The sequence below is a fragment of the Electrona antarctica genome (assembly GCF_951216825.1).
Source record: "Electrona antarctica genome assembly, chromosome: 15".
In the NCBI taxonomy this organism is placed as follows: domain Eukaryota; kingdom Metazoa; phylum Chordata; class Actinopteri; order Myctophiformes; family Myctophidae; genus Electrona; species Electrona antarctica.
In genome coordinates, this window is record NC_136796.1 from 17,218,586 (window position 1) to 17,345,044 (window position 126,459).

At 42.3% G+C, this 126,459-nt stretch overlaps 1 protein-coding gene across 13 annotated transcripts; it reads right to left on the reverse strand.

Moving 5' to 3' along the window:
• Positions 1-5,618: 5,618 nt before the first annotated feature.
• Positions 5,619-69,025, reverse strand: LOC306938335 (uncharacterized protein). 13 transcript variants are annotated; one of them, XM_079522461.1, is made up of 7 exons: positions 68,649-69,025; positions 50,887-51,016; positions 37,296-37,398; positions 9,374-9,464; positions 8,059-8,160; positions 6,951-7,050; positions 5,619-6,464 (listed from the first exon to the last, which is right to left on the reverse strand). In XM_079522461.1, the coding sequence occupies exons 5-7, from the start codon at positions 8,080-8,082 to the stop codon at positions 5,929-5,931; spliced, it is 660 nt and encodes a 219-aa protein (XP_079378587.1). In that variant the 5' UTR covers positions 8,083-8,160; positions 9,374-9,464; positions 37,296-37,398; positions 50,887-51,016; positions 68,649-69,025; the 3' UTR covers positions 5,619-5,928. The 13 variants fall into 13 exon arrangements, with proteins under 13 accessions (XP_079378587.1, XP_079378586.1, XP_079378583.1 ...); XM_079522460.1 differs by having other exon boundaries at positions 9,374-9,467; XM_079522457.1 differs by having other exon boundaries at positions 6,951-6,998; positions 9,374-9,467; positions 68,649-69,024.
• Positions 69,026-126,459: the final 57,434 nt, after the last annotated feature.

Sequence of the window (126,459 nt, forward strand, 5' to 3'; positions counted from 1 at the left end):
GAGGGACATGGGAGCAGCTATTATTGGGCTCTAGCTAGGGTTTCCACTATAGTGACTCTAGCTGCAGTGCTGCACTGTTTCCACTTCCCAGGGTTCTCATTGTCTCTCCCAGTCTCTCTCTCTCACACGCACCCCACCTGAGTCTGTTTCTAATTGTAAACGTATCTCTACAAATATATATTTATCTTAAAACAAGAATTTCTCATATCCTACTATATACTTGATATTGACACTCTGTCCTCACGAGTACAGAAACGCACAGACGCACGCGTGCGTGTACACACACACACACACACACACACACACACACACACACACACACACACACACACACACACACACACACACACACACACACACACACACACACACACACACACACACACACACACACACACACACACACACACACACACACACACACACACACAGCATCATGGCTCTCACACAACAAACAGCAGCCAAACACAATATGGTGGCCGCCCTGCGCATTGGCTTACAGAACAGGTCCAGTTCAGTGGCGGGGCCCGGGCCTGGGCGCTCAGCGGTCTGGTCTAGCAGTAACAGTAGACGGACGTGTCGCTGCATGCATTAGCTCCTGGCCAGGAAGGAAGTTCTCACATGCATGGGGCCAAAGAGGAGACGACGGACCCGTTTTGGGGTTGGGAACGGCCAGTGGCGCGGAAGAAGGACCCAGCAGTGGTGGAAGAAAAGGTACTCGCATGTTTTACTTAAGTAAAATTATCAATACTGCAATGTAGAAATACTCTGTACGGGTATTCATTCACTTGAGTAAAAGTACAAGTGTTGTACCAAAGTATAAAAATGCTCATTATGCAAATGTCCCATTTTGAGTTTTCAAATGTATAAACATAATTTTAAAATATCTGATCGACAAGTTCACAATGTGTCCCATGGCGGCACATTACGTACGTACAGAGACTTGTGAAACTTGTCCTCAATTTGCACCCTGGAAGGGTTAAGCAAAGAAAAGGATGTCCGCACACTGTACTGCTCCCAGGAACACATTTTGCACAAAGTTCTTAAATAAACTTGAATCCTTGTACTGTAAAAAGGCCTCATCATTTTAGTATAAAAGTTATGTTTGTATAATTTGAATATGGCGTTTAACGATATAAACTGGGGTACCTAGTTCTAAATAAATATAGACTGCATCATCTGGATGGTCCTCTGTCATGCGTGCACTTTTAATTAATCGTGCACTTTTAATTAATCCTTGTGACACATGAACCTCTTAACATCATAGTCATACATAATCTGTCCCTTTTATTATCAAAGACAACGTAATTGAAACATCTGTTTAATTTATTTTTTAGAACCTTTCGCCATCTTTGAAACAGTTGTTGACAAGGCAGCAAGCTCTGGCCAATCAGAGGCAGGAGGGCGTTTCCAGGGCAGGTCTTGGCGTTACTTAAAGGACCACTTCACCACTTTTCAACCTATCTTCATATAATAGGTCCTCACTAATAATCACGATAAAATGGCACGATTTCTTTCTACTCAGTCTGTGTCTCATTGGAGGGCTGTGGGCAGTTTAGAAACAGTCTTCCAGTGACATCATCATTAGGCAAATTATTTTTTAAACAAGATTTTTTTACAAAAATGTTTAGATTTTCATTATCATGAGAACGATGGCTTCCATTTTCGCATTGCAACTTTTCAGGACTAGAAAGCCTGCAGTTTTTATTAGCTTGTATTCCCCATCGATGATGTCACTGGAAGGCGGTTTCTGAACTGCCCACAGCCCTCCTATGAGACACAGACAGAGTAGAAAAATTGCGCCATTTTTTCATGATTATTAGTGAGGACCTATTATATGAAGATAGGTTGAAAAGTGGTCCTATAATAGATACACACATCCAGGAGATTGGAATCACCAGAACTGCGGGAGCTGGAAGGGGGAGGAGTTCAGAGAGGTAGCTGGGGAGCCTGGTTGTTGAGGAGGGCATTGTAGGAGGTGATCAGTATCTTGCAACCTATTCTTTAGTTACTTTACTTACATATTGCATAAGAAGGCTACAACAGGTACAATGTGTATTGCGTAAGTATACTTTGACAACATGTACAGATAAGCAGTGGTGGAAGAAGTACTCACATGTTTTACTTAGGTAAAAGTATCAATATATTACAATGTAGGAATACTATACAAGTAAAAGTCGGGTATTGGAAATTTACTTGAGTAAAAGGCAAAATGTACTTAACGTACAAAAAATAATGTAATGTAAGAATGTCCCATTTAAAGTTTGTAAATAGCCGATCTACAATCACACAAATCCATAAATCATCTGATAATTACAAAGAGCCTGTCATGGGCTCTTCAGTGGGAAGTCCAAGCCTTAGTTTTGTCATGAGAGAAATTTGTCAGGTGTGTGAAGTGGTGACACTTCACACCTGGGAGACAAAGAGGCAAATGAGGCATGACAATAAGAAAAGCATGACTTTTCAGGGAAAGGTCAGGGAGGTGTCGTACTTATCTGTACAGTACATGTATTGCATAAGTGATGTCTGTGACAACAGGTTACCATGTGTATCGAATGTTGTCGCTGTCGGGCAAAAACGTCTTATTTCCACATTGTAAGACAGTGTTTTTGAGCGGTGCACACCGCTCCAATGACAGGCCACGTGTTGTGTCACCCTACTGTATGTGTCTCTGTCCCTATGTATGGTATGAACAGTACTGCTGGGTGAACTAAAGTGGCACTGTTGAGCAGCCTACGGGGCCTTTCACACTGACCACTATAACTATAACAATAAAATATAACTAACAATAAAACTGTACCGTACAGTACAGTACAGTACAGAGTACAGTAACTATCACAATAAAAGTATAGTTGCACCAGTGACCACTCAGTTCACACGGGTGTGATTTGTGTTCCCTGTAAATTATATACAAGGTAAATTAAACATGCTCAAAACATAAAAATCAGGTGTGCCGTGTCTCACAGAGCATAGCCGGCTGAGTGGCTAGGCTAGCAGTTTGCATGGAATCATATTGGCTAAATATGGCATTAAAAAAAATTCAATTTCTATTGAATATCTTAGTTACATTTAAATTGAGTTTATTACCAAGATTATTGGCAGTTCAGCGCTGCTTACGGAACTCTTCTAAAGCCTTGTTCCTGCAGCAACACTGTAGTGCCAATAATCACGGTAAAGTACAAGCTATCCTGTAATATTAACTAACTACAGCAGCATCACACAAAACCATTCAAAGTAGCAGATCCACAAGCTCAAAAAGCGGCACAAAACGACACATTTGAGCTTGTTTATCTGCTATTTTTGAATTTGAATCCTGAAAAGTAACTGTTTTAGACCGAGGCGATCAGTACTCTGACAGCATGCTACACCGTGCATTGCATAAGCTGCAGAGGGCCGGGGGCATGCGTTCCCAACAGGCTATCATGTATGTTATGACGTATGTTATCATTGTCTGTCGCCCCTCACCTTCTGTTAACAAAAGCATTATTCAACCTGTTCTGTTTCTTCAACATATTGTCCAGGTCTAACAAAAGCACACTTTACAGAATTACCCATATTCTAAGATTAGAATTCTTCCCACACCCTGTACATTTTCTGATATGAATGAGCCATATCACGCTGTAATCTGAAGAGTCACCTCTTCAGATTCCACCTTAGCCCTTAGCACTTTCCCTAGCCCTGACAACCTTGCAGGCTTACAGTATGTAGAGGCTAAAATGTAATTTAGATAATATGTTACCTAGACAAATGCCAGGTTTGTTTGTTGACCTGGCATCCTATAGTTTGTATAGTTTTGATGTACAGATTATTTATTTTAGGATATTATACTCAGGTCCAAATTAGCCATTGGGGGAAATTGGACCGAATAAAAATACAACTAAGACAAATTTAGGGTACAATAATATTACGAGAAACACATAAAGAGTTAGCCCTGAATGACCATAACAGGTCTATAACTCTGAGAGTGTACACTCTGTTACACTGTAAGGGGGTCCTTGCAAATTAAACATTTGAGAACCACTAATACTAGTGGACTCCTAATGTGCCATAGTGTCGTACAGTGTCATACAGTACGTATTCTGAAGAAAACCTGACTTGACATTCAGTAATTGGGTCTTATGATCAAACCGAGAACATAATGGTTTGTAAAAAATAAAAGAAAATCGAAAATTGTCCATGGGACAAGACCAAGTCTTTGCCACAGACACATCTGTCACAGAGTGTATTGAATAAGTGACGGGGCATGCATGCGTTTCCAACAGACACCGTTCCCACGTTCTCAGCAAAGACATGTCATCATGTATATGTTAAGATCCTTGTCTATGTTACTGTACAAAAGCATTATGCAAACAGTTCTGTTGTATTGTTCCCCATGTTTCTTCAGCATTATTGTCCTAGCTTGTCTAACAAAGAAAATCCTTTTCAGTATTACCCATGCCATGTTCTCTAACATTACCGTCCTTCCCACGTCAGCAAACAGGCCTGAAAATATCAGGTCTATGGGAGAGGAAATTATCACTTCATTACAACCCCCTTCCCTTTTCTTTCACTCTGTACATAGTGTTTTATAAATTGCTTTGTGATGATAGACATTTTTTGTTATTATTCATGTCATGTTTATGAATTGATTGCATAGGATAATTTGTTTTTTGGTGCTACCCCTTTTAGACCAAGTGTATTGACGGTTAGCACTCACAATAGCAACTTACACTGATCAGCTCCTCAATCGTCACTTTACACTCATGTCATCTGAACAAAGATATAGAACTTTGAAATGGTAAGAAGTTTGTTTTAGAAGGAGTTTTGTCCCTTCACACAAACCTGCCTCGCCAATATGTTGGTTTGTGTATCCTGAGGACTAATTTAACCCGGTCGGTGCCAAATTTTGCGCACACTCCCTGGATGCCAACATGAACCTCTGCCCCAAATTTTCCAGAACGGCCTGTAATAGCGCCACCAGGAGGCTGACTTTTGTAAAACACATTTTTTGATATTACTCCTCCAGATTCTGTCCAAAAATCCCGCAAATCGTTACACAGTATTGAGTGTGTTCAAGACGGATCTGTCCGATATTTCATATTCTTTTTTTTTTAAAGATATTCTTTTTTGCGGCTTACGCCTTTTATTGGTTTTTGAAGGGACAGACAGTAGGCTGACAGGAAACAGGAGAGAGATGGGAGAAGACATGCAGTAAAGGCCGTGTCGGGCTCGGGAGTCGAACCCGCGGCACACTGCGACTGGATTACCAGTCGGGTGCCCAGACGGTTACGCCACCGCCTGGGCCGATATTTCATATTCTATCCTAATTGGCTAACGTTGGCTTTCAAAGTTTGCAGGATTGGCCGGTTTTGAACAAAAAGCCTCAAATCATGAACGCAGTGTGCAATTTACTTGAAATCTGTCACAGACTTTCCTACTAGGCTGAGGAATATATCTCACCCTTTTCACATTGGCCTGTTATAGTGCCATCAACAGGTGGATTTTTGCAAAACACAAGAACAAAATGCCTCAAATCATCAAAATGCCATCCAAGGCGTAAGAAGAAATGGCACCCTTTTCACATTGGCCTATTATAGCGCCACCAGGATACATATAATGATACAAACCAATAACAGAGGTAGGTTATATAGGGTTATGTTATGGGTATGTTTTAATACATCATTGTTACAGTAATTATATTTAATACATCATTGTTTCAGAGCACTCATCTCTAAGTATCACTCATTGTTATCACTCAATGTTTCCTGAATTTGACATTTATCTGGAATTATTTCAATATTGATGAAGAACAAAAACCAAAGAAGAAAAGCTAATTATAGGCCAATTTATTAGCACAAGCTATCCTGAATAGCAGGTATGAGTAGAAGTAATACAAGAGTAAAACAAGGGGAGAAGAGAAAACTGATAGTTTCCTCATCCAACTCCTCTCTACTCAGCCAACTCCTCCTTGTACTCAGAATCATCGTCGGAATCAGAATCCTCTCTGAAGCCGATCTTGAGGAACATCTCAGAGTTCTCACTCCACCTGTGCTTGGCCTTCAGATTGAGATCATTGCTGAGCCACTTATACTTTCCCTTCTTCCCCACATAATCCACATGACACCACAGCTCTGACATTTCATTTTTATCAGACACAATGTGTTTGATCTTGGTCGAGTCCTGTCTCGTCGCTACCTGTGAAACCTCGATACCAGCAGAAACACCAACACTACCAACAGAAGCTCCAACCCCCCCTGACACTGTGACACCGCGCTCCGTCTCCATGGTGTCGCTGCTCTCGCACGACTTCACGTTCTTCTTGAAGGTAATGGTTCCTCCACAACCCGACGCGGTCCCTGAACTCCTCTGCAGGCGGATCATGCCGGGTTCCTCCGCTGCCACTTCCCCATCTTCCAGCATCGGCTGCCCGTGGTCCAGGCTGGTGGGGTGGTTGATGATCACTGCGGCGTTGCCCATTCTAAACTCTAAACCAAAAAGACAACAGTTAAATCTGACGAGGACCAGTGGATTTATTTTGCTTTCGTTTATTTGAAAAGTCACAACACAATTCGAGGATATGACACGAAGTCCAGGACTTATTTCCATTTGGTCCGCATAGGCACAGCAAATACATCTCATAACAAGACAGACAATGAACAATGCACTAAACACATAAACACATTAGTTAACTATTCTAAAACCCTGCTCCTACTCTGGAATCTTGTCCAATAACCAAGCCCTTGTTAAATGTTTGAGTGTCTGTACTGTACATTGGAAGTCAGCTTGACCCGACACCTCCAGGCTGTTTGGCCCATAAACTTGAGAAGGCACACATATACGACACTGGCTCCGGTGAACATGTTGTGAGGGTCCCTAACCAGTCTAAAAATGTTTTAAGAAGCCTCTACAAGTTGACACTGTAGCTAGATAAAGTTAGAAACTAAATCTAAAAAGGTTGAGTTTTGCCTTACCAGTGATGTCTGGTTGGTGTTCTGTGATGTAGTCTTGGTTGAGTTCAGCTGCTGATGAGAAAAGTAGATATGCTCCTGTGTTTTTATAGCATCCTGTATCCTGTACAGGCCAATACAAGTACAGTTCCATCGTATTTATCATCTGTCACAGTTTGATGAGTTTCACCTTGTGTTATATCAACACTGGATGTTTGGCAAACAAACTTTTATTGACATAAGCACATTTACTGATGCATTACATTCACACACACATTCATACACCAATGGCAGAAACCATGCAAAGGAACCAACCAGCACATCAGGAGCAATTAGGGGTTCAGTGTCTTGCTCAAGGACACTTCGACACTAACTCTGGGGGAGCCCGGGTTTGAACTGGCGACCTTGCGGTTACCATTCAGCCACTCTACCCCTGAGCCACTGCCGCCCCCAAAACATCTTTCAAGAGGTTATGAATGGTCGCCAACGGCCATTTGTTTTCTAATCTCTGTCATGTTACTCCACTACATCTCAGAGGCAAATATTGTTACTTTTACACCACTCCATTTATTTGAAAACTTAGTTACTACTTTGATTATTATTACAAAACATACATTAAACATTTCTGTGCTATATGTTGTTTTGTTGGGGGTGTTTTGTACCCACCTGTGAAGACGAATATTCTTCAGGACAAGTTTATTATTATAATGTATTCATTACATGTATTCCTCACTTGCATCCTTCCCAGCATGTAAGCGAGGAATACATGAGTAGGACACAGAGCCATCTGGCGCCCAAAAGGCGCTGGCCTTGTTCATATAAACAATGTTGTTTATTATATAGCAGACCTCATTAACCATGCATGCCCACACATTATAATCGATTTCAAGGTCAGTACCATTGGAGTTGGCACTTATTCCGTTATTTGTTTTATAATATAACACAGATCTCCATTTGGTTCCAGTTGTACACTCTCAGGGTTACAGACCTGTAAGGGTCCCTTTGGTTCCATTTGCACACTCTCAGAGTTACAGACCTGTAAGGGTCCCTTTGGTTCCAGTTGTACACTCTCAGGGTTACAGACCTGTAAGGGTCCCTTTGGTTCCATTTGCACACTCTCAGAGTTACAGACCTGTAAGGGTCCCTTTGGTTCCATTTGCACACTCTCAGGAGTTATAGAGCGCCGACGTTCTGACGTCACTCACTCATCTCCTGGGTCACGGAATTCATTTCTCTATGGAGAATAACATTGGATCATCTTAGAATCGTCTCATATAAGAATTGTGGTCCAAAATAAACAGATTGTCCTGGCGATATGTGTGTTTGATTGTAATGATGACACATGGTGTGAATTTGAGTGGAACCACTACTATGGCCCAGGGCTTTTCTCCATTATCAATATGAAATATCGACGTAGTGTGTGTGTATTAAACACACGTGTGTGTGTGTGTGTGTGTGTGTGTGTGTGTGTGTGTGTGTGTGTGTGTGTGTGTGTGTGTGTGTGTGTGTGTGTGTGTGTGTGTGTGTGTGTGTGTGTGCGCGCGTGTCTTGTGATAACGGATCCCCGTGAACCTGGCAGATCACAGTGTGTACAGTGTGTCTGTTGCTGATTAAGTTTGTATTATAACTCGATGGGAATAACACAACAGTAACTACAAGCACAGTGTATTTGTGGCTGAAACTTGAGCCAAAGACATGTCTGGACCAGGTGATCCAAACCAACCAATGTGTGTCCATCAGAACAACCACCAGGTACCAGAAAACTGTCTGACTGTGTTCATAATTTTATCACCAATGATGTATTTTGAAATTAATTTTGAATTAACAGAGATAAAAAGTGCAGGGAACAGGGGTCTGATGATTTGGAGGGTTTAGTGCATGCACTTGAGTACTGTACTCAACTACTTGAACCCCAGGGTGACAGCGTCCAGGGAACATTAGCCAAACATAGTAGTTCTACAAGCCCACAATACGTGGCGTTGCAGCCCATTGTGAACTTGTATTTGGCTATTTTTGGGCGAAAACATTTGATGTAGACGGAAAAAGTGGTCAAAGCAGTTTTAACTCAAGTACAGTTCTCTAAGACTACAAGGTTTAAGAAGTGGTTACATTTGTCTTTCTTTTTTTTAGGTTTTGTTTTGTTCTCTGCAAGCACATCAATTTCACTATGCTACATTTCAAATAGAATTGTACTTTTGACTCCACTACATTTCTAAGAAGGGACAGGGATATTAAAGCTCTATTTCAAGTATAGTGAAAATAGCAGAACTACAAGCTCACAACGCGTCACACTGTTGTGTGAGCTTGTATATATGCTATAATTGGACATTTATGACAGTTGTATGGAATGTATTAAAAGCAATGAATACTATGAAAAAGAAAATGTGGGGAGGGGTGCGTAGGGGTGGGGTGCCTATAACCAAAACGTGTGATTTCTTTCGACGTACGCTTTAAGACATAGACCCGCCCTTGGTGACGCCCCGCGCAGCCCGCCTGCCTCTGATTGGCCGCGAACCCTCTTATTGGCTAGCTATGCTGCTGCTGTCAGAAGAAGAGTAGAGGAAGTAGGGAGAGAAGTAGGGAGAAGCTTAGCGATAATAATATTCCCTTCAGCTTCATCCTTATGAGTCTTTATGACAAAGTCAATAACAGTATCCATAAGAAAGCACGCTAGAGATGTCAACATAAACATGAAACATTATTGTACTGTAAAAAGGGACTTTGTTATACTATTCCCTTCAGCTTTATCCTTTGTAGTATTAGACCGAATACGGACACACTGTATTTATTAGAACACCCAACATTGTGATCAAATCACAATTCAATCAAAGCAAACCGTGTAAACAATATTAGTAAATACGGACACACCCTAATCACCACAAACACTATATTTATTAGAACACCCAGATCGAATCACAATTCATTCAATCAAAGCAAACCGCATAAACAATATTCGTTATCAAAGCAAACCGCGTAAACAATATTAGTAAATACGGACACACGCTAATCACCACAAACACTTTATTTATTAGAACACCCAGATCGAATCACAATTCATTCAATCAAAGCATAAACAAACCGCATAAACAATATTCGTTTGCCTTTAATTCTGGAGCGTCATCTGTGCCTTTAGAATACTACGCCTATCGCCTGTCATCATCTGTCACAGGGCGCCACCATCTCTGACTGTTTCTGACATTGACAACAACGAGCTCTGGCCAATCAGACGCGCGGGGCGTCACCAAGGGCGGGTCTATGTCTTAAAGCGTACGTAGAAAGAAATCACGCAACCAAAACAAATCAGATCTGGGGCTGTCGCGATTACAAAGTTGATGCTTAATTGACACACAAAATAATTGCGACTAACAATTTCATTGCGTTTTTGACATTGAACATTGAAATGTATGAAGAGATGAATGAATGATGAATACATTTAGGCTTCGTAATAAACAATATATGATATGACAAATAACGATTAAACTACTGACGTAATTATTATCTCATACAAAAAAGCAGAATATGAAATATAATAAAGTGAACCTTGAACTTGACACAGGACCAATGTATTTCAGCCTTTCCTCTACACCAAATCGTCACAAAAAATGTACAGAAAAACAAAAAAACAAACATCAAAAAGACATACAATGTTGGACGGATGTGATTAGAGTAGCCACAGGCGTGGTCAGCCAGTCAACCAATCACATCCAGGCGAAAGAGCTTAATGGAAGGAACAGGTCTTGCTATGGTAACACGTTGAAAAGATACCCACACAGATGACACAATGGCTGCTTTGTCTGCCCTACTGTTTGGATCTGATCTGTAAACCACATGGAACAACATTTGATACATAAACCACATCAATGCTATTGCATCATGGCTCGTACTGAAGGAATGATCTAAAAAACAGAGCAGAACAGAGGATTCCCTGCAGGGGATTTTCATCTCAACTGTATTTTGGTGTCATTCTGTACAGTTCAGTCTTATGGTGTGAGTTATGTACACAATATGCACCAACTGTGACGTGTGTGTGTGTGTGTGTGTGTGTGTGTGTGTGTGTGTGTGTGTGTGTGTGTGTGTGTGTGTGTGTGTGTGTGTGTGTGTGTGTGTGTGTGTGTGTGTGTGTGTGTGTGCGCGCGTGCATGCATCGTAAGTAAAGTATAGTGGAAATAGCATACTGTATCTACAAGCTCACAATGTGTCACATTGCAACATGTATTCTACAGTATTCTACTACTCACAATTCAAAAAAAAAATTTTTTTAAAGCCTGTACCTGACAGTGACGATATAAATATAAACCCCTCTGGGGACATTACAACTGTATCACTTTAGCTGAATTATGAGGTTGAACGGTAGTTTGTGCTCGTGTTGAAATGGGATGATGGAATTATTCCCAGAGACTGTTTGGGTTCAACGTTTACTGTAATCAGTGGTTGGAAAGTAACTAAGTACATTCACTCAGGTACTGTAATTGAAGTACTTTTACTTTACTTGAGTACAGTGTGTCAGTTTTTTTGTACTTCTACTGTACTTATTTTCTATAGATTTAGATTATTATTACAACATATACATTAACCAATTAAGCCGTATAATAGGCTACTTTGGTTATTCAAAAACATCCAATCTACAACCTCAGTTTTTGAAATAGTTTGACATATTTTGACAAATTACTTACTTTGGCACTTGACCTACATTTTATTATTGATGCAAAACTTGTGTGCTTTTACTCAAGTAAAGCGTGTTATGTAACATATTTCTACATTGTACTTCTTCAACCGTTGGCAGGTAGCGTGTTTAGGAAAGGTTTTGTGCAATCAAGTGAAGACTCTTGTCTGTCTGTCTGTACTTAGTATGGGATTAGATGACAAGTACATATTGGCTCTAGTCATGGAAATGTCAATAGAATAGAGCGCGCGCACGCACGCACGCACACGCACACGCACACGCACACACACACACGCACACACACACACACAATACTTGAGGAACATAGGATGGCAATTGAAATTGGCTGAAATTAGCCGAATTGACACCTGAAGACAGCAGATCTACTGTCAATACTAATACTCATAACTAATACTCAAAACTAATCATAAAAACAAACACACGCACGACCAGCTCGTCCGTTCTAAAAACAAAAAATTGAAAGGTTTCAGTTCAGTTGGTTATGTTTTTTGGTTGGCTGTTTTTGTTTTTGGTAGTATAGGCCTAGGTGGGTCGGTGTGTGCTGCTGCTGATGGTAAGTGTGTTGCTCGTATTAGTTTGAGTATAATACTTTGTGGGAGGCCATTGGTTAGACATAAGGTTGGTGAGGGGTTCGTTAAGACGACCGGATTAAGGTTGGTGAGGGGTTCGTTAAGACGACCGGATTAAGGTTGGTGAGGGGTGCGTTAGGACGACCGGATTAAGGTTGGTGAGGGATGCGTTAAGGGTTGGGAGAGGGTTAAGGTATGCTGCCCCGTGGGAGGTTAGGGTTAGGGTGAGGGTTTGAGATAGGTTGTAGGACTAATGACTGGTCTAACCAATGACTAGTCTAAACTAAGTACTGCACCCGATTTCATTGCAATGTTTTGGCCTCTGATTCTGACGGATATCCTGACGCTTAAAGAATTAGAACAGTCCCAATTATTGGGAGTTATACTCCGTTGCTAAAAGATATCACGTTCCTTTTCCGCAAGGTGCCAAAAAGAAAGATAAGATCTTTGCAGTTGTGCTGAAAGAGTTGACTGACCGTGGTGTCATTAAGATGACGTCAGACAGTGACACAGAAAACCTTGCGTGTGGCCGACGCCTTTAACGGGTCGGGAGATGGTGAGTCCGTGGGGGCTCAAGCTCAAGAGCAAGAGCAATACACCGAGCAAGAGGTTGCTGGGTGTAGTCCTCAGGACGGAGGGGGGGTTCTGCGCCTCCGGGAGCTGGAGATTCAACACGAGATTGAAATAATTTGCTTAAAGAGCGAGGAGTGCAAGTTAGAACAGCAGAGAGAACAGCTCCATCTTGCACGCCTGCGAGGCCAGGCCTACCCTGAAGGGGTGTCCGCCGCGTCACCCCAGCAGCAGCAAGGTGATGTGTCAACTGGGCAAAAAAATCACGGCACTCCATCTTCAAGTAACAAACGTGAATAATGTCTCCACCACTGCTTGTGAGGACATAATGGTCCTCACAAGTAGTAATACGCACGCACGCACGCACGCACGCACGCACGCACGCAGTCCAGGATTTCCAATTTATAACAGCCATGTGGGACACTTTTATGTGGAACACCTCTGTGCCTTCTAGGCCTACAGGTTGTTAACCTGTTCTTTTTTTTTTACTTAAGTAAAAGTAGCAATATAACAATGTAGACAATCTCGTAGAAGTCCTGTATTAAAATGTGGGGAGAGAACCTAGAAGGGGAGTCCTGGCATGGAAAATGAAGGACCCAGGGGGGGACCGGGAGTGGGGGTCTCTCTTTTATCTCATCAAAGTGCCTGGTGTTTTTTTAAATGAAGGGCCCCCCATGGGGTACTTCTAGGAGCACCGCCCGCTAGGCCCCCAGGGGCCCAGGGGAAAGTGGTAATTACCAGGTACCATAGTGGGAAATACCGACCGCTTAATACTATACTAAATCTGAAGCATTTTGTTGTTGCCGGGTGGAAAACGTGTATCTCCATATTTCAACTTTTACGTTTTAAATTAAAGTGGCACTATGTAACTTTTTTTAATTAATAAAATGTATTTCTTTCAAACTACAGTATGATCCATTTGGAACTCTTAAAAAAAATTGTATCTGCATATATATATATATATATATATATATATATATATATATATATATATATATATTATGCAGATACAATTCTTTTACAATTTTTGAAAGAAAGAGTTTGAAAGAAATACATTGTATTAATTAAAAAAAAGTTACATAGTGCCACTTTAATTTAAAATGTAAAAGTTGAAATATGAAGATATATATATATATATATTGTATCTGCATATATATATATCATTTATTATTATTTTATTTACTGAAAAGTAACAGTTTTGGACATACAAGGTTTCCACACCACAGCGGCGATTTGAAAAAGTGTTGAGTGAGCGTGCTCCTCATGCTGTGCGACACACATGCTGGTAAGAGTGAACATATACGACACACACACATGTTGTTTTGGTTGGTATAGCACCGGCCGGGTGCCACACGTATACAGCACGCATATCATCATATGAAAACAATGGTCGCTCTGTTTGAGTTCAGTGGTTATGAGTACATGATCAAGTTAATACTCACACATTCAAAAGTACAAATTGTGGAGTACAGTTTGTTTATAATAACCAATGCATTGCTGTATTGAAATGTAGCAACACCATGAGTCAAGAGGATCCAAAAAACACAGATACTCAACTAATGTGCAGATACTCAAAACATGTACTTAAAGGTGATATAGACAAGTTTCCAGTGTTTGTACACAAAGTGTGTGAGTGTTTCCAAACAAATGCAAATCTAGCTCCACCCCCCTCCCCCCCTCATTCTATTGGCTGAGCCAGGTCACTTCAGGCTATGGGATTGTTGTTGGTGCTGGGAGGGACGCAATGGATATTGCGCTCGTATGGCTAAATATGACATTAAAAAAGTATGAATTTCTATCGATATCTTAGTTACAACAATGACATTGAGTTGACATGTTTTTTTAAGGGTAACTGTAGCATAATCGCAATATCACACGACGAGTCCCTCAAATGAGGAAGTAGCGGAGGAGGAGACTCACTGGCTCTCAATTCAATTCTCTTTTATTTGTAATCGTGCATATAAAACATATTGCCCCACAAATGCCCCAGCCACTACAGCATCGTTCATGTGAACTACTCTGTCCACGGTTATTCATTGCAATGAAGAAAAATCGCTATGATGATCTGCGACGGCTAGCCTGTCACCGCTGGCGAACACGGGTTGAATGCACGCTTCAAGCCGGCCGGCAGGCAGTCGCCGTGGTGGGCGTGGCTGGTGAAATGATACTATTACTCACTTCCACTTCCACCATTTCAACAAATAAGCACATACAACCCACTCCACATGAACGATATTGATGTAGGCCTAACCAGGAGATTTTATTGGGGTCCCAGTCGTTCTGTGACTAAGGATCCTCCGAGTTCTAAGGGGTGCTTGCTGCTGGTGTTGTTCACTAGTTTCACACCACCCAACCATGCACTATACATAGCGATTCTCATAATTTCAATAGGCTTACATATTAAATCCTAAACATACTATTTCACATGAACAATGTTAGTGAAACTAAGATATGGGGATAATATTATACATTGCAATTGAAATCGCATCGCGTTTTCATTATAATACTGCTGGGTTGAACACACCGTCACAGCCTCACGCTGCAATTGGCTAAAAGTTTAAATCCCCTCCGACGTCCCGTCTAGTAAACTGTAGTGGATATAAACAGTGCATTCAGCCACAGGGGGACAAAGGGGGAGTGTGCTGTTGCACCTCAGCATCATAATATAGGGAAAGATAGAGGGGGAAAAGGCCAACAAAATACATTTATATATATTTTAAATTTTGGCTGAAAACTTGTCTATATCACCTTTAATTACAGTACTCTAGTCTATGCCACTTGATGTTTGTGATTTTAATGTATTTTTCATTATTGAGCGTGCTGACGGATTTACAGCCCTCTGTCAGGCTGTAAGCTGTGTGATGTCATGCCAGGAAGAACTAAGTGCTTTAGGAGAGTTTCGCATATATCGTTGCTGTCGGGCAGAAACCACCTCTCTCCATATTCAATCTTTTTGTGTTTTATTTTTTATTTGAACACTGAAAAGTAACCTATGAAGTTTCCACCTGACAGAGACGATACTGTCATTTGTTGGACAGAAACCTTGCATCTCCATATTTCTACAAACTCAACGTGTTGTGACTTTGTAGATCGGCTATTTTTGACTATTTTGAACAAGTCTGAAAGTGAAAGCGGTTTGCAGAGTTTAATATTATTAAACTTTATCACAAAGGAATCCCTATTGTTTCAAACTGTTACCGATAATCTCATGCCCAAAATACCAAATGATTATTAACTTTATTGTCTCCACCAGGCCGAAGGCATGGGGAGAGAGTATGTTTTGCACTCCGTCCGTGTGTGTGTCCGTCCGTCCGTGTGTCCGTCCTTCCTTCCGTCCGTCTGTGTACAGCTAATCTCCGGCACCGTTAACCCGGCCGATGCCAAACTTTGCACACACACTCCCTGGATGCCAACGATGAACCTCTGCCCCACATTTTCCAGAACGGCCTGTTATAGCGCCACCATGAGGCAGCTTTTCACATGTTTTACCTAAAACTGCACCGATCTGCGTGAAACGTTGCATGCACACTCCCTAGAGGCCAAGGACAAACCTTTGACCTGCATTTTCCGCATCTGCCTTTTATAGCGCCACCAGGAGGCCGACTTTTGTAAAACACCATTTTGGATATTACTCCTCCAGATTCTGTCCAAAAATCTCACAAATCGTTACACAGTATCTCTATGGTCATGTGCTCAAGTCGGATCTGTCTGATATTTCATATTCCATCCTAATTGGCTATAATTGCCTTTCACAGTTTGCAAGATTGCCCCGTTTTGAACAATAGCCTCAAATCATGAACGCAGCATGCAATTTACGTGAAATCTTTCACACATTTTCTTACTAGGCTGAGGAATATATCCCACCCTTTTCACATTGGCCTGTTATAGCGCCACCAACAGGTTGATTTTTGCAAAACACATTTTTGGAACAAAATGCCTCAAATCATCCAATTGCCATCAAAGGCGTATGAAGAAATGGCAATCGGTACACATGATCTCTGTAGTCATGTGATCAAGACGAGTCTGTTGGATTTCTCAGATTGTACACTGATTGGCTAAGATTGCCTTCCAAGGTTTTCAGGAGTGGCCCGTTTTGTACAAAATGCTGCACATGTCCTGCTCATCCAGAATTCTATCCTCAGAGATGCTATGAGTGATCTGGCTCTGCATTTCCTCAACAAAATGAAGAAAATTGTTGCAAAAACAAATAAAAAAAAACATCTCCTAAACATTTTGCCAAACATCACACACACTCCTATCCTCATGGTGGAGACCTGTGCCCGGAAGGGCACTTTTTCTAGTTATTATTAATTTTCTTGAATGATTTATTATCAATATATCTTTCACGATTTATTTGTTTGATCAAATCACACATAGCATATGGGTGTCATCTCACTGCCAACACAACAAATCACAATACGTACTGCGCACGCGCGCACGCACGCACGCGCGCGCGCGCAGATATGTCCGCGCGACATTACTTATCGATTACTTATCGATTTTCATGTCGGTCGGGTCCTCGCGTATTCACCATTGCTTAGGCCGTTGGTTCCAAGTGGGACCAGAGACAAAGATTTACTGTGCTTAGGCCCATATTTTACAGTGTAGATTTGTGTTGTGTATATTTTACAGTGGATATATTTATCATAATAGTGTAGTGTTGCATTGTGTTGTTATTGTGGTTACATTAATTTTACAGTGTACAGTAGATGTGTTGTGTATTTTACTGTGGTTAATGTAAAATACACTGTATTTTGACAGTGTATATTGGCATTGTGTGGCGTTTCTTTACATAACACTAGTCATAATGCATTTTAAAGTGCAGATTTGTGCTGTTTTCGGCACTGCATTGAAGCAGAAACCAGAGGCAGCAGAAAAAGCACGAAAGCAGAGGTTGTGGTTTCACACGTTTCACACCTCGTCAGACGGGACGCTGGCCTTTCTCTCTCTCTCACACACACACACACACACACACACACACACACACACACACACACACACACACACACACACACACACACACACACACACACACACACACACACACACACACACACACACACACACACACACACACACACACAATTAATGTGAACTCCGGCTGTCCTGTCCTGGCCGGGATAGGCCGGATATATACTTGTAGTTGCTCACAATGCATCGCATCCGCAATGCATTGTGATCTTGTAGATCGGATATTTTCAGTACACCATACACAGGGCGTGCAACCAAGTGCAAAAACACCCCTTTAACTGACCAGCATACAACATTGCCACACAACTCGCTGCAACGCAATCTATTATGGAGAACATTGCCTCTGGTATTAGCCCTGCTTTCGCTAAAATACGGTAGTGTGTTGGGAAGAGAGACGGTCAGACAGACAGACAGAGGTAGACATATTTGATGTACCTTGACAGACAGTGGGTGGGTGGGTGGGATACGGGGAGGTGAGGCCTACATCACCAGCGTGTTACATTCCACTTGCAGCAGCACTGATACGCATGGGAAACAACCTGAGCCCAAACACCTTACCTGCTACAGCAGTGCTTTGTTTGTTTACACCTTATCTTTTCATGTGGATGTGTATTTTTAACCCTCACTACTTAGTAGGCTACACTTGACATTTGGTTCTATAGTGGGTATGTGCAGCATGCAAACAATCTGTGGCAATGTGAGGTTAACGTCGTTTAACGTCGTTTAATGCAATCAGGTCTTTTCTGTTTGGATGTATGGGCTGTCATGGCCAGAAAGTAGGTTTTGTTTGCCACTAAGGCGTTTCTGCATAACTTCCACGTATGATGATGATGATGTAACGTGCATACCCTCATACTTTGTCTTCTCTTTTTTTCCCCCTTCTACACAAAACCTTTTTGCTGCTAAAATAGCTGATCTACAAGCACACAACGCATTGCACTGCGTGTGTGCGTGTGAGCTTGTAGATCGGATGTTTTCGGCAAATATTTCCCCCAGAACATGGATGCTAAGGGTTCTGTTTATTCCTATCACATCAATATTTGGTGTGCCCCGGTGCCCCCTGTAGTAATGACCTGGTACTGACACTTTGCGTAAAGTAAAATATTTGTCAGCGCAAAGCTGTTGTGCGGATCGTTCTCATTTTAACCCCCATAACCCTCTCCCAACTTCCATCCAATATCAAGATTCACCAATATCAAGATTCAAATGGAGCTGCCAGGTAAGAGAAGAAGAAGGCCGGAGAGGTGGTTTATGGATGCGGTGAGAGATGACATGCAGGTGGTGACTGGAGCGACCGAAGAAGCAAGCAGAAGCAGATGAAAACAGAATGATCTGCTGTGGCGACCCCGATGAGAGATAGCCGAAGAAATAAGAAGCGGAATATATTGCCAAAAAATTGTCTGTTTCAAAATATTTTAAAAATAGCAGATCTACAAGGTCACGCTTCGGGCCCCCAACCCCCCAATTTTGATTTGTCTACATTAAATCACTGCTTCGTGCCTCCACTGTGGGCTGATTATAATCATCTGGCTCTCTGTGTCTGAGCTCATGTTCTGAATCTCCCAAATATTAAACTGAAACATTGTCCAGAACAGCTCACTCACCAATAAAATGTGAAGTTTATACAGCTGTGATATGGATCGTTGACTTAAAGAAAACGTCACATCTCTTTTCTTTTCCCCTACAGAGTAGCGAACATTGCGGTGGAAAGTAACTGTACAGTAAGTGCTTTTTTTTAATCAAGTATACTGTACTTCAGTAAGTGAGGTACTTTTACTCCACTACAATAATTTGACTGCTTTAGATAATTTGGAGATGTATATTAATACTATAAAATATACATTAATCACTTAAAGCTGCACAATGTACTGTAACTTTCCTCTTCTACCCTGTATTTGAACCCGGTTTTCTGCACACCTGCTGACATTTTTACAATTGAGCCTGCTTGCTTGCTCAGGGGATGAATTGACACGATCTAAACGTCTCAATAGAAGAGCAGGGATACAAAATACAGCCACCCCAATTGTTTTAAATGAATTACACTTGGATGTTCGAGCATCAACCTAAGAGACAGTGGGCTGTATTTTGCGTGTCTTAAGTACCAGGTCTTATTACTTAACTCAATGGTCGCCAAGGACTTATTTAACTTCTTTTTCATGATGTCCTTTTTTAGTTTTTTTTTTAGACTTTAAAAAAAAAAATATATATATATATATATAAAATAAAATAAAATATATATGGTGGCGGTCTGGGCCTTTTGGCGCCCCCTGGTGGCGATGAATGAGTTAACTTAAGACCTGGAGGCATGATCAATGCCATTTGGCTATTCTGAGTGGCCAAAGAGCATTGACCACGCCTCCAGGTCTTAAGTTAAGTAATAAGACCTGGTACTTAAGACACGCAAAATACAGCCCAGTGTTTCATTGTATGCCGTTACACCACTGCTTCTCTCAAAGTGGAGTCCGGGGACCCCTGAGGGGTCCTCGAGTCGACGCGTTGATGAGGAAGATCCTCTATTTCAAATACATACATTATAAAACACCTTTATTGCTAAATATGTTTTTTCATACTACAGTGTCACACAAAAGCATCCAGAAGCTGCATGGAAACGCGGCGCTCGAGCTGTTTTTGAATTGAATCCTGAAAAGTAACAGTTTTGGACATAATGAGGTTTCCACCCGTCCAAGGAGATTTGCAAAGTAACTTGTAACTAAAGCTGTGATTGTATTGGAGTAAAAACTAGCACAGTATTAGCCTAGATGTAGACAGTGCTGGATTAAGACTTATACAAGACTCTGGATGATGTTGACATCCAGGCTTTGTTATTGTGGCAGATTGTTATGTTGTCATCCCCACCCAACTCTATATTCATGAGGATTGTCACAGTCATGGAAAACAACAATATAGAGTTGCAAGCGTGGGTCTGCGGACACATACGTATCAATTTGGTAGAACGTTATTATAACCCTGGCGCCCTGCTTGGGTGGAGGGTTTGTCCTCAAGTGGGCCGATTGTAATTATCTGGCTGTCTGTGTCACATCTGAGCTCATGCTCCGAATCTCCCCCTCATATTAAACCCACCAGTGTCCAGAACCTCACAGTAGAAATCCAGTCACAACACACTCACTCACCAATAAATCGTTGGAGTTTATACAGCCGTGATACGGATCGTTGACTTAAAGAAAACGTCTGATCTCTCTTCTTTCCTATTTCCCCCTGCGGTGCATGCGAGCTAGCGCTGCATGCTGCTGGGCTTATTCGGCTCGTTTTCCCAAAGAAAGTTTTTCTCCCCCCATCGCGGCCCTAATTAGCCAGGAACTTTCCATGGCGCGGTGAACGCCAGTGTAGACCATCAAACGGCACAAATGCTCGGAAACTGAGGGAGGAAAGAGCTCCGGGAATCACAATATGCAAAGTCTGACGGAAGGCCTTGTGGATTTACAGGAATCGCAATCTGCCAGTGGTGAAAGTAGTACTCCAAATTGTCTTTTTTTCTTTTTCTTTTTACTTAAGTAGCAATACTACAATGTAGTCTGTTACAATTTAAAGTGTCATGTATTGACATTTTTGAAACTTTAAAGTATTGGCATCAAAATGTACTTAAAGTAAACACGGTATTGTAATCGCTTACAGTATGCAGACATTGTTTTAAGATACTTCAAAATTAAGATACTTCAAAACCCCACACACAAAATAGAGGATTTACAAGCTCACAAAACGTTGCGTTGAGACATTGTGACACATTGTGTGCTTGTGGATCTGCTACTTTTTAATTACCAAAGTATAGACAATTCTAGATGTTGCTTGCTATAATATTTGTAAATTAGAAATTTTCTGGAAATCGATTTAGAAGGTGCTTTTAAAATCGGCATTAGGTCAAAGTACAATAGCTGCCTCTGAGATGGAGTGGAGTGGAATGGACCTCAAACCTCAAAATTGTACTGTACACAAGTAACAGTACTTGAGTAAATATACTTAGTTTGCTTTCCACCACTGTGATCTGCAAGGCTGACGGAATCCTGGTGGATTTACTATTTGCAGCCGTCACAAAGGGCTGCCCGGGAACGGCAGGAATGGAAAAACGAAACGGAATCTTGAAAGCTGGTGGTGGATCATTTTCGTGGAATGTCAGTCGAGGCAGAGAGAGAGGACTTGTGGGTGGTTGACAGTAGCTGTATTAGTAGTTAACCTTAAAGATTGTGTGTGCTGTCGGGGTGGAAAAAAGGTTGTACAGTATGTCCAAAACCCTGACTTCTCAGGAAATGTAAAGGCAAAGGAAAGGACCATGACTTGTGTTCCAACGGTACAAAGCTCCTTTTAATAGTTTTCGCTTGTTAAATATTTATAAAACCCACAAACACACCACTCTCACTTTCACCTCCCCTCCCTAGTTTTGCACGATGTACGATGACGTAGGCCAGGACATTAATTTACAAACATAGAACGTCTCAGTCGGGTGGAATCTCCATATTCTAATCGTTTGTGTTTTTTTGGTTTTTCTTTAAATAAATTGAGCGCCCTACTTATATACATGGTCATACTGCAGCGTCACACAAAAGCATCAAAAGTAGCGGATCCACAACGAGCTTGTCAATCTGCCAGCTTTGCTACTTTTGAATTTGAATCCAGAAAAGTAACAGTTTTGGACATATTAGGTTTTCCACCGGACAGACACGATAAAGAGCATGTCATAATCATTTATGGAGATTAGATACAAGGTTTCAGCCCCGACAGCAGTGAGATAATCCATTCTAATTTGTGATGACATCACGGCGACCACCAAATGGCTATAAATCGCGTTGGAGCCGAGTATAATACTGTGCTGACAGGAGTGTGATGGAGAAGGACACAGCTTCACAGCATGATGGTGGAGGAAGACTCCGATTCCTCCAACCTAAACAACCAGGACTTCCCCTCCCCATGTCTGCACATTTTGTTTATGGAGGACGTGTGCGTGCGTGCATGCTCATGTGCGCGACTGGGTTGTGCGTTTGTATTACTATGAAGGCTACGTACACAATTAGCCTAAACCAGTGGGGTCCGACCCGTGGATCCCCAGTGGTCCTTGGGGGAGAACAGGGGTTCCCCATAATAATATGTACATATATAGCGTGACACGTCACAATCATTTTCACAGCTTTATCCATTTATGCGTTGGCTATTTGAAAATAGCAGATCTACAAGCTTATACATCTGCAAGTATCGAAACATTTTCAATAATTTTGAAATGTTTTGACACAAATCTACTCTTCTGAAGGTCCCTGCCACAAAACATTTTCAGTTGGGGGTCCGTGGGGGTCCGCAGCCTCTGCCTGATGGCCTCAAAAGTCTAATATCTCTCCTGGTCCATAGGGATATCCCTTTGGTGTTGGACTTTCACGTGGGAGACCAGACTTTGAATCCCGGGCGTTACGTTGGTGCCATGACCTGGATGGGGTTTCCCCGTGGGAGGAGGTCAAAGGGGGGGTGAGTGTAGCAGAGTGGCTCATGACCTGGATGGGGTTTCCCCGTGGGAGGAGGTCAAAGGGGGGGTGAGTGTAGCAGAGTGGCTCATGACCTGGATGGGGTTTCCCCGTGGGAGGAGGTCAAAGGGGGGGTGAGTGTAGCAGAGTGGCTCATGACCTGGATGGGGTTTCCCCGTGGGAGGAGGTCAAAGGGGGGGTGAGTGTAGCAGAGTGGCTCATGACCTGGATGGGGTTTCCCCGTGGGAGGAGGTCAAAAGGGGGGTGAGTGTAGCAGAGTGGCTCAGAGCCTGGATCTGCCTGATGGCCTCAGAAGTCTAATATCTCCCCCAGTCCATAGGGATATCGACCCGACTTTGAATCCCAGGCGTTACATATACATAGCCTACATTGTGACGATATGATATTGAGATGCCACTATATATATATATGCCTTGACACGAAAAACTTTGCAAACAAATGGCCCTGTGTGTGTGTGTGTGCGTGTGTCATGCGCATGTCGGTGTTATATTGGCAGATTGTTGTGTATTCCCACCCAGCAGCACTCTATTCATGCTGATGATCGTCACACGGAAACAACAATAGAGTTCAGATAACAACTTTGCCACTGCAGGTATCTGAGGGCCGCACGTGCACACGCACGCACACGCACGCGCACGCACACGCACAAACGATGTCTGTCTCACATGTTTCATGAGTCACATGCAGAGGTGTAAAGTCATTTAGTACAAGTACTGTACTTATACATACAAATAGTTACTTGAACTTAACTTTGTAGAATATGCTTCTACTCCACTACATCTCATATATTGTACTATTTACTTCACTACAACTATTTGATAGCTTTGTCGATTTAGATCATTATACTACGGAACACAATTAAGCCATATTTTGTATGCCGGCTGATCGGAAATAACAGATCTACAAACTCACAATTGCCTGGTTTGTACTTTTACTCAAGTCAAATGTTGAATGCAGGCCCTTTTACTTGTAACAGAGTATACTTTTATAGTGTGGTGTTGCTACTTTTACTTAACCCATTTAGACCTGAGGCCGGTTCTAAAAAGAAATGGCTTCTAAATCCTAAAAGTTTTCTGAAAAACCTGTGTTGCTATGTCAGTGGTTTTCATGATTTCATGTCAAGGACCCAAAACATTACATGTAATTGGCCGCTAACCGCCATCTGAAAATATGTTGTTCCAGGGACCCCCCCAGAAGCAAAGATTTGAGTTAAAAATGTTAGCTGTGAAAGAATATATATTCAAAGAGTTGCGCCACATTTTCACAATTTTTCAAAAATAGCCAAAGTATAACACAAAGCTTAAAACACCAAAAGGGGTCCCGTCCTGAAGTACAAATACTTTTCCCACCACTGTTCATGAGTCACGTTGTCAACTTTCCTTCTCACACAGACACGTATTTCCCTTGACAATAGGCTACTCACTGTCAATGCTATCAAGTATTCATTTGTTAAGCACTTAAATCCTATACCCCATTGACTGGAGTGCCCCTGGGGTATATACTAGGCCCCCTCTTTTTGTTACAAGTCCCCTCTGTTGGAATGCTCTTACTAGCCTGCATCCTACTGTAACAGACTGTTTACAGACTGTTGGTTTGGAAGATGTGCGAGACTACATCCTCTAACTTGTTTGCATTTTGTTTTTGAATGATTGAATACTTTATCAGCATGTTTGTTAATATTTCCATATTGGTCCATTGTACTCAATTCATCAGTAATTCAATACAATACATTAGATATTGGGAGAAAACTCAGTAGTATCAGCAGATATATTAACAGAGAAATGAGGAGTGGAGGCGAGGACGTTACTACCAAGGTGTTCCAAGGAATTTGTCTATAGGTTAATTTTGAGTTTTCCATTTGCTTTTGGTTGTTGTACTCTTGTACACTCTCAGAGTTACACACCTGTGTCGTGAGGGACAATTTGGAACGCCCTCAAGCCAGGAACCATGAGGGACCGGTTCATGGACCCCACTTTGAGCTCCACTGGTGTATCAGAGTGTTTCCAGTGAGCCAACATGCACAATATCAGCACCGTGACTTTGACCAGAATGGAACAGATCGAGCCGTACGTCATTAGTATATCACTGGTAACACCTGGACAGTGTGAATGCTCAAAACGCTAATTTTGTGAGACAGTCGGTCAACAACCTTCTTTACTGTACTGTAACAGACAACTGTAGTGTCCTTTATCCTTATCAGATTAACCGTTTAGTGTGTCCACTACATAAACACTAGTCAGCTACTGTACAGTTGGGTGCCACCGATATTGTCCCTTATCATTTGACCCATTTAGGCCTGACCTCAAAATTTAAAAAAAATCCTTCTAAATCCTCCAGTTTTCTGAAATAAATATTTTCACGATTTTTCAAAAATAGCAGACCTACAAGCTCGTAGCGCGCCACTCGGTGGCGCGCTATGAGCTTGTAGATCTGCTATTTTTCAATAGCTAAATTATAACAATGTTTAAAACACCAAAAGGGGTTCCCGCCCAAAATGGGTTAACTGTCCTTTTGCGCAGATCACGCAAACCTCAGCAAAAAGAAAAGGACAATATCGATGGCCTCCAACTGTACATGCCTAAGCCTTATCAACCTCATTAGCTAACAGGGACACACAGTGCGATGTCAAATGTGTGTGTGTGTGTGTGTGTGTGTGTGTGTGTGTGTGTGTGTGTGTGTGTGTGTGTGTGTGTGTGTGTGTGTGTGTGTGCATGCGACACAATTTCACATTAGAAATATCACATACAGAAATATCTATGCAGGCAAAAACATGCCTATTGCAGGCACACAATACACGCACGCGCACACACACACGCACGCGCACACGCACGCACACACGCACGCACAATCACACATGCATCTCTAAAGCTGTCAGAATCAAGCCTGGGGCGATTTTAAGCTCTCATCAACTCCAACTCAACTTAAAGCTTATCGTCAAATCACATGTTCATGACAACAGGTGTCAAACGGAGGGTGAAGAGAAGTTTAAACACTAGAGCATTTTATATTCTGTAGGCTACATATACTTTTGATCAAACTTTGCCTGTTGTCTCTCCTATGGTAGGCTACCACATCAATACAGCATGGAATTGTGGACAGGATCGTACCCAACGATAACAAATTATCCAGTTTTGGGTCTGAGAGTCTTAGGCCCTTTCCCAATTCCTTTTTTAACCCTACCCCTCATCCCTTGGCCCTACCCCTTATCCCTTGCCCCTTCCCCTTGCCCCTACATAATGAGTGTCAAGGGGTAGGGGGATAAATCATCACCCTAGGAATTGGAACGTCCCTAAATATTGAACGTCCCTTGTAGATATTGACAACCTGTTCTCAGAAAATAGCTGATCTGCAAGCTCACTACAGGCCAGTGGTCCCCAAACCCTTTCATGTCAAGGACCCCCCAATTTGACAATAATTAGCCCGCAGACCCCCATTTGAAGAGATATGCCAGGGACCCCATAGATTTTTACGAATCTAGCAGTGTCACGGACCGCCAGTGTGACATGCATTAGTCCATGGACCCCCATTTGATGGCATTTCTGTCTCTGGGACCCCCAATTTATATTGTGCATGAAATCAATGTCAATTAACTCTGGGAGTGTACAAATGGACCCTTATGGGTCCATTTGGTTCCAAACTATCATTTAGCTGGGGACCCCCTGGAACTCTCTCAAGGACCCCTGGGGGTCCCTATAACCCACTTTGGAAACCACTTTCCATAAGCTGTAGATCGGCTATTTTGGGAGAAGAGATGGAACGTAAACATTGCTGTGGTTATGATGAAATAAATATATTGTAATTGTGTCTCATCTTGGTAGCCCACCAGAATGTAATTCAGCTAGATATAGCTCATTCTGACACCTGCTCAACAGGTGTACCTGATTCATTGATTATTGTATTAACAGTTTGTATAGAATGGATATACAGGGTTAGAAAAAAGAAAAACAATTTACAGTATAGAAAGAAGGGGCTGTGGTCACTGTGTTCATTGTTTTTAATATCATTAAGAACAGTCATTTTCTATCATGTCCTATGACAAGTCGTAGTATGCTACATATGATATGAATGACAATGTTTCAAATTCAACAACATTTAGGACAATGAAAATGCCATCGTGATTCATCTCCATCCAATGTACAGGCTTGTACAGCAGCTTGCAGTCTGTTCCATAGCTGGTTTGCCTGGGGAAAAAACAACACCATTGCAAATTAGTTATGTAACTTTTGCAACTTGTGGGGATTAGCATAACATTGGTCATGATAAAACCATACCAGCTATCACTGCACCGAGTAGCCGTTATGCAGCGACAGCGTTATGTAGGTACAGTAGGCTATTTCACGGCTTTTATAAGAGCTCCAAAACTGCAGAATGTTGACATATCGTGGTCTGGGGGGTCGGACTTATGCCTGCTAGTTAAGCTAGTTTGCATCCGAGTTGTTCCACCGGGGCACCGACCGGCGGTAAATAAAAAATAATAAAGCGCCGCTGCCAAATTAATGGGTAACGTTACCGTAACGTTGTATGAATGCAACGCCGTAGCATATCGTTAGTTCAAGTGAGGTAATGTTAACCTTTGCTAGAGATTACGATATTTTTGGCGATGCAGATTGTTAACACATTCAAATAATATTGGTTATTATCATATTCTTCCATAATAAAGGACGAAAAAGGCGTCTTACCTCGTCCGCCTTCCGCCCTCTGTGATGTCCCTCCGTTTTAAGTCTGGTCGCGAATCCCCTTCGTTTGAAGGGGATCCAATCCCTTGCACTCGGCCCTACCCCTCGCTCCAAAGAGAATTGAGATAACCCTTCCTCCTCACGTGAACGCGCATCAGCAAGGGGAAGGGCTAAGGGCCATGCAGAAGGGGGGAATTGGGAAAGGGCCTTAAATCTCACCAAATGGTGGTCAGTGATCAAATGCCAAATAAATAATGGATCTTGATATGAAAAATGTTGAAAAAGCAAGGATATAATATGACCATTTTAAACTGGTTAGACCATAATAGCCAAAGCTGGGGCATCTATCAGGCTCAGATATGCATGCTCCCTTAGATTTATTCTGCACCTTACTTAGTACGAGTACAATGATGATGACATGCATTTGCTGGTAATTATGAATGTCACTGAGAGTTCTGGACCTACCGGTATGTAGCCTTGTTATGTTATTGTTCAAAATCTACTTTCATTTGCTGTATCAATCATTCATGATCAAACAATATCAAGTGAACATTTCTTTCAACCGTGATTGTCGGTTCTTTAGTTGAATAATGGCAGAAGGCAGGTGAAAATTTCACTTTCGGTTAATTTCCTGTTGTATCTATTGCTTGACGTAAATTTACATCATTGGCACTTAACTGTTGCATTAGACTTGATGTAAAACAACGGTGGTGAATATTTTACAAACTAGAACTCACGATAGAAATAAAGTCATTCATTGAGTGGACTATAATCGGTTTGAGGACCATGGTCTATGGGACACTTTTTTCATGAATCCATTGTGGATAAGGAGTCAAGCTGCCAATATGTCCAGTTTCCCCCATGACTTCTCCCTTAGTGGAAATTCACCTGGTATTTGACTTCAATCAACCTCTGGCTACAGACTGTGACTCATGCGCCATCTGTCCTCTTACATAAACCCAACTCTGTTGTCTGTAACAGGCAGTCACAATCATAATACAACTCTGTACCTCTGTACAGTATGTGTCTGACTTTCCCTTACGCTATCGATAGTTTACGTGCGTGCGTGCGTGCGTGCCTTTCCTTTTACCAGTGGGGAAAGAAGTACTCTCAGTACTCTCAAGTTCTGTATAAAAAAAGTGTATTTGAGTGTGAGAAATTGGAGAAACATTTTTAAATATTGTTTTTTTTTCTTTTTATATACATAAATCGGGCACAAATCTTTTCAGATGGGGGGGATCTACGGCAAAATATACATAGAGTTGGGGGTCCTTGACTTGAAAAAGTTTGAGAACCAATGATTTAGTGTCACAGTCACAGACTTTTGTCATTATTTGTACAGTCTGGTCTTGTATTTCTATGTATTACTTTTGTTCCCTGGTCTAGTTTTCTTGGTTCTATGGTTGTTTGCTCCAGCTGTGTCTCATTTTGTAATCAACCCTCATGTGTTTATCAGTCGTGTTCCCCAGTCAGTCCTTGTTGAGTCATTGTATCCTGTCACCGGTTTCAGTCTGTTTTAAGTTGTTCACCCGTCTTCTGAATTAAAACACCATTTATTGGTTTTGAACACTACCATGCCTGGCTCTCCTGCGTTTGGGTCCTTACCTCACCTACACGTGACATTTAGAGGTTAGGGGATAGCTAAACCTTTATAGAAAGATGTGTTTTACACCTTTGTACATTGTTCTTGAACAGTATGTATGTTTTTACGCTTTGTTTCCTAATGTAATGTAATGTCTGCCTGTTTTGTTTTTTATGTTTTGTGTGGGGATGTAAATTAGCATCTTTGCTAAATCCGGAATATTTACATTGCATACAAATATGATGTCCATTACGATCTACCCGTCTAAATAAACTAATAAAGCAAAGTCAAGTTACACGAGTTTTGTGCTGCTGTTATATTGAGCTTCGTCTATTTAAGGGTCCTTGCCACAAAAGAAGTTTGAGAACCACTGCTCTAAGATGTCGCAGCATCACTCTTTCTTCTTATTGTTTTGCTCTCTTTTATAAATGTATGTCCTCCCAACTGCAGTTGCACGGAGCAATTCCACCCTCTGTTTGACACCTGTCGTCGTGCACTTGTGATTTGACAATAAGCTTCAAGTTGAGTTGAAGTTGATGAGAGCTGAAAGTCACCCTGGGCTTGATTCTGACAGCTTCATTAGAGATACATATAAGCTGAACGTATAAGCCCAGGTTTTTAGGGTTGGGGTTAAAAAGATTTGTCCTCACAAGCTTAGTAATAAAAATGTGAGTGAGTGAGTGTGTGTAGATTACTTTACTGCTATTGACGTTGAAGGAAAAGACAGAGAAGATTGAAGATCTTGCACGTTACCTTGAGAGAGACTGCCAGTGGTGGAAGGTGGAAGATGTTTTGTTTTTCTCTTTTCTAAAGGATTCAAAATGTGTATTTCGTGCTACGTTGTGAGCTTGTAGATCTACTATTTTCAAATAGACAAAGTAGCCTATAACTTAGGGCTTAATTGATTCACATATGTTTTTTGTAATAATAATCTATTAATCTATAAAGCAACTTCTAACTAAAGTTTCCAAATACTCCAAATACTGAAAAGTATATAATTTGCCTCCGAGATGTAGTGGAGTGTAAGTGTAGTATTGAAAAATGGTCATGATCAAGTAATGTACTAGTAGGCACTTGCAGTACAATACAGTACAGTACTTGAGTAAATGTACTTAATTACTTCCCAGTTCCCACCACTGGAGGCTGTGTGCGATGTCTCGCCATGTGTTTGTATCTTACTGGAGGCTGTGTGCGATGTCTCGCCATGTGTTTTTTTATCTTACAATTCTAGCGTGCGTGCTAGAATTTATATCCCTATGTTTTGTGCTTTATAATGTAGGCTGCGGAGAAAAGTAAGATGCATTCCTGGAATATTTGACTAATGTCTTGGCTGGAAACCATTTCCTAAATGGGGTCACAGACAGAAAGGCCAATGACTGCCATAAGGCACATTATAAAATAATTTGATTTCACAGGCTTCAGCATGATAGTTTAGAGATTAAAAAAAGAAGAAGAAAACGAATCGGGTCCGCGTATTGTTGCTGTAAGGCAAAAACCATATCTCACCTAACACAAAGCGTGCTAACGATTCGGATTAACCTTTTCCTAGGCCGACAGTAAATGTTCTCTTATAGCGAGAATCACACAGCATACCTCAAAAGAAAGCGTAACTTGTCCACTATAATTTTTATTTTTATTTTTTATTTGACCATTTTCCATTCTGGAGATATGTACCTTTATGTAACACCTGCTTCTGTAGTAACGTACTCTTCTTGAACAGAAAGCCTAATTAGGAACGGTTTTATGTCAGACGCTGTGTATCGTTCCAACTCGGCTAGCCGAGTTCGCCTGCTGTTTTTTCCTCCGAGGTGGAAAGACTGCCGAGCCTGCCCAACTCTCGTTACACAACACAGCGCCTTTGTAATGTTCCATCTGACCGGCGTTGATCATCATGATAAAGAAGGACGATACAATCCGTGAGTTTTTTTGTTTGAGTATGAAGAAAAAAGGAGATAGAAATCTGACCGACAGACACTCAGTCACACTCGGGTCATATTACACACAAGACCCCTCCGCTGAAACACACAGGAGGGAGCCCTCCCCTCCCTGAAACAAAGAGAGAGAAACAAGATGAGGTGCACCGAGCCGATCGGCTTGGTATGCAGCGATTCTGTTGACCTGAGTTGCATGGGAGTCTCTGAGCCGCCATTACGTGACAATACGCAACCCCCTCCCGTCCTGTTTTCAGGAAGGGAGGGGCGGGAGAGGCATTTTTTTCTTTTTTTTTGGGATCACGTGATCGGAGTGTTGTGCTATCATCCAGGGCGAGTTGGTAAAGTGCCCAGGTGTGTAGAAAGGCGATTAAAATCAATAAAAACATGCGGTAAACGGACATCTACGTGTCCCGCACCGGACCGTTGGGATTCCAACCACGTAGAAATCTCTTTCCCGCACGGGGTGTGTTAAACTTGTTTTATGTTGTGTTGTAAATTAACTAGCTACTTCATAAACAAGAGTGCCGCACAAAAGTTTTGAGCTTGTAGATTTTCTTAAATATTATATTAAAAAGGTAAATAAAACAGTTTGATGTTTTCACCCGACAGCGACACTATATTGTTTACACTCATTTTATACACATAAGTCAACATGGTTTTACCACTACTACCAATTATACAAATCCTGCCTGCCTGCCTGCCTGCGCGCGTGCGTGCGCGTGTGTGGATGGGATTCACATGGAAAGACTGGTGTGACCTCACTTGGGGGGTTGGGGGGGTTACGTACCAGCCGTGGAAACGGCTGGTACTTATCTTTATGAGATACAGTATACAAAACAAAAATAAAACTCGGCTCCACAGATCCACATGGACGCTGTGAAAGGGTTTTAAATCTCTCAGCTTCTCTGTTTTATATCCATGCCTCTGAAACTCTGTCTGTCTATCTATCTAACCTCAGAGCTGCACAGATATACGACGACATGATTTATGTGCGTCTGTCTCCAGCAGACATAAATTCGGTGATTGTGTGAAGACGAGGGCCAAAGTGTTGACATCAATCACGGCATCTCCACTAGCTCCTTCTCTGATCTCCCACCACGAAGGTGACAGACGGTGAGGTCCGCTGCCAGCGTTGACGAGCCAACAGGACTCTCCGCTGTGCTACTAAATCAACATCATGGACGGAGTCTACTGCTGCTCGCACCACAAAAACAACTGGTTGCACGCGCCTTCCTGTGTGAAGTATATCCTACTACTGTCTCCACTGTGGGCTCAGACTTTGTGTACACATGCTACATGCTATTTATACACTTGGATGGATGGAGTTTTTATCTGGTGCAGTGGAGGAAGAAGTATAGGCTACTTTTGATTCTGGACTTAAGGGTAGGGTATAAGTGATCTTTTTAAAGCACTATATATTCTGGTAGTAATCATTGCTATTGACCATTTGCAAATCGCGGCCATCTTGCCATCAGAGTTTGGAAGTGCTTGTTTACAGCAACGTCCTGCTGCCTCCTGCATTTTGTGCAAATTTAATTCAAGGTGGTACGCAGGGCAGTTGAGTGAAATCTAACGAGCACTTCCAAACTGCAACCCTTAGAAAAATAATCACCTGCAATTAAGGAAAGAAAGTAGCTCATAACATGTCTACAGTGGGTTTTTATGAAACAAACACTTTGCAGATAGAAAGAGGATTCAAGCTTTTCGTACAGCTGCAATGTTGGTGAGTTTGACGTTGTATAATACAATCTGATAGGACTTTTCTGTTGTATGTATGGGCTGTCAATGGGAAATTGCACCTAGTTACCACCCTGCCATTAACATAATGGCAAGATGGCCTCGCTGTGCATATGGACAATAGAGCAGAGGTTCTCAACCTTTTCAGGCCATGACGGACGCCGGGTGGGGAGGGTGATATCACTGTATGTAATCCTACGGGCTGGGGCGGCATCTGTCAGCAGGGAGTGTTGGGCGGGAGTAGGATGAAGGCTCTACGTCCTCTCGGTTGGGGTTCCTCAGTGGCAGGTGAGTCAGGAGTAGGATATAACAGCAGTGACAACACAAAAATGTGTGTGGGGAGGAATCAATTGGCATATTGACTAAACTGAGGAGAAAAGGGGGTAAATGCCCAAAGTCCAAGTACTTAAAGTTAGTAAGTTCAGATTGTTTGGACTTGCTCGTTAGGAAGGAAATGCTTGCCATTAATATAGTGGTTGCAAAGGCATTAATTAATAATCCCGTGGTGGGGGTTCTGGTCTGGTTTTGGTGAATATTAAGTAGTTCCGGCCATTTGGTGGGGGTCGACGGCCACTCTGAGGGGCCACTCATAAATTAATCTTCAAAACTAGCTTAATTTGAATTGTTGCCTTATTTCTACAATAATAATAATAATATTGCAACTTTCGATCAACTTTGACCCCTCTGTCTGTCTGTATACTGTATAACTCTTTTTTGGTATCCAGTATCACTACGCCCAGCAGCAGCACAAAAACATAGTTCCATGTGTTCCTACTTGTCTTCACTGTTCGGTTAGACCTGTATAATGTAGGCCATACATGATGATGCTATTTGTATTTCAGCCTGACGGATGGTGTTTATTCGGCGTCTAATTTTAGGGTGCGATAGATCTTATGGTGAGTTTGGTGACCATGTCATTTTGGGTGCCACAAGTCCTCCTGGTTACAACCAAACGTGAAAACAAACTTCCAACTTCACTTCAAACTGTCGTCTGCTCAGTGTCACCACGACATTCATTCACCCTTAAACTGATGGAAGTCTCTTATCTGTCACAGTGAGACAGATACAGCAGGAGAGATGAAATATCAACAGTTCAGTGCACTATGGACTTACACTAGCTGACATGCAATACTGAATGTGCGTAAGTGCATTCTCTTGTATTTATTTTGTCCTGCACTGTGCAAGCACTGCTGTGGGGAGTATAGTGTTGTATATTGTCGCTGTCGGACAGAAACCTCTTATCTCCATATTCTAACTTTTTGTGGGTTCACATTGGAACGATCCGTATCTGAATACACTTCAACGGTCCAGAGACCCGCCCCCTATGCGGTCCCGGGGACGGTTGGGCGATCCGCTCCCGGGAATGGTACGCATCATTCACACTACCACAACATCTGCCAAGTGGTCCCGAGTGCGCACCCAGGACCATAGTGTGAATCGCCCCTTATAGGCAATTCACACAGAGGGACTGAATCCGTTTCATTGGAACCGTTTCCGAATACGGTTGCCTGGTCCCCGATGGCCATGATTCACATTGCCCGAGATTCAACAGCGCACCCGGGTACACTTGCATAACACACTTTGATCCTCCAGATGGTGGTGTGCTTGATGGCTGGTGCGCACGGACACTGACCATCAACTCTGCGACATTGTCTCCAATAAATCCAGACACACTGAATTGCATTGCCTCTTTTGGCTCTTTGCCGTTATACTACTTCACTGTCAGCCTGCCTGCTATTCACTGTGCCAGTCAGTTCTGTGCTCCAGTGTCGTGATATTAGTTTAATGGATTCTACTTTAGCATTATTATTATTTTGTTTTACTTTGGAAACTATGCCAAGCAAAGCCCAAGAGCCACGTGTAGTCCAAGATCAGCGCGTACTGCGGTGCTGCGCGTATAGCAGATTCAACATAGCAGATCTGCAAGCTCACAACGCGTCGCGCTGCGACGTGTTGTGAGCTTGTAGATCGGCGACGGGCGGCGTTGAGAAATGAGCTGGTGTCACGTTCTAAAAAAAAAACAGTCCACTTCCTTCTTTAGGTATGCATGCATTCACATTGGAACGATCCGTATCTGAATACACTTCAACGGTCCAGAGACCCGCCCCCCATGCGGTCTCGGGGACGGTTGGGCGATCCGCTCCCGGGAACGGTACGCATCATTCACATTACCACAACATCTGACAAGTGGTCCCGAGTGCGCACCCGGGACCATAGTGTGAATCGCCCCTTAGTGTCGAAGTGTCCTTGAGCAAGACACTGAACCCCTAATTGCTCCTGATGTGCTAGTTGGTGCCTTGCATGGTTTCCGCCGCCATAGGTGTATGAATGTGTGTGTGAATGGGTGAATGTAATGCACATCTAGTAAAGCGCCTTGGATAAAGGCGCTATACTGTATAAATGCACTATTTACCATTTAACCCCACCTCGGGTATATGCTTGCATGGGCACTGATGACGCAGAAGAGAGAACACGTCCCCAGCGGGAATCGAACCCAGAACCTTGTAGCTGTGAGGCGACAGCACTACCGACTGTGCCACAGTGCTCCCGTGATGATATACCCTCCTGTATGTGCAGCATTTTCTTCTTCTTTTTGTCCTGGCTGTATCTGTAACTGTATCTTAACTGCTGTGCTGCCGTTCGTGACATGAATTGATCAAGGTCTTAGCAAAGTTCTCTACGCTTTATGTTCAAGTTCAAGTTCAGCCTATACTTAACTCAAATGTGATAGCGTTTCCCCCATTCGTCCTCATGCTGAATGGTTTAAACAGATTGACACCATACCGCTGTGCTGTGTGTACTTTGGAGAGCAATAAAAGGAAAACTCACTTGCGTTACACAGAGCTACAGGGACAGGCTGTCCCGTTTTACTTCATTGGACATGGTTCAGTGAACAAAACAAAATAAAACATGGCAGCCAACATTTAACAAAGAACTGTAAAGATGATAAGTCAGGCCTCAGCTCAGTGAGAAAATATTAGAGGGACACAGAGAGAGAGAGAGAGAGAGAGAGAGAGAGAGAGAGAGAGAGAGAGAGAGAGACAGAGAGAGAGAGAGAGAGAGATTGCAGTTATATTCAGGTAATTCCTCTTCTTCAAAGCCATGATCATTTTTACTGTCTGTCTGTCTGTCTGTCTGTCTGTCTGTCTGTCTGTCTGTCTGTCTGTCTGTCTGTCTGTCTGTCTGTCTGTCTGTGCGTGCGTGCGTCTCGTTTCTGGCACTGCATCACAACGCATGAGAATTATTATACAGGGAAACTTCCTGGCCCCGGGTTTCCTGGATTAATATAAGGCTAAACATAAAGTGTCAGCTTCCATTTCAGCACACGCATGAAAATGAAAGGGGAAATTTCAGTCAGACAGTAATTGGCATCGAGTCACATTATGGAGATATTATATGACATATGACGGATATGACATGGCCATGAAACTGCTTCTGTTTCCACAGTCGGTCTGTTGCCAGTGGTGTAACTTGTAAACCTTGGAGCTGCCAACATCATGCTTGTGTGATTAAACTCTGACAGTCATCCAAGCACAAATTAGCTAGTGGACAGATCTGGTATTGCAAACTTGGAGCACATGCTCCTATACAGATACAAATTTCACAGCCCCAAATGAGACAGCGGCCCCACTTCTGGTCCGTTAGAACGGTGTACTGCAGCTGTCAATGCAATCCCTATGAGAGGTATCATAAAATACCGTAATTTCACTGGTTGATTACTGACATTTTTTGTGTTCTAATAAAGTGTCCCATACGTATATTTGATTTTGTCTGCCATCTCAATATACAACCCACAATGTACTATAATATACTCCATCAGAGTATATTAAGTGCTAGGATCGTAAATCTCAAGATAAAGTGGCCGCATGGTATATACGTCACAGTCGCATCCCTTGAGGTTTTCAAAACCCAGATATATTTGTTTCATTTTATAGGCTATTTATTTGTGGAAACATTATCCACATGCAACAGCATATTGCAAGACTAATTATTAATGCTCATCTGGAGAATTCACTGGGTAGTTGAAAATGTCACTCCTCCATTTAGTTGGGTTATTTCCCCAACTACAACTACTACGTGTGTGTGTGTGTGTGTGTGTGTGTGTGTGTGTGTGTGTGTGTGTGTGTGTGTGTGTGTGTGTGTGCGTGCGTGAAAACACTCACCCACCACCATGGAGGAGGTCTGGACGCATTTAACTCCCACGGCAGTGCTGCATATGGCTTGAACTGGCTTCTCCGTCAAACTCCTACTGGTTGTTCAGAGGATCTGGGGAATACCATGAATCTCTGTTAGTGTTAAGAGTCGTTCACACCAAGGACTATAGCGATACATGTGATTGTCCATGCGGTACATTGTGTGTGTTTTAACTATAGCAGTACAAATAGCAGTACAAATTATTAACCCTAAAGAACTATAATTTAACCATGATATTCTTATTTTGTCATTATAGGCAAACGAAAAGGAAATTTGTTTAGTTCCATATTCTTTTTCACGCATTTTCGAAAGGTACAAACTACAAACACTACACCTTCTGCAGGCCAACGGTGAAGGTTGGCAGTGACAGCGCAGCACACACGAGGGACTGTTTAACTTCAAAGAAATGATCGATGGAGTTGTTAGATATATAAAATCAATTTCTAATGGAGGTTAAATAATGAAGTACTTGTATGCTCCATGCACTGAATATGCATGCATTGTACCGTAATGCCATCATATTTTCGTTGTGATTACAGTGATTGTGGAAACGAGTGAGAGATATTAAAATGCATTTAGTTATGCTCTAGGAATCACAAGTTCTTCCATTCCCAGAAAGCAGAATGGATTTCAAAGTGGGACAACGTCTCAGAAGCTTGTTTCAGGAGATGATGAACGATGTGGTCTGGGCGTGCTGATAGAGAGGTGTGTGTGTGTGTGTGTGTGTGTGTGTGTGCTGGAACAAAGCCCGTCATGATCCTTACTGTACAGCATATCGCCAGATACTGCACTTGGAAAATCGTCCCAAACGGTTACCTTTTCAGGAAATGGAAAACAGAGCCTACAGTGTTCCAATGGATCCAATGTACGTACGTAGTATGTATTATTAGTCACTCACAAGGGCTTGTTCGTACTTTTCTTTGGTTAAACATGTATGCATGCTCTATTAGAAGAGAATATTTTGATCCAGTCTGATCAGATGGAATGTTTCATTCTGGTTGAGAGGAGTGATGGAAACCTTTTGATATCAACAGGAAAATGTCAGCATGTAAACACTTATTCCGATCATTTCTGTCTGGTTGGTCTGGAAGAAAACAAAAAGGGAAAAAAAGGCAGAACCATTTAATATTTGTGTAAACGTAAGTTTGCACAAATATTAAATTTAATAAGTTCTTATTAAATGCTTTGAAGAATGGAAATTGAAGATTACATTCATCTAAATTCTCCTTTTGTGACTACAGATAGATCAGCTGTTGTCAACCTTTTCAGGCCCCCCAAAATAATCATAGGTAGGCCCCCCACCCTGAAAAGCACTTGGAATTGTAGGAGTTGTGCTGCACGATTCTTGCTGAAGTGAAGACTGGATTTGTGGCGCTGGAAATCAATGCAAGTAGGGATCAGCATTTAGCACAGTCAGTGACACAGCTCTCCATGCAGCCCTGGGCTCCACGCAAGCCGTGTGAAATATTTACCAGCTCTCAGTCTCACAGACAGACAGACAGACAGACTGACAGACAGACAGGGGGGGGGGGGGGGGTGATTAGCCAGGCTTGAAAGTAGCCTGGGATTAAAATCTTATCCAATTATTTAAAAGAAATTGCTAGCTAAATCAATCAACAATATCGTAATTCCTAGAGCATGGTTCCCTTTTAGATCCGTTTTAAAAGTGGATGGGGAATTGAAACTTTTAATGGCACTTTAAATTGAGACTTTTAAAGTGAAATGACTTTGGTGGCAGAGTGGTATGTTTGAGCCAAATCTCGGGGGAACTAGGCCAAGGGATCTCCTCTTGTGTTGAGCCCATGGGCGTCTTTCTCCCTCTTTCACTCGAGAAGTAGTTTGACAGTGTACTTCTAAACTCCCGTTTAAACTCCCTGGCCAGTTGTCAAAGTTTTCGGGAAAAAAAGAAGGAAAAAAAAGAATAGAAAAGAAAAGAAAAACACACAAACAGAGGCTGTGTGTGGCTCACTGTTCCAACACTTAGAGAATCTACAAAATGTGGGGCATATTTTTAGACTGGCACGACCGCTACAGCCCTGTGGTGCTGAAGGCCGTGTGAGCGAGCAAGGAGCAGGAATGGAACAAGTACCTTTTCTTTTTTTTTTTACTAATCACATCTGAGTCTGACTAATCACTAACAATACTGCGATGTAAAAAATAGCCCGTTACAAGTAAAAGTCAGGAATCTATACAAGTTTTCAAATCCTTTGAAAATAGCAGATCTACAAGCTCACAATGTGTCAGAGAACGACACATTGTGAGGTTGTACATCGGCAATTTTCAAATTTCTATAGGTCTGAAGTGGTTTTGCAATAATAATCAAAATCTACAAAGTTAGAAGTAGAAGTACAAGTATTGGAAATAATCGGAAATAAATACGGAAATAAAAGTAGCCTACCACAAAATAGTACAGTACTTAAGTAAATATACTTAGTTATTTTCCACCACAGGCGAGGTGCATAAGGAGGCCATTGCACGGCGTGGAGAGAAGACTGCCGCTCTTCACTAAATGCCTCTGACACTCAAATGGCCGAGGGCAACGCTGACATGAAGACTGAGTGATCAAGTAGCCTTTTCTTCCCTTTCCACTGGAAGGGCCTCCTTTTCCCTGTGAATGTCCTCAACGCTGCATGGGCTCCGAGTCCCAGTACTGCACGTGTCAGTCACCAGTGATGTACAGTAGCGCACCACGTTTCCCAAACAGTGGGTCGGGGAAAACATGTTGCAAGCAAATATGCCCTTATTTTTGGTTTTGGGAATGCCCATATGGAGATCCCTGATGCCATCAATATTGGCCAGAAACTCTACATCTGACCTCAAACCTCAAACCCTTAGATCTCCATAGATGGAGCTGACCTGTTCTGACATTCCATATGTTGATCCTTCCCCATCCATCCTTCCTCTTCGATGTCTACGTTTTGACTGATACCTGTCCATTTAAACTCTAGATGGGCCTGCCCCAAAGTTATTAGTGCAGCCGCACCCGGCGAAAACTACAGTTCTCAACAGGCCCGTAAATGAAGGCCCGGCCCTACCAGGGCCCTCATCAAACCCTGTACACTCAAGACATTGCCCCCGATGCCACCCTTAGATCTCCATATATGGAGCTGACCTGCATTCCATATGTTGATCTGACCACATCACACCCTGTACACTCAAGACACACTCCATATATGGCCAGTACAGAATTCATTCCATATGTTGATCGGACCCCCCCATGCCAAAGTGCCAGCGCTCCTTTTTCAAGAAAACTGTAAGGATTCAGAAGATATTTGTAGAATCGCCCTCAGGTCTTAATGGGTTAAGTAAAAACCAACAAACAAACAGAGGAAGTCTTACTTCTTGCAGCAGTGTCGGGGAGCAGTGCGAAGGGAAGTGAAGGCAGGAGGTCAAATAGGCACCTTGCAAAGAACCACAGAGTCTGTTTCACAGACAGAACAGAGTCCACATCAGTGACCATATGTAATTAAGTGTTTGGGCTAGGTAGCAATAACACTGCATTCTGTCCCGTCTCTTGAATTCCTGCTGGAGCCCACGCAGGCCCATGAGCATCGCACAGGTTTTGAACCACCGACTTGCCAAGTTGCTGTTTATCTGTAGTATAGTATGGTTAGTATAGTTTTAAATTTTTCCATTTGTTTTTATTTGTAACTTCATTTTGACTACATGTTTTTAAATTTAATTTGGATTTAGCTAGTTTTAAAAATGTAAATTATTTTTGACAAAGACTAAAACTAATGACATTTTAGCTATTTATACACAATACAGTTTCAGTTAGTTGTGATTCTTTTGTAATGCCTCCTTTGTATTTATATTTCAGTTAACCAGTTTATTTTGTATTTTTTGTATTTATATCAACCATGCTGACCCACTGCCACATTACTCACATATTGTACTTAAGTACAATTTTGAGGTATTTACTTGAGGTAAATTTCTATAGAAATTATAGAAGTATGTATATTATATTTACTATTTACTTCTAGTCCACTACATCGTTGACCACTACAATTGTTTGCACATTTCTGTAACTAGTTACTTTTTAGATTTAGAATATTATTACTAAACATACATCAACAACTTAAGCTTTATATACATTTTGGCTAGGTTGTATCTGCTATTTTTATATATTTTGAAAACTTGTAATGAGACATTCTGCATAATGAGTACTTTGGCTTTTGTTAGGCTACTAGTATATTTTTATGCCAATACTTTTGTACTATTACCAAAGTAAATTTTGAATGCCAGACTTGTACTTGTAACAGTATTTCTGCATTGTGGTATACAATCTTTACAAGTAAAAATTGTATACAACAATTTTACTTCTCCCACCACTGCCTTGCCAAGTGGTGTGTTTGTGTCTTTGTGTGTAGCTGTAGTAGTGGCCTGTGGTTGTGGCTGCTCTGTGGATACAGCAGAGGAGGAGAGAGTTGTGTGGGAGTAATATTGTGTATATTGTAGGCTATACCTTTTTACTTCTACTCCATTACATCTCAAGGGCAAATATTGTACTTTTACTCTGCTACAATTATTTGAAAATGTTTGTCGCAAGTTACTTTGTAGATTTAGAATAGTATAGTTACTTTATGTTTTGTAATAATAATCAAGATCTACAAAGTAACTAAGTTTTCAAATCGTAGTGGAGTAAAATACAATATTTGCCTCTGTGATGCCTCTGTAATGGCGTAGAAGTAAAATTATTGCAAATTTGAAATACTTCAATAAACAAACAAACAAATAAACAAAAAAATCACACCCGTGTGAACTGAGTGGTGTAAGGTATTATATAGCCTGATCAGCTGTGGTCTGACGTAATGTCTGACGTAATGAAATCATCATCAACCAATCAGCATCAACCATGCTCATTTTTTGAGCACAGACAGACAGACAGACAGACACGTAAACTAACAAAGCCAGTTGTAGGAGTGGTTTACACCACTCAAAAATAAACAAACAAACCACCAAAGAAACAATCAAACACATAAATAAGAAAAACTACCTCAAAATTGTATTTAATACAGAACGCCACTGGGAGGCATGTGGGACAGGGATGGGGAGACAGAGAGATGGAGGGGTGGTGAAGGGATGGGGGAGACAGAGATGGCGGGATGGGGAGACAAAGATGGAGGGATGGGGAGACAGAGATGGAGGGATGAGGAAGGGATGGGGAGACAGAGATGGAGGGATGGGGAGACAGAGATGGAGGGATGAGGAAGGGATGGGGAGACAGAGATGGAGGGATGGGGAAGGGATGGGGAGACACAGATGGAGGGATGGGGAGACAGAGATGGAAGGGTGGGGAAGGGATGGGGAAGACAGAGATGGCGGGATGGGGAGACAGATGGAGGGATGGGGAAGGGATGGGGAGACAGAGATGGCGGGATGGGGAGACAGAGATGGAGGGATGGGGAGACAGAGATGGAGGGATGAGGAAGGGATGGGGAGACAGAGATGGAGGGATGGGGAAGGGATGGGGAGACACAGATGGAGGGATGGGGAAGGGATGGGGAGACAGAGATGGAGGGATGGGGAAGGGATGGGGAGACAGAGATGGAGGAGTGGGGAAGGGATGGGGAGACAGAGATGTAGGGATGGGGAAGGGATGGGGAGACAGAGAGATGGAGGGAGGGGGAGACAGAGATGGAGGGAAGGGGAAGGGATGGGGAGACAGAGATGGAGGAGTGGGGAAGGGATGGGGAGACAGAGATGTAGGGATGGGGAAGGGATGGGGAGACAGAGAGATGGAGGGGTGGGGAAGGGATGGGGAGACAGAGATGGAGGGATGGGGAAGGGATGGGGAGACAGAGATGGCGGGATGGGGAGACATAGATGGAGGGATGGGGAAGGGATGGGGAGACAGAGATGGAGGGATGGGGAAGGGATGGGGAGACAGAGATGGAGGGATGGGGAGACAGAGATGGATGGATGGGGAAGGGATGGGGAGACAGAGATGGAGGGATGGGGAGACAGATAGATGGAGGGATGGGGAAGGGATGGGGAGACAGAGAGATGGAGGGGTGGGGAAGGGATGGGGAGACAGATAGATGGAGGTGTGGGGAGACAGATGGAGGGATGGGGAGACAGATGGGGAGACAGATGGGGGATGGGGAGACAGATGGGGAGACAGATGGAGGGATGGGGAAGGGATGGGGAGACAGAGATGGAGGAATGGGGAAGGGATGGGGAGACAGAGATGGAGGGATGGGGAGACAGAGATGGAGGGGTGGGGAAGGGATGGGGAGACAGAGATTGAGGGATGGGGAGACAGAGATGGAGGATGGGGAAGGGATGGGGAGACAGAGATGGAGGGATGGGGAAGGGATGGGGACAGAGGGAGAGGACAAAGAGGAGAAGTCGAACGTGCGGTGAAGGAGGAGACAATGATGCATTTGAGCTTAACGACCCGTAAACCAAACGACCAGAGGTGAAGAGTTCATGCCAAGCGGAAAGTGTGGATGTATAATTGACACTTTTTCTTTTTTAAGTATAGAAAACCTTAGCGTATATGGGAATAGAAACGGTGGGGATCTCATGGCCACAAAAGCCAGCCAGATAAACAAAACAATGCTGGATGCAACAGCTGGACTGTGTGAGTCACGACAAAAGAGCACGGCATAAGAACCCACAGTTAGTTTAACCACTTAAACGCAGTGGTGGAAAAAAGTACTCATGTGTTTGACTTAAGTAAAAGTATCAATAAAAGTATCAATACTGCCACGCAGAAATACTCTGTAATAATACATAATACATGAGTAAAAGTATTGGCATCAAAATATACTTAAAGTATCAAAAGTAAAAATACTGATTTTTTCCCATTTCAAGTTTTCAAATAAATTATATAAAAATCTTTTGAAAATAGCAGATCTACAAGCTTTCAATGTGTTGTAGATTTTCAAATGGCTAATAGCTAAGAATAATCAAAATCTACAAGTAACTAAAGTTTTCAAATAATTGTAGTGCATGGTAAAAGTACAACATTTGGATCTGAGTTATAGTGGAGTAGAAATAAAAGTATAGAAAATACGCAAGTACGGTACAAATGTGTGAAAGAAAATGCACTTACCGGTAAGTACAGTACTTGAGTAAATGTAATTAGTTACTTTACACATCTGCTTGAACCCTCTACTATACAGCAGGGTTTGACGGGTGTGCAGAAGTATGTGAGAAAAATAATAAAATTGTCACATATCTCCAAATTTGAACTTTTTTTATTTTCGTAATGAATGCCCTTTGATCAATGATCATACTACAGCGTCACACAAAGGCATCAAAAGCAGCAGATCCACAAGCTCGAAAGGGTTCTGCTCTTGAAAGCACCGGCGCCTGCAGGCAACACTAGCTCCTGTGTCAACAGGGTCAGGGTCCTCAATTTTCAATTCATCAAAAGAAATGAAGACAATGTTTTGCATACAAATACAATTGAATTGAATCAACCTTTTGACGCTTTGTTCACTTGTGTCGCTCCTGGGGCGTGATGACCTTAACTGTCCCCCATGCACGGTCGGTTAGAAATGGCACGCTCCATCGCCCAACATTTTCACCAGAGATTTCACCAAAGAGACCATTTTTAAAGGGCGGTACCGGCCAGTGTCATTTACCCAGCCTGTCATCATTGAGCAGAACCACACAGCTGCCGCTCTGCGAGCCAAATGGAGTTAGACAATTTATGGCCAGTGATGTCATCCCCACCGTTCAAATGATTGCCCTGTAATCAGGCCCCCGTTCTGCCGTGTGACTGGACCGGGCAGTTGAATGAAGCTGGAACGTGGTGACTTTCTGGAGAGAGAGAGAGAGAGGGGGGGGGGGGGGGCACACATGGCATCCCTTATGGGCAAAATGTCTCTCTCTCTCTCTCTCTCTCTCTCTCTCACTCTCATATGGAACCAGTGACTTAAGTGTTCATTTGGACTTATTATTCTACACAAGCCCCAGCCTCCAAATCAAACTTCAAGCCAGATTGAGACTCATGAGCCGCAATAGAGTCTTGTAGGGGGCACTGGTGAGAGCTATGGAGTTTTAGGCAGTACAGGCTTTAGTTCCGACATATTGGTCCGTCATTAGACGGACACCCTACCCAAAACCCTAACCTAACTCTAACCGCAAGCACGGCTCAATGCATGTCGGACCAACGCATGTTTTTTTTCCCTGTTGACTTTTCCCTGCAATATTCCTCTTTTGTGTCCAGATTAGAGAGGCTGGCACCAGGTGAAAAACAACCCATCTCCATTCATCAAGAGAGTGGTTGAAATGGGAAATGCCTTTATATAGTATAGGCTACCTGTCGTATGCACTGCTATTCAGTATTAGCCTGGCTAATAAGCCAGAACTTTTGCCAACGGCTGATTCGATCTGGCTTATTATTAATTATAGCCTATTCTGAATTAGCCTATTCAGTATACCTGACGAAGGCCACATATAGGCCGACATGTTTTTTACCACTATTTGGTAATAAATTATTTTGGGAGCAATCAGAACGGTGTGCAGACTTCCTCCTTATATTTAGCTGATCTCTTTTGTTCGAGCCCCCGTTGGGCCAGTTGGGCCAGTTGGGCCAGTTGGGCCAGCCGCCATACTGAATGTAACATTGAATTTGGAAATTGTTGCTGTTGCTTGTCTTGCAGATATATCTACAGATACAGATACTTTGATGGCCTGCAATCTCTCTTTTAAAATCACAAATAAAAATAACCTCAAGTGGTTAACTGGCACAAACTATTTCAGTTGGCGGCCAAATACATATTGATCTGGGGGTCCTTAAAAATGTTTGAGAAGCACTGGCTTCTGGACAGCTATGGATTATATTATGGGATTTGACTGCCCCCTACTGGCTCTGGTGAGTACGCTGTCTGACTTTTACTCTATATAGTTGGACAGTAATGAAGTGCATTTACTTGAATACTCTAATGTCCACCATGGATATATAAAGTAGATGCATAGAGATGCATCTACATTTAGATGCATAGAGAACTTTATACATCTTTGATTGTGAAGGCAGAGAGAGCGAGAGAGAGAGCTCCTGACATGATGTAATTTAGTTTAACTCACACATAATGATGTATGATGTAATTTAGTTTAACTCACACATAATGATGTATGATGTAATTTAGTTTAACTCACACATCATGTATGATGTCATTTAGTTTAACTCACACATAAATTATAATGATGTACTGTATGATGTCATTTAGTTTAACTCACACATAATGATGTATGATGTCATTTAGTTTAACTCACACATAATGATGTATGATGTCATTTAGATATGTCCATACAGAACAGGAGAAGATTAAAGGAGTAGTTCATCCCAAAAAATATCAATAGATTGAGTGGCAAATCGAGTGGCAAAGTGAGTGACAAAGTGTTTTGTTTTTTGTCGCATTACTAAAAGTTGTGTTCAGACTTGGATGGTTAGAGCAGCGCGGTTAAATTACATACAAAGTCAATGCAAAGACGAGAAGTTGCGCAAACGGCTGGCGCAGCACAAATGGGACGAACCAAGGCGAATATATATTCAGGTCTGAACGCAGCTTAAGCCACTAATGTGTTGACTCAAACGCAGGTCATTGGAGTCTCCTACTGGCTCCTGGCTGGACACTCTGATGTTCATCAAATTATTGGCTTTAATGGGCCATATCGGCCATAAAAATGCCATATCGGTATCGGAATGGTCTCAAAATAATACAGATTATTTAATCGGTTTTCACCAGCAAAAACAATGAAAAAATAAAAATAAATCTATATTTAATTTCTGTACTAATCTCATACTTTAGTCATTCAGTTGTGAAAACAGAAAAGAGTATATGCTATTTATTGATTGATATACTTTAACAGGTTTTAGGCCAAGCACCTAGGGCCTAGGCTTGTTTCCATTGTGGTTCTCTGTATAATATCGGAATCGGTCAGAATCGGTACCGGCAGATATGACCCTGCAAATAATCGGAGATCGGATATCGGTCAGAATCGTACACCCCTAAAAAAATATCCATGAATTCAAGGTAGGGGTGCAGGGCGATATGAAAAAACATGTCACGATTCCTGGTCAAGCAGTATCCATGATCCACGGTATTATCACCATTCTTTTTCACGTTGTTTTTTTATGGTTATTGCCTTCATGGGGTGTGTGACACAGAAAATAAGTCATGTTTTGGATGAACTCCTCCTTTAATCCACAAGATGGCAGCAATACTGTATTATCAACTCAGAGGGAAGTTCTGAACTACTTGAGTATATGTCCATTTTTAAATACTTTAGACGCATACTCCCCTACATCTCAGTGGCAAATATTGTGTTTATAATACAATACAAATAATTTACACCCGTAAGTTAACTTTGCAGATTTATATTACTATTACAAAACATAATTTAATTTTAACCACTTGCCTGTTTTATACTTTCGGTAGAGCTCTGATCTTCAAGCTCACAATGTGCCACGGTATTTGTGAGCTTGTAAATAACAATTACAGTTGACACTCTTTGAAATATTTTACAAGAAATACCTGTGTACGTATGTTGACGAAGCCTACATTTTAAATAGCTTTTTGTCAGGTGAAACCTATATTCTCTCGGTTTTCTATTAGGACCTAACAGGTTATCCGCATAGGAACGCATATCTACAAAGTATACGGTTTAATTAATGATGAAGACTTCCTTCATTCCTCACATTTCTCTGACGTTTCTCCAGAGATTTTACGCTGGACGTTCTTGTATGATAGCATGCATGCATTAAAATGGATCCTAGATGCAAGGAAGTGGCCTTGCATTTCAATTATGGGGGTGAAGATGTGTGAAAGCGTTAGGATTATAATGGTGAGCCTGGGGCTGCTCTTCACCATTATGAATTTAGACAGGGAGCTAAGTATCTGCTTGACCTTCTGCCTCAGCCCACTCTGTAACCATGAAGAAGGTGGAGGAAAGTGGTTTATGAAACCCCAGCACACAGGTTCATTTGTATTGCAAACATGCAAACGGTACAGAGTGGAGATAGTGGCTGTGCTTTTTGTCTGTTCTTGTACAGAGTTGTGTACTTGCTGTGCAGAATGTTAAAATGTCTCTGTCTCTGTCTTTTACATTCTAGTATCTCTCTTTCTCTGCTTGAAGCCTGCTGCTGTGTCCCTCTTGCCAGTCCTTGCGGGAATAGCACCGGCCGTCCTCCGACAGGAGGCTGCCACCCTCGCCAGGAAAGCACAAAGGCGTGACTGGCACATCCTGCACAACACTAGAAAACCACCAGTGCTTTGAGCAGACTACAACAAGGCACAAGAGATGCTCAATTACACTTCTGAGGACATCTCCAATCTCCAGAGATGCATGGTTGGCAGCAGCTTGAAAGCAGGGGAGTCAGCCGGGCCTTCCCACATCCATCGCTACATCTAGGACCCAGGATATGGCGCCATAGGATATCGCATTAGGACAATTTGAATATCAGCGCCCCCACAACCTCAGGACATTGTGGTATTTCAAAGTCCAGAAAGAAATTACAAGGACTGGTTATATCAGAGTGGTGATTGAGGATCAAACCATTAGATATATATTTGAGGGACATAGACAATATGATATTAAATATTAAAAACAGTTTTAAAGTGCATGTTATTTATTTTATCTTGTTAAACTTTATGTTGCATACAGTAGTACGAGATTATTAGTTCACAGGGTTAATGGCACAGGGTCAGTAAGCTGGCCCTGACAGCCATGTGGAAAAGTGTGGTCATTGTCAAATCCATGACATACATACTATAGCATGCAGTTAATATGAGGAAAGGATAATGTAATGGCTATAGCATTGAAGCATTCAGTATCTTGCATCCTCAGCATGTGAGCCTCATTCTATCTATGGGGAGATGAGAGGAATGGCTGGCTGGTATATTGGCCTGTGGCTCATTGTGTGAGCATCCTGTATGTATGAGCCCGTAAGGTCAAGGGCTCCACTGGGACCAGTATGGCAGAATGATGGCTATGGACTCCACCCCCACACCACTTAGCACGTTCATTTACAGTAGCAGTAGAAGTACCCTGACCTTTTATTTAAATAAAAGTGGACTGGAGTTCTCAAATATTAAAGTGAAGTACTTGCGTAAATGTACTGAATTACTTTCCGCCACTGCTTATTATTACAAATGATGTGACTAAAACGACCATGACAATTACAGCAGCCTATAATTGTACTTAGGTATGGTTATTGATTAATTAAATATATATACAACTGGTCATTACCAGCTTGCAGACTGCCACCTCTCTGCTTATTATATCTGCCCTCAGCTCTCATGTCTGCAGTACAATGGTAGCAGTGCCATGACAGCGCCATAAACACTCCTCTCATCTGTGGATTTGACAGGTGCTTTAAGCTATGGAGCTTTGTTTTATTAGAAAATCATTAAACCTTTGACAGGGGTCTCTGTTTATCACGGGCAGACCTCCAGAAACCTGTGCAGGTTTAAAGAAATGCTGAGCAGATTAATTTGAGGACGGCTCCGCTCTTCTGGGTCCACTTTGGGGCAGAGTTGTATTTGTGCCAGGCCATGAATCTGGCACCTGGAATGGCAAACTCTGGGAGGGGCTGATCCATGTTCCACACTTTATCCGACTGCACTTCAGCAATATTGCATCTGGACGCCACATAACAGCACTGATTCCCCCACAATGTGTCCTAAACCGTTAAAGTCAGCCAAAGTAATCGGGCTGTCCGCTGAAGCGTACTGAACTGATCACTGTCCTGTTCAACGACCCTCTGGTGCAGAAAACACAGCAGCAGACAGGTAGAAGGTCAAACAGACGGAGACCAAACCCTGCAGGTTTAAAACTATGTCCAACATCCAGTTTCAAAAGTCCAGATCCAAAGTTTCATTTGGTGCAGTATCACACCACACTTCCATTCTGATAAAACACAACACTTACTCCTACAGCAATACAATACATCATATATACTTTGTCACATGCCCCCCCAAAACTTGCACTTCTACAAGCACTTCTCACAATGCGTCACAATGCTACGCGTTGTGAGCTTGTAGATTGGCTATTTTTGACGTGCAAAACAACATCGTACGACGGGAGTTTAAATTAACCATATCCGTGTGGTCTAAACAGGAGATAGGCTTCTAACCCACGGCACGGGCCATATGGTTCAGGAACCGATGGTTCTCAAGGCTACTTAATTACTGTATAACAAAAGCCAAACACTAACTTAATTGTCACAGAAATGTAGGAGCTGTTATGTCTTAGCCTGGAAACCGGACAAATCTGCCACAGGAAAACATATATCCCTGGGGAGATTGGTATTCTCCATATTCAGACCGCAGCCATCTTGCCAGCAAGGTGATACCTAGGTGACACTTCCCATAGACAGCCCATTCATCCAAACAGAAAAGTCCCCTCTAATTATATTAAACAATGTCAAAATCACCAACATTGCAGCTGCAGGGAAAGCTTGAATATTATCCTCTTTCAATCTATAAAGTGTTTGTTTCATACAAATCACCCAATGTTAAGTCATCAAATGTATAGTCCCCCCCCATGTGCGCATGCACGCACACACACGCACACACACGCACGAGGAAGTGATGTCGTTACCTCCTCCGTTCACCACGCTGTTTGAAGGTCAAGGGAACGACTATGTCCGCCAATGAGAAGTTACGACCAATTAGCTGCCGTGGAAATGCATGGCTTCGCAAAATGCTCCTCACCTCATCATGTGTGGGATCTAAAGAGACAGGAGAACACATTAAGAATGTACATGTAACATACTAGAATTTCGCGGGCCTTCGGCCCGCTCATCCCAGAGTTGCGTTGGCCCGCGTTGCGATACAGAAGTCCACAGATACAGAAGTGCACAGTGACACGCGTTGTATGCAGCTGTTTTGTGTTGCAGCGCGCGTGTAGTGTTGTTATCCATATATGCGCCTCGGTTCGTCCCGTTTGTTCCACGCCAGGTGTCGACGCAGTCGTTGGCGCAAATTTCTTATTATTTTAACTGTGTATGTAAATGCGGCTAGTAGCACACATTTTTTTTTAGGAGCACGATGAAAAGTTATGAAATAATGTGTTTGAGGGCCCTCCTATATACAGCTTTAGTCCCCACACGTCTCAATATTTGCCATTGACAAAGAACAGAGAAATTAGGTGGAAATGCCGCTAAATATGACGTAAATTTAAATGTATTATATATATATGTTTTTTTAATTGAATGTAAATACTTTACTTATAAAAAAACCTGGCAACCCGCACCCCGCGGTCATTTTCCGCTAACCGGAGCGGTGCTCCCTAGCCTGCTGGAGGGGTTCACATCATCCCATGCAGCCTCGAGAGGAAAAAGAAGGCAAATAAATGCAGCCTTGAGGCTACCTCCCAATGTGGTGTTGTGGAGCTTGATCACCTCCTCGTCCTCCTTTTCTCCCCAAATTGTCAATGCCACTTTTTTTTTTAGGAGCACGATGAAAAGTTATGAACTAATGTGTTTGAGGGCCCTCCTATATACAGCTTTAGTCCCCACACGTCTCAATATTTGCCATTGACAAAGAACAGAGAAATTAGGTCGAAATGCCGCTAAATATGACGTAAATTAAAATGTATTATATATATATGTTGTTTTAATTGAATGTAAATACTTTACTTATAAAAAAACCTGGCAACCCGCACCCCGCGGTCATTTTCCGCTAACCGGAGCGGTGCTCCCTAGCCTGCTGGAGGGGTTCACATCATCCCATGCAGCCTCGAGAGGAAAAAGAAGGCAAATAAATGCAGCCTTGAGGCTACCTACCAATGTGGTGTTGTGGAGCTTGATCACCTCCTCGTCCTCCTTTGCTCCCCAAATTGGCAATGCCAATAAATGCAAAAGTTGCCTAGTGTGAATACTTCCACAGCCTAAGTAGTAAAGGAGAAACTATCAGTCTTCTCCGAAGTCGGTCAATGTTTGTCAACTCAGCACGTGTTGACAACGCATATTAGTAAACAGAAGCCGTATGTGTGTCACACCAAAAGTGGTGACCTATAGAATCCTGTACATAGAAGCATCACGCAATCGTCTCCCTCCCTGTGTGGGTCACGTGGTGGGCTCTGAGCAAATGGGAGAGAGAATGTAGTGTTGCCAGGTCCGCGTATTGCAAGCGAGTGGTAGTGTGTGTAAGTAGCGTGTTGAATGGCATTTTTTCTGTGCTTGTTTTCATAGACGTGGCAACAAATTAGGCGGGGGTGTCGGTGCTTGTGGCGTGTTTGTGTTTATTATTGATATTGATATTGTTTGCGAGTGTGGACGGGAGCCGGCTTTAGTGGCAGTGCGATGACAATTTTTACGCGGCTGGTGTCGATTGTGGCCGTGCGGCGCGACATGAGGAGATAGGGAACCAACGACGCGGAGGGTAAGTGTGTGACGTGTTAGTGTGTTGTTGCAGTGTGTGTTGCAGCGTGTTGCAGCGTGTCAGTGACGTAGTAGCTGGTGCCTTTTGTTCCTGTGCGTGCTTTTGGGCACATGTTTTCAATTGTAATATAGGATATATGACATATAATAGGACATGTAGGGGACATGCAGAACGAGTTTAACAAGACGAATTTAACAAGACGCCACTGGAGGGTTCTTATTTACACAATGACTACTATAAAGCACATTTACAGTAAAGCAGTACAGATGTATACACTCAGTAAATGCAAAGCAGACATTACACTAACCTACTGGTAAAAGTGTACTATAATAACTTTAAACTGATCTCAATTTAGAATTCATTCCATTGTTATTATTCCTCTATCCCAGCCAGGGTTTCTCAACGTGGGTGTTGTGACGTAAGTCCAGGGGTGTCGTTTAGTACGGCAGACTTATTAAAACAGACATTAGTTGCACTGTTCTTGGTGCGTTATTTTTCAATGTACAGTACACAAAGTCTCTTCACCAAAAATAGAAGATCTATTTTGGTTCAATCTGTACACACTCACAGTTATAGGGGTCTTTGCAAATAAAACATTTGAGAACCACGTACTAGTACTAGTTGGACTCATAATGTGCCAGTGTCATAGTAAATCAGTGTCATACTGTACTCATACATATTCTGCAGAAAACCTGGAGACTTGACATTCAGCAATTCGGTCTTATGATTGTCACTGTGGATGTGTAAGGATACCCCGGTAATACAGACATCCCATATTACAAATGAGTAGATAAGCTCCCAGGGGTGTCACTCACTAAAGCTAATAGATAAACTGTACAGTACATGTGTGGCAGTTCACCGTGCCACGACCTGCTGACGTGCTAGCCTTTAACTAGCCTGTTGTACAGTAAATGCATGCACTGACTTCAACCCTTAGCCTCCTATAGTTGTTGCATCTCTAGCTCTACTTTCAATGCATGTTCACCATAATACACTGCACTCTACTGTATTGCACAATATGCTACTAACTATACTGTACCAAACCACATTGTGCTATATTGTATTCTTGTAGCACACATTGCAGTTCCAGTTAAAAAAAAAAAGAGTCACTGTGTTCTTCAATATTTCATGTTGTCCTCCTGTGAGAGAGCCTGCACACTCAACATGCAGGTGTGTTGTACTGTATGCATGAATGTATTTAAATATAATCACTGTCATTGTATCTACTGTATGTATAGCTACAGTATGGTAGCATATATATTTCTGTAAAAATGTCTTGAAATAATGACTTGGTTACTCAAAATAATGACTCAATATCTATTTTTTTCGATATAAAGACAGCTTCTAATTTTGAGAAACTAAGCTAACATTTGTAGATACCAAGTCATTACGGTCGTCTTCTATACAGTATAGATTCATCAGTAAAATACATGGAGCATATTCTATTTCCTGAGGCTGAGAGCAGAAACACTCAAGTGGCTGTACTGTAGGCTACTGTATGAAATGCTGTGGCCATGAATGTATTTACCACTTATATACATCATGAAGAGTAGTGGTAGTGCAGCCACTAATATGTGATGTGTGGTGTGAGCTTGATGACAGGTTGATGACTACAAGTATTTGGGTTCATATATATTCTTCTTCCCAAAAGGACTTTCAAACTAGGAAGGGTCAGTGTTAATTTTGTCGACTAAGACTAAAGACAAGGTTTTTGATATTTCGTCGACTAAGACTAGACTAACAACAAATAATTTCAGAAGACTAAATGGGACTAAAGACTAAATGTGCGTTTTCAAACTAAATCATAAGACTAAGACTTTTGGTTGAATTTATTGAACATAAGTACAGGAGTATTTTTCAATCTGTGTGTGCAATGGCATTACAGCCTATCTATATATATATATATATATATACACGTGTGTGTGTGTGTGTGTGTGTGTGTGTGTGTGTGTGTGTGTGTGTGTGTGTGTGTGTGTGTGTGTACTGTGTGTTTACATTTGAGAATGGCACTCCACTTATGTTCTTTTCAAAACGTATTGATTTTGTTCATGATGTTCGCAGAGTAGCAGACAGTGTCAGTCGGATGCTCACCATAGCATTGTTTTGTTTCTGATATTGAATACTATATTTATGTCTCGATGCTAAGAGCAGAGATTTTGTACTACTACACACTAGGCATTGTAGCCTAGCCCTAGCAGTTTTACTAACAGAGATATTGTACTACAGTAGCTAGGTACAATGTGCAACGGGATTACGGCCAAGATGGTGTTTTGTTTATTCTTCTGAGAATTGCATTTTTTCTTTTTGATTTTGCACAGTAGAAGACGATAACTTTTTCACTTGTTCAGACTTCAGAGTTATGTGTTCCGTGGATCTATTTTAACCACCCCGCGCCCGAAACGGTTGAGAAATGACAGAGTTACCGTGTGGGGGTCCCCAGGGGGCCCCTCTACTGTACTGTACTGTCACACCTGAAATCATCATATATACGCTACAGTGTGTGTGTGTGTGTGTGTGTGTGTGTGTGTGTGTCTGTGTCTGTGTGTGTGTGTGTGTGTGTCTGTGTGTGTCTGTGTGTGTGTGTGTGTGTGTGTGTGTGTGTGTGTGTGTGTGTGTGTGTGTGAGTGAGTGTGTGTGTGTGTGTGAGGCTGCGCAACAGTGACAGTGATACTTGGTTGTGAAAACAAACCAAACGCTATTTTCGTGCTCGGAAAGACCGAGCCAGGGACCGAGCCAGGGACCCAGCCAGGGACAGACACATAGCTCCTTAATGAAGTGGTTGCACCACTTAAAAATAAAATGAGATATGTTTCATATTAAACCTATAAATCTGTGTCTGTATTGCATATTCAAACCTAACCTGTATTTGACTAAGACTAAAATACCTAAAGACTAAGACTAAAAGACTATATAAACCACAAAGACTAAAATACTAAGACTAAAATATTTTGATATTTCGATATTACTAAGACTAGACTAACAAAAAATAATTTCAGAAGACTAAATTGGACTAAAGACTAAAGACTAAAGACTAAAGACTATATGTGTTATTCAAAAGACTAAATCAAAATATGCTGAAAAGATTAACACTGGGAAGGGTATGGCCTGGTCAGCCTGCAATGACATGCATAAGATCTGGTCATCCCAGCTTAGTAAGATGTTAAAAGTAAAAATATTTAGGACGACCGTTGAGCCGATTCTACTCTATGACTCTGATACATGGACACTTTCAAAGAAACTAGAGAAACGGTTAGATGGCACTTACACCCACCTTCTAATGAGAGCGCAAAATCTGTCTTGGAAGAGCCACCCAACGACTAATCTAATATACGGCAACCTTCCCCGTGTTTCTTCACTAGTCCGATCCAGAAGAACACAGTTTGCCGGCCACTGCTACAGAGCTGACAATGAGGTTAAATCGTCCCTTCTTCTCTGAAGTCCTGCCTCAAAGCAGACCAGAGGTAGAAAACTGTCGTTCCCTGATGTCATCGCTAGGGACACATGCATCAGTAAGCAGGAACTGGGGATGGCAATGAAGGAAAGTCTGGCGTGGCATTGTAAAATCCATGATCTCGACCGCGGTCGAAAAATGATGATGATGTGAGCTTGTAGATCTGCTAGGCTATTTCATGTACAAAGAAGTATGAAGGGCTCAAGACGCTAAGGAAACGTCCCTTCTGTTTGTTTTGATGAAGCGGCAGGGATGGATTTCGAGGCAGTGAGCAGGTTATGGAAGAGAAATTCTTCATGCTAGTGCTCAAATATGATTGAATGTCTCATAAACAGCTCTGGAGGTAAAGCCTGTGGTCTGTGCTGGAACAAATTCAATGAAACCTTTTCACTTCAGACCCCCAATCGGCAGAATAGAATTAAGTAAACATGTAATGTTGTGATGCAACACAACATGCACATTAAAAGAAAAGCAAGAAAAAGTGTAATCTAATCTCAACCAGGAGAGAACAACAGAAGGCCCAGAGTTTATTAGGGTTTCAGGGCTATGCTAGCATACATGCAATACATTACATTAATGATTAAGTGTTGATAGAAGCTGGCAGGAGTGGTAATTGCTTTCCTGCGTAGCAGTAGCTCAGATGCTTCTCAGAGCACATTTGCTTTTAGTTGGATTGAGAATGATGAGAACATATTGTTTTTCTTCATGAATGTGTGTGTGTGTGTGTGTGTGTGTGTGTGTGTGTGTGTGTGTGTGTGTGTGTGTGTGTGTGTGTGTACTGTGTAGTGCATACATGTAACAATTTGATGGTCATCATTTTCTATCTGTTTTGTTTATGCACATATCACACATCTGTTTACTACCTCATGCAAGTAAAGCAAAGCTACAGTACCCAGTTCTCCCAGTGTTCTTACTGACACGCCGAGGCGGCACCAACATCCTACCTAATCAGCCTATACAGTCCTCCTAGTTTCAACAGTACTCCTCAGGCTGCCAGTCCACCTGCGTTGAAATAGAAACACTCCACTAGTGGCACCGTCATCCTTAAACAGATCTGCCATACATACTGTAAGAAACACAATTGTATTATTATTTATTATTACAATTTTTATTTAAACAATTGAGGGGGGAATTCACTGAAGGAGGCACTAGAGGTCACAGGGTCACGCAGATTACAGGATTAACCTATAGTGATTTTTAGATATATTGTGTGTATGGTTGATATGTTGGTCTGAGGATGGCACTAGAGCCAATGTGATGCATGTCCATCAAATGTCTTGGGTTCATGAAGATACACAGCAAATTCTACACAAATCCACTCAGTAGTTCTTATTCTGAACCACATGAAAACACTACTAGCAGCATCCATATTCAGGGGATGTCATAAAAGGAGAACATTCATCAACAACAGAAAATCATGCTGTGAATAATAGAATAGTTGTGTAAATAGGCAAACAAGCTCACATGCATGAGCTTGCTACGACCACTGTTCCCTATTTGATGTACAACAGAATATGCGGTTGTCTGAAACCGTGCTGCAGGCCACGTTAGCTGTGCCTGGGTGAGGTGATAGAACTTTGGGGTTCATTGAAAACTGCATCATTTGTTTTCATAATAATGTGTACAACTGATTTCACTGAGAAATCAATGAATTTGAAAGCTTCTCCCACCAGACTGCAATTTGCCACCTAAAGAGCCAGTAATGTGAGGGATAATTAGATTCAGTGACATCTATTCTCCTCCTAAACAGCGTTTTGGTTTAGCTTATGTGTTCGTCTCAAAACTGCTGCTGTGCATTTTAATAAATAATCTAAAACACTAATGTCACAGGGCAACCCGTGCCCTATATATGTATATACATATGCATCAAACTGCTTTCTATAACATGCAAGGACTAATGTTTTAAACTAGTGTTGCACTGAACAATTGTCTGGACTTTTGGTGGAGGAGTTTGGGGAAAATAAAAGCCCTTAACTACAATTTCTGACTGTTCTTGGAGCCTTGGCCGTTCCGGCAACTTCACAACTACAGTTTGTAGTTTTCATTGAACTACAAAATTAATGAGTTTTTGTTTTTTTTATCTTATTCTTGACTTTTTTTATGTAATTCAAAGGATGTCAGCCACATATTGATTTATAAAGATAAACTTGCATAGATCATGGATCTTATTTGTGGGTTTAATAAGAGTCAAGCCAAGGTACCAAACAAATGAGACGTAGCTTGCAGAGTTAGTTCAGTCAGACATACTCGAGGGGGTTCATGCCATGCTCAAGGTGCATACTATACTCAAAGGGTTAACATGCTGCATTACTATGTGGGCGTATAAGTGTGTGCAAGTCCCACACGTAATTCGCCGATGCGGCAGTCAGCTGACCAATTGGGCGGGCTACTTAAGCTCAATATACTGCATGCTCTTCCTGCCTTCCTCTGCACATATGGTTCCTGGTTGTATGTGATGTTTTCTCCCACCTCCACCCCAGCACCACCGGTGGGCTCTGCTATTTAAGCTCCCCATGGGGGGTTTTATTTTATATCTATCTCCCTGCTCTTAGTGTTTTATGTTGGTGCTTAATCGTGCCGAGCAGGGAGAAAATCCAGCAGAGCCGAACGCCAAGTCAAATATCATATGCACACTCATTACTCATTCTGTAATAAATATTGGTAAATCTATTTGTGAGTTGTCTGACTGAAATAGTATTGTGAATGCAATATGAGCCACAAAACTAATACAATAAAAAAACAGTGAAACTAACTTCTCAGCAGAATAAGGCCTACAGAAAACAATAAATAGCTGAGTAGAATACTGTTAATTTAACACAGTGTTGCATAATTTAGGAGCATGGAGTGTGGAGGCAGAATCCTTCTTCAACTTCAGCTCTGGAAAATCCCACTTTACAAAAAGAGACGTGAAGACATGTTACTGGTGTGAAACATCCAACACACAGAGTGGGATGCAGTAGTAACCAGTGTTGTTCAAGTTACTTTTAAAAAGTAAAGAGTTATAGTTATAGGTACTGATCTAAAAAAGTAACTTTTTTTTAGATAAGTTACTTTACTTTACTTTACTTTATGAAAGTAACTTGAAAAGTTACTTTACTTTACTTTAAAAAATAATAATATAAAAAACGATTTAAAAGTTCTGCCGCACAGTAAGAGAAAAGACAACTCCCTCCTAACATTATGAAATGTAGTGGAACAATAAAACATGTTCAGAAATTTTGACAGGCATTGTAGCCTCAACTTGCCTTCAAAACAAATGGTGCTGTGCAAATTTGCAATATGAAAAAAAATAATAATAATCAAATAAAGAATTAGTCCATATAGGCCTATTTGCAGTGGTAGAGAGATATTCTAATTCATCAAATGTATTTTTGAGCTCATCTTCCATTTTAGAATATTCACTGTTCAGGTATTTGGAAAATGTATTTCTGCACATTGGCCCTGCTTTCAATAGTATTTTGCTGACCAGTGCTCTGAAAGGAACAGACTCCACCGTTGAGGGGAAGCATTTCCTCAACAACATACCTGGCAAGTGGCAATCATTTTGTCAAGTTGACTCTTGGTGACATGCCTCTGTGGCGATTTAAAATCGATCTTTGTCTGTTTTGGCGATGTGAGGCAGCCTAGCTCATGGACTAATTTAAGATGCTTTCTTAGATTTGCATTGTGGACAATGCTTTCTGTCCGCCACATAATTAGCATTTTCACCTCAATGCTTTTCTGGGGGGGAGAGGGCAGCCCTATCACTGTGCCCGGGGAGGTGGCCACGGGTCCCCGGTTGCATGCAACGGTGTGCAAGGCTAACGCCAGGCACTGTGCTGCGCAGGAGGGACGCAGCAGTAATAATAAAGGCAGTACGGTGAATCGAATCACACACAGCGGGGACACGCCATGGCATGTTAAAACATTTCCTTGACCCGCAAGTACTCAAATAATGCTTGTATTTCCAACCCACAAAGCATACGATCTCGCTGTCATCCGTTCCGTATTTGCCATTGTAGCGTGTGGTAATAATGTTCGTTCAACCGGCGTTTTCTGTTTATGCGTTACGAGGGTTTGTGTGTCTGAGTTTAGAACTGTTTACCACAGCCATACTAAAGACCCGCCCTACTCTGTCAGACTGTCTCTGATTGGCTTACCCTGAAATCTGTCCCTACGTTAGCCAATCAATGACCTCTTCTGCGACATGCTTTGTTCATGTTAGGGTGCGTAGCCATGTGGGCTCAGAGGCTTGTATGAGAGCACAAATGAAACTGTCAACACAGTACAACACAGAGCGGCGCGCTCTCTCAGCAGCAGTCAGCACAGAGCCTGTATGACAGACTCACGGCGCTGTATGGGGAAACTTTTCACTTGGATCATACGTTGACATAATAACGCTATAACGCGGGTAACGCTCGGACAATAACTATAAGGCCGTTATGGAATATGGAAATGTAAAGCCTCCGTTACAAGTTACTGCAAAATGTAGCGCCGTTAGGTAACGTAACGTGATGTAAGGGCGTTAGTTACAACACTGGTAGTAACTAAGCCAGCATAAGTACAGATTAATGGCAGTGGTGAAAGTAACTGTGTACATTTACTATGTAATGCACGTATTCACGTAAGTTACATTTGTAGACCGTATATGTACTACTTTAGTCTGTCCATAATTTATGCTTTTACTCTGTTAATAAAAAGGTCAGAAAAAGTCAGACAAATATTTTAAAGTTGTTCAGCACCACCGTCAAGTCCTGTCACCTTCCTGAGTGGGTTTGTGGTAGAGCCCTGCATGGTCCCAAAATATCCATGGGGTCCATGGAGTTAAGCCCAGGCCCGGCCCGGCCCGTTATGGTATACCGCAGTTTTACAACCCGAGCCTGGTCCGAAGCCAGACACCTGTTCTAACATGTGCTTTCACTGGCGTGTGCAGCAGCTGCAGCCTGGTGCTATCTGTCAGAAGCGCTCTGCTGTCTGCTCTCGCGCTGATAAAAACATAATCCACAATAATAAGTCTCAGCTGTGCAAAACAAACTAGATCCTTTGTTAAGGTGGTAATTATCCATGTATTTGTGGCTGTTTGTGGAGCTGCAGTCATCTCCGACGATCGGCGACAGAAACATATCCTTGTCAATAAACTGGCTTGGCAATAAACTACTCTGTGTGAGCTTCTAGATATTATTATTATTCTGGTGAAGATATGCTGTGTTGCCCTTACTTCAGACTTCAGAGTTATGTGTTCCGTGGATCTATTTTAACCACCCCGCACCCGAAACGGTTGAGAAATGACAGTTACCATGTGGGGTCCCCGGTACATCCAGACCCCCAGGGACGCGCCCAGGGGGCCGGGCCGGTTCCGGCGAGCTTCCCCGCGTCCAAAACGGTTGAGAAATGACAGAGTTACCGTGTGGGGGTCCCCAGGGGGCCCCTCTACTGTACTGTACTGTCACACCCGAAATCCTCATATATAGGCTACAGTGTGTGTGTGTGTGTGTGTGTGAGAAGAGTGCAGAGTGGTTGAGAAGTGGAAATGGCAGGTGTGTGGGGATTTTGTTGAATGAAGCTTAGGCTGGGGTTGCCATGGCAATCAATTGGCTAAGGCAGAGGCTGGAAATTGCACAGGTGTGGGGACTTTGGCTCATTAGGTCCACTGCTGGTTCTGGATCCGACTGACTAATAATGCATGCACGCACGCACACACACACAGTCAGAACTAACTGGCGATATAGGTGTTGATAACAAAATTCTCCTCTACTGATTATTTACTATGGTCTGATATTTCCTGCATAGCCTGAATGCAGCAGCATGCTTTCACTATCTACATCTTCAAGATTGAATAGTTAAAGGAGAATTCAGTGATTTGGAGAAAAAATACGGTCCACCCCGGTAACAAGATGTGTACATGGGTGTGTTTTTCTGCTCACATCCCTGTTTATTTTTTTGTTTCGTTTTGTTTTTTCTACAGGCAGGTTAATTTCACACCTGGTTAGTGATAGAGGGTAAAAAAAAAGAAATACTCCCACAATGGGCATGCACAGTTGATGCAATCACGGGACCATTCTCACATGAATGAGAATGGGTGAACCAAGGGAGAAATTCAGAGTATTTATTATATCGGGTAGAATATACCCAGCAAGTGTTCTAGTCTTAAGAAGGTTATACGAGTTTAAATACAACTAGTGAACCAAAATGGTTAAGACTCAAGAGTCAAAAAATGGCAGGGAGATGCAACCTGATACAACATGCTGGTGAAAATCGATACAACAGTATTACTGGAGTGATTCCATGATCCCTGCCTCCTGCAACTGCAGATAACTGCAGTCCACCTTGCTGATAAGCCAGGATGAGTGAGGCGGACAGTCAGGCAGCTTCATTAGAGCCAGCATGGGATCTTCTATACAGGGTTAAAAAAAACATGCACCTCGGCACCATGGCATCAATAATGCATACGTGACACCGTGTGTGGATGGAATCCTCTGGGGAGGATTCCCCAGTCCACTACACAGAACATGCAGGGGTTGTATGGGGCTGCAGCGATGCATATACTGTACACTGTCTACCGTACTGTAACTATACACTACGCCTCACATATACAGGAGTGCTGGACCAGACGCCTTGAGTGACAGCTGATGCTTGTGCTCCCCCACTGTGGCTGCTGCTTGTGTGTGTGTGTGTGTGCGTGCGTGCGTGCGTGCGTGCGTGCGTGCGTGCGTGCGTGCGTGCGTGCGTGCGTGCGTGCCACAAATCCAATCTAGAACATATTCCTGTCAGCTCATCCAGTTGGAGTTCTGATCAAACAGTGTTCTGTGTTGCTCTCTGACCAATCTCTCTTCCTGCCTCCATTGTTCTTTTCTGACATCTAATCAAACACAAACTCCTCAAAGCGCCTTTGAAGAATGTCTTTCACTTCAGACTACTCAGACTTAGCACTGCCCAGCAGGGATTGTGACCGATTCAAACTACATTATTGTCTCCACCAGGCCAAAGGCATGGGGATAGAGTATGTTTTGCACTTGTCTTGTCCGTGTGTGTGTGAGTCCGTCTGTCCGTGTGTGAACAGGGTGTGTGAACAGCTAATCTCCGGCACCATAACCCGTCGATGCAATTTACGTGAAATCTTTCACATACTTTCCTACTAGGCTGAGGAATATATCCCACCCTTTTCACATTGACCTGTTATAGCACCACCAACAGGTGGATTTTTGCAAAACACATTTTTGGAACAAAATGTCTCAAATCATCCAATTGCCATCCAAGGCGTAAGAAGAAATGGCACCCTTTTCACATTGGCCTATTATAGCGCCACCAGGAGGCCACCTCCCGACCTAGCTGTCGCACCCCCCCCCCCACATGGAAATACAAATTGCATAAGCTATAGCCTATAGAGAAATATATTTCCTATTTATCCACATTTGTTTTTGCTAATGGGCAGAGCCATGGCTGACAGAATGAAACCAGTTACAATGTTTCAGACAAGGACTGAACCATTGCAGAGGAAACCTAGAGGCTTGTTTCAGACAGGGACTGAACCATTGTAGAGCAAGCCTAGAAGCTTGTTTCATGGACATTAGTTATTTTGGGCTGTTGTGCTGCCAAATTGCTTCCAATGAAGTTAGAATGGCTTCCTTTTATGTAATCTACTAATCGGTCTTGTATCTAGTTGTAGTTCGGTGGTCACCCCACCACCGAAAATCCAGACTATGTATGAGCCTTAACGGGCCTTTCACACCCAAAGTTTGCTTGAAAGGTCTGGATCAGGGACCAATTGTTTACATTGTTACATTTCGCATTTGGAGTGTTCACACAGGACTTTGTAAAACAAACTAAAAATGTAAACAAATTACACGTGGTCATACAGGCCACGTCAATAGGCTATGGAAAATTACTTCACTGCCAACTACAACAGAAGCGTGTTGTGTTCATAATCATTTTTGTATTTTATCAGTGAAAACAGTATGAGCATATTTTTCACACACACACACACACACACACACACACACACACACACACACACACACACACACACACACACACACACACACACACACACACACACACACACACACACACACACACACACACACACACACACACACACACACACACACACACACACACACACACACACACACACACACACACAAAAATGCAGTTTCTACTGGACACAGACAGACCGCAGTGCATACCCATACAGGGAGAAGAAGAGAGTCTACACTAGTATATGGATAATGTTTATATTGCAGCTCATGAAGAAAGATCAGCTGTCATATCAATAGTGATTTTCCACATTGGCCTTCAATGAACACACAATGCGGATTAGTCCTCGTTTGGAAACGGATCGAGTTCAGCATTTTCAAACGGACCATGGTCCGTTTGTTTGATCCGCACCAGAATTTGAATGCACGTTCACACGAGCCGGACCAAAGGAATAAGCCAACCATTGTGCCTTTTAAACAAACGAAACAGTCCTGGTCTGAACGCACCCTAAACGCACCCTAAATCATCCAGTATGGATGTATTAAGAGCATGGTGATTTATTCTTCCTCTAAACACCAGTTATCCATCTCTGCTCTGGCTCAGCCTTCATGATTGACCCTTATGAATTAAAGATTGAGAAATCAATAACTTCCCCATGAGAGTACTCCACCTAATGTGTAATGTGTACATTATCAATTAACGTGTGCATCATCAATCAGTCAACCGTCACTGCCGATATATGCTTTGGGAGTCAGGTTCGGCGAGGCCCGATCGTGCGGTCACCCCCCCCGGCCCGGTACCGGGTTTTTCCGCCTCTGGTCAGATTGACTGCTCAGCAAACTAAGTGGCGCTTAGCGTTGAGGTGGAGAGGAGGACATAAGGCGCATTCATACTCCAGTTGTAGGTGATAACTTATCACCTAAAACTGGTTGTTGTTGTTGTACATAGCAAGAACTGACACCAGCTGGACAGACAGATTGACACCAGACAGAAAGGACAGACAGACAGACAGACAGACAGACAGACAGACAGACAGACAGACAGACAGACAGACAGACAGACAGACAGACAGAACCTCTTATAGACGGCTAGCCTCCGGCAGAGCCACATTGTAAAAAAACAGTGCCCCTGATACTACTCACAGATTACAATTGTGCCTATGGCAATAAATGCATTGCATCTTGGAACAGTCTGCAATGCAACAACAACGCAAGCTGATCCTATCAGCAAAATGATTAATTGAAGCCTATATATTAAAACAATGTGCTTCTAAATATAAATACGTTTTATATGAATTTTTTCAGTCTCATCAAGTACGCTGCAAAATCACTGGTTCTCAGACTGAGAACCAGTCTGGGGACCCCCTGAGATCCTTGAGACGGTTCCAGGAGGTCCCCACATAAACGATTGAGCTTTAGGAACCAAATATATAACACTGAGAGTCAGTGTACTGTACAGTCTTCAGAGTTAACAGTGTGTTGTACAGAGTACAGCATCTTGCAATGGGTCCGGTCCACAAGATTCGATACACCACCAAGATACCCATGTATCATGTCTAAATACTTTCTTAATGTTAACGAAGTCCACACCCACAACACCAGAGGGAGTGCAACAAACCATGTGCAACCCAGATTCGGCACAAACAAGGGACTATATTATTTTCGCTCCTATGCCACCAAAATTTGGAACGCCCTACCAACAGTCATTAAGACATGTGAATCCCTTGACTCCTTCAAAACCGCTCTCAAAGGGCTGCACCTACAGACGGCTGCAATTCGAAACTGGCCCCCGTAAAATCTGAACCACTGCTCTAAGTCTCCCTCCACAATATTAAGCTACAAGTTGAACTGAGAAGGAAAAATACATATTTTGCTGTAAATGCTTCAAGGCATGAAGCCTGATTTATACTCCATCGTAGGATGGAAGTATATAAATGACACATCACTGCCATACATCATTTGCAGTGACAGTAGGACGTCGGGACAGATGGCTGTTTATACCTGCAGCAGGTCTCTTCACTCCATGACAAACAGTCACATTTTCACTCTTTCCTGCATGAGGACATCTCCTCTAAAGTGGAAAACACTACGGCTAAGCTTCAGGGCTTTCTTTCCACAAGACATCCTCTCCTCCTCTCTCAAGCCAGGATCAATAAGGCTTTGAAATGGAGAGAAATTGCTCTGTAAATACACTGGACGGTCTTTTCTTCTTTCCATTGTGTGTGTGCGTTTCGACGTGTCTGTGCGTGTGTGAGTGAGTGCCCTTCATATTTTTTTCTTTCTGTATTTCTTTTCTGGAAAATGTGGAAAAAGACACAGAAACGGGTCTCATGGTCGCAGCTTACGTATTTCCTGTAGGCGGAGCTGACATAGCTGCGGTGTAAACCCGCACCTCTTCTACTACAGTAAATGGAAAAGTTACTGATGTTAGTCTGCTCAAACTTTACTCCTTTACCTGCTTTTTACTAACACTAACTTTATAAAGATGCCCAGAACATCGATGAACCTGTGTAGTTTATGGCTGCTCCAACAGTGGTGGCAACATTCAACTTTGGAGAGAAACGGAATGTCAAATACACCGCACTGCAGTGTCTGAGACAGACACTTCCCCGTTTATACTACCCCTTTTCGCACGCTTCCGTTTTTACTACGCCGTTTCGCACCAATGAGGGGAGGGAGGGGCTAGCCCACACCGGGCCAGCCGCAGTCATGTCGCCTCCACCTACAGGAAATGCTTAAGCTGCGACCATGAGACCCGTTTCTGAATTTGTCTATACTCTTGCAACCCAGTTTTTTCACCATTATCTAATGTAATCCTGGGCGCTACACTTCCTCTGCCAACCTGGGGGGGCAGCGGACTGACCTCATGCCTGCTTCTATGCATGAGGAGTCCAAGCTGCTTCTTTTCACCTGACAGGGGGGAATTTCCCTCGCCGGACGTAGCGCGTGGAAGGAACACGTTATTCCGACCAGATCCTTTCCCCTTCATGAGGCTCCTCGACTGGCCAAGGGGAGGTAGTTTAGAGACCAGGATTACTGCATGTTTTTTTGTGAGGGTACCTATCCTAGGGGACACACGGAGAACATGCAAACTCCACACAGAAAGGCCCTTTTGCCAACCCCGCCTCGGGTATGGGCACTGATGCAGCTGATAGCCAGGCTACTCCGAGGGCCCTGGCTGGAACTACACCAAATCAAAAGGCCCCATGCATGTGCGCTTTGCGTGCGAGTAACACAATCAAGGACCAAAGGACGACACTTTTTGCATTTGCGCATCCAGTTCAGCCAGCACTATAGCTGCTGCTCTCCGACGCTGTATCTGCTATTTTTAAGTCTCCTCCCACCAAATGCTTAAGAAACTGTTGGACGACCAAAATGGGGCTCCTGTGTTGGAATACATTGAAATCGGTGACTATGAATACGGTTCCGACAGAAGCAACAGCTGTACAAATTTGAAATATAGTCTCTCGCACAGGTGCGGGCCCTGGAGCTTAAGCTCCTCTAAATTCCATTGTTAATCCGGGCATGCCCACAGAACCAAGGATACCATCACTGTTGCCAATATATTTATTGTTTTTGCACTGGCAGATTTGTCTGAGAACCAATGGTCTACTATAGCCTTCCTAGTGTTTGTGCCTGGGCATACAATGTTTCCACTCAGCAGCAATGAACTGTTCAAGTGAGTCAGATTCTCAGTAGTTACATCCATCAGGAAACACTCAAACAGGCAGTGCAGACGTGCAGGTTCCTCCTCCCTTGATTCACTCTGAAGGTTAACTGTAGCCTAGTACCTTATCCCTGTTAGCCACCTAACTGGCTGCAGTGTGGAGAAGAAAGGAGTTTCCCATGTTCAAACATGACTTTAGAAACCGCATAAAACTCAAGCATGGCCTTTACTCCAATGCAATTCATCATCATAGCAACAGCTGTCATGACATGATCACATCCCATAAGCTTTGCAGAGCCTGTTGATTAATGAAATTGAGTAAAGTCCTGAGTTATGTCCCCTGTCATAGTAGACAGGCACACTATCCGTTTGGGATTGTTTTCCCATTACAGCAATATGTGTTCCTTCACAGCATTGTAATCAACTCCTATTTTTGAGGGGTGCTAGCCCCTCCTATATTTTTGTATTTAGTTCAATGTTTGTTTTAAAAACGCCATTGACAATGAAGGGAAAATCTACTCATCTTGTCCCTAACACAAACATGAAATGCCATTAACAATAAAGAGAATTTGTTGTTGAAATTGTTTTGTCACTGTTTGTTTTACATCACCATTACATCACCCAATCAACATGAGTTAGACTTTAATAATTAGCGCCCCTCACTTCACACAGATGTGATTTTTTTAGGTTAATAAACACATATTACATAAACGACAACACGTACTGCTCAAGACCAGGCAGACACTAATCCAATACAACACTACAGCGCCACGCAGTGGCGTGTTGTTTATATGTCAACTAAAGAACTAACGTTTACACTATTGCCGACAAAATGTGGGGAAATGGGTTTTTTAGCGGCAGCCAATAAGTAAAACCGCAGCATGGAAAAGTAAACAATGTCTTACCTTATAGCTGGGTACGTAGAGCTATTATTTGTTTTGTAACATCGTCCTGAGTCCTCCATATCAACATTCAGATGTTTGACGATCAGGGGTCTGAAGTCTGAAGGAATTTAAAACCAATAAACTCACTTTTATGTCAATTTAGGCTCGTTTATGGTAAACACGTCGCTCGGCCTAATCACAACAGCACGTCGCTGAGGTCGCTCGCAGCTGTTTTTTTAAGAAAACGTTGAAACGTTTTTTATTAAATCCTCCGCTCCACCTTGATATTTTATTTGTATTTTCCATCGCCGTTATCAACGTTTCCAGACGTCACTGAAGTGACTGAACCATGACTGAAGTGACCGCTCGAGACTGATTTGGAAATATCCGCCTCAAACAGCCAGCTGGACTGATTGGACAAACCGTGTAGGCTACGTCAGAGCCTTACAAATAGCACATTGGTTACCAAGACTAACTTTGCTAGTTGTCTTTTTTCTTAATTTAACAAAAATCAGACCCGTCTGTAGTGAGTGGTAGCCTACCGATAAACCGATGTCATTCTGTATTAAGAAAATATTTTAAAAAAAAAATCAATTTATTTTTATTTTTTTGCCAAAAAAGGCTTATAAACTCTGAATGTTCCAACTTGTTGACTCTTTTGAAAGCTTCCCCAGAAAACCCTGCATAATTTGCAGCATTCATCATGACAAAAGGCTTTTTCAGGCTTTTTATTTATTTTTCAACATAGTTATTATAAAATAAAATATCTGCTAAAACCTATTTATTATTTTACCAATAGCCTACTGATTACCGATATATCTGTTCATCGGCCAATACCGATGTGTTGCCAATCAATCTCCCATCACTAATAATGAGATCTATTGCCTTCAATGAATCTCCTGAGTGACACTGTCATGGTTGGACTCATTTCATATTCACCTACGCTGACAATATGTTGTAAGTTGATAGGAGTTGCATGAGTGAAATACCGACGTTAATTAATTTCACATTCACACATTTCTGCTACAGTACGTATGCTCCAGTTTCATTTTGGACTCTTTTCACAGTACTTCTACTGTGAAAAGGAGGCCTCCAGACAGAGGAGGCAGGTAGTGTGTAGGGTGTACCAAATTAATGCAGGATTGGGGACTGTTTGATGCACATGAGGCATGGTGCAACCAGACACTGTGAAGCTGCTGGCTCTGCCAGCTTTCAACTTTCTTTTCAAAAGTAGAGACCCAACTTTGTGGAACTAATCAGCCAGTGTGTGTAGGACATCTTTGTTATAGTACTGTGTGTTGGACTGATAACTTTCAGGAGGACCGACTGGGGTACATTTGTGTGTGTGTGTGTGTGTGTGTGTGTGTGTGTGTGTGTGTGTGTGTGTGTGTGTGTGTGTGTGTGTGCGTGCGTGCGTGCGTGCGTGCGTGCGTGCGTGCGTGCGTGCGTGCGTGCGTGCGTGCGTGCGTGCGTGCGCGCGTGCATTGATTACCTTAAATAAAAAAGGTAATCCTGTGATACTGCGAGCATATGTTTAACACTAGAACTTTTGGACGAGAGTCAGTTAGCTGTACTTCATTTGCTGAGTTTCATACTGAGCAGAGTAGAATTTACAGGTCACCAACATAGTGAACAGTCTCCACCAGGCCGAAGGGATGGGAAGAGTATGTTTTGCCCTCCGTCCGTGTGTCTGTCCGTCCGTCCGTCCATCCGTCCGTCCTTATGCAGCTAATCTCCGTCACCGTTGGCCCGGCCGATGCCAAGCTCTCCCTGGATGCCAACGACAAACCTCTGCCCCACTTTTTCCACAACGGCCTCTTATAGCGCCACCATGAGTCCCATTTTTGCTAAACACATTTCATTACATTACTCGTACACATTTTATCCATACATCATGCAAATCAGTATATCTCTAGAGTCATGTGATCAACACGGATCTGTCACATTTCCCATAATCCATCCCCATTGGCTAAGATTGCCTTCCACAGTTTGCAGGATTGGTCGCTTTCGAACAAAATGCTACAAATCATGAACACAGTGTGCGATTTCTGCGAAATTTTACACGCACTATCCCACTAGGCCAAGGACGAAATGCCACTGCACGCACGCACGCACACACGCACGCACGCACGCACGCACGCACGCACGCACGCACGCACGCACACACCTCCCGATTCGATACGATCTCGATACCTAGGGTGCCGATTTGATTTATATTGTGAATCGTTCTTATTCATATTGCGATTCTGCGAATCGACGATTGTGGCGATTCAATATTTTACTTTGTTTCGTTTTTTTCTCCCAAGTAAGGTCCTTTCAGATGAGCAGTGATTAACGCTCCTAGTAATTTTCAACGAGAACTGCATTATTTTTGTACGCACGGAGAAGTCGAGGGGTGACAAAGCAAGCATATTTACGTGGCCGCAGTCCTGTGAAAAACTTTTATTTTATTATACTGCAACATTTGACACACACGCACACACGCACGCACGCACGCACGCACGCACGCACGCACACACGCACGCACACACACACACACGCCAACACTCCATAATATGTCTCCTGCTGTAATGTCTCGGTGATAACAAAAAGCATGATTGATTGGCACTTGCAGGCCACCATTCTGGGCCCTGGCATTCTGGGCCTCTGAACCTGCTCGCAGCTTTGCTGTCATCAACGGATTATTGCAGCAGGTGGCAGACGGGACACATGGCAGATGGCAGACAGGAGGGGGGTGTTCAGTCCAGTCAGTCCACGGCTCAGTGGAGGCGGGGCCACTTTGGGCCACTTTGGGGTCACTATAAGACCCGACGATTACTTTTGGACCCACTTCTATCGGCCAAGCTACACAAGATGTGAAGCTGCTCGTCCATGACAGCTGTACTGCAGAGACACAAAGACCCCAAATGGAGTTCACACAGGGGACTGGGAACCACGCCATCATACTAGTGATGTACTGTTTTACAAAGTGAAGAGAAACATACACCGGTTCCAGATCAGAGTGCTGTTGCATGGCAGCAGAACAGGTGTAGGAGATGTACCCTTGAGTCCGTCATCATTTAGGAGCCCCGCCCCCACCAGCACAACAGACATTCAGCCAGACAAAGGGGCATTTTAGTTGGCATTTTATGCATGCAGGACTTTCATACTCAAACTTGTATTTGATTAATGAAATTAAATAAATCATGAAAAGCATTTCTACACAACATTTGTTACATATACAGTAAATATTTGAGGCAGCATAAGACCAGTTGCTGCCTAAAACATATAGTGTATATCAACATTAACAATGTGAATAGAATACCATTGCTGTCAAGCAGAAACCATATAAAAATCGTCATTATGCGATTGGACATACAGTATGAGATTTCCACCCGACAGTAACAATATAATAGTCCAGTAACTTCTGGAAGGAGCTTAAACTGTGCTATAATTTGTTTGTTGGCTCTATTATAACTCCTTGTGGTCAGAGGGCCATAAGCCTATAGGAAGTCCAGGGGGCCCTGTTAATCAGAGGGCCACGTATATGTCAGTGTGTTTTAATCCCATCAGTCATTACAATAATAATGACTGACAAGGGAAAGTTGTCAGACGAATAATAATTAAATAGTTGCGAACGAAGTGAACACTAACTATAGAAGCTGGCCAAAACTGACACTGTGTGTCTGTCTGTGTCACGCTGTAACACCACCCGCCCGCCTGTGTGTGTGTCAGACTGCCACAACATCTTCGTTCGCTAATCGCTTCCCGTGTTTACCCGTCTTACTTGTGGTAATAAGATAGATGAGGGGCTTTGTGCAATATTATGTGAAACGTAAGCCCCTTAGCCCCCCCACTGGGGTTCCTAATCCTAAGTGTGAGAAATGAGAGCAGTGGAGGAGAATTCCATCAGGGCCATTTTGTGTTCATCACATGCTCAGTGCACGAGACCTGTCCGTGCTCAATGCACGAGAGCTGGCAGCCTTGAAATGTAAGGGAAATGCAAATTAAATGCAAAGTAATGTCCTGATGTCCTGTGTCGAAACGTTAATCTATAAAGCCTTGACTGCATGGGAGCTTTACAAAGCTGGGAACCAATGAAAAGTATTAAAAAGCTTTAATTTGGACAAAACCTCTTAACTCCATTGGACCCTCAAACTGTCTGAAGCAGCTAACTCCACAACTCTCTCATGCAAGTAATTGACAATATATAAATTCACAATACCAACTTTGATGAGAGAGTATTGATTTGTTTTAAGTTAGGTGGCTTCTTCCTCACAGCAGAGATATGCATATTTTTACTCTGGTAATAATATTCAGATGTGAATACTTTTGTACTCAAGTAACATTTTGAACACAGTATAAGAGTAACTTTTACGCAAGTAACATTTTTAACAGTATTTCTACCTTGTTGTATTGCTACTTTTATTTGAGCAAATCTGAGTAAGCTACTTGATCTTCCACCACTGGGGGTGTATTTTAATTGCTTAATGACTTCTTCTGAATCATTGACAATCAACCACATGCATGGCATTGGTAGTATTTCCCCATGGGTGATAACACATCCATCAGATAGTGTTGATGAGCACGTGCAGCTCGCTCCACATCGATCAGCATTGTCCAACCAGGAGAGCAGCATGTAATAACTATCTCTCTGGGACTTCTGACTGCATCCATAATAAATCCACACTAGATAAAGTGTGTTGGACACCTATTTTCATCAGTGCCCTTACTCCTTGTCCCTAAACGTCTTTGCCTTTTTTAAACTATTTTGAAAAACATGTTCAACTAGCCGATCTACATCGAGACTTTGTGAGCTTGTAGATTGGCTATTTGAACTATTCAAGAATGTTTTTCAAAATAGTAAAAAAGTGGACGTTTAGGGATAGCCTAATAAGGGGTATAATATACGGGGAGGGATCTTGGAGAGGCAGAGAGCATTATCACATGAACCTCGTGCACGGACATCTGATGTGTCTAATGTCTCAAGATCACCTAGAGCCCTGCACGACTCATTCTTTTTTCTTTTTTTTATATATCGTTTTTGAGTGGTGTAAACCACTCCTACAACTGGCTTTTTGAGTGGTGTAAACCACTCCTACAACTGGCTTTGTTAGTTTACCTGTCTGTCCGTTTACGTGTCTGTCCGTTTAGTTTACGTGTCTGTCCGTACCAAATTAGCATGGTTGCTATGGTCACCCAGTTCACACGGGTGTGATTTCATTACGTCAGACATTACGTCAGACCACAGCTGATCAGTCTATATAAGACCTTACACCACTCAGTTCACACAGGTGTGATTTTTTTATTGGGGACAGCCAAGCAGCATGACATCTGCATCTGACAAGAAAATCTTTGCACATAGTCACCCATTTTTTTTCTTTTTTAAAATCATCACAAACATCAACAAACAACATACACCCCCAACGAAACAAGGACAAACAGGACAAAAGTAAATACAAATTAAACATTTAAATAAAAGTAAAAACACAGGTCACATCATGGATCACAGTCAGAGTATTGTACACTTGTGAGAGAGGCACTGTCTGTTAATTCTGAAATCCACAGTCCATTATATTTGGGTCACACCGAGCAGTCTAATCCAGAGGGGTACGAATATTGAAGTATTCTATAAAGGGTCTCCATGCCTTAGTGAAGCCTTCAACGGTTCCTCTGAGAGAGAATCTTATTTTTTCTAAGATAAGAACTAAGAAGTACATGACATCATTGAGCCAGATTGAGTGAGAGGGTGGATTTGACGATTTCAAAGATAGTAATATTCTTCTTCTAGCTAGCAGTGTTGCAAAAGCAATAATCTCTAACTTATGATTCGTGTACTGACGGTGTGCCAAATATAGCTCAATGGACAGGGTTGTAGTGCAATTTCTAGCACGTCTGACAGTGTGACAAACACAAGTGACCAGAATCGCTGTAGCTGGGACAAGACCAATACATGTGTGTGAGATGTGCTTGTGTCTGGGCACAGCGGTCGCACTTCGAATCTGCCTCAGGATACATTTCAGCCACCCTGGCTTTACTAAGAGGGAGGAAAAACTATGGAATGTATTGTCCTTATACAAGTCCTTAACACACCTAATTCCTGAGTCTATAGTAGATGGCATGAATAGGTGGACTCATTCTTTTTATGTATTTTTGCTTGTTGTTGGAAGTGGGCTCCTGTAGCTCTCCTCTCCTCTCCTCTCCTCTCCTCTCCTCTCTTCTCCTCTCCTCTCCTCTCCTCTCCTCTCCTCTCCTCTCCTCTCCTCTCCTCTCCTCTCCTCTCCTCTCCTCTCCAGGAGTGCTGAGTCTTTGTGTATAGACAAACAAATCCTGGTGCCTCTTCTTCACATTTGCTTTTGGATTTAAGTTTATTTCAGCACCACATATTGGACAACAACAGGTTTCGGTATACCACACACACTGGACAGCGACAGCCTGGTTTCAGCACCACACAGCACTGGACAGCGACATGGATAAGGAGCTGTTCTCCTCCACAGCGCCCAGGGGTGCTGACCTGTCTGACCTGTACTCTGTAATCCTCTTCAATGTCACCTTCCTCCCTGACGAGGACCTGGTCATGAGCAACAGGCAGAACTACACGGAGCAACAACAGAGTAGTCCCGTCCTGAGTGCTGGGGGCATCATAATAGCGATCTGCATCACGGCTCTCTACTCCGTTATCTGCGTGGTGGGACTGCTGGGAAATGTCCTGGTCATTTACGGAGTGGTGAGGTGAGTTTATTAAAAACCATCACTCAATGTTACCTTTTTATCACATCTGTTTCACTTTACCAGTGTTAAAGGAACAGTAGTAGCCTAACTGATATGCTGTATGCATATGCATGCTTTAAGTTCTATACATTCACCATTGCATAATGCATACATTAATGCATTTACGCACAAATGCCTGTGTGTGTGTGTGTGAGTGTGTGTGCGTGTGCGTGTGTGTGTGTGTGTGCGTGAGTGTGCGCGCTCGTGTTTATTGCATCCTCATGAAGCATTCTCCTTAATGTGTAGGCTACACCATCAGCTTAATGTGTACACCATCGTTTTTAATCTGTGTTGAAATCAAGTGAAAGTTCAATGTGAAACAGTCACGGTTCATCAGACATAGTTTATAATCATTCACATTGACTCAGCATGGCTGCCCCAGGCAGAAATCCTTTTTATGGCCATATATGGAGATCTCTATATTGTCTGTCCATGTCCCCATTCATGCCCATATATGGAGATCCCTGCATGTATCAGTATACGGAAATATATAAGAATGCCCATGGGCATATCATAACATAATTCTACTGTCCAAATTGTAGTAAAATGACAGATCTGCTTTTCCAAGCTTATTCCGTCATTTCACAAATTGCCTTTTCCCCAAGGTAATCTGTCTGTCTGTCTGTCTGCCTGCCTGTCTGCCTGCCTGCCTGCCTGCCTGCCTGCCTGCCTGCCTGCCTGCCTGCCTGCCTGCCTTGCCTGCCTGCCTGCCTGCTTGCCTGCCTGCCTGCCTGCCTGCCTGCCTGCCTGCCTTGCCTGCCTTGCCTGCCTCGCCTGGAACAATAAAGTAATTAGTGGACATAGTTATGCACATAGTTATGCACATAGACTTCAATATCAACACATTTATGGGTGGATATTTTAATGTTTGTATGTGTGCATGGTCTATAATAAATAGTCTTTCAACAATGAATGCATATTAATGTGGTTATTAAGGTTAGGGTAAGCATGCCGGTGAGGTGTCTTCATGCATCTTCATGTTCATTCATGTGGTCAGCTTTGATTGATTGAAGTATTTATTAACAGTTTGCAGAATTACAAGAACATTTCAACCACAACTCAATACAAAGACTGTTAACTGTGAGTGGACGACCCAATAAAGCATTACACTTGTTTACAAGAGGGTCCACCTTGTTCAATTCATCAAAACATTTAGAGACGTACAAATAGACACTTCTATATAGCCAAAGAACAGAACAGGAATTCATCATAAAGGAGGTAAAAAGGGGAAAAAAACATATACAGTGAGGGGAAAAGGGTGGGGGGAGGGGATTCCGATTTTACGGGGGCCAGTTTCGAATTGCAGCCGTCCGTAGGTGCCATTTGAGAGCGGTTTTGAAGGAGTCAAGGGATTTGCATGTCTTAATGACTGTTGGTAGGGCGTTCCACATTTTGGTGGCATAGGAGCGAAAAGATTTTAGTCCCTTGTTTGTGCCGAATCTGGGTTATACATGGTTTGTTGCACTCCCTCTGGTGTTGTGGGTGTGGACTTCGTTAACATTAAGGAAGTATTTAGACAGGTACATGGGTATCTTGGTGGTGTATCGAATCTTGGACCAGACCCATTGCAAGATGCTGTACTCTGTCGTCGACCCTAAGCCATTCCAGCCTGTCAAAACCAAGAAGCCATCTGCCTTGCTGAGATTACTATTTGATCCGAAGAGAATGGATTCAGTTTTTCCCAGGTGTAAGGATAGTTTGTTATCAGCAAGCCAGGTGTAGATTCTACTTCTAGTTCAGCTGATACAATAATGTCAGAGAGAGAGAGAGAGAGAGAGAGAGAGAGAGAGAGAGAGAGAGAGAGAGAGAGAGAGAGAGAGAGAGAGAGAGAGACCATTTCTGCAGGTGGCATCTAATGCTGCTTTCATGGATGTTTATGTAGCCAGCAAGGAAATCAGGACAACTGATTATATTTCTAATGTGATTAATCCGTTCTCAAATATTTGACGACTGAATCAATACAAGAGCCATCTTTAATAATAACCACTATAGCCTACTTAAAAGTCTTTATAATTGCATTCAATTACAATTTAGATACATGAGTTTAATACATAAAGAGAGAGTAAAGAGTAACATTCCCACTCTCTCATTGATGAGAGAGATTTGACCAAGTTGACTGCACGCAAAGACTGTGAAACCCCCCAAACACAGGAGAAACACAGGAGAATTACTGGCGCAGTGGCGCAGGAGCTGCACAGGAGAAATGGTCAAATAAAAGGAGTCTCCTCTCACTATCAGTCGTTGCTCAGCGGGAGAGGAGAACTTGACTAGCATTACCAACCGCTGGGTACGAAAGTTCCATGGACAGTGGGCAGTGGGCACTGTGATTGTTTTCCTACTGTGAGAAACACAGTATGTGGCCAATCACATAAATTAATACATACAATAATCAATAGGCCTACAATTTATACTTAAATGTAACAATAGAAGCGCGGAGTCAAAAGGTAATAAGAATCGTAATCCTCATCAGCAGACTGAATGACAAACCAGCTGAGACTGACAGATCAGACTATAATCAATTCTGCTTCATTTCAGCAATAAGGGGGACGTTCACTTGCTCTCTTTGGATGCTAAGAAAATGATCAAGATTCAGCACAGTAGGCGGCCAGTGTACCTACTGTATTCCACCATCTGTTTAAGAATTAAAGTCACAGTATCGGGGGCTTTTAGCAGCAGCACGCAACACTGGGCAGCATTGAGGAGCTTATTCCCTCTGAGGGTTCCCTCGCTGGGCATGTGCTACCAGATAAATGTGTTAGAAAGAAGTTTGGACAACCATGACAGCCTGAGGCACGGCATTTCTCCTCATGAAGAGCTTGACGTGACGCAACGTAACATCCAGCAATGAAAGCAGAATTCATGGCACATTGAGACTTCTACAAGCCTTTATACAACCCCAAAACGGAAACATAAAAAAGCCACTCCTTATACTGAAATAATGATGATAATGATGAACCTTGAACTGCTGTGCGAGGCCTGGGGCGTGGCTCAGCGGTCCAGGCACCTTGGCTGGTAATCCAGCCTGACAGTGTAAATGGTAAATGGTAAATGGTGCATTTATATAGCGCCTTTATCCAAGGCGCTTTACATAGATTGTGCATCAATTCACCCATTCACACACACATTCATACACCGATGGCGGCAGAAACCATGCAAGGCACTAGCCAGCACATCGGGAGCAATTTGGGGTTCAGTGTCTTGCTCAACGTCGTCGCGCCCACGTGCCGGCCGCATGCTTTGCAACAGTGGCAGCAACCTGCAACTCTCTGCCCAGAGCATATCAATGCAAATCACTGTATTACCATGAACAAGAGATCCCTGCAGCAAGTTCTACTGTTGGCTATTTGATGGCATGCCACAGAGTGTTGTCATGGTGTCATAAACCATGCTGCCACTGTGCATGTTGACTGTAACCCCTGATTCATACTTAAGGTGCCTTACTTACTTACGGTGTCTTACACCGAAAATAGCGGATGTATAAACAACAGTGAGCTTGTAGAGACAGAAACCGTCATTCATGCAACTAAGTATAAAGTATAAATAGAGAGTATGCGCATGCATAAAGTGAATGGCAGATCGAGTGGCAAATCGAGTGGCAAAGTGAGTGACAAAGTGAATTTAATGTTGTTTAAAATCATTTAATTCAATCAAATCAAACTTTTCTGTTTGGATGTAGGGGCTGTCAAGGCCAGCAAGTAGTTTTTTGTCACTCAGTAGGCGTTCCCGCATAACTTCCTGGTATGATGATGATGTCACACGCATACCCTCTATTGAGGTGGTTTTGGTTTTGTAATCTACACCAGTGGTTGTGATGATCAGGGATCATATTATTATTAGCCAATATATATATATATATATATATACACAGTTCTCACATTATACTATCAGGGGTACACAGTATTAGGGTGGGGGGAGTGGTTGCCTGTGTTTCCTCTAATCCTCTAGTCCACCTCTGCAGGTGGACTAATTAAGCAATAAGCCACGAGAGGTCTCAGGTTACCGGGTATTTTACAATGGCTGGGGGCGTAGGCAGACCCGAGGCGCAGCCGAGGGTCTTCTACCCTCCCAGCCATTGTAATAGATGCCCGCACGGCATGGGTTTGTAAGGCAATCAAGCGCTCCCCTTCCCCAGTACAGCTACAGAGATGCGGAATCAGCTGCGAATGATATATAAAGTGATTGAAGGTGTGGGTTATCGGTGAAATTTACACCGGTCACGTGACGGTAACCAGCCAATCAGAATGGATATTCTAAAACGGTTAGTCCCAATACTTGATTCTGATTGGCTGGTTACCGTCACGTGACCGGTGTAAATTCCACCGATAATCCACACCTTCAATCACTTTGTATCATCCTGCAGCCTTGTAGACCAGGGGAGCACTTGATTGCCTTACACACGCTGGCCATGCGGGCGTGTATGCACCGCCCGCACTCATATGACTGTGAATGTGAGGCTCCAGGCAGCCCCGTAAAGACATCAAGTGCTATTCTCCCGTCACATAGTCTACTTGCCGAGCAAAACAAGGAAGTGTGTGGCTCGCTCTGGTGGCGCAAAGCGTAGCTATTTTGTGAATTTAATCGTTTTATGAGGTTCATATTGCTATATGTTTGTAACCGTTTTAGAAAAGCAATAAGCCACTCGAGGCCCCAGCTTACCGGGTATTCTACAATGGCTGGGAGGGTACAAGACCCTCGGCTGCGCCTCGGGTCTGCCTACGCCTCCCAGCCATTGTAAAATACCCGGTAACCTGAGACCTCTCGTGGCTTATTGCTTTAATTGACACCTATAGAGAAGCCGGCCTGTCTGTCAGGGAGTGATCAACCCTGACTGGCTGTCGGACTAGTGTGGGAGTGCCCCTGATCACGGCTCTCCCTGCTCACCTACAATATCAGTCAGTCTGTTCCTGGAAGGCGTTAGGGAGACAGGCCAGAATCCTCCCTCTCTCCCAGCCGCCACACTAACTGTGGACTTTTGCCAATCGTTTGATTCTTAGTTTATTCCCCTCGGAAAGGAATATGTTTACTTTAGTTGTAGTGTTAATTTGTGTCTGTTTGCTAGGTTTATTTTCAGTGTATTATCTTTTGAGTTTGATCCATATTCTGTAAACATTCGTTAAATCATTATCTAATTCACCTTTTGTAAATAAATACTCGCATTTTGAAGCTGGTTTCCTGTCCCTCCATTATATGTTGCATTGTAACAGTGGTTCCCAAACGTTTCAGGTCAAGTGCCAAAAGAGAGATTAGACGTTTGCCTGGGACCCAAGCTAGTGAAAATAGCAGATCTACAAGCGCACAATGCGTCGCTTCACGAGCTTGTAGATTGCCTAATTTCACTACTTCTTAATTATTAGTAGGTCAATTTTGGTTTATGGAATTTCTTAGATTACTTTGTTTGTTTGTTTGTTTTAAAATTGATTTAATTCTTTAAAATTGTGGGATTTGGGATTTTTACTCGAGTCATGTCCCATAAAGATTTGGCCGTGACCCACAAATAGGTCCCGACCAAATGTTTTGGAAACAGTGGTCTCTGGTCTGCACTGTGACACCGCTGGAGCTAAGTTAGATGTGTGTTAGTGTGCATTCACAATACTGGTGACTACCGTCTATGCATGCACATTCAGCCATGGTTCTGAGCACACCCAAATCTAACTCAACCATTTGATTATAAAATCAAATGGTTGATGCTTATCAGCCTGCCATGTTTTTAATCAGATGTAGTTTTAAACCTATACATTGGAAAAGAAACTACCAAATCATCTAGGGTTTCATGCCCCTTTAAAAAAAAGAAAATGCTAATCTCCTACCCACGAGATCAAATCCTTCGCAGCTCTGTGTTCACTGAAGCCCTTAGGCACATGGGGAGGCACCGGGGTGGCACAGATGATGCACAGTGGGGTGTTGGGTGCGTCATGCCAGCTCAGATTAGAAGAGAGGAAATAACCTTTAAATAACGTGATTGGCACTACAAATGTAATCCTGACAGTTGACACGGCCGATGTGCTGAATCAAAGGGTCGTAACAGTAACAGATGATTGAAGTACAAATCCCCATCAAGGCCAGTATTACAGTACGGTACTACTACAGTACTATACAGAGATTACTACAGTACTGTCCTACAACACACATCAGTTGCTTGCGTCTGCTGCGTAAACTACAAAATCTATCTATTTATGCCCTTCAGATCCGACTAATGGTGCTGTCATACAATATTTTTGTCCAATGAAAAAACACGGGCACCCCACGTATTAGGACAAATATCAGTCACCATGCAGAAAAAAAGACGGTGTGTTCGATTAATCTATTATGGTTAAAATGGAGTTTGAAGTTACAATGGGTTTGTATAGGAAAGGGGCGTGGCAGCTACAATGAATATCAAAGCGTGTCGCGTGTTCGAGTCCCGTTCATGACGACCTTTGCTGCATGTCTCTCTCTCTCTCCCTCTTTCCTGTCTGTCTTCACTGTGACTATCAATAAAAGGCATAAAAGCCAAAAGAAATCTTTAAAAAAAAATCAGACCAGTCCGAAGCGAGTGGTGCAACAGCACCCCCTATTGGTACTCTAAACATCGGGACATAGGTTAGGACATAGGGAGTGGGACATAGGGACATTGCTGTTCCTTGGAGTGGTTGCACCACTCAAAAAAAATAATGTCTGGGGTGTTCACATAAATTACCAGAAGTTTTTTTTCTTTTCTTTTTTTTAAGTGAGACATCCCTTTAGGACCAGACAGTTCTTACTGAACGTTGAATATTAAAAGCTCATTCGTCACAGAACAGAATGTGAGCAATGACATTTTTGTAAAAAAAAATAATATTTCATTCTTTCATAGCATCATTCATAGGTTGGCGAAGAGCGCCCTCTAGTCTAATCACTGAACACAGGGAAGTATCTAATTCTACACCAGTGGATTTGAGATGGTGTAATTGTACGTCAAATAGCGGCCAATGTGTTAACAGCTTCTTAAGAGGCACAGCAGCTGTATGGCATTAAGGGTGGCTTATACCACACAACAGAAGCCATGAGTGTTTACCTCTTAAGATCCCTACCAGGGGCCCCAGATCTACAAGCTTACAACATGATGGGAGGTTGTAGATCTGCTATTTTAATTGAATGTTCACATGCACAGACTAAGGATGCTATAGATTACATATGGGTTCAGGGCACAATCTGAATAAATTATGTGAGAAACATAACACATCTGTACAGGCATGATGCAATTGCAATTAACATCATAACATCCTCTGTGGCATATATACAGTACATGCTGAGCAGGCCCAGTGGACTGTGACTTTAGATCAAGATAGCAAGATGAAAAGATCTGAGGCAAAAAGAAAAAAGTGGAAGAGGCCTGGTTCAATATTGGGTCTTGGATGCCAGGAGCTTCAGTCAGTGACTAAAGTGACATCTGCATTTCCACTGATGTGAAAGACATCAGTCAGATTGACATCAATTGATGCCAATTGTAAATTGTGGTCGAAAACACACGTTGGATGACAGTGATAGTGTGAAATGTAAGGACAAGCAAAGCAAAGCAAAGCAAAGTTACTATATTTACCCAGGGTAACTGGACTAAGCATCAGATACTTGTTTACAGCCAGGCCCTGCTCATAGAACATTTCATGGTAGTGGTTCAATGCCTTGCCCAAGGGCACTTCAGCGGTGGTAATTTGAACGTGCCGGTCCGGGGATACGAACTGGCGACATTCCGGTATCAAGACCGCTCCGCAAACCGTTCGGCCACCGCTGCCACTGTCAACAGAAGAGCAACTCTTCCTCTGATGACTGAGAATGTTAATGCGGGATGTGATCAGACTGCGTCAGTGAGAACAGACTGTCAACAACATTTACATAGAGAAAGATGTTCTGGTAGGGTTGCAGTGCATAAACCGCTCATTACAAACACTAATTAGAGAGTTCAGCTGTGCAGAAAACCATAGACGCTGCATGGTCTATCTGAGATGTGGAGCAATGTTATGTGGTTAGTTGAGTCATACTTCACCATATTGTACACTAGTGGATGATGAATGCATGCATTATGCACATTTTTCTACATTTCTCTACTTTCTACAAGAATCAGCCATGACACCCAGTGCCAAGTCACCGTTTGTGGAGGGTCTCACTCTCACAGCACCACTGCTCCAACTGGGTCCACACCAAGGGGCCAGTGAGGCTATTCAACGTTGAAGCTCTGGGCCCTAGTGGTAGGAGGAGGGACTACAGGCGGACCTGTGGATTCATGGCCGGGAAACCCCGTGCAGCTGGGCTTTAACATTGAGCGCTCGGTTGCACTTCCGCATTTGACCACCAAAATTTGGTGGTCAAATGCGGAAGTAGACGTTCTGAGATGGTACTTCCGGCAGTCTTCCGGGTGCTTCAAAACGCCACTGAGCAACTTCCACTGACATGAATAGCTGGGAGGGCGGAGCTTCGCGCCAGTTCAGTCTCTATCCTTTTATATACTCTATGGTCCACACTTATATTTTACCTACCTTTGTGGCGATACGTTCCATATAGTTCCATTGAAAATAATATGCTGGCGGACACGGAAGTGGAGGGCTACAGGAGCGGCGATAAAGGCATTTCAGAAAAGCCTGTAACGTGGTAGTGGATGGGAGCTACTTTTTTGCCATCATGTGATTTCCTGGTTCTTGGTTTCAATGACAGTCAAACTGTGATTCATAGGTTAGCGAAGAGCGCCACAGGGTACAAACTAAAAACACAATTTATTTTTGTACATTAGACACTCCTTATTAGTGCCGCTAGAACATGCTGCATAACCAAGATGTTTGGTTCTGTTCTGTTCTTGGAATATTGACTCTGTTGGATCCCAGTATATTTCCATATACTTAACTGTACCTGTTGAGCATAATTGCTGTACATTCATTGATAGATTATATTGTCGCTGTGGGGCAGACTACTTTTTTTTAACAACCTTTACAAAATATTGAAACGTATTAAAAAAGCCCATTTGACTAAACCTCCGAAACTATACTCAAACTGATCTAACTCCAACTTGTGGAGTAGGCTACATTAAATCTATGTATTTAATATTTATGTATGCACGTATGAAGAATCCCATGTAGACTAAAGTTATTCAGATCAATACAAGACATGTTGTGCATGTATGCTGTCTTGTACTGTCTGTACATACAGTAGAATATCAAATCAAGTCATGTGGGAATATACGTTCCTTTTAGGAGGCTTACTGCTGTGAAGCAACATACATAGTGTATACTGTAGGCTATATGAACATACTTTCACTGTTGAGAATCACTGACCCTGATATGTCAACATGTGTACCTTCCAAAACAAAACAAAAAACGGTAACACTTTACTTTAAGGGACAAATTCATACACGTAATTAAGGCTTAATTAAGCCTTAATTAAGCCTATATTAAGGCTTAGGTGATGCATTAGTTATCATGAACTATCATTAAATTATCATTAATTACTTGTCTTCTTCAATCAATTAATGCTTAAGTAACCCATTACTTAACCATTACTTTTTTACCTGTTTCTTAATGTGGTGTGTTTGTAGATCTGTTATTATCGGTCAGTTCTATGCCCAGGATGAGTGCTCATAGGCGGGTAGGATTAGTGAGTTGACTCGGTCTCCGAAACTGGTTCTAAATCTTCCGGCGGTCTCGCATGTTGGGCTGGAGGACCCCCAGGGGTCATTTTTCATCAATGAACTACCAGTTAATTAATGTTTAGTTAAGGGTTAGGGTTAGGGTTATTTCATTTCATTGTTAATGAATGTTTAATTAATGTTTAGTTAGGGGTTAGTTACTAGATGCTTGTCCTCCAAAGTAAAGTCACATTCTTTTCATTATTAATTGATGTTTAATTAATGTTTAGTTGCAGTTTATACATCATTAAGTTCTGAAATAGCTGCTTGAAAAAAATGATAATAATTATATATATATATATGGGTTGCTTATTACAGCCGTGGGTTGCTTATTGCAGCCGTGGGTTGCTTATTGCAGCCGTAGGTTGCTTATTGCAGTTGTGGGTTGCTTATTATAGCCGCGCGTTGCTTATTGCAATTGTAGGTTGTTTATTGCAGCCGTGGGTTGCTTATTACAGCCGTAGGTTGCTTATTACAGCCGTAGGTTGCTTATTACAGCCGTAGATTTTTTATGTGATCACTATATATATGAAAATATAAAAAATCATATAAAAATCATAAAAATATTTTTATATGATGTTTTATAGCCGTAGGTTGCTTATTACAGCCGTAGGTTGCTTATTGCCATCGTGAGTTGCTTATTGCAGCCGTAGGTTGCAATAAGGGGTATTTTTGTCATAGTTTTTTGCGAATTATGTCGCCATGGTAAAGCGTGACGGAAAGAAAGTCACAAGCACACCATCCGAGCCGCACGTTTTGACATATATGTTGCGTGGATTGGTTAAACAGTGCTGTCGACAGTCAAAGAGTAGACAGTAAAAGAGTCAACGGTCAAAGAGTCGACGGTCAGAGTCGACGGTCAGAGTCGATGGAAAAAAAATTGGACCTAAGGATGCGGTTTGGGACATACCTGGGCAAGCAGTCCTGGAGATAGGTGGGAGCGAGAGACCATTTAAAGCTTTATAAACAAGTAAGATAACTTAAAATGTTGAAGAAATGTGAAAAAATGTTGAAAACATTGTGACCTAAGGAGGCGGTTTGGGACATACCTGGGCAAGCAGTCCTGGAGATAGGTGATAATGAAACACTAATGAACACTAATGAAACACTAATGAACACTGATGAAACACTAATGAACACTAATGAACACTAATGAAACACTAATGAAACACTAATAAACACTAATGAACACTAATGAACACTAATGAACACTAATGAAACACTAATGAAACACTAACGAACACTAATGAAACACTAACGAACACTAATGAAACACCAATGAACACTAATGAACACTAATGAAACACTAATGAACATTTTGGGACATACCTGGGCAAGCAGTCCTGGAGATAGGTGGGAGCGAGAGACCATTTAAAGCTTTATAAACAAGTAAAATAACTTAAAATGTTATGTTTGTTGAAAAAAAATTGCAAAAATTGTGACCTAAGGAGGTGGTTTGGGACATACCTGGGAAAGCAGTCCTGGAGATAGGTGGGAGCGAGAGACCATTTAAAGCTTTATAAACAAGTAAAATAACTAAAAATGTTGAAAACATGTTGAAAACATGTTGAAAAAATGTTGAAAAAATGTTGAAAAAATGTTGAAAAAATGTTGAAAAAATGTTGAAAAAATTGTGACCTAAGGAGGCGGTTTGGGACATACATGGGCAAGCAGTCCTGGAGATAGGTCAGATGGTCGATGGTCAGAGTCGATGGTCAGAGTTATTTCATTGCATGCGCGGCCGTCCGTTTATTCACCCCGGAACGTTTCTCACAGGACGAGTTTCAGCCTGTTAGTGTCGGACATTATATGCCGGGGCACAACCCAGCTTGTAGCTCTGCTCAATGCGTTGCTATCATCAGAGCAGACAACAACAACAACACACCCAAATTCACCGAAAGGAAGAAGCCGTTTATATCGCTGTTTATATAGTATGGTTGTGTAGCTACACTTGCGGAGTGAAAGGTTCCATATGGGCAGGGACGGATTAACCCCCACGAGGGCCCCAGGGCCGGTAATGTTTTTGGGGCCCCCATAGCGCGTGAGCACGCAACATCTTTGTGTTTTTTCGTGTTTTTATCATCTTTTTGACCTAAATTTATCTAAATCAATGGCCAATTTCAGGGCCTCAAACCCAGTTCGGCGCGATCCAGTTTCCTTGAAGGGCCCCTGAGAGCCAAGGGCCCCTGGGCCACGGCCCCACTGGCCCAATGGCTAATTTGGCCCTGCCTGGAGTCTGGACTGGCGCTGGCCTCCACGCTATGGCTGCTTCGACATGTATCGCATCGCGACGAGGACCACAGCGCGAAACTGTGTTCAGTGCGGGACATTAGGCAGCCAGCGTATGTGGAGGCTGACGCCAGTCCAGCCCATGGAACCTCTCCCTGAAGCTGCTACATTCAGAACGCCAGAGTGAGCTCTTTTAGTGGGGCTAATGTTAGTCCCGAGTCCCGACTCCAAGTATAGGAAACATGACTGTGAACCATCGCTAGTATAGGAGGTACCAGCTAGCGCCCCTCAAAAACAACTAGAGGCAAAAACAAAAGCTAGTGGCTAGCGCCCAGCCGCCCCTCAAAAACAATGTTTTATTGCTTAATCTTTTGTAGTCACTATTCATTGATTCACTGGCATACCTTTGAAAAAAATGTTTCTCACTGCGATTAAAATGTGATTCATTGAGATTAATTAATTATAAGGCCTCTAATTAGATTAACATGTCCCAGCGCTATTATTTACTTTTTTATTTTATTTAGTTACTTAGAGTAGAGCTTAACAATAATGTCATCTATCTAATCTTAAAGAAACATCTCAAAGTTATGTGAGGACATAAAACCCAAAGTTTATATTGTTGATGCTATTCTCATTCTCATTTGTTATTAGTCAAATAAAAGTGACTTATTGCAGAGAAACAAGTGTTTTTCTTTACAAATCAAGATATTGGCATAAATTATAATTATATAGCCCTCAATGCTGAAAAAAGGAGGTTTTTAAAAAATAGATTGAAAAAATCGAATCTAACATCGTATCGAATCGAATCGAATCGTGAGCTTCAAATCGAAAATTGAATTGAATCGTGGATTAGGCGAATCGTGACCTACTAATAATGTATTCAATCAATAAAATAAAGTTCCCTAGCTCTAAACCTTGTTATCAAACATTCAAGTTGTTCCGTTGTGGAAGAGCTTTCTTTCAAGTAGGGGCGAAAACAAACCGTTTTTCATCTCTGTCTTCAAAGCATCACACATCTCAAAGTCTATTTGCAAAAGAACAATGTACTGCCTGCAGGATGGTGAATTACTGAGTGCCTGCTGCACTGTAACCGCAATCATCAGTTCTTTATAGGCCGTTAAAATAAAACCTGTTTTGACGAAAAAGAAAAAGAAAGAATCTGAGATAAATGTGGCGAAGAGTGCAATCTAATAAAGCAGTGATTCATTTCTATAGAGCAGTTCTATAAAGTAGTGATTCATTTCTAGTGCCATCACTGCCATGAGACCCTCCACATCCAGCTGATACCCCAGCACCACAGGGGAAGAATGTAAAAAAAGAGAATGGTTGCTTTCCTTTGTTAATATTCTTAAAATGGAGTCTAAATTAACATAAGATGTTACAGAGGGCATAGAAGATGCAAGGTTACACGCGTGTGTATGCACATGTCCTGCATACACAGACTAAATGCAAAACAACAATGAGATGAAGAGAGCAAATCTTTCCATCATAATAACACGTACACGCGTGTGTACAAGCACGTGTGCGTGTGTGTGTGTGTGTGTGTGTGTGTGTGTGTGTGTGTGTGTGTGTGTGTGTGTGTGTGTGTGTGTGTGAGAGTGTGTGTGTGTGCGTGTGTGCGTGCGTGTATACCTTCCTGACATTAAACCTCTCATTTAATTCAATTCGTTAGACATTTAATTGTTCCCATTGTCCTCACACCGTGACACTGCATGATGATGTGACTTATATGAGAAGAACAAATCAGTACTTCACCTTTAATTGAACCTCCTCTTGGACTCATTAGGTGTCATTAACAATTAACTGCATACTGTGAGTTATAAAAGGTTTCATGTCTAAAGGGTTTAAAGTTATTAAACAGGACACATAATGACCTTTTCTCTCACATGTTCATGTATGAACCAGGATGTCTTCATTATTTCTCATGCATTCACATGCATATAGGCAGTCACAATGATGTGACCGTCGCCTCACACCCACCGACCGTATATTCATCTTGGCTCCTCCTGGATTTGCATGCAGATCTCCTGAATGTCGTCAAGAGTTACACACCTTTGTTCATGTGTGCTGTCACTGCCAGTCATGTCACATAAATAATGCATAGGCAGTGTGCGCATGCATGTAGAGCTATGTGGCATGTATGGAAGTCACATTGAATTTCATTCTTAAGTGAAGGCTAGAGAGACCCTTACATTTATCTGTCTGAATCATATTGTTATTCACCACACACACACACACACACACACACACACACACACACACACACACACACACACACACACACATACACACACACACACACACACACACATCACGCACGCACGCACGCCATACATTATTCATTGTCTTCCTTGCTTCAATAATCCTTTAACACAAGTCTTTGGGCTGTACACAGAAATACTCCAACTCATTCTCCTTTATGCTCAGTGGTGGAAGAAGTACTTAGATTTGTTTTTGAGCTGTGCCTCCGCTCGATTACGCTACATGTGTCTCTATAAGTGTACATGTGTCTGTCACTGTGCCCGAGCATGGAAAGCTGCAACACGGTAACTCTGTCATTTCTCTACCGTTTCGGATGCGGGAAGGCTCGCCGGAACTGGCCGCCCCCCTAGGCGCGTTCCTGGGGGTCTGGATGTTCCAGGGACCCCCCCGAGGACCCCCATGCACACAGTAACTCTAAACACAATAAAATCCCCCAAAAAATAAATGTATAGTTGGACCGCTCAGTTCACACAGGTGTGATTTCTTTACTTACGTGAAAGTACCATTAAAAACCTGTATTAAAAATTTTACAAATACAAAAGTATTGGCATTAAAATGGACATTACTTGCAGTACAAACCACAACATTGATCTGCATGCACATGTGTCACAGAGTGACGTTTTGTAATAATATACAAAACTTTGGTTACAGTCCTTAACAGCCGTAACATAGTAATACAATAGGCCTGTAGGCCTATTTCTACTTTTACTTAAATTTTAAAAAAGTATTTTTTCCCACCGACGGTCGGAAGGACATACAGTATATTTCATGGCTTGGATCTGTGGTTTACAAGTCGTGATGCGTACAAGTCATATCTGCACACATGAAACATATTGTTGTTAATGGGTGTTTCTCTGAAGCATCACAGCTCCAAGCAGCCTTTGTTCTCCATGCAGATCACACAGTGGAAACACCAAAGGGACTTTTCTTTAAAAAAGACCCATGGTAAATTCATCTGAATTCAATTGTGTTTTGTTGCAACGTGTTGAATATCAAAATATAATTGTTCACACAAAATAAGCTTATTCAGCTAGTTTGGGTGCAGAGATGTGAATAAATGTTATTAATAATCAAACTAATTAGCTCTCAGGGGGTTGGATACCCCTGTTGGAGTCTTTAACGCACATGTTCCTCATGTGTATGTGGGTCTGCGGTGTATTTTATGTTCCTTGGTCTGGGTGTAATAAACGTCTACATTGGTAATGTATTTCCCTGACTGACTGATATTTTGTCATTCTGCCTGACATTCCAATCAACAAGACAAACAAGTGTTTGTCTTTCATCCAGTTTTCCAGAAAAATGTGTCCTCTTTTGGATTTTTAATCAGGAAGAGATGAAGGGCTGCTGCCAGGCACACACACACACACACACACACACACACACACACACACACACACACACACACACACACACACACACACACACACACACACACACACACACACACACACACACACACACACACACACACACACACACACACACACACAGTCATTTATCTCCATTTCAAAGCCTTATTAATCCTGCGGCTTGAGAGAGGAGGAGAGGAACATCTTGGAAAATGTCTTGTGGACAGAAAGCCCTGAAGCTTAGCCATTCCGTTCCCACACTTGAGAGGAGATGTCTTCATGCATGAAACAGTGAAAATGTGACTGTTTGTCATGCAGTGCAGAGACCTGCTGCAGGTATACCATTGTCATCTGTCCTGGTGTTCTGCTCTCACTAATGATGAATGGCAGTGATGTGTCATTTACATCCTAAACAGGCGTATAGCCCAGTGTTTCCCAACCTGTGTGCCGCGGCACTTTACTGTGCCGTTTGATGTGTCCAGGTGTGCCGCCTGATTTGACCGAAAATAACATACTAACCCTCCCCCGAAAGCAATATTATAGCTACTGGGCTGCAGGCTTCCTATTGTTGCGTCGTTGTTGTTGTCACACGTCTAACCATTAGATGTGCGATAACGACGAAACAATAGACTCTAACGACCCTCGGCCATTGAAATGTTAATGCAAAGAGATGCATCCATATGAGATTTTTAGGCTATGAAAAGTGTGCCCTGGGACAAAAAAGGTTGGGAAACACTGGTATAGCCTATATGCCTTGAAGCATTTCCAGCTAAATATGTATTTCCTTCACACTATCCTTGTGCAGTATAGCTTTGATATTTGTGGAGGGAGATGTTCATATATATTTCAGTATAGTCTTCACCTGAGGAGCCAGTCCATGCAGCTCTGATACAAACAATAACAACATCACTGGTTTAATTAGCACTCAGCTCTATAACAACAACACTCACAGGCTTGATTGAAGTTAATAAGAGTGAAATAAAACTGCCCCATGCACCACCCTCCTTAATGGAACTTTGATAAATGCCTTGAATTACTGTTTCCTCTAATGGATACATAATGTGTTGTATCTTTTTGTTGACCAAGAGCCTGACCTAATTCATTAATTCATGTGGTATTGTTTTGGACCTGTTTAGAACATTGCAGAGACAGTAAACAAGCATAATAATATGCAGTAAATTAGGCCATATTGTTCCTGGCTATATGGCTATATGGCCTATACCATTTCATGCACTGATGGAATGATGATGATCTACATTTGTGCTGGGGACACTAATTCTGAGCTGGTGCATTTGTTTTTATTTAATTATTTGTTCCAGGTTTTTTATTGTTGTTTTTATACTTACTGTAGAACAAATTACTCATCTTGGGACACCTGCCCTTGACTTTGAGTAAGGCTCCATGCCTTAGTTGGGCCCAAATGTATTTGAACTTTTCTACACAACTAAACTAACTGTCAGAAAAAGTGAAAGTTACAGGTATGGTGGTGTGTGTGATATGAAATGTGAGTTTAGCTTACCATAATTACAGTAATCCTTAATCATATTCAAGGGCTTTTGGAGAGAAATGAGACTCCAGTCACTTTACTGCAGAGGAGAGGTGTGTGTGTGTCCAGCTCGCTGACTCTTGTTAATGCATCAATAAAGACAATAGTTTCTGCAACGTCAGATAGGTCTTCTACTCTACATCTATTCTAAGATAGGTGGTCATTGTCGGGAGATAATTCACCGACAGGGAGTTTAACCACCGAGGCGAATCCCGCTTATTACATGGCTACCTAACATCAATTAATACATTGACCCAAAACACAACAAAAAAAGTATTCCATAAGTTCGCGCTGGCTGCGTCTGGCCAGCTGCAGGGCTGGAGGCAGCACTGTCGGAAAACAAGGAAGTGAGTTGATCAAATAGAATCCAATTTTGGGTACTGCTTTGTCTATTTCTCGCTCAAATGTTTTCAAAAACATTTTTGAGAGCCAAGTTTAGCTGTAAATGACATTGTGTGTCACTAGTGTGTATGTGTTTACATGGCTGTCATGTTGGAAACAGCAGTAAATCAAGTGGGGTGCAGCCGCGCAGCTGGTGCTCAGAGGGTTTGATTAGGCAGAGGTCTGTTATACAGCGGAGAGGTCATTATCAAGACATAATTCACAGCTGAATTCAGCGATTGACCAATCAGAATCAAGCATTCAACCAAGCCATGTAATAATTAATAATATTTAAAAATAAATGTGCCCCTTGGCACAACTAATTGGCAACTAATTGGCAAAACTAATTGGGGAACCCTGCTGTAGAACAACAAAAACGTCGGCAGAGATCGGCAAAGTGTATGGAAGTATATGAAACAGCTTCTTTGAAGTAGCCTACTGTAGTTATTTAGAGGTTAATTAGAACACAGGGATACCTACTTAAAGTTCAACAAACTAACAGAGGCTGCAACAGAATGGAGCAGGTTTATTCTTCTGCTGGTTGGGCATATTATCAACGCAGGCATATACGCCTATACATTCATTTGAATATGGCCCAACGGCGCTCAGTGTCCCCGGTACCTCAATTCATCCTGGCTTGCTTTTCATGGTTCTATATAGAACTTTCTGGTCCCAGTTCAAAATGTTCCGTTGTAGCAGAGCACAGAATGGAAAACGACAGAAAGTTTTGGTTCAGAGGTGGGGGGGGGGGGGGGGGGGGGGAGAGAGAGTGAGACAGCTGCGTAACATGAGCAAAAAGACAACAGCTAGCTACATCATCTTGTTTCCTTCTTATTTTCTTCTTACTTAATGACCCTGCATGATGCTGTTGGCCATGCTCTTGTCGATGAATGATTGCAGTCATCTCTTAGTGGTTAGAATGGGTCATACATTTATTATTTTGCATTATGAGTTCTCCCATTCCTTAAATTGAGGACAGTCAGGGTTAATACTGGCTTCACCACTGCTGTGATGTATTATTTGATTGTGTTGTTATTTAGCCTTTGGACCCTGGAACCTAATAGACTGATTTTATGTGGCAACCTGGCACTCTTCCCCAAATATTCCTATTTCATATGAAAAAGGTAAGGTAGAAAGTTCTTCATATCTAGGGAAAACGCCACTCTACCTGCCGGATAAAAAAAATCACACCCGTGTGGAGTGAGGGGTGTCATCATGAATCACCTCATTCCAGCCAATCACAATTTGCGATCTCACCTTCGTCTTCAATGTTTGTGTTTACACAAACACTCAAAACTGTCCGTTCATTGTCAATGGCATTCAATGTTTGTGTTAGGACAAACACTCAAAACTGGCCATTCATTGTCAATGGCATTCAATGTGTTAGGACAAACCCTCAAAACTGGCCATTCATTGTCAATGGCATTGACAATGTTTGTGTTAGGACAAACCCTCAATGCTGGACATAGGAGGGCCTAGCGCCCCTCAAAAACAAACAAACAAACAAACAAACAAACAAACTATATAAATAGGTATAGCAGGATTTTATTATATGAAAAGATTCCCCCCCTTGTCATTTTTAACTACCCCATCAACCAAGCTTCATCCTGGCACCAGGCTTGTCCTAAAATTACAGAAAATGCTATATTATGGGACCTTGAATACCGTATACAGAATATATATTTGTTCCCGTTATTATGTAAAGCACTGATAATGAACCCTCTAACATGGCCCTATTTTACATCTTCTTCTCCTGGCGCTGCTAATGGGAATTGCAAACTCTCAATATGTATGCAAATCAAATACATTTAAAGTCCAAGTCATTCCAATGAATTTGGAGTCACTGACACGCTCCACTGCCGCGCCATTGACTGAACTGGGGATGTGCCTCCTTAAGTCCACGGTCAGCTCCTTGGTTTTATTGTCGTTGAGAGTGGGGTTGTTCTTGTGACTCCAGAGAGTCAGTGACCTGACCTAACCTCATCATTGTTGATGATCAGGTTCATCATTTTCGTGTCACCAGCATACTTGATGATGACATTGCCGCTGTGAGTGGCGTGTGCCATGCACACAGTTGTGGGTATCGCACACGGTTGCAGTTTACTGTGGTAGTACTGTGAATGAAGACTTTGAAATGTTATGTTTTATGAGGACGCATTGAGCTTGCTACTTCATGCTACGTCCATCCTCGAATCCAATCCAAGCAGGCAAATGTGCCAAATGTCATGAAATTCCCTCAAGGCCACAACCCGAAGAAATAATGCCTCCGCCGCAACGGCTGTCCATTGGTTAAGGCATATCAAATTAAAAAGTGATCGCCATTCCGCCGTTCATGCCATTATAAAGAAGTGCAGATATGTGCTCACTGCTCACAGTAGCCTCGGAAACCCAGACGTTTTATTTCCTGGAAGAAAGAAAACTGCTCAATTACGGTGGCAAAAAAACACTTTGGACAAAACTGTCCCCAGATGTATTTTCAACTGACATGTCAAATCACACAGTTTTCCAGTTGATAGAATGTCTCATTTTTCATGTGACATTAGTTGAATGACCCTTTCAAGTTTCAACCAATGTCGCAGTAGCCATTGGTCCAGAGACAGAACTTCACATGCGCTGACCTATAAAAGGTCACCATAAGGGTGGTCATTATGGCACCCGTGTGTCACTGCAGGGTGTTGGACTTTACTAGCTGTAGAGAAATCAAATAGAGCTTGACAATGTCATTTTTTTGTCTTTCTTTTTAAAATGTTTTTCGACCCCCTTTTGATCCCAATTCAGTTCTCATTCCAGTGAATTCCTCCCTCTGTTTGCCACTGCTGTTGTGCCCTACTGGCCCAGATGCCAGTGAGGAGCCCACACCGGGAGGATGTATTACCTCTGGCGTACTCCTCCCGTTCAACCATCCCTGCCGACAGGCATTGCCCCAGACTGTAGGAGTACATGCAGCTACAAAGAACACGCTCCCCTTGCAGCTTCCCGGGATCCCCTGGACGAATTGTGCTCAGTTGTCTGGACACCTATAGCGCTGTGGACACCTGGGTGAGATTAATTTAGTTCCTGGCCTCTGCTTGTCTAAATGTAATTTGCTCTTTGGTGGTCAGCATCTAAATTAAGCACTTGAGTGTTTGTGTATTTTCCTAGTCTTGTCATCGCTGAGCGGTCAGTCGATATACAGATTAAGCCAGTTTTCTGCTCAGTTAAACACGCATCACATTAGACTAGCTTGTTGATTTTACATCAGTGTAAAGTGTGAACATGGATGGTCACTTTGCACACAGTGCACTCCTATTTTTGCTTAGTTAACCACTAAACCCTGTATACTTTGTTGTGCGACGATGAATAGCACAATTATTTCGGCCACAATTAGGGATGTCCCGATCACGTTTATTTGCTCTCGATCCGATCCAAAATCACAGATAATATCTATAGTCTAATATCCTCATATGGACATACAATTGATACTAGGTGTAGGCCATGTATGTGTATGTGTATGTGCAAGGCGCAAGTTGGCACCTCGACAGAGTGCATTTCTAGTTATAATTGGTCTCCATTCGTAAATGTCCAAAATATGCTCATGTGGTCATGCTATCTCTGTCACCGTCTTTGTCAACTGAGAGTTAATCAAGCTGAGTTGCCTACATTGGACTGACTTCAGAGATACAACTGCTTTAAATGCATTATTGTTCTGCCAAGCTTCCTCCTGCTCGCCCAGCAGGCTACATTTAATATTTGATACCACTGCCTAACGTTGAGCTTGATTGGCTGAGAGACCTGACTAATAAGGTCCCTCGTTCATTATCTTACATTTTGCTGCATTAAAGAAAACGTCTCCTTCCTTCTCATGTCACACAGGGTTTCCTTACTGGGTTCCCTAGGGAACCTGGAAGCACAGCAACACTTTACCTTGTATCCCAGTAATGAGCAGCAGCCTCTACTTTTAACCCTCAGAGCCGTGGTGCTGTATGGCAGGGGTTCTCAACCTCTCAACCCACAGCTGTATTTGTATGATAAAGGGGGAGGGGTTAGGGGAGGGGCTGATAATGTGATGTCACTATACTGTTTTGTTCATTGGCACGTTTGACTGTCAAGGGTTCAGCCTCCAGGAAGAAACCCTAAATACAAAGGGAATACATCATTGTACATAAAAAACAACTCCAGGGTGTCTAATGAAGTATACTGTCACCTCATAGACACATGAAATACTGGAAAAATATAAAAAATGTGGCACTCCATCTTTAATGATTATATCTGTTTTCAGTATTCATTCATGATATATTTTCTCTAATATTAAGGTTATTTTTGCAGTCAGTTTGTATTGGGGGTGGGAGGGGGTTCCGGGGGTCACCAGCCAAAAACGTTGAGAAACCCTGCTGTATGGTACCCGGACCATCATGTTGGTCTGGACTCAGGTGATGATGATGGTGTGTAGTGTACACCCTTCTTTAATGAGGCTGCTTCGCTCTTTCAACCAGTTCCTTTCTGAGTTAAATTAACGCACCAGGTTTGACTCTGTGTGTGCAGCATCTCAAAAGGCTGCAGCGTATGTGATATCTGATCATGGGATTCCATAATTCTACATATTTCTAAGTAATGTGTGTTCCTGTGTGCTCATGCATTCTGTTGTCACCTATGGGGGTCGGTCTGCCTGAGACCTTCTCAGGGGACCCCTAGGGTGCACGGCTCGTTTATACTGTGCCTTTTGTCTTGAGTTCAGTTCCTGAGTCACACCCAACTTAAGGACATTTACATGCTAGAAATAAACATGGATCAAAGTGCTATAGCGGTTTCTACCCTCCAGGGGGGTGGCTGTCCACTGTCTGGAGCAAATGTTTATTCTGATTCTTTATAACCAGTTGAATTTGAAATGTAAGTGGGTCATTCTCTCCGACGGCGTAAGGCCGGTCGGAGGTGCCTCTGCTGTGCATCGGAACATCTCATCTGCTGACTGCCGTGTCTCACAAACTTCCTCGAGTGCTCTCCAAGTTTTCAGCATTTTGTATGGTGGGACAATAGGGTGTCCTGTGTAAGTTCAGATACGACACGTACTCCAACCGACACTTGACGGGCTAGCCGAACCGAAGATAGATTGGCGAGAACAAGTGTTTTATATTGCCTCCTTTGTATTGCTTCCGAATGCAGCTCTGACTTCTGAATATTAGACCCTGCCCACTCAGTATTCTGCCTGGCTCTCCACTGTTTATTTCCATCAATCTCCGACGTGCTTTAACATAATGTCTCAAGAGCTTTTGTTATTTCTGGTGACAATAACACAATGAATGTGTGCTATCTCTGTCCATTAATGAATTGCCATCTGTATGTGTTGTAAAATATGTATTTATTGGCAGACTGACACAGGGTGCTATAGTAGTTATATTCTGACGGTGACAATACAGACAGCAGGGTAGGCCCACAGAGGCTCAACACAAAAAGAAAAGTGATAAGCGACAATACATTACATTTGTAGTCGCATAGAAGAGGGATTATCCACAGCCAACATTTCTTCAAAACAGTCTATGGTCCATTGCTGACAGATTGTGGAATTAAAGTGAAAGTAGAATATCTTAGCCAACAGAGTCTGTGTTGGGTTGGAGTATTGGAACCTTTAGTTTAACCCTTTCACCAGTCACCACAGATTAGGTTGGCCTCTGCAGAAAGGCCGGCCTCCTCACGAAGAAAGGCTTTGCATAGTTGGTGGATAGAGATGATGCAGCACCGGACTGTTCTGCAGTTCAGCTCTGTATGCTGTTGGTTGTTTTGATGAGTTATCAGCTTGTTCACACGTGAACATAAGCTTCTCTCATATCACTCACTGTATGTCTGCGGCTGTGATGCAGGGAGACTGCAAACATCACTGATTGTTGTTTGTTGTTTTCATGAGTTATCAGCATGTTCACACATGAACATAAGCTTCTCTCATATCACTCACTGTATGCAGGGATACTCGCTGTGATGTGTATACTCGCTGTGATGCAGGGAGACTCAAAGCAAACAGCTCTGAGAGCCTCTGTTGTGTTTGTGATGGGGACAGTAGACATCCGTTTCAATGAAATACAGTATACTATGGTATATTTAATGGTAGTCAAGATGATTGTGTGCGTGCGTAAAACATTGTATCAGTTTGATTAGGTGCATGACCCCCTGAACCCTCTCGACGACTACCTTCTAAGTGGGCTGAGTTTGCACATTTAAGTCCTATCATTCATTTAATTAATGGCTGGAAGTGCTCTCTTTCAAACTTTAATGTTCCAAAGAAAAAACTATGAAGTGAGAATATAATGGCATTGAGCCTGCAGGATTAATTAAGTGGCATCCCAAGGCTCTTGAAAGGTGCAGGTGTAATAATGAAACCAATTAAAAATATATATTCTCAACTGTGCAGCTTTGGAGAGCAGAGGTTCTTCCCTGCCACTCTACTCAAGCACGCAGGGTATTTCATAACTGGGGGTGTTTTTAGCACGTGCACACGAATTTCAAATTTCAAGGTTTTCAGCAGATTTGTCAAGGTTTTCTACAGATTTTTTGCAGATTTCAAGGCAAAATGCAGCCAACACAGCAAAACACAGCCACTGCAAAGCCAGCCATCCTTACCTGATTCGGATATGTGCTCTAGAAAAACTACTGACTGTGGCTTGAGGGCACAAGCAGAAGCAAAGTAAGGGCTCAGGCAGCTGTTTTAGGACTCAGGCAGCTGTTTTAGGACCCCCCCACAAGAGGGGTGCATATATGTTGGTTAGACATACTAACAGTTCGACAGGCATTAGTCCGACAACACCGTCACTCCCGACATGCGTGGCCGGTTACAACTAACCCGTGGCAGGTTAAAACTCACCGTTGCTCCTGACATGCATGGTCGGTTGAAACTAACCTGCGGCAGGTAAAAACTAACCTGTGGCTTAGGTTAGGGTTTGAGAATGGGTGTCGGACTAATGCCTGTCGGACTGTTAGTATGTCGGACAAAACACATGCACCCCCCACAAGAATCGCAGATCTTCAACCTGTACCAAAAATATGTATTTCCTATTTGTATTGTATTCACGTTTTGATGTAAATTCAAACCACTCACACATAGAAGATAATAGCCTATACTTGGACACAAATGCACAAATTATTATACTACAACATTTTACACAGACTCCATTATGCACCTCTACTGAGAAGCAAGCTTGGTCTCAGCTCTCCTGTTATATGATGCTCTAATAATTCTCTCTCTGCTACATCTTCATGTTAACACCTATTGTAGCAGCATACTGTATGTCCTCCTATCCAACTCAATCACAGTCAATCTGACAGCCATTACTGCCCGAGTTTGGCCCGACATATGGGTCATTATTTGCATCGGTATGGGCAATTATGTAGGTGATGTGTTCCGGTTTTTAAAGTTGGCATCACTTTTTTGGGCATGTCAGTGTAGGTGATTCCGATTCTGGAAAGGGCATTGGGTCCAGAGATTTTGGCATTGGTTGGGTTCTAATTCTAATGATTATTCTCTTTAGCCAACTCTTTTTTGTCTGGTTGCAGTCAGTTGATTGATAAAGTAGGCTACATACATTTTTTTTAATAAAGTATATTTATTGGTTTTAACAAATTTAAAGACAACAAACAGACATTACACAACTACATACATTAATTGATAATGTACAATACATACATTACACATTAGGTGGAGTACTCTCATGGGGCATTGTTATTGATTTCTCAACACTCTTTAATTCATCTCTCTCTAGGTTGTCCTCAGACGAGCCCTCCATCGTCGTTTCCAGTCATCCCGGTTCTCCATACATCTGTCCAGTTCGTTGGTACTTTGCGCTCCTGCATCGCTCTTGAATCGTTCATCGTTCCCAAAGCACCAGTTTGCTGGCTGGCAGTTCTTGATGCCTTTGGCAATCATGAAGGCTGAGCCAGAGCAGAGAGCCAATGCTGATGGATAGTGTTTAGAGAATGAATAAATCACCATGCTCTTAATACATCCAAACTGTTTTGATTTAGTTTCAGGTCAGTCAAATTACATTCAAACATAAATAACGGTGGCAAAACAAAAACAGACAACATTTAACACATATTGCGACTCTCTCTCTCCTGCTGTCTATAACGGCAGATAATCCAAAAGTAATTTCAGAGCCATTAATCAACATTAACAACTCTCATTCCAAGTAGGGATATGAGACATTGCCCCAGGTGAAGGAGTTTAAGTATCTCGGGGTCTTGTTCACAAGTGAGGGGAGGACGGAGAAGATCAGCCGGAGAATCGGTGCGGCACGGGCAGTATAGAGGGTATGCGCATGCATAAAGTTAATGGAAAATCAAGTGGCAAAGTTTAAGTGAGTGGTAAAGTGAGTTTAATGTCGTTTAACGTTGTTCAATCCAATCAGATCAGACTTTTCTGTGTGGATGTATGGGCTGTCAATGGCAGAAAGTAGTGTTTTTCCACTCAGTAGGTGTTCCCGCATAACTTCCGGGTATGATGATGATGTCACGTCAAGCGCATACCCTCTATTGCAGTCGCTGTACCGCACTGTTGTGAAGAAAAGAGAGCTGAGCAGGAAGGCAAAGCTCTCTGTCTACTGCGCAATCTTCATTCCTACTCTCACCAATGGTCATGAAGTGTGGGTCATGACCGAAAGAATAAGGTTGCGGATACAAGCAGCCGAAATGAGTTTTCTCAGACCGGTGGCTGGCATCTCCCTTAGAGATTGAGAAGTGCAGTCACGCGAGAGAGACTTGCGTGACTGCACTAATAATTACTGCACACGTGTCACGTGTGCTGTAATTGATGCCATGGTTGGAGGTGCATGTTTGAACCCAGGCTGTATAGAAGATCCCATTCTGCCTCTAATGAAGCTGCCTGCCTGTCTATCCACCTCGCTATTCTGGCTTATCTGCAGTTGCAGGAGGCAGGGATCATGGCATCACTCCAGTAAGACTGTTGTATCGATTTCCACCAGCATGTTGTATCAGGGTGCATGTTTCTCCCTGACATTCTTTCTATAACAATCTTGTCTTCTGAGTCCTGAGTCCTAAGTTAACCCCTTAAGCCCTGTATTCAAAATAGTGAAAGTAGCACGTCTACAAGCTCCTGCAAGATTTGTCACTTTTAGGGCATAACGTATTGTTGTGAAATACTGTATTGATAATAAACAGTTGGGACACTTATTTTTTCAGCACATAGAGTGCCTGAAAAACTCCAATAGATTTTTGGTGGGTGATAATGCAGATTGGAGTCAGTCAGAAGGACAGGCTTTATGTTTTAGGTATACCTAAAAATAGCAAGTCCTGTACATGAAAGATAACATGTCGGTGCTCATCAGGAAAATAATGGTGAAAACGTCTCCAGTGATCTATCAGTAGACTCCATTTGAAGCGCCGAGCAGAATTGCATGAGCATCAAGACACTGATGAGTCCAGTCACCTCGTTTAACTTCATTTACAGGAGCGTGACAGCTAGGCCGTATGAGTTTATTTCTCAACACACATGCAGTCGGGAATTAACCACTTTCTTGAACCCTAGCGCTCCTACTCTGCGGTGAAGATAGACAATTTGAAAGCTCACAATGTGGATAATCCACATTCAAATTGTCCACAGTGGATTGATAGTCAGTGAAGAGATTTGGTCCAGAGGGAAATACTGTAGGCCTATGGTGGTGTCTCAGTGGTGTCTCAGTGGTTAGTTATCACCCAATATGCAAGTGCCGCTCTGGAGAGAGAGGGAGACAGAGAGCACCAACAAGCCGCCGCCCTTTAGGTCGGGTGATTGACAGCAGGTACATCCCTCATCATCAACTCAGACAACTAGGAGCACCTGCATTCATTAGCGCACCTGAGCAAGGAGAGCTCTCTGTCTCTCTAACAGATCCACTCTCCAGAGACGAGGCGAGGCTGAGGGCAGCAGCATTGGGCGGTAAGCTAAGACACCACTATTTCAAATACCATTCTATGATATATGATGAAATCCTTAGACTGACGAGTGTATTCTCTGTATCTCACTCGCAGGCAATATACCGGGCATGCGCTCCGTGGCCGAAAGGCGCGTGCATGAAACCGGCTAGAAACAAGTGACCATCGGCCTATGGAAATGGAAGGGCAGCAACCAGAGTACAGGAGTATGGAAAAGGAGTAGAAATACGACTCCAGTACACAGCGTATACGGAAGGAGTACATCTACTCAAGTACAGGCTGAGTAGAAATACTTATCCCTCTGAAACCCCCTTTTGAGGGCACATATTGACTGTTATCCATCTGTCTGGCTAGACCTGTTGATACCCCCCTGTGGGAGAAGAGGAACTGAGATTAAGAGCTACAATAGGCTTGAAACGATCTGTGTAAATCCCGTATACTCACCTGTGGAATCCCTTGCAGGAATACTTACCCGAGCCCCCGGGGAAAGTAATCCAAACCTACCTGTGACGTCTAGCGACGAAGATCCTTCTATTAACCTAGACATGAACTGTGTGTTGAAACTTATCTTTGACTGCATTGCCCTGCAAAGAAAAAGAGTTAATTTCTGATTCCTGATTTATGTAGTTGTGTTCAACGTAGATTCAGGAGTGGATACCACCCACTGCTCAACCTAATCACTCCCATCCCATATCTCCTCGTCAAGTTCACCTGCGTCTCCACGGCCGCACAGCCAATCACGTAACATTACCCACAGCATAAATACACACCTCATATCATTACTTACCTGTTTGATACCGCCTCGCGCTGTCAAATTTCCCCCCCCCCCTCCTCCCCAACTAACCCCCTCCATCCTCAGCATTGCCCTGCTAACACTTCTCTCTCTCTCCTTCTCCTAGGAGCCCCCGGGGGGGGCAGCGTCCGAGCAGAGGCGACCGACCGCTCCCGGGCGAGCAGGTCGGTCGTCAAGCTCTCGAGACTACGTCCCCATCCTAAATCTCGCCCTCCCCGGGCTCCTCATCATTACACCCACATCTCACTTGTGCAAATAAATACTCCTAATCTTGAACAGTGGTGTGGTTTCTTACTAGTGAAATATCCAATAAATGCCCTAGTGAATGGGCAAACCTGACTCTCTGCTCCTGAGTTGTGTATCAGTCACCACACTATCTATAGAATAGAATTAAAGTGTTAAGTGTTAAATCAAATTGTAGTCCATATTATTCCAGTAGGAATCTGATGGTAGTTGGGGACTGTACATTTTCATCGATTATTAATACATGTTTTATATCCATTTACACTGTAGCCTACTGTATGTTCACTATGGCCTCCTGCCAGGCAATTCAAGATCCCAATGGAACTACGACTCAGAATCCTGTGTTATCCAGATTATGTCCAACGATGTAATTTTCTCTATCCAGCAATTCCATCCGGCAGATTTTTATAAAGGTATCTAAAGAGCACAAAGTACATTTTGAACTGAATGTGCCAACTGGCAAGTATCGCAAAACTCTCCACCGTTTCATGTCTGGCAACCAAATCTCGCAATATCTCTAAGACAGAAACGATACCTGCCGCTGTTTTGATGCCTCACGAAAAACAAGTGATTAGAAAACAATCTGTGACATGTCTTCTTTTATATCCCTGAACCGTCGCAATCGTGCATAAATAGTGCATGAGCTGGCCCAGCCTAGCCTGGTGCAGCCACACTTCACCCGCCCCTATTGCATATGCATATGCCCCGACACCACGTAGCCCAGCGCAGTGGTATATTAGCATCGCAACGCGAGGCTAGGCCCAGCCGGCCCATTCAATGCCATTCATTTCACCGAACTTCCATTGCGAGGTTTGCCACACAGGGTCATGGCGCATCCCTGGCGTCCAGCGTGGCCCTGCCTTAAAAATAGTTTCCTTGATTATGTCATATAGGACTGTCTTGTGAAATTGTTTTTATTCATCACTTCACAATGGTCAACGGCTGTGGTTGCTGCAGCAACACATTTCAACAACATGGAAATTCAAAGTGCTTTACATCAGACATAAAAAGTATATATATTAATACAGCAAAGTAAACGCATTACAGTGCAAATTCTGCAAAAAGATATTGCAAAATAAAAATATCTGCTACCTCACAGACCACTATCCTCATAGAAGACTGAAGACATGTCAAATGTCTAGACATATTGGCTTCTGGCTACAAAACTCTCCTCCCCTGGTCCTCTCTTTTCTAAGCATTCCCAGCAACCGTCACCTCAAGAGATGAGATGAGATATTTTCACCACCAGACATTGAACAAAAAGCAGCAGCTGGTTTGTGTAAAGCCAACCAATGTGATCAGTGTGGATTACCTTAGTTAATGTATTCCTGTTTATACACAGTGGTGGAAAGAAAGTAAGTAGGCTATTATATTATTGCACATTTTACCCAAATGCATTTGCAAACTAAATGTACAATGCTTAGTCTCTGGGGCATGGAATCCAGACTTGCATCATTCTATCTCGAGTAGCCCGATGTCTGCTTATAAATAACATTATTAGTACTGTGTGCTGTGGTAACGGGTAACACATGGGGTACTCTAGCAATGGGTACAGCGTGTGTAGGTATTTTGAATAACCAGTGGGGAAAGCATTCCAAGCTTGCATCTTTCCTGAGTTACATAATTCCAGACTTGTGGTGTGGTCCCAGAATAGACAAGCGCCTGAAGGTCTAGTATTTAAAACATGAAGCATATATTGGTAACCTTGAATAGGAATAATGTATTAGAAATTGCATTTACAACACTGTGATACCTGCTGATTTTGTGTCTCATCAATGCAGTTTAAAAGCTGTACGTGTACAGTACGTTGTTTATGTTCCATCGACTGACACACACACACACACACACACACACACACACACACACACACACACACACACACACACACACACACACACACACACACACACACACTGTAGTCTTGACAATGTGTCACTCATAACCCCTGTCACGGGGCAACCCGTGCCCTATAAAAATACATTGATGGAGAACAATGCTCATACCTAAATTACACAGTTGCATCCCTAACTTTGCCGGCCGGCTTGGAAGACTGTGTTAATGGACATGAGTGCATATTTTTATTATTGTAGCTCACAGTGAATTGTAAAAGAGAACAAGTATGTACTGACAAATATTGTCACAGTATATGTTTGGTGTCATTTGGGTTTAATTATGATTGGTTGGCACCTGGCTCTCCTGCAGTACAGGTGATCCTCTTGACTGAGTGGAGGAAGGTACCAAGTGCTATAGAGCAGGAGGGGTGTCTGTCTGGTTTACAAGAGCTCTTATGTTATGTTTTCTATTTATCTTGATGTTGTGTAATGTATCTGAAATGTATTCGAATTGGTTTAGTTAAAGTAGTTAATTGTGTAAGTTAACTCATGGGCCATGGTTAGCCAGATGTTGAGTTAAGTGGGTTACCAATTACAGAACTGTTCCTTGGTATAGTCTTGCCTAGTATAAGGGGGAGGCTGCAGGGGCAGTGAGTTAGTTCAGTTTGGCTTGAGACAACCAGAAGGTAACACCCAGGGAGAGCTGCTAGGGGGCCTGCCATTGCAGCGTTTATAGCCTACACAGTTTCTCAAGTTCTGGGTTTGTTTCCCTAATTTGTTTTCAAGTGTTTTTCTATGTTGTCTTTTCGTAAGTTAGCCTTCTGTGTTTTGTTTTGTTCGAGGCCTTTCCACTGTGAATAACCTGTATCGGGTAGAAATAAAACACCCTAAAAGGTATTGCTGGATTCTGTCACTTTTTGGAGCCTTGGGCACTCGGCCAACTTTACAACCCCCTTATTCAATTAATTTTGCATCATCACCAGGGGGTTATGCAATCCACATGCAGCAGACCTTTCATAGAGTTGCTTCAGAATTTCAACGTTCTGTGAGTGTGTGTAACATTCAAGGATACACATACAGTACCATGTACAAAGGCTGCGTTTACACACAGCTCCCCTGGGTTCATGTTTACTTGAACCCATTCCACTCCAAGTGGAGTATTTCATCATTTATTATGAACAAACAAAGAGGTTGGAGCGCACACCAATAGTGGGGAGGTGCTGATCGTGGGAGATACAACTTTAAAAAAGGAGAAAAATGTTGCACAGCTCGTAGTCACGATGCAAAAAAAAAACGTTTCGGCAACAAAATGCCTTCAGGGTATGAAGGGTTGGTATAATAAAAGTTTTTTGCATCGTGACTACGAGCCTTTTTTCAAATCATTTATTTATGAATATTCTTTTTCACATTTGGTTTGATCATCCTTCCACTGTCGAAACACAAACATCACAGGCAAGTGCACCATTTAAAGGAGCATCGCTGAATTCAGCCGTGTGTAATTTCTATGAATCATCATCATCCTTCGAGTGCCCTCCATATCTGTGACACAAGCTGCTTCCACTATGGTCTCTGTTGCTCATTGCCCCACCAAGTTCATTCACAGTCAGTCATGTGTCCCTACTCAGAACATCTGGAAATGTGAGTGGTCTTGTTCCTCTTGATGGGCAGGGTAGTCTCCACAGAAGAATATCCGAACTTACCTGGTCTTTTGCTCTGTGGCAGTGTCCAGCAAAGCGGAGTCTTCGTTCTGCCACAACAACTGAGATGGGGGGGATGCCTCCATAAATCTGAGCTTTAGTGGGATGGTCCTTCCATGAGAGGTTCTGGACACGCATGAGGAGTCTACTGTATGTTCTCTGAATGAAACTCATTCATTTATATGAATGCTGACCTCAATAACAGACTAATCTAGTCATCCATTCAGGTTTATTTCTCAACAATGATCCCTTAATTGCACAATTGGTCCTCACTAATGATCGTTATGGCACAATGTCCATCTACTCACTCTGCATCTCATTGTTGGTCTGTGGAGATTTCAGAAATGTCCCTATACCTGCCTCTGTATTTGGAAATGAGTGAGCACAAAGTACTGATACCTTTACGTGTACTGTACATTATTACTTGCGCAAGCAGAGCGCGCAAGTAATAGTTTTCGTCCAGGGCGATGTTTGATGCGTCGTGCCAGCGTATGACGTAATGACTACTTGTGCTTGATATTGGGGCGGCGGTGGCTCAGGGGTAGATCGAGTGCCTGGATGGTAACCGTAAGGTTGCCAGTTCGAACCCGGGCTCCCCCAGAGTTAGTGTCGAAGTGTTCTTGAGCAAGACACTGAACCCCTAATTGCTCCCGATGTGCTAGTTGGTGCCTTGCATGGTTTCCGCTGCCATCGGTGTATGAATGTGTGTGTGAATGGGTGAATGTAATGCACAATCTCTGTAAAGCGCCTTGGATAAAGGCGCTATATAAATGCACCATTTACCATTTTATATGGCAGTGGTGTCAGATTACATACATGTATACATGGGGGCATTACCTTTAATCCTCCCGACACTAAAACATATCGTCCTTATGTCACCATCGAAAACCAATTACACCCTGGCATTGGGTCCTTTAATCCACATCTTTATTACGTCATCATTGAGAGCTAGTTACTTGCGCAAGCAGAGCGCGCAAGTAATAGTTTTCGTCCAGGTATGTCGCTGTATGATGTGTATGTGCCGTGCCAGCGTATGACGTAATGACTACTTGTGCTTGATATGGCAGTGGTGTCAGATTACATACATGTATACATAGGGGCATTACCTTTAATCCTCCCGACACTAAAACATATCGTCATTACTCATTACGTCACCATCGAAAACCAAATACACCCAGCATTGCAGGGTCCTTTAATCCACATCTTTATTACGTCATCATTGAGAGCTAGTTGTACCAGATATACCCTGACGTCATATGCTGCTACGATACATACGCATCAAACGGGGCATACGCAAAGTAACCACAGTATACCGCTAATCAACTTACAAATTACATATACATAGAGGCATTTCCTTTAATCCACCCGACACTGTACTTGCGCGCTCTGCTTGCGCACTAGTGGCCTACTAGTGTGCAACAAGCAAGTAGGCATTCGACAGAGTGCAGTTCTAGTTTGTTCCTATTTTGTTCATATACTTTCCCAGTTCCCTTCACCACAGCGAATCATCTGGCTCCATCTGTCCTCATGCCTCCTCTTCTCTCACACCAACTAACTTCATGTCCTCTTTCACTTCATCCAAAAATCTTCTCTTTGGTCTTCCTCTAGGCCTCCTGCCTGGCAGTTCCAATCTCAACATCCTTCTACTGTACGTATGTTTATACATGTGGTATGTTGGGAAATAAGGAATGACTGTTAAAGGACCACTTCACCACTTTTCAACCTATCTTCATATAATAGGTCCTCACTAATAATCATGCTAAAATTGCACAATGTTTTTTCTACTCAGTCTGTGTCTCATAGGAGGGCTGTGGGCAGTTCAGAAACCCATCGACCAGTGAGGCAGAATTATTTTTAAACAAGATTTCTTTACAAACATGCTTAGATTTTTATTATCTGGAGATTGATGGCTTCCATTTTCGCATTGTAACTTTTCAGGACTAGAAAGCCTGCAGTTTCTATTGTCACTGATGGGGACACAATTGACAGGTGGTGTGATTAATTGCCCAGCACCTATCGCAAGGCACCTGCCAATTGTGTGCCCCAAACATTTGTGCTTCCCTGGTCAATTATTATTGGTGATGATGTTTGTGATGATCAGAGGAAGATTAATTCAGTCCAGCTGTCATTCCGGGCCCCTCGCCCGGAGAGAAAGCCGTCCGGGTGCAGCTCATGAAAAAGTGGAGATATTTGACTAAATACACGTTTTGTGCCAGAACTTTCACATGGATGTGAAACTAGAGGACAATATCTCACTCCACGTCTTTGGAATTATTTAATGGGTGAGTACAAAGGGAGCATGTATCACATTTATGACGCCGTTGGTCTACGGCACTGTTCTATGGCTCTGGTACGTATGTGGAATACTTGCAATGTATGAAACAACAGAGAGGCTAGCGTGGCGGCCCTCAGCTCCTCTTCGCCGAACAGGTCGTACAAAAGTTTGGTAACAAAGGCAGTTGGTTTACCTGCCTCTATTCCACATTTCAATCCGAGGATACGCAGGTTGTATTTTCTGCTATTATTTTCAAGTGATAATGTCTTCTCTTTTAACCCTTCATTCTCCGCCATCAAGGTATTGTATAGCTTTCCTCAAGTGAGACCAAGCGTTCGTTTGTTAGGTTTGTGTAATATTTAGCTTGGATAACTCCTCATACGAGCGAAAATAATTTAGTCCCTTGTTTGTGCCGAATCTGGGTTGCACATGGTTTGTTGCACTCCCTCTGGTGTTGTGGGTGTGGACTTCGTTAACATTAAGGAAGTATTTAGACAGGTACATGGGTATCTTGGTGGTGTATCGAATCTTGTGGACCAGACCCATTGCAAGATGCTGTACTCTGTCGTCGACCCTAAGCCATTCCAGCCTGTCAAAGTGGGCAGGGGTGAGGTGGGTTCTGGGGGTATAGCTTATGGACAAACTAAAGTAGGAAATATACCTAAAAATTGCAGTACATCCACCACTACATTAGCCTACTGTAATACCACGGCATTAAATATTTGAATACATGCCGGCTTAGTTACTACTGCATCCCGCTCCCAGGAGTCTTAGGATGTTTCACACCAGTCAAATTTGTCTTCACGTCTCTTTTTGTAAAGTGGGATTTTCCAGAGCTGAATATTCCTTAGGGCAAGCTGAGTTAAATGAGGATCCTGCCTCCACACTGCATGCTCCTGAATTATGCAACACTCTGTCCAAACATATTAGAGAGGCACAGGCAGGAGACATTTTAACAGGTGGAAAATGTAGGGACGGCCTACATTTTGGTTAAACAGAGTCAGGGCTGCTCGCTCATATGTGAACTTGTAGATCAGCTATTTCCGCAGTATGTTTGCCTATTGTCATGAACATTCTGGGCAGTATTATGCGTGTCTTAAGTACCAGGTCTTATTACTTAACTTAAGACCTGGAGGCCATTTGGCCACTCAGAATAGCCAAACGGCATTGACCACGCCTCCAGGTCTTGCATGCACATGCACAACAGATTGATGTATAGCTGATGCATGAGACTTGTTTACTGATGCAAGCTCGCAATGCATTTCCAATGGGAGTCACATGGTTTGACACAACATTTTTGTTGTATGAGGGGGAGGGGGGCAGTCGAAACACAGCCGAAAGCCGTACAACACAAATGTTGTGTCAAACCATGTGACTTCCATTGGAAATGCATTGGGGCAAGATGTAAACAAACCCTTTGTTTACATCTAGCATCCAACAATGTTGTATGCTAGATGCGAAGGTGTGAGTGAGGCCTTAGGCCCTCCCCCTCATACAACAAAAATGTTGTGTCAAACCATGTGACTTCCATTGGAAATGCATTGCGAGCTTGCATCAGTAAACAAGTCTCATGCACCAGCTATACAACAATCTGTTGTGACCGTGTGAGTCAGGCCTAAGGCCTCACTCACACCTTTCGATCTAGCATACAACATTGATGCATGGTAGACACAAAGGGTAAGTGACATGGCCGCCCCAATGCATTTCCAATGGAAGTCACATGGTTTGACACAAATCTTTTGTTGTACGGCTTTCGGCTGTGTTTCGACTGCCATACTCAACGTGTGAGTCAGTCCTGACTCACACCTTTCGATCTAGCATACAACATTGATGCATGCTAGATGTATGAGACTTGTTTACTGATGCAAGCTCGCAATTCATTTCCAATGGGAGTCACATGGTTTGACACAACATTGTTGTTGTATGAGGGGGAGGGGGGCAGTCGAAACACAGCTGACAGCCGTACAACACAAATGTTGTGTCAAACCATGTGACTTCCATTGGAAATGCATTGGGGCAAGATGTAAACAAACCCTTTCTTTACATCTAGCATGCATCAATGTTGTATGCTAGATCGAAAGGTGTGAGTCAGGCCTTGCTGGTATAGCTGTAGCTGCTTCAAGAACAAACATAACCATAACAAGATAGGCTGTACCAAAACAATAGCTATTAGGCCTAGTGGAGACAGCTAGGCTCTGCTACAAGAACAAACAGAACCATAACAAGATAGGCTGTACCAAAACAATAGCTATTAAGCCTAGTGGAGACAGCTATAGGCTCTCTGCTTCAAGAACAAACAGTACCATAACAAGACAGGCTGTACCAAAACACTAGGCCTAGTGGAGACAGCTATAGGCTCTCACAAGCTACCAATTATCATAATGTATCATAGGGCACAAAGATGAATAACATAAGATGAACAACATAATGTACTGGAACTAAGGTTACATATAACCAATCATAATAACAATATAGCATAAGGAATAATTATTCTGCAATCTGCTCTGCTGCTACAAAGAGAAGCAATTACCACTCCTGCCAGCTAGCTTCTGTCAACACTTCATCATTCATGTAATGTATTGCATGTACGCTAGCATGACCATTAAACCCTGATCAACTCTGGGCCTTCTGTTGTTCTCTTGTGGTTGGAATTAGATTAGACTTTGTTATTTATCCATTACAACATTAGAGATGTACTTGTTCATTCCATTCTGCAGATTGGATGTCTGAAGTTAAACGGTTTCATTTAATGTGTTTCTTAGAAAACAGGCTTTACGTCCAGAGCTGTTGGTGCAAACGACTGCATGAAGAATTTCTCTTCCATCAGCTCCCTGCGTGACGTGTCCGTCATGACGTGTCCGTCATGACTGGCCTCCTCTCATGATGCACGAGGTCTACATTGGATCCATCCACGCCGTTCCCATGTGGATCTTTACAGGCTGTCAGACCAGAGAGAAATACGGCAAACATACATGAGGCTGCTTCAATACTCCATAACAACAATAACAACAAACATTAAAGTCCATAGACTTAGCTGGCAAACAATGCACGTTATAAGTACTTTTAACAAACACTGTAATATCCACAAAGTCCATAGACTTGGCTGGCAAACAACGTCATAAGTGCTCTAAACAACTCCCATAGGTGATAGGGGCTTCAAAAGCCATGCATTGGATTCAAACAGTGTCTGTCTGTCAGTGTCTGTCTGCACATTGTAAGAACTACTCCAGTATTAATGCTCCTATATATTTAAAAAAGCCAGCAGATGGGGACGTCATGGTGGCTAACGACATATCCAGTCAGTTGAATGAAAACTTACTGGCTGTCTGACCATATGTTCTACAAAGTATGCATGACTGATCATGCTGTCCACAACTCTCAACAATTCTGGAAATGGATCGAATGTAGTTATTATTTAGTTACAAGCTGTTAACATTTTTCATATATAAAAAAATATATATATTGGCTATATAAAAATATTTGAAAATAGTGACATTTTACAAACATATTGTTGTTCAGCAGTTTATACTGACATGATTTCATGACCTAACGGATAGAGAAATAATAATAATAATAATAATAATAATAATAATAATAATAATAATAATAGTTAGTTAGGCTAATAAAGTTGTTGTTTTGCTGTCATTAATAATAATAATCATGGAATAATTTCACAATTAATCACTGACTATGGGGAAATTCAATTTTTCTCCAACAGTGTGTATTGTGTTAAAAAACACCATTTTAAATCAGGACACAACGTTAAGGCCGTGAACGGCCTTCATCAGGTGATAGTAATCAGTATATGATAACCTCCCTTATATAATGGTCGTCAGGGAGGTTATCATATACTGATTACTGGCCTAGAGATGAAACTATGCATACACTAGAGTGCTATGTCTGGCCTGGGCCGTGGTTCAGCGGTCCAGGCACCCTGGCTGGTAACCCAGTCTGGCAGTGTGCCGCGGGCTCGACTCCCGGTCCCGACGGCCTTTACTGCATGTCACCCCCCCATCTCTCTCCCCCATTTCCTGTCAGCCTACTGTCTGTCCCTCCATAAAAAAATATAAAATAAAGGCGAAAGCCACAAAAGAAAAATCATTAAAAAAAAAGAGTGCTATGTCTACATGCTATATCTAATGCTATGTATCTAATGCTATCTACAGTAAGTTACATCAGTTGAGCCTTTGCATACATCTGTAAGGTCGTCGAGGCTGGGGCAAGTCCGCTACGGGCTAAGATGGAGTCTGAAGAGATGGGTTTTCAGACTACGGCTGTGTTTCCTGCACCAGAGGTTGGTTGAACAGGACAGTGCTGATCACAGTTCAGTACGCCTCAGTACGCCTCTGATTACTTTGGCTGGCTGTAACAGAACAGTTTAGGACACATTGTGGGGGAATCAGTGCTGTTAAGTGCATGGCGTCCAGATACAATATTGCTGAAGTGCCCAAAGTGGACCCAAAAGACTGAGAAGAACGGAGCCGTCCTCAAATTAAACTGCTCAGCATTGCTTAAAACCAGCACAGGTTTTTTAAAGTTCTGCCCATGATAAGCAGAGCCACGTGCAGTAGGCTACTGTAGGTTATGTGATGTTTCTAATAAAACAAAGCATAATAGCAGCTGTCAGAGTTTTTATGGTGCTAACTTGCTGTCAGCCTCTCAGCAATCATCACTGAGAGCTCTGCACGACTCCCAAATTAATTGACCGCCGTGCTGATTCAAATATCAATGTGTGTGCGTGCTGCAGGACACATAGTAGAGTTTGTATGGTATTGTGAATGTGTTCTCCTCCATGGAGTGTGTGACATTATTCTCTCTCTGTATAGGCCTATCAATGTTTAGTCAGCAGCATTTAAATATAATCTTACCTCAATTATCAATCCATGTTTACCAAGCAGCTCTTTTCTGTGAGCTAGTGTTTTGGACAGTGGCTCAATTTTAATATCCTTACATGGTTACTTACCCTCTCTCTTTGTCTCCCTCTGAACACCCTGAGGTCCATGTGCTGCGCATCACTTGTCCACTAATATTAATGTTCCGGGTGAGGGGAACAGACACAGGTGATAACGTGTGGGATCCATGTGCAATTAACACACAGTAATTAAAGAGCATCAGAGCTATGTTCTGCATGGAAAAAACATGTTGAAGCTCATGGCCACAAGGAGGAAGAGTCACATAATGTGTGACTCACATTACACCATGCATGTAAATGACTTGGAACACTTTCAACCTGGTGTCTCAATTTCAGACATGGCATTATGGACAATAGATTCAAACTAGCTAATCTACACACTCACAACATATGCATTTTTAGACCAGCTGTGCATTTTTTAAGAGAAATTTGTGTTTCAGTTATTCAAATCCCATCAAATCAAACTTTATTATTTTGTATAGCACAGTTTGGTCTCCTTTGGTCCTGTATTGTGTATCGGGCACAATCAGGAGCAACTGGTTAGCCAATCTCAGGGATATATGGATTCATTAAATCCGCCAAATATGGAGGGGTCAGACCATAAAATCTTAAAATCAATTATAAAACGGACAGGGAGCCAATCGAGGGAGGGAGGCGAGGACTGGGGTGATATGGTGACGCCTATTCATGCCAGTGAGGAGGCGAGTGGCAGTGTTTTGCACAAGCAGTAGACGTCTGATTGCGGACTGATCAATGCCTGCATAGAGCATTACAGTAGTTTTACTTAAATAAAAACAAACCATTTGGCCACTCAGAATAGCCAAACAGCATTGACCACGCCTCCAGGTCTTAAGTTAAGTCATAAGACCTGGTACTTAAGACACACATAATACTGCCCCAAGGCTCTTAACTAAAGTCTGGATGTTGGCACTGAGGGGACTGAGCGGGGTGATAGGAGAGCTTGAGTCATATTCAAAATAATGACTTTATTGGTCTTACTTTCTTGAGTGAAAAGGTTTGCGAGAAAGTGAGAAGGTTTGTGTTCATCCAGGATTTAATGTCAGAGAGACTTCAACATCGGTTGAGCTGGGTCAGTGCATGCTGTTCATATTCAGTGGTATAGAGCTGAACATCGTCAGCATAAAAATGAAATGAGATATTGTGTTTTTTTATGAGAGTACCTAGTGGGAGCATATAGATCAAAAACAGGACGGGACAGAGGATGGAACCCTGAGGGACGCCACAGGTTAGAATAACATTCACCTAGCCTATCCTTAAAACACCTGTCAGTCAAGTAAGACCTGAACCATTGTAAGGCAGTGCCGGTAATGCCAACATGGTGCTCCAGTCTATAGATAACAGGGTCAAATGGTCCAATGTGTCGAATGCAGCTGTCAGATCAACAAGGCTGCCTGTGTCAGTAATTATATTTATTATTTATAATAATATTTATTAGAGGCTGAACCACAGCTTGTTTAATAGCACCTTGGATAGAGCCTCACAGTATTTTGGCAGTAGAATATTTATAGTTATTATTTTAAAAGACATACAACCTTTAATTATTGGAGTTGCGCCTAAGGTGCTAGAGATATCAAAGTTGTACACCCTAATCAACAATCCTGGACTACGCCATCCGCTATTTAATTGAAGAGAAACGGAAACTCTTTCGTCATTATTACTCTTAACTTCAGTTTGTTCAAGGACACACACAGGTTCACGTTTTACCAGGTAAGAGAGCAACAACCATAACAAGGTGGAGAGAGACTGACACTGACTCATGAATCCAAAATGTAACATATGTTTATTTCCCTATACAATGGCCACTAAAATGCTGTAAAAATACAATATATTTATTAACTCTAAAATCCTGAAATCTAACGAACAACCAAAAGAAACAAAATACAAAAAGCCTAAAAACGTTCAACTATAAAGTGTGCTAAGTGCGTAGGTTAGACAGTTCTTTAGTAGGGAGAGACTCCAGTCAGTCCAGCATCAGATACGTTGACATCAGAACAATACATCCACTTCAATACATCATGGACCTGAAATTACACAAGGCAAAGGCCAGTTTCTCCGTTCCACAAGCAAATACAGCTAACAGCTAACAGCCTCCGTAGGGTGATGGAATCGACAGTAGTGCGGGATAGAACAATACTCACACACAACGGACAACGGCTCACTCGATCCCCTCCGTCGTCAACAGGTAGGTCAGTTCCCTCGATCCTCTCCGTCTACAGTCTACAGTTGGTGCCACACACAAGTCCTTCTCCTCTCTCGGCTCGTAAACTTGGTGTGCCAACCGATATCACAGTTCTCTCTCTCTCTCTCTCTCTCTCTCTCTCTCTCTCTCTCTCTCTCTCTCTCTCTCGGTCCTCCTGTCACCCTGGACACACTCCACAGAGCAGCACACACACACACACACAACCTTCCCCTCCAAGTGAACGGATATATAATACAGGGTATTAATGCAAAAACAAATAAGAAAAAACAAAAAGAGAAACCTGATTTTGGCAGTGGGAGTGTGGGCTGACCTGAGGGTGGTAATTTTGGCAGTAAACATGACATGTTAAGATGAATTTATACTTTTTAATATAAGCAGATAGCATTATCCGGTTATTGATTGATTGATTGATTGATTTTTTTGATTTAGCCAAAATTGAATATGCACATAAACATAATTAACGTTGGTAGACGAATGGTAGACATTTATTTATGCTCCTTTTTAAAAGACAAACAAAAAGCAACATATAACAATAACAATACATTGTTGTAGACATAATTAAGCAATAAGCCACGAGAGGTCTCAGGTTATCGGGTATTTTACGCTGGGAGGTGTAGGCAGACCTGACGCGCAGCGGAGGGTCTTCTACACCTCCCAGCCATTGTAAAATACCCGATAAGCTGGGGCCTCGAGTGGCTTATTGCTTTTCTAAAACGGTTACAAACATATAGCAATATTAACCTAATAAAACTATTAAATTCACAAAAAGTAGCTACGCTTTGCGCCACCAGAGCAAGCCACATCACTTCCTTGTTTTGCTCGGCAAGTAGACTATGTGACGGGAGAATAGCGCTTGATGTCTTTACGGGGCTGCTTGGAGCCGGTGCTTAGACGCCCGCACGGCATGGGTTCATAAGGCAATCAAGCGCTCCCCTTCCCCAGTACAGCTACAGAGCTGCGGAATCAGCTGCGAATGATATAAAGTGATTGAAGGTGTGGGTTATCGGTGAAATTTACAACGGTCACGTGATGGTAACCAGCCAATCAGAATCAAGTATTGGGACTAACCGTTTTAGAATCATTAATAAACACCACATCGTAAACTGCCTGCATCTTGTTATCTGTGTTATCAGTTTTCTTCGATGTAAACTACTCTCTTGCGCCTCCCTGAGTGTGTTTAGAATAACTTCCCATAACTTCACATAACTAAATAAAACCATCAGGAAAACGGGGAACACGTATTTATTATTATGCAAATTAACCGCAAAGCGATAAGCATATTTGGATATTTTTATATATATATATATATAAAAATATCAAAATATTTGTTTTTGTTTTTTGCGTCCGGATACCCCGTCCAGGACAGGCTACAGGTGGCTCTGATCTAAACCCATTTGATTTGGCGTTAGGAACTCATTGCGACCGCATGCCCTTGCTGACGTCGACCACAGGCAGGGATTCGAACCCACAACCTTCCGCATGAAAAGCATATGCTCTAACAACTACACTAGGGCTGCCCTATGTATATTTCAGTTACATTCTCTGCAGTATCATTTGCTTTGCATTTATTTTAGGGCTTGAACACAAATGGCCTTGATCTTACTCCACTGCTCTCATTTCTCACTGAGATCCCCAGTGGGGGGCTTATACGCCTCACAATAATGCACACATCAGCCCCATCTCTCTTATTACTATGTATTTATTATTCATCTGACATTGTTCCCTTCCCAGATATTGTTGTAATGACTTATGGGATTAAAATACGCTGACATACTCCTATGTTGCCCTCTGCAGGGTCCTCAGACCTGACCACCAGGAGTTATCGGTATATATTTCCTTGAATAAAGCCACATAACATAACAAATACATTTATTATGGTTTGGCGATGAATTGGATCTGCTTTAGGTACGATCTGATCAAGTGCATCAGTCCCAACCACTCCGAATCCCACGTACCTAAACAGCAGATCCAAAACGACAGGTGGTAGCTGGGGTGGAGGAGGGTGAGCAGCAAACATGACTTTTCTGACTGAACTTGCTTTGCGCATGTCTGTGACTATGAGATAGACCATGTGACAAAACAGACAGTCATTCAGTGTAATTATTGTGGAAAAGGCAAGAAAGAAGTATAGCCTGGCTCCAGGAGTCTTAATTACCACAACCTGTCCTGCATACATTGCCTGATTAGAAAAGCTAAAATTCCTTCTCGTGCACATCACACTACCATGCAAATATCGTCTGGCTAATTTAAAATAAATGGCAAATAATGTGTTGGATGGATTACTTTAATCTTTCATTGCAGTCTTATCTCCTTGAAGTTGTGTCTCTCCATGGAGAGGAAACAGAAAGTTAAAAGCTGGCAGAGCCAGCAGCTGCAGCAGCAGCTTCTTGCATGAGAGGAGAGGTGGTGGAGTTAGCTGAGTCCAATGGAGTTAAGAGGTTTTTTTCCAAATACATTTCAATATTTTTTTAACCAACACACCACAAGAAAACCCCCCAAAAACTCAAAAATTGAGTTATGTGGTTTCCTCCCGACAGCAACTATATACAAACATGTAATAAATTAACACTGGCATTTCACTCATGCAACTCCTATCAACTCAAAACATTGTCAGCATACTGTGAATATGAAATGAGTCCATGGTATGTCAATGTCATTCATTGAAGGATATAGATATAGAACTATTGATTCAAAACTGATCAGTATATTATTCAATTAATTCACATAACCTGACCGCTGATGTTTAGATCAAGACTTGGAAGAACAATTTCTCAGCTGAATCAAATTGACTACTAGGGAAATATTTTGTCTCCCTTGGTTGCCGATGCTTGTGTTGCTGCCAGACACGACAGATAAAAGATAAATGAGCAGCCCTTTGCTGGAGTTCTTTTTCATTTAGTCAGTTTTTTTTTCAAAATAAAGTATTTATTCTTCACTTTGAATATAGATAGAAAAGGCATGATGCAAGTTGGCTTGGAATGCGGGATATATTGGGTCACATTGTGTAAGGCTGGGCCAGTGCCACGGTTTGAACAAGTATAGCCTGGAATATCTTGCTTAAGCAGAACTACATCTTGACCTCAATATTACTTAAGTAGAAGTGTGATTACTTGTTCAATAACTTGATTAGGAGAACTAAACATGTGAAAGACAATTGAGCACATACATCTTCTTTTAGATTATTTTATCAATTCACAGAGCTGGGTATCATACCCTGAAGAAGGCAGTTGTACCTGCCGAAACGTTGGTTTCTATTCTACTCTGCTTCCAAATAAATAATCAGCACTTTGGCTATCAGTGTGTGCGGCCACTCTTTTGTCTTTTTAAGACTTAACTCTTTAGATGTTTCTGCCGTGAGCTGGCACCACTTCCAAGACTGGTGTGCGTTTAGATTCTCCTGCACAGTACAGTATGATGTCCCATGGTTCAAGGTTAGGATTATTGTCTGCTTGGAGGTCTAGAGGACACCACACTAATCTAGTTTGTTGATCAAATTTATCAAACAAATGTTCTGTGGTTTCCTAAAAAGGTAGTCTTCGAAAGACAAAAAAAGTGGCCGCACACAGTGATATAGCCAAAGGGCCATGAAGAATGTGTTATAGGACGCAGATAATACATGATAAACCAACATTTTGCCTTCTTCAGGGTATGTTGGAAAAACAGAGATCAGGTTCTGTGGTTTCCAAACAGCAATGATGAAAGTACTATAAGTGCATATATCCAGTTATGGAAGAAGTATACTCACATGTTTTACTTAAGTAATACTGCAATGAATCTCTGTTACAAGTAGAAATCCCATATTCAAAATGCACTTGAGTACAGTAGTAATGGGTATGGCATCAAAATGAATTTAAAGTATCAAAAGTAAAAGTACTCATTGTGTAGAATGTCCCATTTCAGTTAAGAAATATATAACTCATCTTTTGAAAATAGCCGATCTACAATGCCACACATTGTGAGCTTGTAAGTAGATCTGCTATTTTCAAATGGCTGTGGTTAGTGAAAGGGCGTGCCTTTCTGTGTGGAGTTTGCATGTTCTCCCCGTTCTCAACCCTGCCAACCCCAGGTTAGCGCCCATGATTACAGCTTAGGCAATTAGATTACAAAAAATGTGGGGTAAAAAAACAAAACAAAAGTACTTCTTTCAACTGTGTTGTATCATCCCAGTAGCAGGACGAACATCACATGATCAGCAGCAGCTATAGAACTGTGAACGTCAGAGCCTGTTAGAATTTGAATCCACATCCAGCAGATATTAAGAGCAGCAGGTCGTTGTACAGCTTCACAGCCACAGTGTAAACATAGCCTCAGGCTTAACAATCATGTAACGGGTAATATATCGTATTGCTTTTGATGTCATAGCCATGGCCTAACTTTAATGGACTACATTTGTATGCATGATATATTCTTCGACCTTCTACACTTTTATATTCCTTAATGTTTAATATTAGGCCTATAGATAGAAAGAAAGAAAGAAAGAAAGAAAGAAAGAAAGAAAGAAAGAAAGAGAAAGAAAAGAAAAGAAAAAAAAGGACGAAAGAAAGAAAGAAAGAAAGAAAGAAAGAAAAGGAAAAAAAAGGACGAAAGAAAGAAAGAAAGAAAGAAAGAAAGAAAGAAAGAAAGAAAAGAAAAAAAAGGACGAAAGAAAGAAAGAAAGAAAGAAAGAAAGAAAGAAAAAAAAGGACGAAAGAAAGAAAGAAAGAAAGAAAGAAAGAAAGAAAGAAAGAAAAGAAGAAAAAGGACGAAAGAAAGAAAGAAAGAAAGGCTCATGTCCTTGGGGGGTTGTAGAAATTGCTGATGCATAGGTTTAATCTTTCTGACCCATCTTTTTTCAATTCAGGGGTGGAGGTATCAAAGCGTCTGGAGACAGTATTGTAGCAAATAACATTGCAGGAGGGCATGCATTGGGTTTGCTTTCATAGACCTGGTTGCTTGTTTCTCTAGTCTCAACATCTACCAACATCGAAAGAGAGAACGATGTTGGTCACTCCAACAACACCCTCCCCGTCTCTGTCTTCTCTCCCCTCTCTAATTCTCCCCATCTCAATAAATGTATTTCTCTCTCTCTCTCTCTCTCTCTCTCTCTCTCTCTCTCTCTCTCGTTCTTTTGACCACACTCTCGCTCGCAACATGAAGCAATAGAGATAATTGCTCAGAAGGCTGATATTGCAGGAAGCCCCTGTGTGTTTTAATTGGAACAGCTCTATCACTGTGTGTGTGTGTGTGTGTGTGTGTGTGTGTGTGTGTGTGTGTGTGTGTGTGTGTGTGTGTGTGTGTGTGTGTGTGTGTGTGCGTGCGTGCGTGCGTGCGTGCGTGCGTGCGTGCGTGCGTGCGTGCGTGCGTGCGTGCGTGCGTGCGTGCGTGCGTGCGTGCGCGTGCATGTGCGTGTGGTATTATGGTACCGCCGCTGGTCTCCAAGGCAACAGCTAAAATAATGCTTTGAGTTTTTCAGCTGGCTTGGACGATCAAGGCTGTCACTGTCAGACAGAAACCTTGTATGTCCAAAACGGTTACTTTTCAGGAAATTCCGTTTTTCAGAAAAAGCAAAAATAGCCGATCTATAAGCTCAGCTGAAGTTGTACCTATTTCTGGCTATTTTTGCAACTTCACGCAACACTTTTGTATGACGAAGTAGGGAATACATTTCTCCCTCCAAAAATCAACATTAAAACGTTGAAATATAGATAATACAAGGTACCTGCCCGACAAAAACGATTTTGTGGAAATCAGACCAGCCTTCCTCGCTGAGTCATCTCTCTCTGTGGAGCGTTTAGTAGAAATACATTCTGCTGGTGATTTCATGACCGACTGTTCCGGTAGACTACCATCAAATTTAATCATGGCTGCATGATGGATAATGACATTCTGAGGCCAAACTGGTTTCCAGAATATGTTCTGTAGGAGGCGAGCCATCTATAAGTGGATCTGTCTGTGTGTCTCGGAAATCGTCCGTCCGAATTGCCACCCAGCACCGCACACTTCATGGGCTCACATGCATGAGACTCACACGGCAAGTTTGAGACCGTTCCTCCGGGCCTGGCTCTTCCTTCGTCTTGCCTTCCGGCGCCGCGTCGTTGTCATCTTGCGTATATCTAATGTGCGGTTGAGCATAGACATCCAATTAGAGGCAGGCCCCGCCTGCCTCTAATTGGCCTACCGACACTGCCTGTCTCGACATGTCCTCCGAGATGCGAGGTTACTCTGTGGTGGGAAAATAATACAAGAGAACTGTACTTCTAAATAAAGTGTTTAATTGTCTAATTATAGTAAACTAATACTATTATACTAAAAAGGATAAAGATGAATGGAAAAGATACCTTTTTACAGTACAATAATGTTTCACGTTTACACATAGGCCCTACAAATAAATTACACAATAATCAACACAAACAATATTTAGAACACACCCAAATCAAATCATATTACGGCGTACATGTTCAATCAATCATTCAATTAAAGCAAACGGCATAAACAATATTAGTTTGCCTCTTCTACAAAAATAAAACTTACAAGTTACAGGCAGTTTTCTTGTATCATATACCGATACTGTATACTTGTATTATTTTCCACCACCTCGCAGCAGAGATCAGACTATCCAACATAGCTATATCCACCTCAGTGGACAGTCAAGACGGGCAGTGTCGGTAGGTCAATCAGAGGCAGGCGGGGCGTTACCATGTCTATGCTCAGCCGCACATTAGATATACGCTGTCATCTCAAGCTTTTTTTTCTTCTTTGTTAAACAAATAAGCTTTTAGTGTCGGCTTTGACACCTGTCACCGACTATGCCTGTTCTGCTCAGCACAGCAGTGTATCGGCGAGAAGGGTTATGTTGCAGGCGGTACAAAACAACATAATTTGATATCTGTTGAATGCTCCTTCTAGGACATATGTCCAAAACTCAGCTGCCAGAGTTCTCTGCCAGAGTTCATGTGCTGCCATCACCCCCACCCTCAAACAACTGCACTGGCTTCCTGTCAAGTTCCATATCAATTATAAACTCCTCTCACCGACAAATGTCAAAAAGAAGCCCTGGCTCCACAGTACCTCTCAGGCCTCCTCCATAAACCTCCTGTGACACGGAACCTGCGGTCCACAAACTTGGACCTCCTCTCTGTCCCCAAGGCAGTCAAGCGAACCTTCGGAGACAGAGCGTTCAGTGTGGCAGCGAGGTTCAGTGTGGCAGCCAATCAGCTGAGCACATTCCGTGCTAAATGGACAGACAGACAGACAGACAGACAGACAGACAGACAGACAGACAGACAGACAGACATAGCGCCCCTCAAAAAACAACCCAAAAAACAACAACAACATAGAAATCTGGATTCCATGCCATACGTTCTCATAGTCGGGACTCATCACTCGACTCCTCAGTCCTCACCCAGATTATCTTGTAGTAGCCTGGAAACCTCAAACCAGATGAATATGCCACAGCTAAAAAAAATAGCCCTGGGCAGATTGGTCTTGTACTCCTCGGTTTGAATTACATTTCGCTCACTTTCAGAGCCCACTATTCAATTTATTTTCTTGCTGTGACATTTGAATCTGTTTGTAACCGACCCTTGGAAATGAATCCTCCACACCTACTGTGTAGACACAAATTGTCCTGACGGGTTTGAGCTCACACTAAAGGATTAGCCTGGCATGGCCAGACTATTTCTATTTAAATTGCCTTTAAAAAAGGGAGAAATTCTGTCATTTGAAAATGTCACATTTCTTGCTGTCCCCAGTAAGTTTTAGCAAGTCTTTCGTGAATGTTTCCTCACAAAGACAGAAGCATGCCCATGCACACCATCATGTTATTCTTTTTTTTATTCATTTCAAACCAATATTCAGCGTTAGACTTGAGCCATGTTGTTTTGCATTTGTATTAGAGATACATTAGCCTATATAATAGAAACAATGAATATTGTGTGAATGTTACAAAAGTATGAACAGGACAATTACCTTATACAGTAGTCAGTGCGCTATATGACAAATTAGCATCTAACACAAAATGTACAGCAATTTAACACAAACGTTTCAGGTTTAAGCAGTTACACATCAGCTACCAAAGTGACTGAAAAGTAAATGTCACTGTAATAATGTAACTATATAATCCAAGCATTAGGTATTCTCTAGTGATGAGATGATTAAACAAAATGGATTACCAAACATAAGAGAGGTGGAGAATAAATACAATATTGACAAACCATCATACAGCTTGAAAATCGGCTTTATATCAAAAAGGGATAATGCTGTGTGAATGCATGAACCCAATGCCTGGAACATTCTGTCTGTTGTGCTTGAATGGAAGATTGTATAATCTTGATCCTCAATCCAATCTCAATTTACTAATTGCAAGGCTACTGCAACTCTAATACTATTTTAAAAATTAAACAACCACTTCTCTATATCTTTCAAAATCTATACTTGGGGGTTGACAATTCAAACCTTCCAAGTATAGTTTTTTGTTTGTTTTTACTTTTACTTTACTTTTAATAAACTAAACTATTGAACTCCATTTAGATTAAAACATTAAATCATGAAATTGAAATGTAAAAAAATATTAAAACGAATAAAAATGTCAAAACTATAATAACCTTCAACTGAGACAGCCCCACTTCAAATAAAACAGCAAATCCATTAAGCCTTTCGCTAGCGTTTGTTTGAGCTGCACTATGTCAGTGGTTTAAACAATGTGATGAAATACTGACATGGACAGAATACACAGGCACAACGCAAAGTCAATTAAATAGCTGCCACTCAAATATGTTAGTCAAAAAAAGAAAACTCTTCCTATCTACAAAGTGTCTCACTTCTTATTTATACCCATGGTGACATAAATGACCAATTGTATCCCTTCAACAATGATAGCAACTTCTATTGTATACTATTAATATTGTATAATATTACATTTGAATATATATCACATTATGGCACAATTTATCTCAAGCATGCATTGGCCTAAACAAAATAGATGAACAAGAATGCTTTTCAGTAAATTATTCTTCTGACATATTTGGCAACATAGCAGTGTAATGATCGACCTCGCTGCCCTAGTATTGATTGAAGTCTCCAATTTGATTAGTGTCTAGATCGGTCACAGGCAATGAATGTCATTTTATACTAAACAATAAAGTACTGTCAGTGTGCCAGGGATATTAAATTTGACAGATGACAGCGTTGTGCTCATTTAGGAGGCAAATTGATACTCTTGCCTGACTCAGGATCAATACTTCACAGTAAAACACTGGCCACATTATGGCCACATAGGCTACGTTGTCCCTTTGAATGCTGTTAAAGGACACTTCAACCTATCTTCATACACGAATGCTCATGATATGATGTCCATGTCACCATTTCTGTCTACTCACTCTGTGAGTGACATCATCGGTAGGCAGTAGGGTTGTCCCGATCGGATTGGGTGATCGGAAATCGGGGCTGATCACGCCATTTTCAAATGATCAGAAATCAGATCGGGAGCCAAAAAACATGATCGGGACATCCCTAGTCTCAATATTATATCCATGTCATGATATTAGACGGGATATTGTCTGTGATTTGGGATATTGTACTATTGTGATATGGCATAAACGTGTTCTATAAAATGATTTGGATCAGGAAAAATTGGTATTGGCAGATTCTCAAAATCAAATGATTGGAATCGGATTTGGAGCAAAAAAACGTGATCGGGACATCACTAAAAGGCAGGTTTAGTCATTTCAACAAGATTTCAACTTATTTTCTTTTTTTCCCTTGAATTCGTAATTCCGTATTAATGCAAGAAAAAAATACTTCTATTTCAGAATGCGACCTTTCTTGCATTGATTCCCCATGG

Coding starts and splice junctions, on each gene's coding strand:
- LOC306938335 (XM_079522462.1), bottom strand. CDS start 8,082: ATGGAACCAAAGGGACCCTTACAG. Junction 7,051..8,058: donor AACCAAAGGGACCCTTACAG/GTCTGTAACTCT, acceptor TGGCCTGTACAG/GATACAGGATGCTATAAAAA. Junction 6,465..6,950: donor ACACCAACCAGACATCACTG/GTAAGGCAAAAC, acceptor TTTTTGGTTTAG/AGTTTAGAATGGGCAACGCC.